General features: G+C 37.1%; 2 protein-coding genes, 1 long non-coding RNA gene and 2 pseudogenes across 5 annotated transcripts; 3 read left to right on the top strand and 2 right to left on the bottom strand.

Moving 5' to 3' along the window:
* Positions 1–49,090: 49,090 nt before the first annotated feature.
* On the top strand, positions 49,091–50,280 carry LOC121978300. The gene is made up of 3 exons (XM_042530664.1): positions 49,091–49,312; positions 49,411–49,656; positions 49,714–50,280. The coding sequence occupies exons 1-3, from the start codon at positions 49,091–49,093 to the stop codon at positions 50,278–50,280; spliced, it is 1,035 nt and encodes a 344-aa protein (XP_042386598.1).
* Positions 50,281–56,999: 6,719 nt separating this feature from the next.
* LOC121975121 (dual specificity protein kinase YAK1 homolog) lies at positions 57,000–80,283 on the bottom strand. 3 transcript variants are annotated; one of them, XM_042526539.1, is made up of 18 exons: positions 79,682–80,282; positions 71,335–71,534; positions 70,570–70,723; positions 70,368–70,477; positions 70,173–70,242; positions 69,983–70,065; positions 69,821–69,899; positions 69,673–69,713; positions 69,322–69,444; positions 65,360–65,510; positions 65,162–65,276; positions 64,970–65,052; positions 64,814–64,888; positions 64,386–64,463; positions 63,430–64,241; positions 62,264–62,443; positions 57,554–57,822; positions 57,000–57,313 (listed from the first exon to the last, which is right to left on the bottom strand). In XM_042526539.1, the coding sequence occupies exons 1-18, from the start codon at positions 79,871–79,873 to the stop codon at positions 57,240–57,242; spliced, it is 2,889 nt and encodes a 962-aa protein (XP_042382473.1). In that variant the 5' UTR covers positions 79,874–80,282; the 3' UTR covers positions 57,000–57,239. The 3 variants fall into 3 exon arrangements, with proteins under 3 accessions (XP_042382473.1, XP_042382474.1, XP_042382475.1); XM_042526540.1 differs by having other exon boundaries at positions 64,389–64,463; XM_042526541.1 differs by lacking the exons at positions 57,000–57,313; positions 57,554–57,822 and adding an exon at positions 61,284–61,409 and having other exon boundaries at positions 79,682–80,283.
* A 1,084-nt stretch (positions 80,284–81,367) lies between these two features.
* Positions 81,368–81,470, top strand: LOC121979021 (annotated as a pseudogene).
* A 15,023-nt stretch (positions 81,471–96,493) lies between these two features.
* On the top strand, positions 96,494–101,165 carry LOC121978299 (annotated as a pseudogene).
* Positions 101,166–142,438: 41,273 nt separating this feature from the next.
* Positions 142,439–143,350, bottom strand: LOC121977594. The gene is made up of 3 exons (XR_006110959.1): positions 143,282–143,350; positions 142,776–142,892; positions 142,439–142,475 (listed from the first exon to the last, which is right to left on the bottom strand). It is a non-coding gene; the product is annotated as an uncharacterized LOC121977594 (long non-coding RNA).
* Positions 143,351–144,179: the final 829 nt, after the last annotated feature.

The raw sequence follows: 144,179 nt of genomic DNA, 5'->3' as shown, positions 1-144,179 counted from the left end.
GTAGCAAAGTTGTTTTAGAAGAAATTAGAGAGGACACGTCTACTTCAGTACCAACAGTACAAGATGAAGTACCACAAGAGACTGCAACACGTGTCACACATGATACACAACCACGAATGCCTCGTCGTAGTGGGAGGGTTGTAAGGCAGCCTGAAAGATTCATGTTTTTGGGAGAGTCTTCGGACTTGATCCCGGGTAAACATGAACCTGATCCACGAACATATGACGAAACACTCCAAGATATAGATGCAGCATCTTGGCAAAAGACAATGAATTCTGAAATAGAGTCTATGTACTCTAATAAGATCTGGGAGCTTGTAGAACCACCTGATGGTGTAAAAGCCATTGGATGCAAGTGGATCTACAAAAGGAAAAGAGGGACAGAAGGGAAGGTAGAAACTTTCAAAGCTAGGCTTGTTGCGAAAGGGTACACTCAGAAAGAGGGAATCGATTATGAGGAAACCTTTTCACCGGTAGCCATGCTTAAGTCTATCCGGATACTCTTATCCATTGCTGCTCATATGAATTATGAGATTTGGCAAATGGATGTCAAGACAGCTTTCCTTAATGGAAGTCTTGAAGAAAACATGCATATGAAGCAACCAGAAGGGTTCATTGAAAAAGGCAAAGAGCATCTAGTGTGCAAGCTCAATTGGTCCATTTATGGACTGAAGCAAGCTTCAAGATCTTGGAACATCCGGTTTAATGATGTAATCCAGTCATATGGATTTATTCAGTGTCCGGATGAGTCTTGTGTATACAAGAAGTGTAACAGAAACGTGGTGGTATTTCTTGTACTATACGTAGATGATATTTAGTTAATTGGCAACAATGTCAAGGTATTATCAAACGTAAGGGTATGGTTGTCCAAACAATTTGATATGAAGGACTTAGGAGATTGTGCACACATTCTCGGGATCAAAGTTATAAGGGATCGTAAGAAAAGAATGTTGTGTCTGTCCCAAGCTTCATATATAGATACAATCCTTGCTCGTTTTAGCATGCAGGATTCCAAGAAAGGTTTCTTACCTTTTAGGCATGGAATAGCTCTATCTAAAGAGATGTCTCCGAAGACATCAAAAGAGATAGAGGACATGAAAGCAGTTCCTTATGCCTCGGCTGTAGGAAGCCTAATGCAATGTACGAGACCTGATATCTGTTTTGCCGTGGGCATGGTTAGCAGATATCAGAGTAACCCTGGACAAGGACATTGGACTGCGGTAAAGCATATATTAAAGTACCTGAGAAGGACTAGAGATTATATGCTAGTTTATCAAGCAGATGATTTGCTCCCTGTGGGTTACACGGATTCAGATTTCCAATCAGATAGGGACAACATTAAGTCTACATCAGGCTATGTGTTTACTTTAGGAGGTGGAGCCATTTCATGGAGGAGTGTTAAGCAGAAATGCGTATCGGACTCAACCATAGAAGCTGAGTATGTAGCAGCCTCTGAGGCAGCTGAAGAAGCAGTATGGCTCAGGAACTTTCTAATGGACTTAGATGTGATTCCTGGTTTGCCCAAAATTATCACAATTTATTGTGATAATAGCGGTGTAATTGCAAACTCGAAGGAACCACGAGCTCATAAGGCAAGTAAACATATAGAGCGCAAGTACCACCTGATACGAGATATCGTGAAGTGAGGAGAAGTTGTCATCGCCAAGATTGCATCAGCGGATAACCTAGCAGATCCTTTCACTAAGGCCCTTCCGGCGAAAGCTTTCGATCGGCATGTGGAGGGAATGAGAATCAGATGTATGGTAGAAGATATGGCAGCTTAGTCATTAGTATAAGTGGGAGATTGTTGGAGTGTATACTGAAAGTCTAAGCTTTGTAAACATTCATTATGTATAAAGAATCACATTTGGTTAAATTGTCTACATTTGTTTGTAGTTGTTCATTTAATTTATATTGTAGATAACATAGTATGTGGTGTCACATGCAGAAGATGATGTTATCAGTACCTTATAAATTATAAACAGTAGCTCATGACCAAAATGGAAAGGAACAAACCATTAGAAGGTCGTAGTGTAATTAGGTATTAGTTTATCTTGACTATATAATTACACTAGTACACTCAGAGTGTATTGAGTAGGACCATTTGAGGTCGTTTCTTTTATACTGACTTTATAAAGGAACAAAGACCTCGGTTATTATGGAAGTGTGTACTCTTAATCCTAATATAATAACAAGCATATATATTTGATATTTATTTCTTTAATTTATCAATGGGTGAGATTTAGTTCGATGAATCAATAAGCCCGATAAGTTGAGAAATGGTATCACTTATAGTGTGTGTTGTTGATTATAGAAGGAAACTGTGTCCTAGAGATACTAGGTTGATAATGTCCTCAAGAGGAGCTCATAAAGATTGTCATGTTAAACTCTGCAGGTGGACTTAGTCCGACATGATAATAAGGTCGAGTGGTACTACTCTTGGACTTGGATATTAATTAAATGAGTTGTCAGTAACTCACTTAATTAGTGGACATTCGATATCTTAAACACAGGGAGACTAACACACTCATAATAAGAAGGAGCCCAAAAATGTAATTTGGGATTGGGCGGTAGTTCAATGATAGTTCTCTAGTGGAATGAATTATCATTGCTAAAATTAAGTTGTGTGTTCGGGGCGAACACGGGATGCTTAATTTTATCAGGAGACCAAAACCAATTCCTCCTCTCGGTCCCTATCGTAGCCTCTTCTTTGTAGAGTTCTATACCCACCTATACCCACCTTCTATACCCACCCAATAGGGGCCGGCCAAGCTAGCTTGGGAAACAAGCTGGGGCCGGCCTAGGTATAAAATTGGGTGGCCGGCCCTAGCTTGAACCCAAGCTAGTGGGGGCCGGCCAGATTAAATTAAAAAGGAATTTTAATTTTAATTTTTATTATGTGGAAGAAATAATTTATTAAAGAGAATTTAAATTAAAATATCTCTCTTATAAAAGATTTACAAAAGATTAAAGAAAGAGATTAGATCTCTTTCCTTATTTGTAGATTGGTGAGATATTTTATTTTCTCTTTAAAATTATTCACATGTTGATAAAATTAAAATTATAGAAATTTTCTTTTATCAACCATGAAGAGATTTTTAAAGAGAAATTTTATTTTTTAAAATTTCCGGAAATAAATTAGGAAGTTTTAATTGTTGATTGAAACTTTTCCAATTTGTTCTCCAATGATGTGGCCGGCCAATGTAGATTTAATTGGGAAATTTTATTTTATTTTTCTCAATTAAATCATGTCAAGGAAATTGAGGAAATTTTATTGTAATTAAATTTCCTAATTTGCCTAGGCCAAGGAATATAAAAGAAGGGGTGAGGGTGCCTTCATGAGATACAACATCTATTATTTCTCTCCCTCTTTTGTTCCTTGGTGTGGCCGGCCATCCTCTTCCTCTCTTCCTCTTGTGGTGGCCGAATCTCCCTCTTCTATTGGAGCTCTTGTGGTGGCCGGATACTACTCGGAGAAGAAGAAGAAGAAGGAGAGAAAGCTAGCATTTCTTGGAGCTTGGTTAGTGTTTTAATTTTCTTCCTTGGTGAAGCTTTTCCTTTGTGGCCGAACCTAGCTAGGAGGAGAAGGTGGTTGGTGGTTTCTCATCTCGGAAGATCGTTGCCCACACAACGTCTGAGGTTAGAAGAGGAATACGGTAGAAGATCAAGAGGTTTTTCTACAAGGTATATCTAGTAATTTTTCTTTCCGCATCATGCTAGTTATTTATGGAAATAATACCAAATACAAGAGGCTTACGTTCTAGAATTTCGAATATGTTTTTCGATGTTGTGTTCTTTTATTTTTTCTTTTCTTTGTGATTTGATTGTTCTCTTCGGTTAACCTAAAGTTATTTTAGGAAATTAAATATTAGATTTCTATAAAAGGTTTTGTCTAGTCGGTGGTGGTTGCTCTCATATCCAAGAAGGTCATGTGCCTCGCTACGTTAGTACTGGGAACCGATTATAGAAATTAATATTTAATGGAATTAATAACTTAAGGTGATTTGGGTCGAACGTATTAAGTTCCGCAGGAGATCCAAGTCAAAACCTAAAAGAACAAATAGATTAAGTTTTGGATCAAACGTGTTAAGTTCCGCAGGCGATCCAAAATTTAATTTAAAAGAACACATGGTAGATAGGAAAAGGTTCAGACCTTTGTACAAAATTTTTGTACAGTGGAACCTCTAGGCTTTCCGAGTAGCAACCAACAATATATGGATGGGTCGTCCACTCGGCTCGGAAGCGGAATTGGAATATTGTTGCTCTCCCCTCAAGAAGAAAAGATGCACTTATCCGTCCGGCTGAATTATAAAGCTACCAACAATGAAGCAGAGTATGAGGCCCTCATAGCTGGCTTGCAGGCTGCCCGGCATGTGGGAGCCGGTCGGGTAACGCTTCACTCGGATTCGCTGTTGGTCGCTCAGCAGCTCTCTGGTACCTTCGAAATCAATAGTGCTCGGCTCAAGCTCTACGCTGAAGCCTTCGAGAAGCTCAAAGCCGATTTTAGAGAACTTATTGTCCAGAAGATACCCCGAGCAGAAAATCAAGCAGCTGATGAGTTAGCCAAACTTGCGAGCTCAATAACGTCGGTCGCCATTCAGCAGCCAATTGAAAAAGTATTGTTGGTGGCGCACGTCGACCGGATGGCAGGCCTCACGTTTCCGAGTGACTGGAGAACACCCCTCGCGGAGTTTTTGCGCTCAGGAGCCACACCGTCCGACCGGAACGAAGCCCAGCTATTAAGGAGGAGGGTCGGTCGGTTCACACTCATCGGCGATCAGCTTTACAAAAAGGCTTTCTCACGCCCGTTGTTGAAATGCGTGAGCTCGGAGGACTCGGCTTACATCCTCCAAGAAGTACATCAAGGATCGTGCGGAGGACATCCGGGCGGACGAGCACTAGCTAAGAAGATCCTGCTAACTGGATACTTTTGGCCAACTTTACAAGCAAACGCCGCTCGGACCGTGTCGACATGCCTTTCATGCCAGAAGTACCATAACTTCAACCACCGACCGGCAGAGGAAATGAAGGCATCAACAGTTTCATGTCCGTTCGATCAATGGGGAATGGATATTGTTGGTCCATTTCCGATGGCGACCGGGCAGCGGAAATTTCTGTTAGTGGCGGTTGATTATTTTTCCAAGTGGGTGGAGGCCGAGCCGCTAGCCAAGATCACCGAACAGATGGTCAAAAAATTTATCTGGCAACACATCATCTGTCGGTTCGGCATCCCTCGCCGATTGGTTTCCGACAATGGGCGGCAATTCACAGGGAAGATGCTAGAGGATTGGTGCAAAAGCTACGGCATCGAGCAACACTTCACATCCGTGGCTTATCCCCAAAGCAACGGTCAAGCCGAAGTAGCCAATCGGGAAATTCTCCGTATTCTGCGCGCTCGGCTCGACCATTTGGGAGGAAGTTGGCCAGATGAAGTGTCGGGCGTCTTATGGGCCATCCAAACGACTCCAAAGTAAGGGACGGGCGTCACGCCTTTCCACCTGGTGTATGGCGGCGAAGCGGTCATTCCTGTTGAAGTTGGAGTCGAATCCGCTCGGATCTAAAGCTATGATGAGGGCAACGCCGAGCGGAGGAACATAGAGCTGGACCTGGTCGAAGAAGAAAGAGCCAAGGCGTCCGTCCGGCTGATGGCGTACCGGCAACGGATGAAGCAAAATTACAACCGCCGTGTAATCCCCAGATCATTCCAGGTCGGCGATCTTGTCTGGAAGAAAGTCAAGCCGGTCAGCGACGTCGGCAAATTGGAGGCACCGTGGGCGGGCCCCTTCAAGGTTATTGAAAAGCTCCGCTTGGGCGCATATTATTTGGAGGATGAAGACGGGCGGTAGCTGGATCGACCGTGGAGTGCAAATCATCTCCAGCCTTATCGAGCTGGATGAAAGGTGCACGAATGTAATTCATTTTTGTGTATATGCTAGTCGCCCTTGTCCTTGAAATACAGGAAGCGAAATTAATTCAAAGGATGGCCAAGGGTTCTGCCGATCGGCAATATCGAAGTTAGCCGTGAAGACCGTCGAGCTCCGACGTTAAATATCGAGAGACGAGCCGGCGTCTATAAACGTCCGAGCGGAAGACCGTCGAGCTCCGACGTTAAATATCGAGAGACGAGCCGGCGTCTATAAACGTCCGAGCGGAAGACCGTCGAACTCCGATGTTAAATATCGAGAGACGAGCCGGCGTCTAAGCGTCCGGCGAAGACCGCCGAGCTCCGACGTTAAATATCGAGACGAGCGGCGTCTATAAACGTCCGGCGGAAGACCGCGGCGGACGTTAAATATCAAGAGGCGGGCGTCTATAAACGCCCGGCGGAAGACCATCGAGCTCCGGCGTTAAATATCGAGGCAAGTCGGTCTATAAACGTTCGGCGAAGACCGTTGAGTTCGGCGTTAAATATCGAGACAAGCGGCGTCTATAAGCGTCCGGCGGAAGACCGTCCGAGCTCCGGCGTTAAATATCGAGACGAGCGGCGTCTATAAACGTCCGAAGCGGAAGACCGCCGAGCTCCGGACGTTAAATATCGAGACGAGCCGGCGTCTATAAACGTCCGAGCGGAAGACCGCCGAGCTCCGACGTTAAATATCGAGAGACGAGAACGCCCGAGCGAAACACCGCCGAGCTCCGACGTTAAATATCGAGACGAGCCGGCGTCTCCGAGCGGAAGATCGTCGAGCTCCGACGTTAAATATCGAGAGATGAGCCGGCGTCTATAAACGTCCGAGCGGAAGACTGTCGAGCTCCGACGTTAAATATCAAGAGACGAGCCGGCGTCTATAAACGTCCGGGCGGAAGACCGTCGAGCTCCGACGTTAAATATCGAGAGACGAGCCGGCGTCTATAAACGTCCGGGCGGAAGACCGTCAAGCTCCGACGTTAAATATCGAGAGACGAGCCGGCGTCTATAAACGTCCGAGCGGATAGCCATTCACATGATACAATCGACGATAGCCTGGTCGTTAAGACCAACATACGGCTGAGCGGCCCGCTTACCAAAAATATACGGAAAACCCCTTGGGGGGTAAGGCACAAAGCAAAGATTGGTCAATGAGAACTAAAGATAATTACGATACCAACGAAGGGCGTTCTCATGCCGAGCGGCTGCTCAGTCGCATGATGAAAGACGTTATTGAAGACAATCGACTTTAGTCTGATAAAGCGTGGTGCCGAGCGGAGGAGTTTTAAAGAACACTTTAGTTAGGACGAGAGAAAAATTTCTTGCCAAAACAAAAGTTGAAGGAAAGGAAAAGATTATCTATTAAGCACAGGGCTAACCAAAAAAGTTACAGCAAAAATAAGTTTGGCCGAGCGGCGGGGATACAAAAAAGTTCATAAGAAACACTCCTCAGGCGTCGAAGTCAAAAACAGCATCAGGGATGGCGCCCATCACAGTCGCAAGGTCCTCAGGAGGGATGGTCAGCTCGGCGGGCAGGTGGCCTTTGGCCTTTAAATGACCCACAGCCGCTTTGATTGCCTCTTCAAAGGTGAGGAAGATCTTGTCAGTAAACTTCTCCCCAAAGGCATCCGAGCGGACGAATGCCTTCCTCACCTCGTCAGAGCGAGCCGACTCCCCCTCTTGATACTCTTTGAGTGCGGCATGGGCAGCGTCGCTGGCAGCTTGGAGATCCTTCAAATCTCCATCAAATCTTTGAAGATCGGTCGAGCGGCTCTCCTTCTCGGTGGCCAGAAGAGCATCCAGATCCTTGATGTGTTGCTCCAGCCCTCTGATCTCCACCTTCATACGGTCCATGTCATCAATGGCCTGGCGCTTCCGAGTGGTCGTCGTCTTGATCTCCTTATCTCGTTGTTTGACCATCGCTTCAAGCCGAACGACCTTGCTCGCCAGCTCGGAAGCCCATTTCCGTTCGGCTTCCAGTAATTTTTTGGCCTTCTCCAGAGCGGCCGTCGACTGTTGGCTGTCCCCCGCGGCCTTGAGTTTTTTCAACTCATCCTCCAGCTCGGCCAACCGATCGCTAATGGCGATCTGCTCCACCCAGTTCTGCTAGCAAGTGTGAACAGGTTAAAAACATAATTCAAATACGCAAACAAAGAAAAAGAGCATACCCCGGTGGCCTGTTGTAGATTGCTGTCGCCGAGCTGCCCGGGAGTCAGCATGGCTATTCGACGCCGAGCATCCACCCAAGCTTGGGCAAGAGGGCCCGTCAAGGTGATCTGCTGCTCATGGATCATTGGCCGATCAGCAGCAGCCATGTACGCCTCCGAACGAAGGCGCAGAACGGTTTTAATTAGATTCTGGCCGCTCGGCTCGCTCTGAGAAGCAGCGGCCTTACCGGATGGCCCACCGGTGGACGAGGAAGGAAGCTCGCCCAAACGCCTGATACGGCGCAGAGTTCTTGAAGGGCTGGACAGCGGCACCTCGGAGAGCCATGTGGGGTCGGGGTACTCTCTAGGGAGACCGTCCCGGACAACACCGGAGCATCCGCGCCCCGCTCGGGCTGTGGCTCATCAAGTGGAGTTGAGGCAGAGGCAGATTCTGGTCGTCGGCGCTTCCGAGTGACTAACGGAACATCATCGGTCGAACGGCCCTCTACCTCAGCTTGGTTAAAAAGTTCAGTGCCGCCCGCTGCCTCGTCGTGAGAAGTAGCAGCGGCTAAGGCTTCAAGGGCATCCTGAGTCCCCTCACCTGATTCGCCGGTCGGATCGGCTGGATCAAGGCCCCGTCGGCAACCTCCTTGTTCTTCACCGCCTCAATCTGAGCTGCTTTCAATTTGAGCTTCTCGGTCGCCTTAGCACGCCACATAACTTCAGCTGCAGAAACAAAGATTAAATCAATTAGAACAAAAGAAAAAGGAGGGACGAGAATCGCTTACTCATGCTGCAGGGCAGATCGGCTGCGGTGGAAGACAGGCCGAATATATACATTACTCCTGGGAGGAGTAGCTTGTCAATGTGATAGCGCTGACCCACCAACCGCTCGGCCGCATGAAGGTAGGCCGCATCACCTCTAAATTTGCTGAGCTCCGGTTGCGCCGGCATTGCCGTCTGCCACTTGGTACGAAAAGTTGGCCGCTCGGGAAAACGCACATAGAAAAAGTGCTCCTTCCAATGTTTGTTGGAGCTCGGCATATTGTCAAAGAGGATGAAGCCTATCCTAGACTGGAAAATAAAGGTACCCCACTCGGCTTGCTTGGGATAAAAAAAGTAGTGAAAAATCTTAGGCTCGAGGGGAATGTTGTTCAGTTTAAAAAGGACTATCACTCCGCTCAACAGCCTAATGGAGTTGGGGACTACCTGGCCGAGCGGAATGCGAAAATAATTGCAAATTTGTAAGAAGAACTTGTGGGGTGGGAAACGTAGCCCGGCCAAAAATTGGTCTCGGAAGAATAGAACGGTGTCGGGCGGCGGTTCGTCAGGCCGATCGGCCGGTGTGGCTAACACTATTTAGTGGTCGGTCGGCAGATCATAGGTTCGAGTGAGGCGCAAGGCGTCCTCCTCGTCGAACCGACTTTCCATGGTCGAATACCAAAGACCCGGAGCACCGCCGGTCGGCTGTGAGGTGTTGGTCATGGTATAAGGCTAGGGATGGACGCGCGATGGAAGGAGGGAGAAGTAAAAACAGGGAAAGAATGCGGGATGATGAAAAAAATAGCTAATAGAGAGAAAAAAGGAGGGGCAGCAAGGAAAAGGAATCCTTACGGGCAAAGAAGACGATCGAAGGAGGCTGTAGAGTCGTCGGAGAGCTGAAACGCAAGGTCGCCGGAAAAAAGGAACAGAGGGATGGCTGAAGACGATAAGGTCGAAATGCGGCGAAGAGCTAGGATCGGGAGCTTTATAAGGGCGGCCGCGATCGATTTACACCGTCTGATCTAGGTCATCGATAACAAGGTCATCATCCAGCCGTTCATTTCAAACGGCGGCTGTCCCATCGGAAGTGACGCCACCGCCATACGCTGACAAACGCACGATCTCCACGTGTCAGCAGGATACTGGTCGCATTTAAGGAGCTCCCCTTACCGTGCGCAGCGCACGTGATGGGTAGTAGGGGAGAGCATCGGGCATGGATTCCAAAAGAACGCAAGGCACGGACAAGATACCGCCGAACGGATGAGTATACCTATGCCTGGTCGAGCGGCCTAATGCAGTGATCATTGCTCAGTCAGATCGGCAGTCCAGTCAGTCGAACTTCGCCTCCTTCGACTAGACTCGAGGGGAAGGCAAGTGATCCGGTGGTAAGAGCCCGGGACCCCTAACGAGGGGTCAACGCCACGTGGAGGTCAAAAGGCCAGGTGGTCTGTCGAAGAAGGGTGAGCCGACCGGACTCATGAGAAAAGTTCAGGCCGATCGGTCTGCCGGTAAACATCTGATAGTAAAAGGCGCCCTGACAGGAATCGGGTTCCGACGCTCAATGAAATAGTAAACAATGGCCGAGTGAAAGGCCTAAGAGAAGGTAGGACGTAATGGCCGCGTCGCCCGGCCGGTGCAGGGAATTAGGGCCGTCCGGACGGCGCTCTTCGTCTAGCCGGCCGGTCGGATGTCCTGGCCGGCGGTGGGTAAATAGTGACCGGAACATCTGCTGACAGCCGTCAAGTCGTATGGCTAAGCCATACTCCTAGTCTGACAACGGGGTGTCCTGTTGTCCCATCGAAGGCGCGATGGGACTGTTGCAGTATGGCGTCAAGTAAGCTTTCTGACAAACACATACTGAGATATGGGTTGCGGACACGTACACGCCTCGGTCGGCGTGTAGAAGCTCTTTCACCACTCTATATAAAGAGCCGCAGGCTTCGCCGGAGGTACGCGTGAAACATCTCTGGAGCCACTCTTTTCCACTGTTTGCTTGCCTGACTTGAGCGTCGGAGGGTCGCCGCCGGGAACCCCTTCCCGGCCCGACTTCTGTGCGGTTCGCCGGAGCTTCGGAGGCCTACGCCATCGACTAGGAGCGCGTCGCGTGCCCAGCGTCCTTTGGTTCGGCGATTCGGACAGGATCACATGGCTTCTACATAAGGAAAGATTTTAAAAATAAAATCCTTTTAATTTATTATGGTCGGCCACCTAAGCTTGGGTTCAAGCTAGACCGGCCACACTTCAACCCATCCAAGCCATGTCTTGGCCGGCCCTTGCTTGGGCTCCAAGCTTGGCTTGGCCAGCCACCTAAGGATGGGTAAGAAGGTGGGTATAGATGGGTATAAGACTTTATAAATAAGAGGCTACAACAGGGACCGAGAGGAGGAATTGGTTTTGGTCTCCCGATGAACTTGAGCTTCCCGTATTCGCCCCGAACACCCAACTCGAGTTCATCAATAATATCTCATTCCACTAAAGAGTTATTATTGAACTACCACACCAATCCCATATTACTATATGGACTCCTTCTTATCATGCGTGTGTTAGTCTCCCTGTGTTTAAGATATAGAATGTCCACTAATTAAATGAGTTACTGACAACTCACTTAATTAATATCTAGCTCCAAGAGTAGTACCACTCAACCTTATCGTCATGTCGGACTAAGTCCACCTGCAGGGTTTACATGACAATCCTTATGAGCTCCTCTTGGGGACATCATCAACTTAGATTCCTAGGACACAGTTTCCTTCTATAATCAATAACACACACTATAAATAATATTATTTCTCAACTTATCGGGCCTATTGATTTATTGAACTAAACCTCACCCTTTGATAAATTAAAAAAATATATACTAAATATATGCGCTTGTTATTATATCAGGATTAAGAGCACACACTTCCATAATAACAAAGGTCTTGTTCTTTTATGCAATCAGTATAAAAAGAACTTACCTTAAATGGTCCTGCTCAATATACTCAGAGTGTACTAGTGTAATTTTATAGTTAAAATAAACTAATACCAAATTATACTATGACTATTCCAATGGTTTGTTCCTTTCCATCTTAGTCGTGAGCTATTTTTATAACTTATAAGGAACTGATAACATGATCTTCTGTGTGTGACACCACATACCATATTATCTACAATATAAATTAATTGAACAACTACACTTAGCATATAAATGTAGGTATTTGACCAATGTGATTCTTTATTTCAAAATAAATGTTTACAAAAAGCTAGGCTTTTAGTATACACTCTAACAAGCTCGTCGTACGTTAAACGACTGAGTTACTAGACTTGAGGGATCCATGACGAGTCTTCGCCAGGAGGTCTCCGATCTTCGACGATAAAGCCAGACTTGTCATACTGAGTTGATGGAGTTATTACGCTCCTGGGGTTCTGGCCCATCTTCCTCGTCTTCACAATAGTACAATCTTTGACTGCTATTATGTTGACTTTTGATTGCTTGCTACTTTATATTGACTTAATGTTACTTTACTTCTACTAGTATTCAGTTCCCCTTAGCTACTTTCACTTTAGTTATTTGACTTGTTGCTGCTTATTACATAATGCTTGTATTTCATATCTTATTATGGTTTTATTATGTCTTTATTATGTTATCAGATTAAGGGGGAAGATTTGTTTAGACAATTTAAAAATGATTTCATTTTTTTTCACTATCAAAATCTTTCTTACTTTCAAAATTTTTCTTTGTTTTTTAGTACTTTAAAAATTAGTCTTAAACATTATTTCTTTAAAAGTACTTTAAAAAATTTTCTTAAAAAAGTACTTTAAAATTACTTTGAAAATTTTAGAAATTTTATTTTTCTTTATTACTTTGTAAATATTTATTTTTCTCAAAAGATTTCTTAGAAATTTTTGTAAAAGTTTACTCATAAATTTTGAAAACAAATTACTCAGAATATTTTTTTGAAAAATTTCCTTTAAAAATGTGTTACATCATCTAAAAAGTCTGGTTTCAAAACAGTACTTCTTTGAAAGTTTCCTTGAAAATGTTTTGAAAATCTCTTTGAAAAATATTTTTAAATTATCTTGTAAAATTATTTTGTTTAAAAATTATCTTCAAATTTGGCTTGCAAAACTGCTCTTTGAAAAATGTTTTTGAACAATTTCAAATATTTGCAAAATTTTGAAACCCCTTTCAAAATATTTTTGCAGAGGCATCTTTTATAAATTATTTTACCAAATTATTTGAAAAGTCTTGCAAAATTTTCTTGAAAACATTTATTCCTCCCTAAAACAATCCTGAGTTTTTACCATTGTAAATTTTTTGAAAACATTACTTGCAAACGATAACACTTTCTATTTGAATTAGTTGGTTTTCAAAACCTTGTTTTTAAAATTCCTTGAAATACTTGACATAATTGTTTGAAACTTGAACTAAGATTGTAAAATACTTCTTGCTAAACGTTTATTAATTATGCTTTATGCATTTATTTTTTGATGTATGCCAAAAGGGGAGGATAGTGGGTTAGGTTAGAAAAATCAACTTACTTTAAAATATTTCATGCTTAATGCTTGCTTTATTGTATTTTTTTCTAACTTTAATTCAGGTTATCATTACATCAAAAAGAGGGAGATTGTTGGTGCAGGTTGCACTAATAATTAGTTTTGATGTATGACAATAGGTTAAAGTTAGATGTGTTAGTTATCTAACCTTTCTACCAAGTGTACAAGAGTTGACTGGTTTGAAGGACCTAACACCAAGCTGAAATCTAGCTAGGTCCATTAGACCCGATAGCTAATGAGAAGTCCAGATAGGTCTGTGGGGCTCGATATCTGGAGGAAAGTTCGGTTGGGTCCGCGAGACCTGACAACCGACCGAAGTTCAGTTAGGTCTGCGGACCTAACAATTAGGGGAAAGACCTAGTGGATCAAAGACAAGTCAAGTGAATGCAATTGGTAAGTGGAGGTAAGCAACTGGAGGAGAAATCCAGTGAGGATGCGTTCCCCATTGAGGGAATTGTAGGCGTCGGTCCAACTTAGGTCCATTTAGGAAACCTAAGTTGAGATCTTAATTAGATCCTAGTCTCGAGGAGATAGGATATAATTACTACTCCTATCTACTGAGTTGTACTAACTCTGTATTGCAGGATGAACTTATTTTTATTGCCCAGGACTAACCCTTTTTTAGTAGTAGAAGAAGTGGGGGGTCCGGGCGCCCGGAAGGGGTCCAGATCCCCGAACTAGCTCGACCTAGAGGCTGTCGTGGGTGCCGTGGTGATCCGAGCGCTCGGAGTCGGTCCAAGAGCCTGAATCACAAAAAAAAATCCACAAGCTAATGTGGAGTACATCAATTGGGCTAGCCACGTGGTTCAAGCGCTCGGAGGGGTTCCAGGTGTTGGTTAGTCCTAAGAAAATCGTACCGGTTCCACTGTACAAAATTTTTTTTTACAAGTGTCGAACCTTTCCTTAAATAACCTATTGTGTTCTTTAAAAGTTAAATTAGGAATCCAGACGGAACTTAACATCATTGATTCCAAATTTAACTTATCTGTTCTTAATGGTTTAGATTTGAATCGCAAGCGGAACTTAACACTATTGATTCAAATCTACCTAAGTTATTAATTCCATAAATATTAATTTTCAAAATTGGCTTCCAGGACTGCATGGCGAGGCACATGGCCTTCTTGGATATGGGAGCAACCACCACCGCCTAGGCAAAGCCTTTTAAGGAAAGCTAATATTTATTTCCTTAAATAACTCTAGGTTAACCAAAAAGAACAATCGAATCACAAATTCGAAAAAGAAGAAAGCACAAACTCGAAAAACTATTTCGAAAACTCTAGAATCATATGCCTCTTGTGTTTGGTATTTCCAAAAATAACAATACAAAGAAAACTAGTATGATGCGGAAAACAATTACTAGTTATACCTTTCTTTGTAAGCAAAAATAACCTCTTGATTTTCTACCGTATTCCTCTTCTAACCTCAGACGTTGTGTGGGCAACGATCTTCCGAGACGAGAACCACCAAGCACCTTCTTCTTCCTTCTAGGTTTCGGCCACCACAATTCTCCAAGAGAAGTAGAGGTCCGGCCACCACCACCAAGCTCCAAGGGATGCAAGAAACAAAACCTCCTTTCTCTCCTGTTGGTTGCTATTCGGAAAACCTATAGGTTCCACTGTACAAAAATTTTGTACAAAGGTCTGAACCTTTTCCTAGCTACCATGTGTTCTTTTAAATTAAATTTTGGATCGCCTGCGGAACTTAACACGTTTGATCCAAAACTTAATCTATTTGTTCTTTTAGGTTTTGACTTGGATCTCCTGCGGAACTTAACACATTCGACCCAAGTCACCTTAAGTTATTAATTCCATTAAATATTAATTTCCATAATTGGTTCCCAGTACTGACGTGGCGGGGCACATGGCCTTCTTGGATATGAGAGCAACCACCACCGACTAGACAAAACCTTTTATAGAAAGCTAATATTTAATTTCCTAAAATAACTTTAGGTTAACCGAAAAGAACAATCAAATCACAAGGAAAAATAAAACAAAAGAACACAACATCGAAAACCATATTCGAAATACTAGAATCGTAAGCCTCTTGTATTTGGTATTATTTCCAAAAATAACTAGTATGATGCGGAAAGAAAAATTACTAGTTATACCTTTTAGAAAAACCTCTTGATCTTCTACCGTATTCCTCTTCTAACCTCGGACGTTGTGTGGGAAACGATCTTCCGAGATGAGAAACCACCAACCACCTTCTTCTCCTCCTAGCTAGGTTCGGCCACAAAGAAGCTTTACCAAGGATGAAGAACAAAACACCAACCAAGCTCCAAGAGATGCAAGCTTTCTCTCCTTCTTCTTCTTCTTCTCCAAGTAGTATCCGGCCACCACAAGAGGAAGAGAGGAAGAGGATGATGATGATGGCCGACCACACCAAGGAACAAAAGAGGGAGAGAAATAATAGAGGTTGTATCTCATGAAGGCACCCTCATCCCTTCTTTTATATTCCTTGGCCTAGGCAAATTAGGAAATTTAATTACAATAAAATTTCCTTAATTTCCTTGACATGATTTAATTGAGAAAAATAAAATAAAATTTCCCCAATTAAATTCTAATGGCCGGCCACATCATGAAATCAAATTAGACAAGTTTCAATCAACAATTAAAACTTCCTAATTTGTTTCTGGAAAATTTAAAATTAAAATTTCTCTTCAAAATCTCTTCATGGTTGATAAAAAGAAATTTCCATAATTTTAATTTTACAAAATGTGAATAATTTTTAAAGAGAAAATAAAATATCTCACCAATCTACAAATAAGGAAAGAGATATAATCTCTTTCTTTAATCTTTTGTAGATCTTTCACAAGAGAGATAATTTAATTTTAATTCTCTTTAATAAATTATATCTTCCACATAATAAAAATTAAAATTAAAATTATTTTTTAATTTAATTTGGCCGGCCCCTCTAGCTTGGATTCAAGCTAGGGCCGCCACCCCAATTTATACCTAGGCCGACCCTAGCTAGGTTCCCAAGCTAGCTTGGTCGGCCCCCTTTGGGTGGGTATAGAAGGTGAGTATAGGTGGGTATAGTACTCTATAAATAAGAGGCTACGATAGGGACCGAGAGGAGGAATTGGTTTTGGTCTCCCGATAAAATTAAGCATCCCGTGTTCGCCCTGAACACACAACTTAATTTTATCAATAATAATTCATTCCACTAGAGAACTATTATTGAACTACCGCACCAATCCCAAATTACATTTTTTGGGCTCCTTCTTATTATGAGTGTGTTAGTCTCCCTGTGTTTAAGATATCGAATGTCCACTAATTAAGTGAGTTACTGACAACTCATTTAATTAATATCTTAGTCCAAGAATAGTACCACTCAACCTTATCATCATGTCGGACTAAGTCCACCTGCAGGGTTTAACATGACAATCTTTATGAGCTCCTCTTGGGGACATTATCAACCTAATATCTGTAGGACACAGTTTCCTTCTATAATCAACAACACACACTATAAGTGATATCATTTCCCAACTTATCGGGTTTATTGATTCATCGAACTAAATCTCACCCATTGATAAATTAAAGAAATAAATATCAAATATATGTGCTCGTTATTATATTAGGATTAAGAGCACACACTTCCATAATAACCGAGGTCTTTGTTTCTTTATAAAGTCAGTATAAAAAAAACGACCTCAAATGGTCCTACACAATACACTCTAAGTGTACTAGTGTAATTATACAGTCAAGATAAACTGATACCTAATTACACTACGACCTTCTAATGGTTTGTTCCTTTCCATTTTGGTTGTGAGCTACTGTTTATAATTTATAAGGTACTGATAACATCATCTTCTGCATGTGGCACCACATACTATGTTATCTACAGTATAAATTAATTGAACAACTACAACTAAATGTAGACAATTTGACCAAATATGATTCTTTATTCATAATGAATGTTTACAAAGCTTAGGCTTTCAGTATACACTCCAACAATCTCCCACTTATACTAATGACTAAGCTGCCATATCTTCTACCATACATCTGATTCCCATTCCCTCCACATGCCGATCGAAAGCTTTCGCCGGAAGGGCCTTAGTGAAAGGATCTGCCAGGTTATCCGCTGATGCAATCTTGGCGATGACAACTTCTCCTCGCTTCACAATATCTCGTATCAGGTGGTACTTGCGCTCTATATGTTTACTTGCCTTATGAGCTCGTGGTTCCTTCGAGTTTGCAACTGCACCGCTATTATCACAATAAATTGTGATGATTTTGGGCAAACCAGGAATCACATCTAAGTCCATTAGAAAGTTCCTGAGCCATACTACTTCTTAGCTGCCTCAGAGGCTGCTACATACTCTGCTTCCATGGTTGAGTCCGAAACGCATTTCTGCTTAACACTCCTCCATGAAATGGCTCCACCTCCTAAAGTAAACACATAGCCTGATGTAGACTTAATGTTGTCCCTATCAGATTGGAAATCTGAATCCGTGTAACCCATAGGAAGTAAATCGTCTGCTTGGTAAACTAGCGTATAATCTCTAGTCCTTCTCAGGTACTTTAATATATGCTTTACCGCAGTCCAATGTCCTTGTCCAGGGTTACTCTGATATCTGCTGACCATGCCCACGGCAAAACAAATATCAGGTCTCGTACATAGCATTGCATACATAAGGCTTCCTACAGCCGAGGCATAAGGAACTGCTTTCATGTCTTCTATCTCCTTTGACGTCTTAGGAGACATCTCTTTAGATAGAGCTATTCCATGCCTAAAAGGTAAGAAACCTTTCTTGGAATCCTGCATGCTAAAACGAGCAAGGATTGTATCTATATATGAAGCTTGGGACAGACACAACATTCTTTTCTTGCGATCCCTTATTACTTTGATCCCAAGAATGTGTGCACACTCTCCTAAGTCCTTCATATCAAATTGTTTGGACAACCATACCCTTACGTCTGATAATACCTTGACATTGTTGCCAATTAACAAAATATCATCTACGTATAGTACAAGAAATACCACCACGTTTCCGTTACACTTCTTGTATACACAAGACTCATCCGGACACTGAATAAATCCATATGACTGGATTACTTCATTAAACCGGATGTTCCAAGATCTTGAAGCTTGCTTCAGTCCATAAATGGACCGATTGAGCTTACACACTAGATGCTCTTTGCCCTTTTCAATGAACCATTCTGGTTGCTTCATATGGATGTTTTCTTCAAGACTTCCATTAAGGAAAGCTGTCTTGACATCCATTTGCCAAATCTCATAATCCATATGAGCGGCAATGGATAAGAGTATCCAGATAGACTTAAGCATGGCTACCGGTGAAAAAGTCTCCTCATAGTCGATTCCCTCTTTCTGAGTATACCCTTTCTCAACAAGCCTTGCTTTGAATGTTTCTACCTTCCCATCTATCCCTCTTTTCCTTTTATAGATCCACTTACATCCAACGGCTTTTACACCATCGTGGTTCTACAAGCTCCCGGACCTTATTAGAGTACATAGACTCTATTTGAATTCATCGCCTTTTGCCAAGATCTGCATCTATATCTTAGAGTGCTTCGTCATATGTCCGGGATCGGGTTCATGATTACCAGGGATCAAGTCCAAGACTCTCCCAAAACATGAATCTTTCGGTGCCTCACAACCCTCCCACTACGACGAGGCACTGTCTGTGGTTGTGTATCATGTGTGACACGTGTTGCAGTATCTTGTGGTACTTCATCTTGTACTGTTGGTACTAAAGTTGACGTGTCCTCTCTTAGTTCTTCTAAAATAACTTTACTACTAGGCTTGTGATCCATTATATAGTCTCCTTCTAAAAACTGGGCATTGGTGCTAACAATGACCTTCTGGTCTTAGGACTATAAAATAAACCACCTTTCGTTCCTTTGGGATATCCTACAAACACACGAACTTCTGTACGGGATTCTAACTTATCAGCATCTGGTTTCAGCACATGTGCTGGACTACCCCAAATCCGAATATGTCTTAGACTGGGTTTTTGCCCATTCCACAATTCTATGGGAGTAGAAGAAACTGATTTAGAAGGTACTAAGTTCAGGACATACACTGCTGTTTCCAGAGCATATCCCCAAAACGAATTTGGTAATTCTGAATAACTCATCATCGATCTAACCATCTCCATAAGAGTCCTATTCCTTCGTTCTGCTACACCATTCTGTTGGGGTGTTCCAGGTGTAAACAATTGGGATTGAATCCCAGCCTCTGATAAGTAATTCCTAAACTCTCCTAAGAGGTATTCGCCACCACGATCTGACCGTAGTGTCTTGATACTTTTACCTAGTCGTTTCTCCACATCAGCCTTGTACTCTTTGAACTTATCAAAGCACTCAGACTTGCGGCGCATTAGGTAAATGTATCCATATCTTGAATAATCGTCTATGAAAGAGACAAAATATTCAAAACCTCCTCTTGCCTGGACAGACATAGGACCACACAAATCAGAGTGAACCAACTCTAACACTTCTTTGGCTCTATAACCCTTGGCCTTGAACGGCCTCTTGGTCATTTTACCTTCCAAGCAGGATTCACAAGTTGGAAAATTTTCCAACTCTAATGAACCCAAAAGTCCATCGGCTATAAGCCTCTGAATCCTACTTAAGTTAATATGACCAAGCCTTAGATGCCAAAGATATCCTTGGTTCATTTCCAAAGGTTCTTTTCTCTTATTAGAGTTAGAAGATGAGTTATAAATTTCCATATTTTGCTTTGTGGAAGAAATTGGATTTAAAGTATACAAATTGCCAACTAATGCACCAGAACAGATAATCACTTTATTTCTCTTAATAACTACATCGTTACTGAAAGAAACTGAATATCCATCTAAAAACAGTTTAGAAACTGAAATTAAATTCTTTCTAAAACTGGGTACATAAAGATAATTTCTTAAAACCAATTTTCTATTTCTACTAAAAGATAAGTAGACGTCTCCCACTGCAACAGCTGCCACCTTAGTAGCATTGCCCATGTAGACGGTAATTTCTCCTTCAGATAGTCGTCGGGTTTCCTGGAACCCCTGCATGGAATTGCAGACATGATCAGTGGCTCCCATATCTACACACCAGGTGCTGGTAGATAACACCGCTAAACATGTTTCAACAACTAGAGCATGAGATTTACCTTTGTTTTGGTTCCTACGAGGACAGTCCGCCTTCCAATGTCTTGCCTGCTTGCAGATGAAGCACTTGCCCTTCGGCTTCTTCACTCCAGCTTTAAATCCCGTACTCTGAGACTTATTCACTTTCTTTGCTGAACCGACTTGTTTCTTCTTCTTCTTTCCTCTCGGTTTAGAAGTAGAACCATTTTCAGCATAGTGAATTTGAGCATTGTGACGAAATAATCTTCTGCTACCTGAAGTTCTGTCAGTAGTTCCGCCAATGAATATACCCTTTTATTCATATTGTAATTCAGGCAGAATTGCTCAAAACTTCTAGGTAGTGTTTGGAGGATCATATCGATCTGGGTTTCCCCATCAATTTCTCCTCCAAGGATCTGTATCTCGTTCAGATAAGCCATCATCCTTAGGATATGATCCCTCACAGGAGTACCCTCTTGCATGGTGGCTGTCATTATCTTTCTCATGGCTTCTTGCCTAGAAGCCCTATCCTGATGACCAAAGAGTTCTTTGAGATTGTTCATAATATCATAAGCTGTCGGTAAATCTTGATGCTGATGTTGCAATACATTTGACATTGAAGCCAAAATGTAACACCGCGTCATCTCATCAGCTTTTACCCATTTCCTATGATATTCAATCTCCTCTTGGGTTGATTCACCAGTAGGTGCTTCAGGGCAAGCCTCAGTCAGTACAAATTTATAGCCCTCACCAGTAAGAACAATGTCCAGGTTTCTTTTCCAATCTATATAATTTGGTCCAGTAAGTCTATTTTGTTGAAGTATGATGGACAGTGGGTTGAAAGTCATCCTAATAATCACAAATAACTTTTGGTCAGAACTCTAAATTTAGAATAATATTGATTCCTCAAACAATACTATTTTAAATTAACCAACACCTCAAAACACCGTGAATTTTGTATGTCACGTTAGTGTGGACGTATACAAATTCAACATTTGTAAAAGTAGGGTTTTAACCCATTAATTTTATTATCTTGTCAACCTAACTTTTTGACAAATAAAATTAATAGTTGGTGTCTTTTGGTCACACAAATAATAGCTGTGACTCCGATGGGGAGGATACTATTAGATGTGTCTAAGTGTATATCATTACTTGACACTAAGTCCATTAATAAGATTATGCCCCTTCCGTTGGGGAAGATCACACGCTCTTAATTAACTTTCTATAGTCATCCAAAAATGGAAGTCTGTTCTAGTGATCCACAAACAAGCTCATCCGTTATGGAGGAAGGCACTCAGAGCCAACGCGCAAGCTTGTTTGCATCACTTACAAACCAGTAATGGAGACCATGGGATTTACTTAAAAATCCCTCTCCCACTTAGTTATTTATAAATGAGGAATTTTAACTATGCTAGCCTACTAAACATGTAAACTAACATACACACACAGCACAATATAAAAACAATAAATAGAAAATCTAATTTTCAACTATTATGGCTTTTATCTCTAGTTGTCCTCCGTGTGTTGTCATCCCAAGCTGCTGCCATATTTGGCCACCGCCACCAGGTTTAGCTGTTGCATCCATCTTGCTCCTAGTTCCGCTGCGCCTCTGGTCCTTAGAAGGTTCCACACTTTTGCAAGATTCGATCCGCGACATAAATAGAATTTTACATTTTTTGATCCTATATTCCATAAAAGGAATGTACATGTATCTAGATCAAAAATAAAATCCTAATAAAACTAAATACAGCTCCTGCTGTATTTTTAATACAATCATGCACACACATATAAATGCCCTTGACATGTCCAAGGGTCCAATCACACACATAATAACTAAAAGTCATAATAGTTGGATCCTGCATCCACAAAGTTAGCACATCCTACTATTATCCTGCCTAAATTATGTATGTCATGTGCATAATTAAACTAATACCAAATACACAGAGGCAAAACCCTAGCTCTGATACCAATTGTTGGTTGCTATACGGAAAACCTATAGGTTCCACTGTACAAAAATTTTGTACAAAGGTCTGAACCTTTTTCTAGCTACCATGTGTTATTTTAAATTAAATTTTGGATCGCCTACGGAACTTAACACGTTTGATCCAAAACTTAATCTATTTGTTCTTTTAGGTTTTGACATGGATCTCCTGCGGAACTTAACACGTTCGACCCAAGTCACCTTAAGTTATTAATTCCATTTAATATTAATTTCCATAATTGGTTCCCAGTACTGACATGGCGAGGCACATGGCCTTCTTGGATATGGGAGCAACCACCACCGACTAGACAAAACCTTTTATAGAAAGCTAATATTTAATTTCCTAAAATAACTTTAGGTTAACCGAAAAGAACAATCAAATCACAAGGAAAAATAAAACAAAAGAACACAACATCGAAAACCATATTCGAAATACTAGAATCGTAAGCCTCTTGTATTTGGTATTATTTCCAAAAATAACTAGTATGATGCGGAAAGAAAAATTACTAGTTATACCTTTTAGAAAAACCTCTTGATCTTCTACCGTATTCCTCTTCTAACCTCGGACGTTGTGTGGGCAACGATCTTCCGAGATGAGAAACCACCAACCACCTTCTTCTCCTCCTAGCTAGGTTCGGCCACAAAGAAGCTTTACCAAGGATGAAGAACAAAACACCAACCAAGCTCCAAGAGATGCAAGCTTTCTCTCCTTCTTCTTCTTCTTCTCCAAGTAGTATCCGGCCACCGCAAGAGCTTCAAGGGGAGAGAAAGGTTCGGCCACCACAAGAGGAAGAGAGGAAGAGGATGATGATGTTGGCCGGCCACACCAAGGAACAAAAGAGGGAGAGAAATAATAGACGTTGTATCTCATGAAGGCACCCTCACCCCTTCTTTTATATTCCTTGGCCTAGGCAAATTAGGAAATTTAATTATAATAAAATTTCCTTAATTTCCTTGACATGATTTAATTGAGAAAAATAAAATAAAATTTCCCCAATTAAATTCTAATGGCCGGTCCACATCATGAAATCAAATTAGACAAGTTTCAATCAACAATTAAAACTTCCTAATTTGTTTCCGGAAATTTTAAAATTAAAATTTCTCTTCAAAATCTCTTCATGGTTGATAAAAAGAAATTTCCATAATTTTATTTTTACAACATGTGAATAATTTTTGAAGAGAAAATAAAATATCTCACCAATCTACAAATAAGGAAAGAGATATAATCTCTTTCTTTAATCTTTTGTAGATCTTTTACAAGAGAGATAATTTAATTTTAATTCTCTTTAATAAATTATATTTTTCACATAATAAAAATTAAAATTAAAATTATTTTTTAATTTAATTTGGTCGGCCCCTCTAGCTTGGATTCAAGCTAGGGCCGGCCACCCCAATTTATACCTAGGCCGGCCCTAGCTTGGTTCCCAAGCTAGCTTGGTCGGCCCCCTTTGGGTGGGTATACAAGGTGGGTATTGGTGGGTATAGTACTCTATAAATAAGAGGCTATGATAGGGACCGAGAGGAGGAATTGGTTTTGGTCTCCCGATAAAATTAAGCATCCCGTGTTCGCCCCGAACACACAACTTAATTTTATCAATAATAATTCATTCCACTAGAGAACTATTATTGAACTACCGCACCAATCCCAAATTACATTTTTTGGGCTCCTTCTTATTATGAGTGTGTTAGTCTCCCTGTGTTTAAGATATCGAATGTCCACTAATTAAGTGAGTTACTGACAACTCATTTAATTAATATCTTAGTCCAAGAGTAGTACCACTCAACCTTATCATCATGTCGGACTAAGTCCACCTGCAGGGTTTAACATGACAATCTTTATGAGCTCCTCTTGGGGACATTATCAACCTAGTATCTCTAGGACACAGTTTCCTTCTATAATCAACAACACACACTATAAGTGATACCATTTCCCAACTTATCGGGTTTATTGATTCATCGAACTAAATCTCACCCATTGATAAATTAAAGAAATAAATATCAAATATATGTGCTCGTTATTATATTAGGATTAAGAGCACACACTTCCATAATAACCGAGGTCTTTGTTTCTTTATAAAGTCAGTATAAAAGAAACGACCCCAAATGGTCCTACTCAATACACTCTAAGTGTACTAATGTAATTATACAGTCAAGATAAACTGATACCTAATTACACTACGACCTTCTAATGGTTTGTTCCTTTCCATTTTGGTTGTGAGCTACTGTTTATAATTTATAAGGTACTGATAACATCATCTTCTGCATGTGGCACCACATACTATGTTATCTACAGTATAAATTAATTGAACAACTACAACTAAATGTAGACAATTTGACCAAATATGATTCTTTATTCATAATGAATGTTTACAAAGCTTAGGCTTTCAGTATACACTCCAACATCTCCTTCTTCTCCTATCTAGAACTGACCACCATCAAGAGCTCCAAGAGGGGTTGCCGCTGGCCACAAGAAGAAGAGAAGAGGGAGAAGCTAGGGTCGGCCACCAAGGAGGAAAAGATAAGAGAAGAATAATAGAGTCGTTCGCTATGAAGGCACCTCTACCCCCTATTTTATAATCCTTGGTCTTGGCAAATAAGGAAATTTAAATAAAAATTTCCTTAATTCCTTTGCCATGAAAAATAAAAATTATTTTAATTAAAAAAAAAATCTTTTTTCAATTACAATGGCCGGCCACCTCTTTAGCTATAAACAAGGAGAGTTTATAATTAAAACTTCCTAATTTGTCTCCGAAATTTATAAAAAATTCCTCCAATAATTTTCCCTTCATGGTGGATTATAAAAAGGAAATTTTATAAATTAAAATCTTTCTTTTAAACATGTGGATAAAAATAAAATTATCTCTAAAAATTAAAATCTCTTTCAATCTACAAATAAGGAAAGATATCAAATCTTTTCTTAATCTTTTGTAGAAACTTATAAAAGAGAATATTTAATTTTTAAACTCTCTTTTAAATCATGAACATGATTAAAAAAGAAAGTTTTCTTAAAATTAAAATCCACCTTTTAATCTACAAATAAGGAAAGATTTCAAATCTTTTCATAATCTTTTGTAGAAAGCTATAAAAGGAAAGATTTAAATTTTAAACTCTCTTTTAAAACCATGAAATCCACATAAGAAATAATTTTAATAAAAATCCTTTTTAATATTCTAGTGGCCGGCCACCTAAGCTTGGGACCCAAGCTTTGGCCGACCACCAACTTGACTCATCCACTTGGTCTTGGCCGACCCTAGCTTGGGTTCCAAGCTAGCTTGGCCGGCCCCATTAGGATGGGTAAGAAGGTGGGTATGTGGTGAGTATAAATCTCTATATACAAGAGGCTACGATAGGGACCGAGAGGAGGAATTGATTTTGGTCTCCCGATGAAATTAAGCATCCCGTGTTCGCCCCGAACACATAACTTAATTTCATCAATAATAATTCATTCCACTAAAGAACTATTATTGAACTACCGCACCAATCCCAAATTACATTTTGGGCTCCTTCTTATTATGAGTGTGTTAGTCTCCCTGTGTTTAAAATAATGAATGTCCACTAATTAAATGAGTTACTAACAACTCACTTAATTAATATCTTAGTCCAAGAGTAGTACCACTCAATCTTATTGTTATGTCGGACTAAGTCTACCTGCAGGGTTTAACATGGCAATCCTTATGAGCTCCTCTTGGGGTCATTCTCAACCTAGATTACTAGGACACAGATTCCTTCTATAATCAACAACACACACTATAAGTGATATCATTTCTCAACTTATCAGGCTTATTGATTTATCGAACTAAATCTCACCCATTGATAAATTAAAGAAATAAATATCAAATATATGTGCTTGTTATTATATTAGGATTAAGAGCACACACTTCCATAATAACTAAGGTCTAGTTCTTTTATCAAGTCAGTATAAAAGAACTTACCTAAAATGGTCCTACTCAATACACTTAGAGTGTACTAGTGTAATTTATTAGTCAAGATAAACTAATACCTAATTACACTACGACTATTCCAATGGTTTGTTCCTTTCCATCTTAGTCGTGAGCAACTGTTTATAATTTATAAAGAACTAATAACATGATCTTCTATGTGTGACACCACACACCATGTTATCTACAATATAAATTAATTGAACAACTACATTTATCATAAATGTAGATATTTGACCAATGTGATTCTTATTTCTAGATAAATGTTTATACCAAAAGATAGGCTTTTAGTATACACTTTAACACCAGGCGCCCGAAATGGACCTATTTAAAGGCCTTCAACCAAGAGCTTCAAAACAACAATTGCTATAACTTTCACTCTTGCTCGGTGCTCCGAAAAAGCTCTTGTGACACTGTGACGCTCCTTCGACAACCGGCGATTAAGATTTTCTCACTTTCTTTGTTATCGGTAATTTTCATATATAGTTCTTGTACTCAATTTGTAACTATTCGAACTATTAGTGAATTTCCCAACAAAAGCACTTGTCAAGTGAGAGCCTTGAAGTAGGAGCCGTCGAAGACTCTGAACCAAATAAAACCAACTTGTGTTAGCGCTTGGCTTCTCTATTTTCTTTTTCTCTTTTATTCTTCCACTGCGTACCTGTTTTAATTTGCTCTTGATTTTTTGACGATTGTTATTCATCTCCCTCCCCACCCCCTGTAGCATCTTTCCAATCCTACAGAGGACTTGTTGAAGAACTTGGTGAATTTCTTGGTGAATGAGAAGAATTGTTTTCTTTAATTCTTGTTCACTAATTAAAGGAATGTGAAACTCATTTGCTTTACCTTTTGGATCTTCAAAACTTGCATCTTCATCAAAACAAACATCACAGCTTATCACAACCTTTTTAGTTTTTGGATTATATAGCTTGTAGGCTTTGCTTCTTTCACTGTATCAAACAAAGCATGCACTTTTCAGATTTGTCATCAACTTATTTTGTTTGATTGTTTAAAAGTGCATTAAACAACAACAATTTTAAATTGATGTCTTTGAAAAAAAAGACAACGATTTTATAATATTTTAAACTGTTGTCTTTGAGCGTGATAGACAATAATTTTGCAATGATTTTAAACCGACAATTTACCAAAAGGTGTACTTAGGTTTTTGAATTTACCAAAAGAAGCATACTACTTTAGTATTTACCAAATGGCACACCTTTTTACAGTGGTCTTCCTATTCTACCCTTCTAATAAATTTAATTGATTTCCTTTTTCTTTTCTTTAGCTTTTCTCTCTCTTCTCTTTCCTACTATGCATGCAACGTATCTTCTTTTTCCTTCTTCTTTTTTATCTTCTCTTTGTTTTTCTTTTTTTCAATTTTTTTCTCAAACATGTTATAAGAGATCAAACCCACGTTGGGCCTGATATGGAGAGATATCAGGCCTAATAACAGGGGAAAAACAAAAAAAAAAGAGATTTAGATTTTTTTCAACACCTCTGGTCCACTACTAGAAATGCTGAAAATAACAATGGAGAGTATATTTAGACTTCTTGTAATTTTAGAAATCTACAGGATCTAAAATGATTGCAATCTGAGGTCTCTAAGTCGATCAGTGGGTTTTGACTGAACTCACTGATGGATCTAGATAGCTCCGATTGCACCCATTTCAGTTCCTGTGGATTTTTAAAATTACAAGGAGTCCAAATATGCTCTCTATTATTATTTTTGACATTCTTAGTGGTGGACCAGAGGTTTTGAAAAACATAAATCTTTCGTTCTTGTTTTTCCTTTTTTTGTTATTAGGCCTGATATGAAGAGATATCAGACCCACATTGGGCATGATATCTCTTCATATCAGGCCCAATGTGGGCCTGATATCTCTCCATATCAGGCCCAACGTGGGCCTGATATGGGAGATATCAGGCCTAATAACAAAATAAAAGAAAAAAATAAAAAAAATAAAGAAAGAGAGATTTAGGTTTTTCAAAACCTCTGGTCCACCACTAGGAATGCCAAAAATAAGAATGAAGAGCATATTTGGACTCCTTGTAATTTTAGAAATCCATAGGAACTGAAATGGGTGCAATCGAAGCTCTCTAGGTCAATTAGTTGGTTTCAGTCAAAAACCCACTGATAGACCTAGAGAGCTCCGATTGCACCCATTTCAGTTTCTGTGGATTTCTAATATTACAAGCAATTAAAATATGTTATCTATTATTTATTTCAACTTTTAAAAGATGTTAAAATATAATAAAAAAGAATCAACAAAACAATCCCTATACATTTTAGGTTTTTCAAAACATCTGGTCCACCACTAGGGATGCCAAAAATAACAATGGAGAGCATATTTGAACTCCTTGCAAAATTAGAAATCCACAGAAATTGAAATGGGTGTAATCAGAGCTCTCTAGGTCTAAATCTCTCCTTTTTTTCTTTTTTTTTGTTATTAGGCCTGATATGAAGATAAAGATAAAATATGGTACATAAAGACAATTTCTCAAAATCAATATTTTATTTCTATCAAAAGATAAATAAACATCTCCCACTACAACAGCCTCCACTTTTGCAGCATTGCCCATGTAGACGGTAATCTCCCCTTCATGTAATCGTCGAGTTTCCTGGAACCCCTACAATGAATTGCAGACATGATCAGTGGCTCCCGTATCTACACACCAGGTACTGGTAGATAACACCACTAAACATGTTTCAACCACTAGAGAATAAGATATACCTTTATTGTTCTCCTTTCTGCGACGACCGCCCACTTTCCAATATCCAAACTGCTTGCATGTGAAGCACTTGCTCTTCGACTTCTTCACACCTGCATGCGGCCCAATCCCTAGAGATCGATTCACTTTTTTTGCTGAACCAACTTGTTTCTTTTTCTTCTTTCTGCCTTTCAGCTTAGAAGCAGAAACATTTTCAACAATGTGAATTTGAGAACTTTGACGAAATAGCTCTTCTGCTGCTTGAAGTTCTGTCAGAAGTTCCGCTAATGAATAAACCTTTTTATTCATGTTGTAGTTCAGGCGGAACTACTCAAAACTTTTAGGCAACGTTTGGAGAATGATATTGACCTGGGTTTTCCCATCGATTTCTGCTCCAAGGACTTCCATCTCATTCAAAAGAGCCATTATTTTAAGGATATGATCTCTTACGGGTGTCCCCTCAGTCATGGTGGGCGTTATCAAGTTTCTCATAACCTCCTGCCTAGCAGCCCGATTCTGGTGTCCGAAGAGTTCCTTGAGATTGTGCATCATGTCATAAGCGGTAGGCATGGCCTGATGTTGATGTTGCAACACATTTGACATAGAAGCCAAAATGTAACTCTGCGTTATCTCATCTGCCCTGACTCATTTCTTATGATACTCAATCTCCTCTTCACTAGAATCGCTATTAGGCAGGCTTGGACAGATCTCAAAAAGTACGAACTTGTAACCTTCAACAGTTAAGACAATGTCCAAGTTTCGTTTCCAATCAATGTAATTGGGACCAGTAAGTTTGTTTTCTTTCAATATAACAGCAAGAGGATTGAAAGTCATTTGAAATCCTAAGAATCACAAAATATTTGGTCAAAACTTTAGAATTTAAAATAATATTGATTTCTCAAACAATATCATTTAAATTCACCAACACCTCAAAACACCATGAATTTTGTATGCCACGATAGTGTTGTGGACGTGTACAAATTCAAATATTTGTAAGAGGGGGTTTTACCCATTAATTTTATTATCTTGTCAACCTAACTTTATGACAAATAAAATTAATAGTTGATTTTTCTTCGGTCACACAAATAATAGTAGTGACTCCGATGGGGAGGATACTATTAAATGCGCCTAAGTGTATATCATTACTTGATACTTAGTCCATTAAATAGGATTGTGCCCCTTCAGATGGAGAAGATCACATAAACCTAAATAATTTCCTATAATCATCCATAAAGGAAGTTTGATCTAGTGATTCGCAAATAAACTCATCTGATGTGGAGGAATGCACTCAAAGCCAACGCACAAGTTTGAATGCATCACTTACAAAACAGTAATGGAGACCATGGAATTTAAATAATTCCTCTCCCACTTAGTTATTTAAAACGAGGAATTTTAACATGCACACACACAGCACATATAAACAGCATAAAAGGCAATAAATATGAAAAATATTTTTTCAACTATTATGGCCTCATCCATAGCTGTCCTCCGTGTGCCACTAACCCTAGCCATCGCCAACGGGTCATGTCGTCGTGTTTATCTTGCTTCCTTTTCCGCTGCGCCTCTGGTCCTCAATTAACATCACGCCTCGCAAGGATATGATCCGCGAAAAAAATAAAATTTTACATTTATTGATCTTATATTCCACAAGGGAATGTACATGTAATCTAGATCGAATAGAATATAAAATCCTAAAACTAATACAGCTCCTGTTGTATTTAATAATTACAATCATGCACACACATAAAATGCCTTCGATATGCCCGAGGGTCCAAATCACACACAAACACAATAGGGTCATAATAGTTGGAACTAGGATGCCTGCAACCACAGAGTTAATCTATTTACACATCCTACTATTATTCTGCCTAAATTTATATATGAAAAGTGCATAATTTAATTGAAAAACAAACACACAGGGCAAAAAACTAGCTCTTATACCAATTGTTGGCGCTACTCAGAATTCCGTTCTGTTTTCCCTGTACAAAAATTTGTACAAGCACAGAACTTTTCCTAGCAACCTATGTGCTTTTCAGAAGTTAAACTTGGATTGCAAACGAAACTTAACATTATTAATCCAAGTTCAACTCATGTGTTCATCAGAAGTTAAACCATATTACAAAAGTTGATTAAATATTGAAATAGGCTTCCAGGTCGTTGGCGAGGCACTCGACCTTCTTGGGTATGAGATCATCCACCACTTCCTAGTCAAAGCCTTTCAAAGAAATTGAATATTTAAACTCCTTACAGTAAACCCTAGGTTAAACTACAGAGATCTCAATCAAAACACAAGATCGCTAGCCTCTTGTGTTAGTACTTCAGGATCCATACAAAGGAAAAATAAACTAGTACACAGCGGAAACAATTAACTAGTTATACCTTTCTTTGTAGCTTAAAGAACTCTTGATCTTCTGCTATATTCCTCTCCTCCTCTTGGACGTCGTGTGGGCGCCTATCTACCAAGACGCAAAAACCACCCAAGTCCTTCTTTCTTCCAAGACTTTCGGCCACTAAGGGATAAAAGCTAGGAAAGCCACCTCTTGTTCTTCTTTCTTCCTTGCAAGCCGCCGGCCACAAGATGGTTGAAGCCTCTTGATGCCGCCGGCCTTAGGTGAGAAAGCAAAGGGAGAATAAGAATATGAGGGGGTCAGCCACAAGGAGAATAGAAGAGGAATAGAAATAGTGTAGATGATTATTTCCTCTAAGGCACCATCTATCCTCTTTTATAATCCTTGGTAATGGCTAACAAGGGAAGATTTTAACAACAATTAAAATCTCTCTTTTAAATTTCCTATTATGGATGGCTACAAAAGGAAAGTTTTAAAAATAAAAATCCCCTTTTTAAACATTGTAGATGACTACAAAAAGGAAAGATTTTTAAAATTAAAACCTTTCTCTTAAATCATGGTTACAAAAAAGAAAAATTTTAACAAAAATAAAATCTCTCTTTTAAACCATTGTAGATGGCTACAAAAGGAAAGATTTTTTAAATTTAAAACTCTCTTTTAAAACCATGTGGATGACTTCATAAAAGGAAAGTTTTTAAAATTTAAAATCTCTCTTTTAAAACATTGTAGATGGCTACAAAAAGAAAGATTTAAAAAATTAAAAACTCACTTTTAAACCCATCTTGGTCGGCCCCTTGCTTGGGCACCAAGCAAAGGGTCGGCCAAGCAAGGATGTGGTCGGCCATAAGGATGACTTGGGTGGATGAGAGGTTTTATACATAGAGGTTATAACAAGGACCTAGAGGAGGAATTGGTTTTGGCCTCCTGATGAGCTTGGGCTTCATGTGTTCGACCCGAACACCCAACTCAAGTTCATCAATAATAATTCATACTACTAAAGAGTTATTATTGAACTACCACACCAATCCCATATTACATTATGGGCTCCTTATCATGAGTGTGTTAATCTCCCTGTGTTTAAGATATCGAATGTCCATTAATTAAATGAGTTACTGACAACTCACTTAATTAACATCTAGCTCCAAGAGTGGCACCACTCAACTTCATTGTCATGTCGGAACTAAGTCCACCTGCAGGGTTTACATGACAATCCTTATGAGCTCCTCATGGGGGCATCATCATCCTAATAAATAGGACACAATTTCCTTCTATAATCAATAACACACCATATAAATAATATTATTTCCCAACTTATTGGGCCTATTGATTTAACGAATAAACCTCACCCTTTGATAAATTAAAGAAATAAATACTAAGTACATGTGCTTGTTATTATATCGGGATTAAGAGTATGCACATCCATAATAACAGAGGTTCTATTCTTTTATGCAGTCAGTATAAAAGGAACAACCTCAAATAGTCCTGTTCTATACACACATAGTGTACTAGTGTAATTTTATAGTTAAGATAAATTAGTACCAAATTACACTACAACCATTCTAATGGTTTGTTCCAATCCATCTTGGTTGTGAGCTTCTATTTATAATTTATAAGAAACTGATAACATGATCTTCTGTATGACACCACACATCATGTTATCTACAATATAAATTAAATGGACAACTGCATTTAACTAAATGCAGACATTTGACCAATGTGATTCTTATTTCAAAATAAATGTTTATACAAAAAGCTAGGTTTTTAGTATACATTCTAACAAAAATAAGGAGAGAGTGTGTGTGTGATGAGAGAGAATGTATGATAAGAGAAAAAGTATGATGAGAGAGAAAGTGTGATAAAAAATGATAAAAGAGAGTGTGATGGGAGAGAAAGAGCATGACGAGAGAGGATGAGGAGAGAGAAAGTATGATAAAAGAGAAAGTATAATGGGAGAGAATGAAGAGAAAGAATGTATGATAAGAGAAAATAAGGAGAGAGAGTGTATGATAGAAGAGATTGAGTAGAGAGAAAGTATGATGAAAGAAAAAGTGTGATGATAAAATGAGAAGAAAGAGAGTATGATGAGAGAGAACAAGGAAAGAAAAAGTGATAGAAAAGAAAAATTAAACAAATATTTTATGAGTATTTTCATCAAAAACTTAATTCTCATTCTCATTCCTATCAAAATCTAAGAGAAGAGGTGGGTTTCATCAAAACCCAAGTTTTTGGGTTTCATTCTAAATTTTAATTCCATTTCTATCAACCAAACTCAAGGTTTAAGAGTAAATTCATTCCCTTATTCCCAAACCCCTAAACCAAACGCCACCTAATAGATAAGAAAAGAAATAGAATAGAGAATTAATTCTTTGATCTATTATTTACTGAAGCCAATAGACTTATTTATATAAATTATCCAAATAATAACGGAAAAATTAAATATGATATACAATTATAAGCATAGTAATGAATATAATAGATTTGGAAGTATTATATTTGCTATTTGATTCATATGGATCTTGATTTTGATTGTTATGCCAAATATAATAAATCTCAATTGATTGAAATCAATTCGAGATTATTTTCCATTATTGTCATTAAAACCTTCTTCCATACCATGCCTCATGTAGTGTGCAATCTTTCAAGCTTTTTGTTGGAGAATGATTAATAAGATAATCTGCACAAGAAATATCTTCTACCCAAAATTCATTTGGTAAATTTTTCTTTTGAGCATGCATCTCATACTTTCAACAATAGTTCTATTTTTTCTTTCACTTACACCATTTTGTTTTGGTATAAAATGAGCAAACAATTCATGCCTTATATATGTAGGATCGGTGCACACCTAAAAGGGGGTGAATCATGTGCATTTAAAAAAATTTATCTTTTTCATTTTAAAATCAAAGTGCACAAAAAAATAAAATAGAAACAAAAGAGAAAAGAACAAAAAGAATTCAAACACTAGGAGTTACTTGATTTAGAGCCTTGCACGACTCCTACTCCAAGACCCACGATCCTTCGGGCCGTATCGACGGGCAATCCACTATAAACCTCTTCAGAAATCACCGGAAGAGAGAATCGAGTACACGTATGAAAAACAAGAAAGTGTAACAATTTACACTTTCTTTTTGCAAGTAAGAAAAGCTTTACAACAATATTAAATCATTACCAACACCGTAGAATCTGAGCGCACTTGTGTGTCAGTGTTGGTCTATCGGCAACAGCAAGATGTCCTCGGAGTAGTAGCGCAGCGATAGAGCATAGTCGAAGCAGCAAAAAAGTCGTTGAAGCTCGCAATTTAATTGTTTGTTGTGTTGCTCAAACACTTCATTTAAAGAGTGTTGAGGGCTCCTCCAAGCTCATCGGAGGTGCCTCCAACCCGAAGTTTAATCCCTTAAACCCCGATCGCGATAAATAGCTCAAACTTTGACTTCTATCTACGCAAGGGTGCCTCCAAGCTCTTTGAGGCGCCTCCAATGCACCTTTGAGGCGCCTCTAGGATGCCTCTACGCCACGAAATATTATCCGCCACTCTTATTTCCTTGAGGGCGCATCTAGCTCGTCCAGGGTGCATCTGGCTCGTCCAGGCCGCCTCTAAGCTCTGGTCCGAGGTGCCTCAAATACTGTTCATCCGAGGCTGATTTTTGCTCATTTCGTCCTGCAAAAATGTGTTAGTACAAAAATAAAATGTAACCTACAAAATGAAGTTAGCACAATAATAAATAGAATTATTAATTAGATCCTGTCTATCCAAGATAAGGATTTAGTCAAGGTCTCAATTTAGGGATCCAAAATAGACCTAAACTGGACCTACGACTAAAGTCCTTAATTAGGACTCATCCTCACTGGAACACTCTCCTCTAGTGACTTACCTTACGTACCATGCAGAATTGCTTGACTCTCTTTCTACGCACTAGGTCTTCCTGTCAGTTATTAGGTCCATAGACCCAACTAGACTTCGGCTAGCTGTCAGGTCCTGTGGACACCGCCAGACTTCCCGCTAGATATCAGGTCATCCTTGACCTATCTGGGCTTCTATGTCATCCATCTGGTCCTCCAGACTTAGCTGGATTTCAGCCTGGTGTCAGACCCGTCAAGTCCTGCATACTTGGTAGAAAGGTTAGATCACACCACACCTAACTTTAATTTATTTATCATTCGGTAAAACTTAGGTTTGATCATTGGTGCCAACTACACCAACAATATCATGTTCTCTAAAATATTTATTAGCTTCATTTGAAATATATTTGTCACCACAATCAGTTCTTAAAGTTTTGATATAAAAGCTTGTGACTTTTCTTTGAGAATTTAATCCACACTTTCCTTGTGAAGTCATTAATAAAAGTAATGAAAAACTTCTCCCACCAAGTGATTTTGTTGGCATATTTCCACAGAGGTTAGAATGAACAAGCTCCAAAGGATTTTTTGCTTTCCAATTTACTTGTTGTGGAAATGGGTCTCTGTGTTGCTTTCCAAGTTGACATGATTCGCAAACTTCTTCAACTTGATCGATCTTTGGTAGTCCTCTAAACATCTCTTTTGTTGATAACAACTTTAAACTTTTATAATCCGTGTCCAAACCTATCATATCACAACTTTAAAACTTTTTTATCAATAACAGCAAAACAAAATAAATTTGTAGTTTCAAGTTTGAGAGGAAATAAGTTCTTAGAGGTCACACCAATCTTTGCAATAATTTGATAATCGCCTTTGATATAGTGCAAGCATTATGATGCATATGTAAATCATACCTTTTCTTCATAAGATGATCAACACTAAGCAAGTTACTTTTTAAATCAGGAACAAAATAAACTTTAAATATTTTCTTAATATTTTCAAACTTTGTTTAAAGAAAATCTCACCAATTGCTTCAATTTTGTGAGTACTAGCATCGCCAATCATCACTTCACTATGATCAATTTTAGATAAATTGAAAAATAATTTTTTGTTACCTATCATATGTTTGCTATCCCCACTGTCTAAGTACCACATTTCATCAACTTTGTTATAATTGAAAGCAAGCAACAAAGTTTCTTCATTCTTGGTGGCAAAAGGTCATTCTTTCTGAGAGAGGTAAATTACAGATGGCTTTGTCTTTGAACAATGACCATTGCATGGGGAGGGCAGGAACCCGACAAGCATTACGCAACAAAGTTTTTTCATTCTTACTTTGATGAATAAGGCCACTTTTAGTTTTCTTGTCATCTTCTAAACAAACAATCTGTAGCTTTATGTTTAGGTTTGTGGCGGTGGTTACACTTGATGTAATCATTTTTCTTATCATCTATTTGTTTATGTCAACAATCTATAACTTTATGTCCTAGATTTTGACAATAACTACATTCAATATACCCACATCCTCGGTCTCTTTGATAACCACCATCTCCTCTACTCTTTGAAATTTGAAACATTAATTTTAATTGTTGTCATTTTGATAGTATTGTTGATTATCTTTCCTCTTCCGCGAGAGCTTGAATCACCACGCCCTCTAAAATTTTTGCCCCTGCCACGATAGGATGAACCATGACCTCTAATAAAAACTTGGGATTTAAGATCTTGATTAAATTGTTGTGATTAGGAAAATAATAAATTAATCTTCACTTCATGGGCTTTCAGAATGCCTTATAGATCCTCCAAAGTCATACTCTTTAAATCTCGTGTCTACTCAATAATAGTGACAAGACTAAAATATTTTTCAGGAAGAGAATAAAATTACCTTTTGTGCAATTCTAAAATCATTCAAAACTTCACCATTCGAAGTCATTTGATTCACTATAGAACCAACTTTTGTAAAATACTCGGCAACATTATTATTTTCTTTCATCTCTAATTTTTCAAATTCTAATCTCAAAATTTGAAGTTGAACATTCTTCACTTGTTCATCACCATTATAAGCTTTTTAAGAATTTCCTAAGGTTGCTTTGATGTTGTTGCTTTGCATATTTTCTCATACACCCCTTTGTCTATTGTGAGATTGATCTGATTGAGAGAATGAGTGTCCTTCCGATTATGCATCAAAATTTTCTTTTCAGCATCACTCAAGGTTTCTTCATGTTCAGGCTCTATAAACCCTTTATTAACTATATTCCATAAGTTGAATGCTTTCAACCAAATTTCAAATCTTCTGCTTCAATAATCATAAACTTCTCTTTTAAAGTATGTGAAAATGGAGTAGCAATATTTCTAGATGTCATTTTTTCTTGAGTCTCACCTTGCTCTGATAGAAATTGAAGGAGGAGAAGATATAATATTTGGGGATAAAAGAGGAGTATAGCAATTTAGAGGAGGAATATAGCCAAGAAAGAAATGCAACTTTTTCTCTCAATATTTTTCCATGTTACAACTTGGCTTATGTAGCCATAACAAAGCAAGTCCAAAAAATAATTTGGTTCTTGCTTCATTAAATATACTACTATATCAAATACGTACTTGACAATTTAACTCATCATTCTAACTTAATTAGTCACTACATAATGAAGATTAAAACAATTTGGTTTGGAGTTCCAACAATACAATTTGATTTGGAGTTCTAAACATGTAATTTGGTTTAGACTCTTCCAACATGAATTGGAACAATAGTGAACCGAAAATCATCCAATCAAAGCTTGTGGCAATGGAACTCAACTCACCCTGACGACCAAACTTTTGGAGGCTAGAGAGGAGGGGCACTAAGCCCCATGAAATATAAAAGGAGCCTTGTCGTAGTAAGGATGCGCAGCTGAATGTGCATCTGTAACAGAAGGCTCCCAAGCTGAGCAACTTACAGACTCTCCTGCTATATGGAATCTTTTATAATTAATTAATTTGTACCATTTCTACAGTTTCTCTTGGAAGTCTATTAGCTACGGACTCTTAGCAGTGTAAGTCTACCACCCCTCTCGAGAAAGTGTTAGTTACCTCGAGTGTGGCAGAAGGAACCTCTAGAGTTGCCCTGATAAAGTGTTGGATGTACTCTCATAGCGACTCCTGCCTTTGTTGATTTAGGTTGAACAACTTAAGAGAGGTCCTCTGGTACTTCTTGCTACCGGCGAAGTGAAACAAGAATGTCTAGCTAAAATATTCGAAGGACTAAATGATGTTGGACTTTAGCATGTTGAACCACTATCGAGCAAGCTAGCCAAAGTCGTCAAGAAAATCCAACACTTCATTACATTTGGCGGTGGAGGGTGGTGTTCTCAAATTTGCACAGGTGCTCTTTCGAATCGAAGGAACTATTGTACTCTCCGTCTATCCCACTCGTGGCAGCTTGAAATTGGTTGGTAACTCGGGTAGAATTTTATTGAGAAGGGAGACCCGTGCACAGCACTCCGCTTACCGACCTCCAGATCTCTCGCAAGTTGTTTAGTCGATATCTCCGATTGCCCAAATAAGTATGACCTCCTTGGGTGATCGGGGTCGATCGGGGTCGTGGACTCGTAGGATGCTCGATCTAGGGTCTCAATTTGCCTGCCCAAACCTGGACTCTCTAAAGGACCTCCTCTGCTGTTGTAAATTATATGAAAAGAAATAAATGATTGTGTTAGCTTATAGACCGTTAAATGATTAAGGGGTGGAAGAAATTTTTTCCTAAAACTATGTATGCACTTGAAATTGATCTCGATCCCATTATAACAAATCTGTTAGTGTTATTAGATAAGGCAGCTACTCTACAGTGAGGAGTCGTCTTGATGTTTCCACGTTACTGGGTGGAGGTTGTTTGCACTAGCCAATTCAAGACTCAGGGTCTTCAAGGTTAATTCTCCTTGTAGTCGACATATCAACGTCTTTGCAGAATCTATTCAATCAGTATCCCACAAATGATGCCAAAATAATGCGACCAAAATTCGCCACTGAGGTAGAAGGTCGAATTGGATGGTAATGGTGTGAAGGCTTATTAATCATGTGAAGGTAACTAAGGCAGAGATCGTCAGGCCTAAGCAGGAGACATTTAATCTAGGTACATTAGAAAGAGTATGTGAGGGTGCTAAAGTCATTTGGTAAAGTCTCTCAAGTTTATAATATATACCTACCACTGGCTTATAATTTAAGGCATCCATAATGCTATAATGTTATAATATTCATCATCTCATCAAAAAATATGGGATCCACTGTCACATACTCATTATAACATCTTTCTTTCACCCACATTCCTTTTAACATTAACACGGCCCCACCATCCACTCATTCATCCCTTTTATTAGTTTTTTAAATAATATTAAAAAATTTATAATTTAAAAAATATATATATATATATTAAAAAATTAAAAGAGAATGTGTTCAAACCTTTGAATATTCTCTCCTCTCTCTTGTGAGTGGGCATTATAATGCCCACTCACAATGGAGAAGGGATGTTAAATAGGTATTATAATACCAATTTAACACCCATTGAGGATGCTCTTAGCTGATAGATGCTCTTGACATAAGTTTGCAAGTCTGACTGAAAATAGAACTTGAAAAAGAGGATAAAAGATTTTCTCTTTGATGCATACTCATTATTGTAATGAAACAATACAACATTCTCCTAAGTTTATTAACTATCTATCATTTAATTATTTTCCTACCCACAGCTATACTCAAGTAATGGGAAAAATTCTTAAAATATACCAATTAATTAAAATATGGAAAACAATGTGTTTATTTTTTGAGAAGTTACGATATGTGTGTTAGGACCGAAAAGTAGCTAGAGGGGGGGTGAATAGCTCGTCGCGTGCCCGGTGTTCGGCGTTGCTTGTTTCTTCAAAAATGTGCAGCGGAAAATACAGAAACAAATCACACAACGCTAACACGGTTGGTTTACTTGGTATCCACCTCACAAGAGGTGACTAGTCCAAGGATCCACACCTACACACACACCCTCCACTAATAAAACTCTCCTTTATGGTAACTACCAAGGGCGGAGAAGCCCTACAAGACTCAATACAAGAAGAAGAAAGGGTAGTAAAGAAATACAAGCTTACAATGAGTGCACAAACCCTAACCCTAGTTTCTTCTTCTTGCTTTGATCCGCCTCTTGACTTGGAAGAGCCTCCAAGAACCTTCAAGAACTGGCGATCTCGAGCTTGAGAAGAGCTATGGAGGAGCTGGTGAAGATCTGAAATGAATATGTGAAGCAGTTGCGAAGACAACGCTCGCCTGCGGCTCAAATACGACTCAACGGTCGGATCCCAATCGATTCGATTATTCCCAATCGATCGGGGAGGCTTTGGATCGATCCACGGATCGATCCAGAGCGCCTCTGTGCTCTGGAAAAACGCCTGGATCGATCCACGGATCGATCCAGCGCTTATCGCGCGAAGCAGCAGCGTCCCAATCGATCCACTGATCGATTGAGACCTCTGGATCGATCCACTGATCGATCCAGAGGCTTTCTGTTCGCTGGGAAAGGTCTGGATCGATCCACTGATCGATCCAGCACTTGGTTTTTGCCCAAAACCAAGTCCCAAACCTCCCAAACCAACATCCGGTCAACCTTAACCTGTTGATACGTCATGCCTAGCATCTAGTCACTCCCTTGACCTACTAGGACTCCCTCACCAAGTGTCCGGTCAATCCCTTTGACCCACTTGGACTTTTCTTTCATGCCAAGTATCCGGTCACTCTCTTGACCTACTTGGACTTTCACCTAGCTTCACTCACTAGGGTTTTCAATCTGCCTAGCTTCACTCACTAGGACTTTCACCTGGCTTCACTCACCAGGATTTCCATCTGCCTAGCTTCACTCACTAGGACTTTCACCTGGCTTCACTCACCAGGGTTTCCTTCCAGTCAGTATACCTACTTGACTCTTCTTCAATCACACTGATCAGTCCCTGATCAGAATCTCCCCATATGAACAACTGCACCTGCATTGTCCATGTGTCTACATGTATTGTCAAAACATCGAAACTATGACCAAGACTCAAGCTTGGTCAAACCAGTCAACCTTGACCTAAGGGATATTGCACCAACAATCTCCCCCTTTTTTATGTTTGACAATACCTTTAAGTTTGGACCATTCTGAGTTAAGCTAATCCCATAGCCTTAACTCCATTCATGTCAAAGTATGAATGTTGGTTCCCTTCATTCTCCCCCTATGACCTCCCCCATAGGTAATGAATGCCTAACTTAAACCACACATTCTCCCCCTATTGGCACACATCAACCCATCTTTGAGCACACATCAACCCATCTTTGAGCACACATCAACCCGTGCCTCAATTTTGGGCACACTTCAACAAATGCCCCATTGTTGAAAAACTCTCCCCCTGAAGAGTTGTGACCAACATGATAATGAAGGACTCATTCCCTTCAGTTTCAAATAATGCTCGCTCTGGAGCATTAACATGGTCTAATGACCCAAATGAAGGTCTCATACCCTTCATTTATCCTTAACCCTACATTTTTCCTCAATGTAGGCAAATGCCCATTCTTGAGCATTATCCACTTAACGGAAGGTTAACCACCTTCCAAGGTTCATGAAAAATAATTTTCATGTCTTTAAAGAGGACCTCCCCTTAAAGACATGGTGGTAACTTCTGGCATTGCACCAACAATGACTTGGAATCCCTAATCCTTTAGGAAACCCAAATTTAGAAGCTTTGAGGTTCAAATATTCAAAATTTGAAACAAACCTCATCCTAGACTTCAATATAGTCTTCCTTAACCAATTCATCCTTGTTTTCAACACGAAAACACCCTTTTTATGTATACAAATATATTTTGAGGGGTTTGGAATGGTTACCTAGACTAACATAGGTTCAAAATGCTGAAATCAGGCCTTCCCAGCCAAAAACAGCAACTTGGATCGATTGGAGTTGGGTTCCAATCGATTGAACCTTTCTGAATCGATCCACTGATCGATTCAGGCCTTGTGGATCGATCGGCTGATCGATCCAGCAAGCTTCTGTTCGTGAGAAGCTTGCTCCCAATCGATCCACTGATCGATTGAGACCCTCAATCGATCAGTGGATCGATTGAGGTCTGATAGTTGCTGAAAAATGATTTCAGTCACCTTCAGAGGCCCCTAGAAAATTTTACAAAAATTCAAAAATCATGAAATTTCGTGTAGACATTGTTTAGGGTATACTTTATCATGGAAAAATAGTTTTCTATGAAAATACATCATATTTTCAAAGATTGACACAAGCTTGAAAACTTGCTAAAACTTTAGCGTATTCTTCAAGTTTATGTCTAACTCTTCAATGGTGAGTACTATCAAAAGATAGCCTTCACCAAGGTTTTCCAAAGTCATTTTGAAAACATTTTCAAAACCAATTTCCCACCATGTTCCTTGGGCTTAATGTACATGACTTGCACATTAGCTTTCCCAATGATGGGAAAACACATAACTATGTGTTTTGATGAACTTAAAACTCAAAAGAATGCACTAAATCAACATATTGAGTTTTGTTCATCATCCTAACATCTCACTAGTATCGAATGTGCACTAAAACACATACAAGTCATCTTATAGGTTTTTGTGAGATGTGAGATTTTGATTTTGCCCTATTCTAGGGATCATGCATATCTATCTAGGCATTTTAGAGATATTAGACATCCACCTAGGATGTCACTTGTTAATAAGTGTTGTTAAATGTCATTTGTCCTTAATTACAAGGAATTAACCTTAATGCATGATTATGTTATGGCATACATCAAAAGGAAATAATTTTTTTTTTCAAAAAAAAATGTCCTATAACTACATGATGTATGAATGTCATGACATGGTATTTTTGGATTTTTCATAATTAGACATGAATGCAAAAATAGACATGATGTCATAGCATATGACAGGCAAACAATCATGGCAAGGTTTAGCATTATTAAAATATACCTAGATTATCTATCTAAGTATCCTTAACCCTTAGCTAATCCTAAAGCATAAACCCTAGATTGCCCAATTTCCTTAAGAAAATGTCAAAACCCAACTTGACATTTCTTTAATCTCTTGAATTAATTATGTCAATTAAAAATTTAAAACATTCCTCAAATGTTGGCATATTTTATTTTCCCATAAGAGTAATCACTTTAAATTAAGGCTTAGATTTGCCTTAAATTCCTGAGACAATACCAAAGTCCCAATTTGGTATTTCTTAACACTTGATTTCTTGTGCCATTTAAAGTCATCTCAAATTTCGTCCTTTATAGCACATTTTACTCTTTCCAAGAGTAACAATAAATCCATTTCATTTTCAAAGGTTAATAAAAACCTTGAAAATGCTCCTTGAGTGTCAGTTTCTTCAAAGTTGGGTTAACTACCCTTCTTCTCAGAGTTGACACTCTCTAACCCATCTATGGGATAGAGAAAATGCTCCTAGGAACCCAAAATCTATTGGTGCTCCTTGGATGCTCTAGGTATTCACTAGGGATAACTTCCCTAGATACCTTCCTAATGACCTTGTTTGGCTTCTTAGAAGTCTTGGTCACTTTTTCTAGGACAACTCTAGGGATTGCTTCCCTTGTAACCTTCTTTGTGACTTTCTTAGACTTCTTAGAAGTCTTAGTCACATTTGTTGCAAAAATACTCTTAGGGATAACTTCCCTTGTATTTTTGGCTTGACCACTAGACCTAGGGTTGGTTCCATAACTATATGGAACCCTATGGTAAGAGATTACATCCTTCTTAGCCTTTGGTTTGTATCCCAAACTCCTATGGCCATTAGATGACCTTTGTGCTCCTAGACCTAGGCTATGCTCATTTTGCCCTTTTAGGATATTTTCCATCCTTTTTAGGGTCTTTTCCATTTTATCAAGCCTTGACCTCAAGACTTGATTTTCTATCACTAAGTCCTTAGTTTTTGGTTTTCCATTAAATTTATGAGCATTTTTATTTTTAGGCTTGTAGCTAAGGTCCTTAGTGTGATTGCCTAGATTTTTATCTACCTTCCTAATCCTAGGTGTGGTAGTTTTAGCATGGTAAGCTACATTATTTTCCTTAATTTTACAATGTTCTCTATTCTTATGGTAAATAGCATTAAAATGATATAAGTTAGAACTAGCATGCTTTTTACCATAATGTAAAGGGGTAGGCTCAATAAAAGTTACCTTCCTTTTTACCTTAGAGGTTCCCCCTTGACTTGAGCTTCCTCCTTGAGCCTTGACCATCTTCTTCCCCTTAGGGCATTGACTCCGGTAATGCCCCTTTTGACTGCAAGAGAAACACACAATGTGCTCCTTGCTCTTCTTTGTTCCGGGGATGGTCTCCTTTGGCTTCTCCTTGCCCTTAGGTGCCACTTGGCCCTTCTTCTTGGCCAATTTAGGGCACTTGCTTTTGTAGTGCTCATGTTCCCTACATTCAAAACATATAATATGATTCTTATTATTAATTGAACTATTTATACCTTCTTGTGTAGGGGTGACACTTGCTCCTCCATTTGATATGAATGTAGAGGCTTCCTCTTGATCCGAAATCGATTTCCCTCCAATTGATTTATCTTGACTTGTGGAGGTGGAAGCTTCTTCATCCTCTTCTTCTCTTGACCCAGATGTGGAGGATTCTCCTTCTTCTTGATCCGGTGTCACCAAGAGTTGCTCCCCCTCAATCCTAGAGGTGGAGGCTTCACCTTCTTCTTCATCCTCTTGTACATGAAACAAGGAATATGCTCCTTCCTTGCTCTTTTGATTACACTCCCTTGAGAATGAAGCTTCTTGGATTTCCTCTTCTTCGGAAGTTGAGCATCTCTCAACTTCGGAGTCCTCCTCTTGATCTTGCTCCAATGAGTCACCCTCTTTGGATTCTTCTTGGTTAGGTACAGTGGAGGGGATCTCATGAGCCTTTTCTAATTTGCTCCATAGCTCTTTGGCATCTTCAACTTCTCCAATTTTCTCCAAGATGTTGCTCGACAATAGATTGACCAAAAGTTTGGTCACTTTGTCATTGGCCTCACATCTTTGGATTTGTTCTTGGCTCCATTTGCTCCTTTTGAGAACTTTGCCCTTTGAATTCCTTGGAGCCTTAAAACCTTCCATTAGAGCAAACCATTGCTCTATCTCCATCATCAAGAAATTTTCAATTCTTGATCTCCAAGAATCGAAGCTTGTGGATGTGTATGGTGGAGCCACCCTTGTATCAAATCCAAGTCCATCTTGGAATTGCATCTTGAAGTTGAGCTTCTTGAATTCTTTGACTTTGATGAATTTGCTCCAACTTCTTCACCCTCTAGCTTTGCTTGTTATGTTTGCGCCTTCCGGCGGTGATTCCGGTGAAGAGCAATCTTGCTCTGATACCACTTGTTAGGACCGAAAAGTAGCTAGAGGGGGGTGAATAGCTCGTCGCGTGCCCGGTGTTCGGCGTTGCTTGTTTTCTTCGAAGATGTGCAGCGGAAAATACAGAAACAAATCACACAACGCTAACACGGTTGGTTTACTTGGTATCCACCTCACAAGAGGTGACTAGTCCAAGGATCCACACCTACACACACACCCTCCACTAATAAAACTCTCCTTTATGGTAACTACCAAGGGCGAAGAAGCCCTACAAGACTCAATACAAGAAGAAGAAAGGGTAGTAAAGAAATACAAGCTTACAAGCTTACAATGAGTGCACAAACCCTAACCCTAGTTTCTTCTTCTTGCTTTGATCCGCCTCTTGACTTGGAAGAGCCTCCAAGAACCTTCAAGAACTGGCGATCTCGAGATTGAGAAGAGCTGTGGAGGAGCTGGTGAAGATCTGAAATGAATCTGTGAAGCAGTTGCGAAGACAACGCTCGCCTGCGGCTCAAATACGACTCAACGGTCGGATCCCAATCGATTCGATTATTCCCAATCGATCGGGGAGGCTTTGGATCGATCCACGGATCGATCCAGAGCGCCTCTGTGCTCTGGAAAAATGCCTGGATCGATCCACGGATCGATCCAGCGCTTATCGCGCGAAGCAGCAGCGTCCCAATCGATCCACTGATCGATTGAGACCTCTGGATCGATCCACTGATCGATCCAGAGGCTTTCTGTTCGCTGGGAAAGGTCTGGATCGATCCACTGATCGATCCAGCACTTGGTTTTTGCCCAAAACCAAGTCCCAAACCTCCCAAACCAACATCCGGTCAACCTTAACCTGTTGATACGTCATGCCTAGCATCTAGTCACTCCCTTGACCTGCTAGGACTCCCTCACCAAGTGTCTGGTCAATCCCTTTGACCCACTTGGACTTTTCTTTCATGCCAAGTATCCGGTTACTCTCTTGACCTACTTGGACTTTCACCTAGCTTCACTCACTAGGGTTTTCAATCTGCCTAGCTTCACTCACTAGGACTTTCACCTGGCTTCACTCACCAGGATTTCCATCTGCCTAGCTTCACTCACTAGGACTTTCACCTGGCTTCACTCACCAGGGTTTCCTTCCAGTTAGTATACCTACTTGACTCTTCTTCAATCACACTGATCAGTCCCTGATCAGAATCTCCCCATATGAACAACTGCACCTGCATTGTCCATGTGTCTACATGTATTGTCAAAACATCGAAACTATGACCAAGACTCAAGCTTGGTCAAACCAGTCAACCTTGACCTAAGGGATATTGCACCAACAATGTGTGCGTTTTGCATTTGCAAAATGCGAAACTTAATAAAGTTTTGCATTTGTAAAATGCGAAACTAGAGGGAAATACCCGTCATTCCAAATTAAAAAGATTTATTTAAATTTTGCAGCTTTCGCATTTTAAATGTGACAGTTGTAACTTGTTATTTATGGATATTTATAAAAAAATTAGAAAATGTGAATAGAAAATTACAAAATCTAATTTCTGAGATTCTCTCACGTATCAAACCCTAAAGCTGTCGCCTCTCCTCTTTTGTTCTCACAGTAACCGTCCACCCGATCAAGCATCGCCGGAGTGTGTAAACCCTAAACCGCCGCCGCCTCCTCCTCCTTCTCGCGGTGCCCGTACACCCATGAGTTGTTCGATTAGGCCACGCCGAAGCGCCTAAACCTTAAACCGTCGCCACCTTCTTCTTCTTCTCACGATCTCGTGGCTGGCCGCCTCAGATGAGGCCACGCCGGAGCGCCTCATTGTGAAGGATTAGAAGGCAAGTCCGACTCGTTGCAAAGTATTAGAAGATCCAACTGCGAATATAAAGACCCGATTCTCGTCGGATTTGCCGACATCAAACTGTTCTCCAGCTTAACAATAGTGAGTTTTATGACCTAAAAAATCTTTTTTTAAAAAAATAATAGTTCATAAGGTAATATACTGATGTATTGCATATACCATGTAATTAGGGTTGTTTAGCTTATTAGTATGGCTTTAGAACGCCCAATTCCTGTGAGCTTGTTTTGGGGAGCTAAGATTGAATATGAGAATGGTTCAATTAAGCATGGCCAGCCTATCTCTAACGTTACCATAGTGATTGAACATAAATTGAGTTACGACGAGCTGGTAGATGAGATTTGTCAACAAGTTGATGTGGATAGAAAACATTTTAAGCTGAATATCATCTTGGATTATGAACAAAATGGGAAATCCAGATCCACCCATATTAGAATGATAAGTCATTACAAATTTTATTCTATTTGGCCCAGACAGTTATAGATTTTTGGGCTGACATCTATGTTGAGATGGAAGAAATTTCGCAAAGTTCGATCCAACAGGAAGCATTATTGCCAACTGAACACACGAGCATGGTTGCGCTTCTTAATAACTTTATGGGACCAATGTCTCATGTTGGATCGTCTAATAGATCTGTTGAACTGAATTATGTACCAAGTTTGATATCTGAACCTACAATTCAGATGACTGTAGGTGAAAACATCAATATGGGTCCTCCGTTACCATCTCAAGATTTTGTTGAGCTTCCTCATGTAGAATCCCCAATGCATGATACCATGATTCCTTTTCCATTGCCACCGGAGGTGCAGTTGGATGATGAGGCACGGAGCAGTGAATCTTTTCATTTTCAATCTTCTGAAGATGGTGGGGACATTTTGAGCATTCCTATGGATGATGACTCTCCTGATGATGGTGATTGTGATACTCATCTTAATCGTGGTGAGATTCCACCATATAATGAAAGGGTGATGCACTTCATGAATGATATAGGGGAGCAAAATGACGATGACAATGTTGATCGAGAAGATAATGTTCATATTGATATTTGGAGTGAATCGAAAAATCAAATTCGGCTAGGAATGCTATTTGACAGCAAGTCTCAATTGCGGAAAGTCGTGACATTATTGTCTATCAGTCAGAATCGAGAGTTTAAGGTAGTTGAAAGCAGAATCAATACATGGGTTGCAAAATGTAAAGTGGTGCCGTCGGACATAGATTCTAACAGTGGGTCTGAGAATTACAGGTCATCGTGTCTTTGGTGTATTCGTGCAGTTCATAAGAAGACACATAAGATGTGGCAAATCACTCGATGGGTGAATATGCACAATTGTCTTGGCTCCATCGGTCGCAATAATAATAGAAATTTGACTTCAGCTATTATTGCGTCTCACATTATCCATCAAATTGAGGTGAACCCTAGATATCCTGTAAAAAATGTCCAGGCAGATATTAAACAGTCATTGCATGTTGATGTTTCATACAAGAAGGCATGGCATGGGAGGAGAAAAGCCATAGAGATTGTTTATGGAAATTGAGAAAGTAATTTCATTGAGCTACCTTTGTATATTGCAGCCTTAGAGCATTCTAATCCCAATACTATTGTTAAGTGACATCATCACCCAAGTAGCACTGAAAATGTGAAAGTCTTCAAATATATATTTTGGGCATTTGGACCAGCAATTGATGCATTCCACATGTGTAGGCTGATTATCAGTGTTGATGGTACACATTTGCGAGGGGCTTATAAGGGAAAGATGTTTATAGTTGTTTCTAAGGATACAAAGAATCATATATTACCTGTTGCTTATGCTATAGTAGATGAGGAGACTATGGTAGTTGGTGTTGGTTTTTTGAACAATTTAGGTATTATGTGGCACAAGATAGACAATTATGTGTTATTTCTGATAGACACCATGGTATTATTCATGCTATGTCAAATTTAGAGGAATGGAAGGAACCAATTGCATATCATAGATTTTGCCTTCGACATGTTCAAAGTAATTTCATGACAAAGTTTAAGAATATCACTTTGAAACATTATTGTTGGGCTATTGGCAATACTACTCAAAGATGGAAATTCAACAGATTTAAGAGACAGATTAGGGCACTTGATCCAGCGGCATGGCAGTATTTGAGAGATATTGACATAAGGCGGTGGAGTCTTGCTTACGATGGTAACCATCGATGGGGATGTCTCACAACAAACACTTCTGAGAGTTTGAACAATGTTTTGCGAGGGGCTAGATTGTTGCCAATTAAGGTATGTATTAATCTGTCATTTTATAGAATTGTTCAACTTTTTCAAAGGTATAAACAGGTAGCCCATCATTGTAATACAGCCCTCCCGCCACATCATTGGAGCAAATTCATGGAGGCTGAAAGACATGCACAAGGACATCACATTGATGAGTTGAACTATACAGATGGAGTGTACAAGATTGTAACAACAAGACAATTGAATGGTAAAGGTGGTCATGTACACACGGTTCTTTACTATGAAAAAGATTGCACATGCGGAAAGTGGCAGATGCATAGATTTCCATGTTCACATGCAATTGCTGTTTGCCGACATAGAGGGGATAATGCTATTGACCTTGTGGATGAAGTTCACACCACAAAGACTTACATGGCACAATATTCTGGCAAGTTTTATCCTATTCATCATAAGGATTATTGGACAAATCAAGGTTGGGAGATTCAAGCAGATTACTCAAGATTGATCAATCATGAGCGGGGTCGGAGACGTGAAAGTCGAATACAAAATGAGATGGATCTGAGGCACCCTGATGAACCTCGTAGATGTGGAAGATGCCATCAAACTGACCACAACAGGAGAAATTGTCAAAATACACACCCCAGGGTTGATAATGAAGTTGATAGTTGATGTTTTTTTAATATAATGTATCTCAGTAAGTGAATACCATGTGATGGGAATTAGTATTTTGTATTGTATCTCAGTAAGTCAAATACATTTATGTTATTTGGGATTTGAAACCTTGTACAACTTTATTTATACTCTATTTTATAGTGTTGCTGTGATATAAGACATTGTACTTTTGTCATTATTTGTTTTTTTTGTTACTAATATTGTTTGTTTAATGTCAGTTCTTTATGTTGCAGTGAATAAATTAAATACTATTTAATTAATTTTAAAATTTTGCAGGGTGTTTAAAATGGCATCACCTCTAGTTTATAATTTGAATCCAGGCCCATTGATACCAGACTTGTTATTCTTACACAAAGAGCATAGATCTTCGGATCTATTTTATGGGAAAATCAAGGATGACCCACTTAAAGTAAGAAGATGTGATAGTAGTTTTTGGAGACATGTTGATAATATACCAGAGCGTGTAATGCATCACATACAAGAAGCTGGGTTTGAGGGTGCCATTCGGTGTGGATATATCCAACTCGTTCATGGTCTTATTACTGCTCTAGTGGAGTGATGGCGTCCAGAAACTCATACTTTGCACTTCCCTATTGGTGAGGCGACAATTACCCTACAGGATGTTGAGGTTTTGTGGGGCCTCCAAGTTATGGGATCTCCTGTGTGTGCTGCTGATATGAACAAATCATTAGAGGAGTGGATAGATATATGTGAGACTATGATGGGTTTTACTCCTCCGGATGGTGCCATATCAAATAATCGAATACTACTAAGGTGTTTGTATGATATCATCTGCAGGCCTCTACCTAAGAATACATCAGATGAATCATGTATTCAACGGGCGAGAGTCTATATTTTGCATTTGTTGGGTGGTAATTTGTTATCTGATTTATCTGGTAGCACTGTGTACATGCATCACCTCATCAATTTGGTCGATATGTCTGTTAGTGCTTCAATGAGTTGGGGGAGTGCTATTTTGGCATGTTTATATAGACGTTTGTGCAAAGCATCATATTCAAAGGCGAATGAGATATGTGGTCCGCTAGTATTATTGCAGGTAATTGAATATAGCTTAATGATATCTTGTATTATATTGTAATTCTTTTAATATATATTATTTTCTTTTAGTTGTGGGCTTGGGAACGATTACCCACCATTCAACCCATCCGACGCACTGATGAAGTCGATTTCACTTGCCCTTATGGATCGAGGTTCGTTTACTTCAATACAATGGATTAAATTATTTATTTATATTTTTTATATATGCAGCGTTAAGTTTAATAACCTTCCATCCATATATATTTAAGGTGGAATGTGGAGTTTGGAGTGACTAGAGTTCCGATGCATGTTTTGCCTGCCTATCGAGATGCATTCGCCAGTCTACAACCTAATCAGGTATAAATGAACGATAATATGCTATATGTTTTTTATTCTTAAACGATAATATGCTATATTCTAAAGTTACAAGGTAGTGTAAACAATTTAAACCAGGTATTCGTAAACGATAATATGTTATATGTTTATTTCTTAAACTTGCTATATTACAGATTGTTTAAACCAAGTAGTGTAAACAATTTAAGTTTATTCTTAAACTTGTTATTTCTGGATGGGTTTCTTATCCTTTTCAGTTTATCTGACTACCATATGAAGAACATGTTCTTGAATTATTGTCTTCGTATTGTACAAGAGGTCGAGCATGTTGGAGATCTGTCACCTATTTGATATGTTGGGAGATTGTTGAAGCTCACTTACCAAATAGAGTATTACGACAATTTGGTATGCATCAACCGATCCCTATTCCTTGCCTGTTAGATAAACATGTTGCATTGCATAAAATGACACGCAGTGGTAGAGCCAACACTAATTGGATAGAGACACATCGACAATATATTGATCATTGGCGTGATTCACTTAACCATGTTGAAAATGGCGAGTTAGTGAATGATCCAATGCATGCCTCTCTAGAATATATGTCTTGGTATTGGCAGCGGACAGTTATATACATTACAAATCCGAGTCAACGATTTTCTTCTAGTGGCTTTCAGGGTGATGGAGAGACTACTGAGTATTTGGTATTTTTTTTTCTATATTAAATTTTTAGTAGTACCTATTAATTCGCATTTATTATGTTCATACTAACTAATTCATCTATGTATATATTTAGATGGATGGCATGTGCCGAGTGTTCTACACATCATTAGATTTGATGGCGATCAGTGATGCTAAGCATGCTGGATATTTTGCACAAATTCGAGACATAGCTAGCCACTACATGCACCAAGCCAGAGGACAACAACGTTTGGATATTAGGCATTCGCATGTACTTGAACAAATTGGTCACAAAAGTTCACTTACACAACAGATTCATAGAGAACCAAGAAATGTTCAGCGGGGAAGACAAGGTGGTAGGAGATGCCGAACTCAACTTACTCAATCTCATTTTTCAAATATTGGTCTTGGAGGTTCTTCAAGTAATTTCGAACATGGTAGTCACTCTGATACTACATTACCAACCCAGACCCCCACAGTTTGTCCATCGCCTATTACTCCAATTCAACTTTTTGATCAAACACTTGATTCTGGCATAACCAATGAAAATGCACACAATGGTGGATCTAGTCAATTGTAAGTAAATGATAATGAGCTGGATGAGCAAAATGACATTACCGTTGAACATCATGGTGATCTCCCCATAGCTCTACGAAACAAAAAAAACAGTAAAGCATATTGGTTGCGGTACATATGGGAGGCTAGGGATGGGGCACTAATTATTACTTAGCAAAATGTAAATTTCCTTTGGACAATAGTGTATTATGAGAAAAGACTAACTTATGTTGGATGGTTTCAATTGGTAGTAATGTATTTTCTTAAGTTGTAGATTTTCTTTGGACAGTAGTGTAAATTTTCTTTGGACAATTGCTATGTTCTTGTGATTGGTTGTATTTGGCAGTACAGGTTTGGTTTCTGGTGGATTATTTTTGTTTACAAGAGTTTTCTATTTTATCTGTGCAGATTTTGCATTAATGTGTTAGAAGAATAAATTCATATGTAGTGTGTTTGATGTATTTTATCTGTATAAGTTTGTTGGCTGAATATGGATTTCTTTTTGGTGTGATGAATCTGAAGTATGTGCAGTTGCTGATTGTAGATATTATGTGCAGTTGCTGTAGATATTATGTGCAGTTGTTGATTGTAGATATTATGTGCAATTGTTGATTGTTTTATTCGGTAAGAAATTTGATTTCAAATATTGATGAAACTGAGGAATTCTTGGAAGTTGTTGAGGCGCAAATGTTCTTATGTGGTTTGTGGTATTTTTTGTGGTGGATTTTATTTATGCTTATTTACTTGGGCGTTTATCTGAATATGCACTTTTGTTGCTGATTTTATTATGATTTGCTGGAAATAATGATGATGTTGTGGAATATGGTGGTGTTTTGTGTGGTAAATTTGATGGGACTTTCTTGATGTTTCCATATTTGGTTGATATTGTAGAGATATTGATGGTTTGGGTTGGTGGTTTATGGTCTTTTTTTTTTTTATTGCTAATATCAGGATACTTTTGTTGGTGGAATTGGATGCTATTTGACTTTTGGTGGATTCTTGTTTGTGTCATCTGATCTTGTTGCTAATACTAATGCTTTCGCATTTAGCAAATGCGAAATCAATGCTTTAAACTACTGCTTTTGAAGCAAACAAAAAAATCCTTAGTTCTTGGAGCAGAAAGCAGCAAATGCAAAAACATTTATACTAAGATTTTTTTTGCAAAAATATTGGTTTCGCATTTGCTAAATGCGAAACTAATGCTTTCGCATTTAGCAAATGCGAAATCAATGCTTTAAACTACTGCTTTCGAAGCAAACAAAAATATTCTTAGTTTTAATACGAAAGTTGTACACAAACAGATTCTTTCTTAGTTTCGCATTTACACTAAGAATTTTTTTTGTTTGCCGCAAAAGCATTTGTTTCGCATTTAGCAAACAAAAAAAGAAAATCCTTAGTTCTTGGTGCAGAAAGCAGCAAATGCGTAAGCATTTACACTAAGAATTTTTTTTGTTTGCCGCAAAAGCATTGGTTTTGCATTTAGCAAACAAAAAAAAGAAAATCCTTAGTTCTTGGAGTAGAAAACAGCAAATGCGAACACATTAAGATTTTTTTGGCAAAAGCATTGGTTTTGCATTTGCTAAATGCGAAACTATTGCTTTCACATTTAGCAAATGCGAACCTAATGCTTTCGTATTTAGTGAATACGAAATCAATGTTGCTTTCGTAGCAAAAAAAAATATTCTTAGTTAATACGGAATCTGTAAATTAAAACAAATTCTTTCTTAGTTTCGCATTTATCAAACGCGAAACTAATTAAATTTTGCATTTGACAAATGCGAAACGCACAGATAGGTAACTCCACTGAAAATAATCGTATTGTTGTCCATATTTAAAATAATATGTATATTTCAGGAATTTCCCCCAAGTAATGAGTATCTGCAAGAATCAATTAACAAAGCTAAATTATTCAAGAACTCTCAATTAATCAAGGAAATCTTAACAGTAAAAAGTTTTTGCATAAAATTGTAGCATATGACCTATCTAGTTCAGGTATGATTCTTTAGTTAACCATTTAACCCCTATTCTTTAACTCCAACATTTTATGATGATGCGTCTTTCTCTGCGGTCAGAAAAATGCTTGTGGCATCTCATTGCTTTGTTTTTTGTTTTGTTTTGATAATAGATACATGGCCTTCTCCTGATTCGCCTATTGAGAAAATTCAAAGCAGAAGATGATTCTTTTTAATATGAGATTAAGAAATGCAAAGGTTAGTTGATTATTCTTAATCTGAGATTAACATGCATCGATAAATGTCTGAAAGAAATTCACAGGTATTCTTAAATGCCTAACCTTTTTCCTTTGTTTGTTTGTTGAAATTGTCACTAGCTACTTGCTAGCTCTATGCTTCATAAATACTTCTGCACATCATATTAGTTTGTGTTGAAATTGTTATCAGATGGATCAAGCATAAGCTTAGCTGGAGAAGCAACAAGATCCTTGTTAATGAATCAATCTCTCTGGCATATAGCAGGAAGAATAAGAATCAAAAGCTGTTTGATTCTCCAAGATTCCTTAGTATCTCCAGAAGCTCTTGCTGATTGCACGTCAGTGCAAGTGCCACAGAAACAAAAGGATAAAAAATAAAAAATAAAACTCACTTTGTAAATCATGTATTTTGTATAAGAAAGACCAAAAGATTCATTGATTTATCAACTTGACTAGTTTTTTAAGTAAAACTTGTCTACCTTTATGGTATTGTTGCTCCCTCAAATCCTCATTTCCTAAGAGCGTCACTTGTGCACCAAAGTTGTGACTCTACCTGGTGGTATCAAAGCTCCAGCTCTTATTGTCTGCATTTGTTCCTGGTGCCCTAATTTCCTCTTGCTAATTTGCAAAAAATAGCATGTGAAAAATCTTTGAAGCAGACTCCACCTTTATAAAAGGAAACCTAGAAAATAATTTGTTAAATCATCAATAGAAATACAACAGTTTCAAACTGCAGATTAAAAAAAAACACTCATCCTTCTTAAAACATGCATAGCAACTGCATCAAGCTCTTTATTACTGCCCCCTACAACCCCTCCCAAGTTTACGTATATGACCTGCAAGGATCCATGATAGTCTTAGAAACAATAGCCATCCCTATTTTTGATAAATCATTGTCCATACCGCAAAGAAAACCTCCCTTGATAGCTCTTAGTGCACTGCAGAGTAGAATAAGCTCCAACTGAGCTCTTCACATTAATAACTTCCCAAATAGGTTGAACAACAACCATTGCAATTGTTGCATATTCTTTGTCAACCTTTCATACAACATAAGACTATCTTACCATTACTACTAGTATTTTCAAATGCAGGGAGCCCTCTTGGAACCCTTTGAAACTCTGTTGTTGATTTGAATTTCATCAAATCTCAGGCCACATTACTAACAAAATATTAGCAGCAATCAAAAGGCATATGCCTATACCTTCCATTATTCATGTCTCTCCACCAACACCACATTTTGATTGCAATAAATGCCTTCATCTATCAGGGTGTTCTTTCATATAAGTTCCTCTTAAAGCCATATACAAAAATCTCCATCTTCAATTCACCTACTAAGATCCACTTTTTCTTTGGAAAAGCACAATCAAGCAAAAATGTACTTTAGAACATCCTTCAGCGAAAACATGACACATCGTGTATGATGATCATACATCTTAATTCAAATACTATATAAACTAACTTGACAGAATAGTACATTGACATACTGAAATCAATCCATCATTAACACTAGACACTAGCAATTGTCTTGCAACAGGAACCAGGCATGGACACCCCGTTGTTCAACAACAAGCATCCACCTAAAGTCCCCTATGCTCAGTAATTCCTTAATGAGTCAAGACAGTCTAATACACCAGATTGAGTTCAAACAAATAATGGCAACCATACAACTACCATATCCAAACAAGATAATCTTGTAACCATTCTTTACAGATGCAAGAACAGATATTGCACTCTGGACCTTCCCAGTTGAAGAGCTGCAACAGTAGAGTAGCTTTTCAAGATAGGCATCTGCTAATCTATATTATTATACACTCCTTTTCTTCTACCTGTAGCTGCTGTGGAAATATATATATATATAGACACACACACACACCAACCGAAACCCTAGGATTGCCTCTGAATCTGGCAAAAAGAAATTAAAAAATGGCTTTGAATGATAAAAGTGCAGCACACTGTTGATGTTTGTGAAATCCATCAAAGATGATACGGCCAAAGATGATATAAAGATACCACATTGGCAAAACATTATGTGAAGCACAATGTATCAACAACCCAATTAAAGGACAGGCAGAAACAACACAAGCAAAGCAACTGCAAGCAATCTTTCAGTGCTAGCAACTAATAATTATCCCATTTGGAAGGGCTAAATCTTTCCATAGTCCTTTCTTGAATGAGCTGCTGGTAGGGTTGTTGTCATTGGATGTCCACCCCTCCTCCCTACAACAGCATTCAGCACTGTCAGATGATTACTCTCCCCAATGTGCCAAAAAAATTAACACAAAAAAAAAACACAGTTGCAATGCCAATGTGAATCAACGAAACCATGTCAAATTATAAGCAAGATATTTTGTGATATCAACCATTTAAGGATCACTATGCAAAGCCAGAAGAGGAACTGTTAAAATATGTCAACTTGATAAGACGGAACAATAAAGAAAGGATGCTGTATGATTATACCCCATGGCATGCTATTGCTGAACATAGCATTGGTAGAAGAATGAGAATCTGTTATGTTGTAATTTAAATAAGCTGGCTGGCCATATTGATGGTTTCTTTCACCATGCATAATGGACTGGTTCATATAATTATACCGATGAGTAGATTGTTGTCCAAAACGACTTGGAAAGTTTTGTGAAAATTGGAGTGGACGGCCATTTCCACCGCGTACATCATGAGAGGTAGAAGGGCCTTCAACATGTGAATATGTCTGACGAAGTCCATCTGTTCTGAAATAAAAAAAGTAGGAAAACAATGAGTTGTATGGGATTGGAATGCAAGAGAATGGACAACTAGGATGAACAAAATTCTGAGCAGTATAAAGGTACAAGTGGAAAATTGTAAAAAACAGTATTGTAACACTCATGAGGTAGCAGAGATATATATCAACAAAATCTCAACAAGAACACATTTCCCATCTTAAAGTACATATTTTACAAGGAATTGTATTCTACTTTAGTCTCATATATATGTTAGAGGTATAGCTATTTGTCTAGTGGGTTTAGTCTCACATCTGTACACAACTAGGTTTAGAGTTTTATTATGTGTCTATATATACCCTATTCATGGGTTATCTCATTATTATGATGATATGTAATATATATTTTCTTTCCAAATTCTACAGCATATAAAATTAAAACTCAAACTATCATGGAAAATTATCCCAAATTACTAGAGTGCATTCACAAATCTCTTCTTCCCAATATATTATTTTCTAAGTCATTTTCCAATTGCATGCAAGGCATATTGTAAAACTGTTTTCCCATATTCAATAAAAAAAAGGACAAAAATGTAAATCTAGAGCACAAGCAATCAATAGAACAAAGGGCCAGGAAGCCCAATTGCAAGTATAGAAAATATGAGAGCCTTGTCATAATATTGTCAACTAAAAGCAACTACAGGCCAGGCTCCTCAACCCTTGTTGGCAAAGCCCTTTGTGTTTATCGATGAGGCCTCAGTTTTCACTGTGCTGGTTCTTCCTTTGGAGTCCCTCCCCGTCAAGCAAAGGAGTTGTCGTTATCTTCACAGTGCACAGACAAGCACACGTCTTTACTGCCCCTCTCTGTCAAGATGGCATGCAGAGCTTCCCCTCCACCATTATTCCTACAGATTAGCAAGCCCTCCATTGCTACCTATTCAAGTCTTGGATCCAATGAAGAAAATAATCCTCTTCTGCAGCCTACAAGTGATGTTTCATAGAAAGTCATCTTGTATTACTAGCACTTTAGGCTCCTATATAGGAGCTGTTCTTGTTTGTATTCCTGCAAACAACATCCTCTACCCCTTTTTTGATTTCGACAATGAAAATCATTTTCTAGTGGAGTTTTGTAGGTAAGGTTCATGGCTTCCTTTTTAAAGTGTTTCTAATATCTTCGCTGCACACTTTATCATTTCTCATCTTGGCAGCGACTCCACAAGTTAGACAGAGAATGATGACCTTGGACTATATTCTCAACAAGAGCACATTCAACAATCATTATCGACAAGCAAGATTGATTAATAATGTGATCATCCTATTATAAGTAGTAATCATGTGGTGATGTGTGAAGATTGTCGACCTCATTCTATTTGGGGAATGCCCTGAATGTGTCTATATGGGTGTTAGTATTTGTATTTGTGAATCATGTACCCATTAGTATTTGTATTTGTGAATCTTGTACCAATTATGAGGACTAAAGCTTCTAAAAGAGGGAAGTTTTGCTTCAAAACTCGTGGAGAGGGGAAGTTGAATTATGAACCTCCCTTTAGGCACAAGTCTATCACTATAGATTAGGATTCTCACTTGAGTTTGGTATGAGTAAGTATGTGTTAGATTGAGTTATCATGTCAACATTCATATTGTCACAAATGTTGATGGAGCCTTAGCTGCCAAATGGGTTGTGTGATAAACATAAGGTAAGGGAGTTGGTGTTAACGATTTACATCATTATGTTCACCAATAGTATTGGATCCTAAAGATGTGACATAAGTGATGTTACATTCATCCTTTAGGGCAAATTTTAGGTAGTGGAATTATGCAGTACATATTAGAGAAGTAACCACACTCCTGTCCTTGACAATCAAAATGTATTGCAAAGATTTATAAGTTGAAGAGCTGAGACGTATGCTAAGTCTCCATGACAGAGGTGGCATACACATTCAGTATAAGTTGCCTTTAGTATGGAATCGGTATGATCCACTATATGATTATGACATCATGATGGACCTTAGTATAGCTATACAAGCTTTGTTCATCCAGCGGGGCATGAATGCTTTCATTGGTGCAATCTTGAGAATGCATTTGCATAAAGTTTGTATCATGAGACTTTAGTTATCAAGTAGATGATTCAATGTGAAGAGTTGTTGGACCATGTGCGTGGATTGGATTGTCAGGTGTTCAATGGTAATTATGACTTCCCTAAGGTTAATCTCAACAGATGGTAGGTCTATGTTGACCCAATATTTGCAGACTCTAGTTTGAAACCCTAACTTTATGGAAACTCTTTTGACCTTTTCAGCTCTTATTGTTTTGGGGTTACCTTGGATTCCATATACATACATGAATTTGCACCTTTATCTGCTTAAAGTATTTATTTATTGAAACATGCCTAGAAATATATGTTTTATATCATACTCATTTTTGTTGTTGATATTAATAATGAATTTGCTTGTTATATATATGGAAAAGCATAATGACATGTGTAACAAAAAATGATAGAGAATACAACTTAAGGATATGATAATATTCTTGTGACAAATGTAATGAATCATAGCTTGTATGGCCTTGCAGCTCTAAGGTTGTCTATGATAGTTGAGTTCGGTCAAACCTAAGTATCGCATGACATCTTGTGATGATTCTGGCTTGTGACAGTTGGATAATGTCAACGCTCAACTGAAGAGTTAAACCTCCAGAGTGATGACTGTGTATCGATGCAAGTTCTTAGGATCAAGAGAGTTTTCTAGATCTAACAATCGAAGTAACTATTATAGTCAATAGAAATTTTGAGGTCTTATAATTGAGGTGACCCTATTCAATTGAGTGATATGAGCACCATCCCTTGATTGACGATAGTGATTGAGGTTTTCATTATATTGCATGACAGAGATTGCAAAATTTGCATTGTCTTTCTCTTGTATTATTTGTTATTATTCTTTTATACTGCTAGGAAGCTCTCTTATCAGTGTTTACTAATAACTCTTATACTGACTCATCCGCCAGCTTAGTATAAGATGATTTGTTTAGTGTACTACTCTTAGACCATTACTGGTGAGATTAAAGTTTTGCATGGCGTTATCAGTTTCTTTCAATTTGTTGCCTGCCTATTTATGACCTTGCATTACAACATTTGTGAGTAATAACTTGTACATTTTATCTGAGAATCATATTGTGAAAATTTTGCTTGTGCTATTCTGCCTGTTAATGATGTCGTGTGACGATATCTCACAAGTCTTACCTATCATCTTTGTAACATATTCCAATTGCCGATGCATGGCATTCGAATGAAATTGGGCATGACTGAGAAAGAGCTCACTCGAGGGAGGACCCACAATAAAAATATGCACAAACAAGTACATTCAAAACTTGTGGGATAAAAATATGCTAAAAGTTACGCCTAACCAATTTCATTGACTAATATAAGTTTTGATAGAAAAATATAGAGTCAACCAAATCTAGTAATGATAATGTTAGATTAGAGACAACAATGGGTACCTGTTAACTAGATAGATGACTTAAATTGTTGGGTTTAGATATTGTGATGGGTCAATAGCTATCCATAACTTAGCTATTTGCGGGTATATACAGAGTATTCAAGTGGGTTTGAGTATCTATGGGTACCTGTAAATTAAAAAATTATAATAAATATTTAACCAAAGTAATAGTAATATTATTGATAAATAACTTATCCACCATAATACTACCCTACTTATTATATACCTAAAATCATACTAAATTTTCTATAACCATAAAAGTTAGACCTCTATTAATTAAAAACTTTCTGCATCTTAAACATTTAACCAAACAAGAAGAACAAGTACAATTATGTGAGAAACAAGTGCAATTTATATGCAGGAATCAACATATTTAAAGAGTTACATTTTTTTATTGAACGAGTGCAAGAGTCCATTGATACATGCTCATATTTTTCATTGGTGTTTTCTTCTTCCATTTTTGAAGCCATCTGTGTTCTTCAAGTAAATGAAAAAAAAAAAAAGATGTGGATACATCTTGAATAAGCGCAATAGTTCCAAGTTTGGAGACTTGTACGATTTTTTATTGGCGTGGATAGTTAACATTATTGATGAATAGTTTTTCTCAAGTGCAGTTGTTGTCAAGTTCCCATTTATTTGAGTAGTTGTAAACTACCCTCCCATTTTGTGGAGGGTTAGGATACCTGGAGGAAATCAGCTTAGTTAAATGAGTGGGTATGAGTTTTAATTTCTTGATTTTATATGAGTATTTAGTGGGCCAGATATCTGATTAATTAATCAGGTACAAGCATAGGTACTAGGGAAGATTGCAACCGCCCATCCCTACGTTATATTATATAACAGCGAGTCAGAGTAACCCCCAAAAAAAAACAGTGTCAGGCACACATGTATGACATTCAGCATCACATCTGCTATCAGCACTAAAGTGCAGAAATTAGCTATCTATCATTGATAACAAAGAGCAACAGATGCTTTCAATACCTTTGATTTGATGACAGGAATTTTGAATTTAGGCGAGCTTGATTTTGACCATGGCTATATCTGTTATTTCCACTTGAAAAGCTAGTAACATCTGATGGGTCATCAAGGTGCACACAATTCACAAATTCAGTGCTTAGTGAGCTGATGTCTCCATTATCCTCTTGCAAAAGAGATTCATCACTGGGAAAGGGATAAAACAAATAAAACATTTAGATGAGCTATAACCTAAATAACTATGTTGCAAAAAAAAAAGGCAGCCCGGTGCATGAAGCTCCCGCCATGCGGGGTCCCGAGGGAGGATCCATTGTACGCAGCCTTATCCTGCTTTTTGCAAGAGGCTGTTTCCAGGATTCAAACCCGTGACCTTTTGGTCACATGGCAACAACTTTACCGTTGCGCCAAGGCTCCCCTTTTATGCTGAAAAAAAAAACAAGAAATTCAAAGTACGAAAGAAGTATGACAATCTCAGGAATCACAATATTATTAAACACCCATAAATCTTTATTTTTTCTAGTAATAAAAGAAGATATGAAAACTTCAATACACAAGTGATTAAATGAACTAAGACATCCATGATCCTTGATGATCTTTCATATGAAGACAAACTGCCAAGCGCAGTATATGAAGGATTGTTAGCATGACAAATAAAATCCATCAAATTTCATGTCCACTACACCTTGGTGGTAAAACCAGATGAAAAATGCTTAGGAAGACTTACTGAATTGGATATGTCCAACACAAATACTGTCAAAACTAGGAAAAATATCTTAACATTGGTTGAATCTTATTGGTAGAAGGAATCATCTAGTAACATTTGAACAATTTTAAAATAATAATAGTAAATAATAATAAAATAAACATATAATTTCTTTTAATAAAAAGGATTATTTTCTAGACAAGATTATAGATGGAAACTTTTGTGATTTGCATAGATAAAAACTCAATGCACAATAAACTGAACAAGATCTCTATACTTTATCCGCTAATGGTCATCTTGTTGTAAGAATCAATCCCTACAGTCTCACTAAAATGCTAATGTATTTGAGTGAAAATTGACCCATCTTTCAGGTATGCATCAAAAGCAAAACAAGTCAATAAGGTAGAACAGAAATGGCCAAGTTCTAGAATAAACAATAGTTTTGCAGGATCTAGGATTCAGTTTTTACCTGTAACCAGGGTCCCATTCTCCAGGATGAGGCACAGATGAACTTCCTTCTGTTATATCGAATGGAACTTCTGATCTTTGAGAAGTCATGGAGTTATGCATATAAGGTGCAGGATAACCTTTCAGATTGACAGAAGTTGAACTGCAAAAGCCGCTTGCTCCTCCCAACTGTTGCCTCCAGTTAGTATGACTAGAAGCTAAAAATGCAGCATAAGGACCACCATGTCCAAGAGACTGAGTCTCAGGATGATTAGAGGTCATGCCATCACTAGAAAATCCTTGTCCATGTTCAGATGCACTTCCATAAGGCTGCACAGACATGGACGAGTAGCCCACACCTCTCTTATTATACTGGCCAACAACAGCTGCTTTACTCAATGAGATACCACGAGAACCACCTCCAACTGGTGATGTTGGACCATATTTTCCAGGTGAAGCTGATGAAATCTGCATCTGGGAACTTGGAGGAGTAAACTGAGAAGGACTTACTCCTAGGGACATTGGTCCCAGACCTCCATAAGGGCTAACACTGTACCCATGTCCATGAGAAAACTGCGACCTATGCCTTGCATCTGGACTAGCTCCAAGAAATGGTCCTCCAACTTGTACATGCACATTGAACCCAGATGGAGCTAGTGGTGAATTATAGGCATGAATATTATTAACGTCGCCATAGCTTCCATAACTGCTTCCTAGTCCTGTATTATCATTATAGCTACCATGGCTCCCAAAGCTGCCATAACTACTGCCATAAGACATAGGCACCTTGTGAACGTGAGGACTTTGTGATGAATATTTGTTAACACTTGAAACCTGAAAGATGAAAAGATTGCTTAACATGGAATAACATCAAATGACAAACTCATAACTAAAAGTTGTGATGTAATGGTCAAATCAAACAGTTTACATATTTCGGAAATAAAAAGGTCTTCCGAAATGACAATGAGGTTTCACAACGACCTGAGGAGAAAGACCAGCAGCTAGCCAATGACCACCTCCTGGATTGTGATCCACCGTTACAGTATGCATGACTGGCTAAACAATCCCAAAATTAAAATAAAAATTTTTAGTTCAGTATCAAATAACAATCCAGAGTAAGAACCCACATCCAACAGTAGCCTTCAGAACAAGCATGGTCATCATTAATTGACATAAATTCATTATCATGAAGTGAAGAAGAAATGAAAGACTATCAGAAACAATTAACATATAAATATTAAATCTAAAACATAAAGTATCAGATAGGTCAAGTTCCAAATTGAGGGATCTCAAGCAAATGACAAACAACAGATCGGCCAATATGGAGAGATCACAACTAAATTAGAAACCAGAAGGATCACAACTAAAGTAGAAACCAAAAGGTTAGGATATCAGAATTGACTTACAATTCTTGGAGACTCGAGGGGTGGTTTATAGGGACAATCAAATGGTTCTCCAGTGACAAATGGATGACCAGAAGCCTGAAAATGAGAACATATGTAACTACTTAAAATTCAATTGAAACTCCATAAACTACTGACAAATTAAGTTAGACTAGTGACCTGCAAAGGTGACCATCTTTTTACTGGGTCAAATTCAACAAGACCCCTCAAGAAATCAACCAAGGCTAAGCGGGTTAAGCTTTCTGCAAAATGCTTATAATCTTACTTAAAAAGTAAATAAGCAAATGCCTACTCAGCATCTGCAAAATCAAATAGTTATCCACTTCGTGATATACAACCTTGTCTTCTAACCTTTTAACTTCTCTTTGTCTGACAAATTTCTTCTGTATGGGTAGTTGTCAATGATATCGTCCAAGTTTACAAAATTAAAGTAGTGCTTCCCAATGTCTGGTTTATTTGACTCTCTCTTTAGAAGTATCATATGAAAAATATGTCTTAGAATGGATAAGATATGGAACAATCATCCATTACAAAATTGTCAAAACTCACTGATTCATATTCCTCCACGGTCAGAATACGGTAAGCACTAATGCCTCCCTTGGAGGTCCCATCATGCTCTGAACTATGAATACTCCCAACATGCTTAAAGAACTTGCTAGTATTTTTAGCATCCCTAAGCAAGCTATCAGGTGGTTGTCCACTGCGTAAAATAGTATACCAGAATCACCATTAGCAAACCTGGGACAACTTCAAAAATCAACCAACAAAGTTAACTCATAAAACCACTAAATCAATAGAATCATACCCCCATTTTTCTCTGCTAGATTTTCAAAACCCAAACCATTTCCAATCTCTACTACAGCAATGCAGTTTAAAGAAATAAAATAGTCCCTTCCCATTTTAAATTTTGAAAACAAGAAAAACCTCCATAAGGTCAAAATGAATAGGAGTATGAAAAAAAAAATGTCATTGAAAAAAAAAGATAGGAATGTGCAAGTGTTGCTTGGTTCTACGAGTTTATCATAGTAAATTGAGATGAAATTGCAAGTCAAATTTGCAATGATATTAATAACGGCCATGGAACTACAATACGAGTAACATATTCTAAAGTTCAAAACATGACTAGCGTATTTACATGGTATTGTTGAGGCTAATCCAAAGGAAGATTCGCTGGTTGACAAGAGAGACATACAACAAAAGTATGATAAGTTCAAAAAATATATATATGAAAGTAATAAAGTCAGAGATGACAGAACAGCCATGAGAAGACTAAAGAAATCATATTTGAATATCGGGGGGAGACAAATAGTCAAATGTATAAAAGAGAAAAACAGAGGAAGCATTAAGTTGGATGAATAGATGATTAGATGGATGAATGAGTGATAAGTGTTTCCATCGTGTTGCTTACTTGGTTAGATGGATAAAAACTAGAATACAATCCCTCTTTGAACTGCCTGTTTTGGATTGATTCAAAATGACGGATGAAAGCTCATTTTTATTCACCCACTTTTCCATTCTTTCTATTACATTTATCAAAGTAAACAGCAAGAGGTATAAAAAATTTAAGTGATCAATCCAGCCATCCCTTCACTAATCCACCTAGGTGGCAGGCCGTAGGAAACAGATGCCTTGAGGCCAAAGTGGAGTTTCCCATTCAGTCATTTCCTTGAAGGGAAGGAAAGAGGAAGGAAAACATAAATTTAAAAATAAAAATAATCCAAAATAAATTTTAAAAACTGGTCTTTTATTTGTCGAATTTGAGTTCCATTGCACAAGAAAAATGTCTTTTCCGACTAAATGGGACAGAAGTAAAGTTTAGTCAAACTGGGGAAAGATTTCCCTAGTCTTTTCTGTCCCTTCCTCCCATTCTGTCAAAGGAAACAAAGCATACTGCCAGCTGGGGAAATATTTCCACTACCTTGTTTCCATGTGTATTCCCTTCCCGCATAGTAAACATGACCCAGGGCACTAGGAGATCAGATTTTTCTTCTATCAAGAGTCAAATAAAAAGGAAAAAGGATAGAAATGTGAAATAGAAAGAGATAAAGAATAAGGCTGAAACCTAAATGAAAAGACAGAGTTCTAGAGTTGGACAATGGAACTATATAGTAATAGTACATCAATTGAACTAATTGAGAAAGAAACGGAGATATTATTAGATATATGAGCACAATTGACAAGTCGACACACTTAACATTGATAGATCTACTAATCCGCGAGCAATCCAATATGCTAGTTGATCAGCTATCAACTAGCTTTCCATTGTTACCCTGTATGATGTTATTGTCATCGTAGTGTATAAGTAAAAATAGTTTTACCACGTGAAAATTGTAACTACATATCAAGGCTTGAAACGTTGAAATTTCATTCCTAACCAGGGTTAGATCCCCGGCCGATATGAAACTCTTTCATACCATGCTATTTGTATCAATAGTGGTGTTGATAGAACAAAAGAGGATGAGGAAAGGGTTGAAGAAGAAGGCCAAAAGGATTGCAGAAGCATACCGCGAGATAAGAATTTTGAGCCTTGTGCTCTCATACACAGGTGAGCGAATGAGCAAAAGGTAGCAATTCTTGTGGAGAATGCAAAGATGGTAGCACATGCATGTAGCGGTAGGCAGCCTTGAAGGCAGATCAGCAAATTTAACACGATAGAATTTTTTTTATCATTACCAAATGGAGCTTCCTAATTCATATCCCAACCAAGTCTAGGACTAAACAATTTGCATGATTATGGTTCTAGACAAGGAGATCCAATGTGAGTCCACTAAGAATGATAAAAGGTGATAGAGAATAGAGATTAAGATATACATTCACTAATCAACTTAATTTTCAAGATTTGTGACTTAAAGGTAAAAAGTAAACAAGATACAAAATTAAAGTTCAAAATTTTGAACCATGTTAGAATTTCAAACTTCAACTAGCATGATCCTATTTTGGTACCATGCTAATATTTCAACATATGGTGCTAATGAATAATTGGACGAAAAGAGAAAGGAGATTAAAATAAGAATAGAGCATAACTATATACTTAATTTCAGACTCTGTGCTCATCTGAAATGGTACAATTTTGATATTACAAAAAATTATAAAAAAATAATAAATATTATTTCAATGCATCTTGATGTGTTTTGTAATATGTTAAGGAGTGTCGAATATGAGACATGATACTCATCGATGTATGATATGATTATCATCAACATAATTCATAAGACTAAGGATAGATTGCTTGTTCTGCTGAGCAGTATCAAATTTTAGAAATTTAAAAAGATAAGTTTTGACAGTGGCACCGGACATGGTACGAGATTTCAAACCAGGTACAAAATAAAACCTACAGTGTATTTATGATGTATTAACAATGATTATAATTAATTTCTTGTTTAGATTCGCAAGCCTACTGAAAAAAGATGATTTGCACAAAAATCTATCTTCTAATATTCTTATTCTACAATTTTATTGTGTTGATCAGCACAGGAGAAACATTTCATTCCGCCTACCAAGTAGCACGTGGAATAATCTGAAACCTTGAAGCATCTCATACAAAGCTTCCATGTGATGCTGTAGCAACCAAAGATTTCATCTGCAGCATGCAAGGTTTCCACGACATGGTGCAAGATCAGCAATGACTTCAAGAGAGGGCCACGATCAATTTTTATGAGGTGATGAAGGTGTTTCGAGCTAAGGAGTAATGTGAGACAGCGATGGAGATGTTTTAGGCATGATGAGGCAACAATAAAGGTGTTTTGAGCTGAGTAACATGAGGCAACAACAAAGATGTTTCTGGTTGAGGCAATGATTGTGATCTTCGGAGCTTCCTAACAACAACACCTTGCTAATCACATAACACAAGTCTACGGTGGCTTCTTTCATGTGTCTTAGGCTAAGGTGTAGATCGTGGTCTACAAAACTTCTATGATGATGATGACACTGTGCTCACTCTTTCCCAATGATTCCAAACCTTGTTTTGAATTGTCTCGAATCTTATATTCTAGTAGCTTGGTATCAGATTGGTGTGTGGCCTCAATAATCAAAGCTAACAACAATAGTTCTCAAGGAGAAACAATGACACAATTCCACTACGTCCAAGAATCTTAAATCTTATCTTTTAGTTGGTATCGGCATCAGACAAGTGTATGGCCTCCATAATCAAAACTAAGAATACTAGTTTTGAAAGAGAAAAGATATGTCAATTCTTATTACTAATAAAATTTCCCCAATAGTCAATGATTTCTAATAGATAACATGAAATGAATCTAAATAGCTTTGTAATGTGGATGTCGAAAGTTAGACTAACCAACTTTGATCTACCTCAGCGTATATGGGTAGCAATATAATTTAACCACCTTTATAATCACAACCAAAAACTCTTTTCACTTTAAAAAAGAAACAGTTCTAAGACTACAAAATATCTCCAAATACAAAGCACTCAACTGATTAGCTGTAGCATACTGGAACAAAAAAAAGTGCTAGAAAAAAAGAAAAAGAGAGAGAAAAAGAAAAAAAAAACCTACCCAAGTATCTCTATCATCCGCTTCAGGAGATCATATTCAGAGGCTCCAGGAAACAAAGGCAAACCAAGAAATAATTCAGCAACAATGCATCCAAATGACCACATATCAATTGAAGTGGTATATCTAGCAGAAATATTAAGCACAAAACACTTCTACACAACAATTACAAGCTTTCAACCAAATATAATTGTTACAAAATATCTGCAAAAGAAATAAGAAGCATTGTTGATTTGAAATCAGCACTCAAATGAGAAAAAAAAAAAAAATTCAACAATGCTGATTATAAAAAGAGAAATGTTTTTTTCCCTGAAAGTTAGAGAATGGCAAGACAAAGTATGAAAATACGGATACGGATAACCAAGAAGAACTTCTGGAGACCTATAGTAGCGGCTCTGCAACACATACAAACAGGTATAGCATGATTACTGTGTATTAACATTCTATAAGCACTATTCTTAATTTGCAATATGTAAAACTAATAGTGAGATATAATAGGAACCTGTATGTAAGAGTAGACTGTTCGACCTTCCATACAAGCTGATCCAAAATCAATAACTTTTATTTGTGGAGGCTTCACACTAGATTTGGTGAAAAATTATATCCAAGTTCAGTGAACGAGTAAAAAAACAGATCTCGCCTGCTCTTACAATTACCACCTCACCTTGTTGACATGAGTATGTTCTCTGGCTTCATATCACAATGAATTATACCAGCATCTTTCATGACAATCAATGCATGCAAGATCTAAGAAAGTTGACAAAAAATGCATGAAGCAATCATATAAAAGGAGCTTCTATCAACCAAAACTGTAAAGGTGTCTAAGCCAAAACTTTTAATATGAGGTCTCCTACCTGTTTTGAGAATGCCTGCACAATGCTCAGGGACAAACCTTTGAAGTGGTTCATTTTGATCAATTCATACCTACAACACTCAGCATACATCAGTGTCATATAACTATTACACATAGAGAAATCATTCAATACAACACAAAAAATTATGTTAAATGTTCATATATATAGTTCATATATATATCAAAGACGGCTTACAGGTTTGAGCCAAGCATTTCAAATGATATGCACAAGTGCCGATGAAATACAAAATAATCAAGCATCCGGACTATGTGATGTTTATCATCAGGATCATACTTCTTATTTAACTGAAAATTTAAAAAAAAAAACACTGAAATTAGTTGCCAGATCTATCAAAGGTTTGATACAAACATAAATAACTTTTATTTGCACCATTTACCATGTCCAGGATAGAAACCTCAACCAATGCCTGTCGATAGTAAGCAGGTTGGTTCTTAATAACCTTCACAGCAACATATTTGTTAGATTCCAGATCCCAGCATTTGGCAACCTGTCCAAAGGTCCCTTGGCCAAGGGCATCTTTGACAATGTACCTAAAATCCAAAAGGGATATTAGTATGAAAAATGTTATAGGTAAATTAATGCTTCAAATTTTTTAGCATAAAGTATACAATATGTTCTCATAGCCAATAACACGAACACTGTCTATGCAGTCTTCTAATTGTGTAGTCACAAAATTTAAGGCCTCAATTATGGTTTTAAATGTCTGATTATAATGTACTCTTGGTATATAGTCCAATCAACACTAAAACATGGTATATCGGTCATAATGATTTAAGATAGTTTCTGGCATTGTCCAACTGTCAATAACAGTTTCAACTGATTAATGTAATTTACAAAGATTAATAAAGATTCGACTGCAATTGGAATAGGGGGAAACATAGCCCTAAAATTAACAACAAAATGTAAGACAAATCAATTGATGAAAGAAACAAAGAACATCCAAAACAGAGTAGTATCAACTATCAAAATTATCAGTGATGAAGGTATATAAGACAACAATAAATTCAAACTTTACTATAAAAAAAGACTGTTAGTTAGCATCTTAATACAACAAAAGATAAAATATAATGAATAGAAAAGGCATTATCTAGAAAGAAACTAATAAAACTAATCGCTTTTTAATTAATATGAGAAGCCTAACCTTCCTTTTGTTTCTGAGTTGACCAGCTCAAAATTCACATACAAGATGAGATCTGAATTTGCATTGTCAAAACCATCATTCAGTACCCCAGTGGATGGATTGGTTAGGAATCGTTTTTGATTCAGTGACTCTGAATATCGAAAGGCAGGGTTGCATGTTTGGAAAGTTTCAACTATACCCTTGGTCAGTTTTGCTACAAGCTGCATGAACAAATTTCATCAGAACCAAATATTTGGTTCCATACTATAAAGGATTACAAGTGAATAGAACAGATCAACATGTCTACAAAACTCTTAATGGAACAAGATCAATAGTACAAGTTCATCATAGGAATGTACAGTTAAGTGCAAAACAGTACTTCATTTGCTCATGAAACAGCTTAATGCATCAGATGGCATTATATTACAAAAAACAACAGGAAATTGTTAAACAACCCAGAAAGGTATCAATTAGAAATTAAGGCTATGTTTCTGATAAAGAAAGGAAATAACTAGGAGAAAAAAAACACATAAGAAAAAACAATTGAAAAATGTTTTTCTTTGTTTTGGTTTCCTTGGAGGGCAGGGAAGCTTTGACACAATGGTAAAGTTGCTCCTATGTGACCTTGAGGTCATGGGTTAAAGTCGCGAAATCAGCCTCGAGTAAAATTCAAAGTACAGTAGACCCAATGTGATCCGACCCTTCCCCGAGATCCGCATTGGCAGGAGCTTCGTGCACCGGACTGTCTATTTTTTTTTATTTCCTTGAAGGGAAAAAGGTAGAGTTTTTAGTCCTTTGTTTGCTTGGATGAAAGGAACGACAGAGGGAAATTTAAATTTCCAAACATTATCTATTAAAAATATTTTTAAAAACATAAATCAAAAATAGATGTGAAAAAATAATTTTGAAATTTTTTTGGCCTTGTTTTTAGCTCCATTGCATGAAAGTGAGTTTTTCATCCAAATCAGATGGAAGCAATATAGAATAAAATTGGGAAAAGATTGCTCTATTCTTCTGCCAAAGGAAAAGGAGAAAATGTCATTGAACAATTTTTTGTTACCTAATTTGCATCCGTGTTTTCCTTCTCTCACAAGAAACACACCCTAAATGATAAAATATGTCAAACAAACAATTCAAAACATGCAAGCGCACTTCGCTTAATGCATACAAAGAAATAATCTACCCTGGTTAATATGGGATTCATTCAGGCAACAAACAATCACACGCAGAATTCAAACCATAATGCAGCATGGATCCAAATTGGATACCTTGACATGCAATAAGGTTTTAAACACCCATTTCATTAAGATTGGTCACTCAATATAGGATCTAGACTCTAGACCAGTAGAATGGTGAGATATATAAGGAAATAAAATTTCAATGTACTCCTAAGTTGCATTTATTTGTGTTTGGCCATGTCAATAGTTTCTTACCAATAAGCTTCATGCAAGGCTGTTAAGGTTTTAGAAAAAAAATAATAACGTAGTGGTATACAATCAATGCCAAATAATACGTTGAAACAAGGTACCTATTCAATCACTATAAACAACTACGTGTGTAAAAGCCCATTCTAACAGTAAGCAAGACATGTAAGCAGTGATATGCACTTCATCCCTTCAATAGTGAATTTTTTTATTTAGTTTAAAACTATCTTTTCTCCTATGTCATACACAGCAGCACAGATAATTATATAAATTAAAATGGTAATATTGTACTTTTTCAAAAAAAAAATGTAGCATGGTTTATTTTAAAAATTAGCTTAAAATTAAATTTAGAGAATGTTAAAATTGAAAAGAGAGATTTCTCTATAATTTTATATTTTATAAAAAAAATAAAAAATGTACCCCTTCTTTTCATTATCATCAAAAGGATGCCCTATTTTGAAAAAATATCCAAAGGATGTCCTATTATATTTTTCATTTTGAAAATAGTCTTATTCCAACACACACATTGTAATAACAGCTTCGGCCAAAACTGCTCCATGTTGTAGTAGCTTCGGTCAAAATTGCTTCAATAGTATTTAAAGTTGGTTGGAACAATTTTAATCAAATTGGAGAAGTTTTAACCAATATTTGAGCAGTTTGAGCATGTTATAGCAGTATTGGCTGAAGTTACTACAATAACACTAAAATAAAGGTATTTTCAAGATGAAAAATAAGACACGATAATGAAAATAAGGAGCACCTTTTTAATTTTTTCCCCATGAAAATTTGGATAATACTGCCCAAAAATTTCAAAAAAAAAATTCAATTGTTTACCAATTAGGATTTAGATATAATTATCACAATCATACAATTCACAATTCATATCACACAATATGATTCACATTTTTATATATGAATTGTAGGATCGAAAAGAATTTAGATATCTTCACAATGGCATGATATTGTCCACTTTGAGCCTAAGCCCTCATGGTTTTGCTCTTGGGCTCTCCCCAAAAGGCCTCTTGCCAAATGGAGATATCTTTCTCTTATAAACCCATGATCTTTCCCATGTGTTTTCAATGTGGGACTATGTTTGCAACCTTGCAACCCCAACAATTCCCCCCTCAAACAAAGGACCACAGGCTTCCCATGTCCGATCCTCGACCCACCAGGTCTTCCTGCCCCTCGGTCCACCCGACCTACTAGGACTTCCTTGCCTAGCCGCAACTAGGACTTCCTGCCTGGTGTCTGATCCTCTTGATCCGAACATAGGAGCCCCCACTTTATTTGTTCGAGGTCAATATTGTACCCACATGGCTCAATCAGATCATAGCTCTTATGCACAGTCGGCGGTTAAACCTTCTGACAGTCCAGGCACTGATACCAATTGTAGGATCGAAAAGAATTTAGATATCTCCACAATAGCATGATATTGTCCACTTTGGGTCTAAGCCCTCATGGTTTTGCTCTTGGGCTCTACCCAAAAGGCATCATGCCAATAGAGATATCTTTTCTCTTATAAACCCATGATCTTTCCCATGTGTTTTCAATATGGGACTATGTTTGCAACCTTACAACCCCAACATGAATTGGAAGTGAGATGAACCTGATGATTTAGTTGGATTCAATGTGATTCAATACGATGTATTACAAATCTTATTTTATATGATTCTAAAATAAGAAAGAGAACAAATTGAAAGTTAAATCTAGCAAAACAAAAGTAAATTCAACCCATTGAGAAATTAAATTAACTCAAATAACCAAAAAGTGAACTGTATTTATTATAGAAGAAAAAATAAATAAATTTTATATTATACGGTAGAAATATAATAGTCAAAATAATTTTAAGTAAATAATATCATGAAAGAAAAAAAACTTATCAAATGGAGATAAAGTCAATGATAACAAGGTGAACTCAACACCCTAACAATGATTGAGAGGAGTAAATCTTGTCACATAGATACTTAGAATGACAATAAAAGTAAAATTGCTTGTAACTTAGAACTTATATTCCATTTGGCAATAACTCCGCCCGTGACGAACCAGGTATGGCCGATCTCAAGCCCGGATAAAGGAGGAGGGTTGCATTAGGTTGCCCGCCAGTGTTAAACAAATATTCAATGAATGGATTCATTAAACTATTGTGCTAATACTAAGTTGTTCCCTGAAAGGAACGCGTTGCAGAGTCTAACTATAACGTCTCGACAAGGACCGCTGTATCTCTAGAACTCGGTATAGTACTAAATATGCAAGAGTTCGCATTACGGGATCCGACTGTAACGTATCGGCAAGGACCACTACATCTCCATAAGAACTTGGATATAATGTTAAATAGGTAAGAGTTCTCACACCATAGGATGGATAAGAACAAATATGATAGAAAAACTAATAATCTAATATTTGGAACATGAAACATAGGATCCCTTAGTGGAGGTAGTAGATATGATGATTAGGAGAAGAATTAGTATTTTGTGTGTACAATAGATAACATGGGTAGGCGAAAAGACAAAACTGATAGAGAAATCGGATTTTAAGTTATGATACATAGGAAACAGCAAAACAAGAAATGGAGTGGGTATTGTTGTAGATAGTTCGTTAAAAGATGAAGTTGTAAAAGTAGTTAGAAAAGGGGATAGAATTATATCCCTTAAGATAATAGTGGCGAAAGAAAATATAAATGCACCGCAAGTAGGATTAGATGAAGCTACCAAATCAAGATTTTGGGACGACTTAGATGAAATATTACAAAACATTCCGCCAAATAAAATGATTTTAATAGGAGGTGATCTAAATGAGCATGTCGGAGTGAACAATGAAGAATATGAGAGGGTGCATGGGGGTTATGGGTTTGGAACGAGAAATGAGGAAGAAAAAACTATATTAGATTTTGCGATAGTATATGACCTTATACTAACTAACACGTTTTTTAAGAAAAGGAAAGAATACTTAAGCACGTTCAAAAGTGACAATAATAAATCGCAAATTGACTTTCTTATATTTAGGAAGAATGATAGAAAGATTTGTAAAGATTGCAAGATCATTCCCGGAGAAAGTTTAACTGCCCAACATAGGTTAGTAGTGTTGGATATACGCATCAAGCATAATATCAATAGAAAGAAAATATATATGACTCCTATAATTAAGTGGCGGAAGTTAAACGGTAAAAAGCAAAATATATTTAAAGAGAAAGTAGGAGTACAAGCATTAAATGAAATATATGATAATTCTAATACGACATGGGATAAGATGGTATCAAAGTTGAAAATAGTAACTAAGAATGTAATCGGTGAATCAAAGAGACATACACCACTAAATAAGGAATCTTGGTGGTAGAATGAGAAAGTACAAGAAAAAGTGAATGAAAAACGAATAGCTTATAAAGAATTATATATTTGTAAGAACGAGAAAAACTTAAAAAACTATACAATAACTAAGAAAAAAGTTAAGAGAGTAGTGAATGAATCAAAGAATGAAACTTTTGAATAATTATATCAAAAATTGGATACAAAAGAAGGGGAAAGACATCTTAGAATAGGTAAAGTGAGAGAAAGGAAGACAAGAGATATTATCCAAATAAAATGTATTAAAGATAAATGTAATAAGGTACTACTAAACAATGGAAAAATAAAAGAGCAGTGCAAAAGTATTTTCATCAACTTTTTAATGAAGGTTTAGATGATCAACTTAACTTAGATAATTTAAGTAGGTCAAATGAGTATAAAAATTTAAATTTTTATCATAGAATTCAAACTTCAAATGTAGAACTAGCTTTAAATGAGATGCACAATGAAAAAGTCATTTGGACCAGATGATATTCCGATAGAGGTACGAAAGTGTCTAGGAAAACAAGGTATTGAATGACTTACAAAATTATTTAACATGATATTGTAAACGAAAAAAAAAATGTCTAATCAATAGAAGATAAGTACTCTAGTTCCCTTATATAAAAACAAAGGAGACATACAAAATTGTGCAAACTATAGGGGTATCAAACTAATGAGTCATACCATAAAACTTTATGAAAAAGTAATAGAAAAGAGATTAAGGAGACCACGGTGACCGAAAATCAATTTGGGTTCATGCCTGGAAGGTCGACAATAGAAGTTATACATCTTCTTAGACAATTAATTGAAAAATATCGGGTGCGAAAACAAGATCTACACATTGTATTCATTGACTTAGAAAAAACTTATGATAAAGTCCCAAGAGAAATTATATGGAGAATTTTAGAAAAGAGAGATGTTAACGTATAATATATTGAACTAATTAAGGATATGTATGAAAATGTAACGACTAGAGTAAAGACTTCAGGCGAAGTAACTGAAGCATTTCCAATAAAGATAGGGTTACATCAAGGATCAGCTCTAAGTCCCTATCTTTTTATACTAATTATGGACGAACTCACTGCAAATATTCAAGACAATACCGTAATGCATGTTGTTTGCAGATGATATTATTTTAGTAGATGAAACACCTGAAAGAGTAAATGCTAAACTAGAATCTTGATGGAAAACATTAGAAGGGAAAGATTTTAGACTTAGTAGAATAAAGACATAATATATAGAATTCAAATTTAGCAATATTAGATATAATAACACAATTATTAAGATAGGAGATGACGAGTTGTTCGAAATCGAGAGCTTTAGATATTTAGGATCATTTTTGCAAAATGATGGAGGGATTGAGAGAGATATCTTATATAGAATACAAGCAAGATGGTTGAAATGGAGGAGAGCATCGAATGTTTTATGTGGTTGTAAAGTACCTATAAAACTTAAAGAAAAATTCTATAAAATCGCAGTCAGACCTGTTATGTTATATAGAGTTGAATGTTGGGCTATGACTCGAGCAGAAGATAAGAGTTGCAAAGATGAGGATATTAAGATGGGTGTGTGGACATGCGAGAATGGACAGAATAAGAAATAAGAGCATTAGAGAGAAAGTCGGAGTTGCATCTATTAAAGGAAAACTCTAAGAGACACGGTACGAACATGTATTAGACGACCAATAAATGCTCTAGTTAGGCGATGTGAAACTATGACAAACACGCATATCAAACGAAAAAGACCAAAAAAGATTTGGTTAGCAACAATAAAACAAGATAAAATTTATTTAAGTATAGATGATGATATAGTTGGAGATAAAACTCAATGGCGTAAAATGATCCATATAGTCGACCCCACGAAAAGGGTTGGTTGTTGTTGTTGCAGTATGTCAAAAGTAATTGACAAGGATGTTTCCTATTGCTCATTTCACTTCAATTTCTAATGAAATGAAATAAATAATAATTTGTAGATTGCTATCAAAGGTCCCCTAATACAAACATATACTTTTGTTATAAATAAACATCAACTTGCTCTATCTATTATTCTAACACCCAAATTTAATCACACATGATGAATAGTGAGCTAATAGAGGAGCTGTGCAGCTTAGATGAGTTAACTACCGGTTTAAGCATTTGGGCTAGTGGTTGATGGGTTGATTTAACCTAATCAATTTCTAATGATTGGTATCAAAATGAACCTAATTATAGGCATGGTAAGCTATTAGAAAGGGTTCTCTGCATGAAGGAAGAGGCGAAGAGCCAACCATTGCGCCTCACATGTTGCCGATTGAGGTGGATTCTAATCTATGAGATGAGAGTTTGGATCTTGATGGGGACATCGCCTTAAATGGGGAAATTTTTGTAATAGACCAATTTAATCTCACACGGTGAGTTATGGCTTAATAAAGGAGCTTCTATTAGGCTTATGCATTTTAGGCCAATGGTTGAGCCTAATAAGTTAATGTTTGACTGCATAATTAACCAATAAATATGCTAATAAAAAGAAAACGTTAGCTACTATTGATTTTGAAGAAAATGTTCAAACAGATAAATATGCTAACAAAAAAAAAAAATTGGGTGCATATTATGAATCACTAATAACTCAGAAATATAAATTGCTATTAAGGAGTCTTTACAAAATCAAGTTACCTATATTTGACTAGAAACAATACAAGTTACAAATAACCCACATATATAGAAACCTGATTGGAAAAAAATTAGCATGCACTACTTAGCCTAGCTTCAATGTCAATAGATATATATATATATATATATATATATATATATATAACCTCTGATACTAGGACACTTCATCTACTTAGCCTAGCTTCGATGTCAATAGATTACCTCAGATTGGTTACATATAGACGGGAGTGCAATAAAGCTTGTCTTTGCATAGCAAATTTTCTTAAGGACTAGAGTCAATGGGTGATCATCAACCAGATGTTCTCATCATTTGCTAGCTGTACGATTAAATGATGACACTCATCTCAAAATGACATGAGGTCTATGTCATTAGTACTAACATGGTGCAGATTGATTTCATGCTCCAGTGAGGACATCTTTAGTTAGAGAAGCCATAACATTTTACTTGATTGTCAGGCATATATGATGACATAAATATAGAAATAATGTATTTGACTCATATAGCTTCTCAAGGATTGACTAACAAGTGCAACATTTCATGATTCTACTGCATTAGTACATTAGGCAGTCTCTAGTTGTAGCCAACCTCAAAGATGAATATACCTCAGCTCAGATTCATCTAGCCCACCTAAGTTGGACTATGATATTGATACCTCAGCTCGGATTCATCTAGCCAACCTAGATTGGACTACAATATTGCATGAACTCATTAAAGAACACGACATCAAATTGAATCATTTTTTTCTAGCATTAGTTCACAGAATGGAACTTGCATTAAGTCAAAGTGCGTTTGATTCAGAATTCACCATTTTAAATATAATGGAAAACTTAGTCACTGAGACTCCAATCGTCAATCTTTGAGATAAAAGCCCTTTGACTCGGAAATCAAAATAGTGAAAACATATAAACTACACTAGTTTTATTGGTTGCACGAAAGCTAAAAAGGAGCTACAGGGGGGAGGGGGAAACGCACGGATTTCTTGAAGAACCCACGAAATTTGCTGGTGTCCCTTCCGCTGGATTCCAACGAGTTCTCCCCGGACGATTGGGGAGGAGAAACATACGGACGGAAAGCCGTCGAACGAGGATTCCACCGCAAATAAGCATCGATCGATGTATCGCAAGATCCATCCGCCCCGACCTTACCGGAACCATCCTCTGCCATAGAACCCCTACCAATCAGCCCCACCGGACCACCATCACCCGCGCGCCAACGGCTCGAGCTTGAGAAGCCGGCGGAGCAACGAGATCCGGACCACGTCAGCAGTTCCCGAATTTATCAAGAGCCCGCAAGGCGGCGAACACGCCGGATGAATCCGAGATCATCCCTCAACTCCGGTGCCGCATCGAGGCGGCAAAGGGCACCGGCAACGAAGAGATCAGGAGTTCAACGGCGGAAGGGCAGTCGACGAGAGGGCTAGGCTTCCGGCCAGCCTAAGGCGACAGTAAAGATGGCGATTGGAGGGAGGGGAGATGGGAGGGAAAGTAGAAGGCAGACGAAGAGTAAAAGGGGAGAGAAATTGAGGCCGTCTTCTTCCGCTACGAAACGAAATGAACCCAGACTGGATTTCGGCAATTTAATTTCCTTCGCTTTCTTTTTTTTTCCGTTACTTTCTTACACGATAAAATAAATAACAAATAACGTCTATTTATTTCTTAGCCAATCATGTTTATGTATAATGTGCTGCGGCGCCTTTATTTAATAATAATTTAATTTATTTTTTTCGGATAGAATTTCAAATATTTTAATAAACTACTAAAGAAATTTAAAAAATGTAACCAAAACTAAGGTAGTAAAAATTAAGCTAATTATATTAATATTATACACCATATAAAATTTATATCATATTAAAAATTTAATATATTAAAATTTTTCGATATAATATATATACCAAACCCTCCCGTTTACGTTAAACACAATTGACTACAAAATACAGGTTTTGTTACAATTAAAAATGTTTAATGCATTTTCTAAAACCGAGATAAAATACTTTTAAATTAAATTAAATTCTTAATTCTATTTTAATATTTTAAGATAACTTGCAAACGGTTCATTATATAAGCCGGCGGTCGAATGATCTTTATTTAAAATTAAAGATAAAGATATCGTTTTAAATTATGGCTACATAATTTTAGAAAAAAAATATTATTTAATTATAATGAACATCCTAAAATTTATTATTGTTTAAGAAAAAATTAGATGCAGTCTTGTAAAGAAAAAATACTGTAAGCCAAGTGCTTTTAATCAATATATTTTTCTTAAAATAATAATAAAATTAAGAATTAGGTAGCACCTTATTTTGAACTTTTTAAACTAATTTCTATAAAAACATATTATGTTTCATATTTTTAACATGTCATGTCTCACGCATTTATTAAATTCTCTAATAAATAAATAAATATATGAATGATTTCATATCTATATTACAAATTAGTCATCACTTACCCACGTTACATGTATAATATAATATATAAATACATGTAAATTATTTTACTATTTTGATAAAGTCTAAAATTAAATTATGTTAATATCTTTTAGTAATTTTTTATTATTTTTTATATAAAAATATGCACAATCATGATTCTTTTTAGCCTCATTTCTTAGGATTGACAATATCATAAGCGGATAAGTTTCTATAAATAACTTAGATTAGAAAACATATCTTTCTCGATTTTTGGGTTAAGATCAAATGTAGTATTTATTCTTATCAATTTAATATCTGATATAAAAAATTAAATTAATTTTTTATTAGAGAGTCCATTATAGTAGATTAGTAATTAAACAACATTATTTAATAATAGTATAATTTATTATATAAAAATCTTAATATGAAAATAAAGTAAAAAATTAGGTTATTGATCATACCTTAAGTTATGTAGCAAAAACATCTTATATTATCTGAAAAATTGATGATTGATGAGATACAGAGATGGATAAATGCAGCTATGATTATTTTCGAAGAATCGATGAGATATAAATGGATTGATATGGCTGTATCGATATGCAGAAGAGTCAAAACGGATGGATTGATGTGTTGTGATATAAAAGGGATAAGAAGGAGAAAGCTGTAGTAAAAATTGGAGAGAAAGGGGGGAGAAGAGAACAATGAAGAACCGATAAGGATTGAGACAGCGAGAAGAAGCGATGTAGATAATAGAAATTAGGTTACGTGTATGTGATTTGAGAAGGATAAAAAGTTAAAATTACTAATAAATCTTGAAATTTTTTCAGTGTAAAAAAAAGACATTAACATAATTTAATTTTAAACTGGTTCATTTGAAAGTCTGTGAGATAATGACTATAGTAGTCAGAGGATCGAAACTTGGCAACAGATTTTATTAGATCCCACTCATGCATTTGCTAATTATGCTAGTTTTAATTCATGCTAAACTTCCTCTCAATGGCATGATGTCATTAATGGTCAAAAATTAAAATAATCAATAATTTACCAAAAGACGTATTTAAATTTTTAAATTTATCAAAAGAAGTACACTACTTTGGTATTTATTAAAGGGAATACCTTTTACAATGCTCTTCTCATACTACCCTCTTGACAAATTTGATTATTTTTCATTTTTCTTTTCTCTTTCATTTCTCTCTCCCTTATCTTTCCTCCTATGCATGTAACATCTCTTCTCTTTTCTCCATCTCTCTTATTTTCTCTTTCCTCTATGATAACTGAACTTAAAAAGTCTCATGAGAAGCTGATTCTTCCAAAAATATTTTAACACCCCTGAGAAGTCAAAATAAGTAATGGATAACACTTTTTGACTCCTTACAACCTTAGAAATCCATAGAACCTGAAATAAGTCCAATCGGGCATGTCTAGGTCCATTAGTGGGTTTTGATCGAAATCCACTAATAGACCTACACAAATCCGATTGGACTCATTTCAGGTCCTATGAATTTCTGAGGCTGCTGTTAGTGTAATATTCCCTAGGTCAAGGTTGACATGGTTGACTAAGCTTGAGAAGGCTCAAGCTTAAGTCTTGATATTTAAGTTTCAATTTTTGACAATATATTGACAATACATGGAGACTGATAATACGTAAAGATTGCAGGTGCAATCGTTCATTTGGGGAGATTGTTGCTACAATTCTCCTCTGGTAAAGATTGACCAGTTAGATGTGAAGAAGAGTCAAGTAGGTCAAAACTGACTGGATACTTGACTGAGAAGTCCTGATGAGTGAAGATAGACAGTTGGAAAATCCTAGTGAGTGAAGTCAGGTGAAAGACCTAGTGAGTGAAGCTAGGTGAAAGTCCTGGTGAGTGAAGTCAGGTAAAAGACCTAGTGAGTGAAGCTAGGCAGTATGAAAATCCTAGTAAGTGAAGCTAGGTGTGTTGGTTGCTACTCGGAAAACCTAATGGTTCCACTGTACAAAAATTTTGTACAAAGGTCTGAACCTTTTCCTAGCTACCATGTGTTCTTTTAAATTAAACTTGGATCGCCTGCGGAACTTAACACGTTTGATCCAAAGTTTAATCTATTTGTTCTTTTGGGTTTAGACTTGGATCTCCTGCGGAACTTAACACTTTCGATCCAAATCACCTAAGTTATAAATTCTATTAAATATTAATTTCCAAAATTGGCTTCCAGTACTGACGTGGCGAGGCACATGGCCTTCTTGGATATGGGAACAACCACCACCGACTAGACAAAGGCTTTTATGAAAAACTAATATTTAATTTCATTAAATAACTTTAGGTCAACCGAAAAGAACAATCAAATCACAAGGAAAAGAAAAACTAAAAAAACACAACATCGAAAACAAATTCGAAATACTAGAATCGCATACCTCTTGTATTTGGTATTATTTCCAAAAAGGAAAAATACTAGTTATACCTTTTAGAAAGACCTCTTGATCTTCTACCGTATTCCTCTTCTAACCTCAGACGTTGTGTGGACAACGATCTTCCAAGATGAGGACCACCTAGCACCTTCTTCTTCTTCCTTCAAGTTTCAGCCAAGCACCAAAATCCAAGGATGAAGAACCTTTTCCACCAACTAAGCTCCAAGGGATGTAAGCTTTCTCTCCTTCTTCTTCTTCTTCTCCATGTAGTATCCGGCCACCACAAAAGCTCCAAGCAAGGAAGAGTTTCGGCCACCACAAAGAGGAAGAGAGGGAGAGAAGATGGTCGGCCACAACACAAAGGAAAAGAGGGAGAGAATAATAGAGGTTGTATCTCATGAAGACACCCCAACCCCCTCTTTTATATTCCTTAGCTTTGGTAAATAAGGAAATTTAATTACAATAAAATTTCCTTAATTTTCCTTGACATCAATTAATTAAGAAAAATTAAATAAAATTTCCTAATCAATTATGTAATGGTCGGCCACCTCATGGAGAGCAAACAAGACAATTTTTAATCAACAATTAAAAATTCCTTATTTGTCTTCGAAAATTTTAAAAAATAAAATTTCCCTTTAAAATCCCTTCATGGTTGATAAAAAGAAATTTCCATAATTTTAATTTTTCAACATGTGAATAATTTACAAAGATAAAAAAATAAAATATCTTTCCTATCTACAAATAAGGAAAGAGATCTAATCTCTTTTCTTAATCTTTTGTAGAAGAGATATTTTAATTTTAATTCTCTCCAATAAATTATATCTTCCACATAAGAAAATTTTAAAATTAAAATTCTTTTAAATTTAATGGTGGCCGACCACCTAAGCTTGGGTTCAAGCTAGGGCCGACCACCCATGAATCAAGGCTTGGCCGACCCAAGCTTGATCCACAAGCAAGCTTAGTCGGCCCCCTTATCATGGGTATGAAGGTGGGTATAGGTGGGTATAGTACTCTATAAATAAGAGGCTACGATAGGGACCGAGAGGAGGAATTGGTTTTGGTCTCCCGATAAAATTAAGCATCCCGTGTTCGCCCCGAACACACAACTTAATTTTATCAATAATAATTCATTCCACTAGAGAACTATTATTGAACTACCACACCAATCCCAAATTACATTTTTGGGCTCCTTCTTATTATGAGTGTGTTAGTCTCCCTGTGTTTAAGATGTCGAATGTCCACTAATTAAGTGAGTTACTGACAACTCATTTAATTAATATCTTAATCCAAGAATAGTACCACTCAACCTTATCGTCATGTCGGACTAAGTCCACCTGCAGGGTTTAACATGACAATCTTTATGAGCTCAACTTGGGGACATTATCAACCTAGATTACTAGGACACAATTTCCCTCTATAATCAACAACACACACTATAAGTGATATCATTTCCCAACTTATCGGACTTATTGATTTATCGAACTAAATCTCACCCATTGATAAATTAAAGAAATAAATATCAAATATATGTGCTTATTATTATATTAGGATTAAGAGCACACACTTCCATAATAACTGAGGTATTTGTTCTTTTATAAAGTCAGTATAAAAGAAACGACCTCTAATGGTCCTACTCAATACACTCTAAGTGTACTAGTGTAATTATATAGTCAAGATAAACTAATTCCTAATTACACTACGACCTTCCAATGGTTTGTTCCTTTCCATTTTGGTCATGAGCTACTGTTTATAATTTATAAGGTACTGATAACATCATCTTCTGTATGTGGCACCACATACTATGTTATCTACAATATAAATTAATTGAACAACTACAACTAAATGTAGACAATTTGACCAAATGTGATTCTTTATTCAAAATAAATGTTTACAAAAGCTTAGGCTTTCAGTATACACTCTAACAAGGTGAAAGTCCTGGTGAGTGAAGTTAGGCAGATGGAAAACCCTAGTGAGTAAAGGTAGGTGAAAGTCCTGGTGATGAGTGAAGCCAGACAGATGGAAAGTCCTAGTGAGTGAAGCTAGGCAGAAGGGAAGTCTTGGTGAGTGAAGCCAGGCATGTGGAAATCCAGGTGGGTCAAGGTTGACCGGACACCTGGTATTGAGAAGTCCAAGTAGGTCAAAGGGTTGACCGGATACTTAGCATGAGGAGAAAATTCCAAGTGAGTCAAAGGGATTGACCGGACACTTGGTGAGGAAGTCCTAGCAGGTCGAGGGTAACCAGATGCTAGGCATGATGCCCCAACAGGTCATGGTTGGCCAGATGTTGGGATTTTAGGAACTTGGAACTTGATTAGGGTGAATCAAGTTGATTCAATCGATCAACCAATCGATTGAATCATGTCCAATCGATCGGATGATCGATTAGACTGGTGCCGCGACAAAAGGCTCTCCCAATCGATCACTCGATCGATTAGGAGCCTCTAATCGATCGGGCGATCAATTGGGGAACTGTCGCTGATTGTATAGAAGCCTCCCAATCGATCACCTGATCGATTGGGAGCCTCAAATCGATCGGTTGATCGATTGGAGCGCTGAAAATCGCCTGATAGCCTTGAATCGATCGGTTGATTGATTCAGGCAATTTCCAGAGAGCACAGAGGCGCTCTGGATCGATCGACCGATCAATCCAAAGCCTCCTCAATCGATTGGGAGCAATCCAATCGATTGGGATCCGACCGTTAGAGCTGGATAAAGCCGTTGCGAGCGTTTTCTTCAACAGATCTTCACCTGATTCTTCACCGACACACAGCGATCTCTCCACAGAGCTCACCGCCAGTTCTTGAAGCTTTTTGGAGCAAGGCGTTCTTGCACTTCCAAGATCAAGAGGCATTCCAAACAAGAAGGGAAAAGAAAGCTAGTGTTTTATGCTGTAAAATCTTATAAGATTTACTTATATTTGCTTCTTCTTTTCTTCTTGTTGTGTGAGAGTTCTATACAGGCTTCTCCGCATTCGGTAGTTACCGTAATAGAGTGTTTTCATAGTGGAGAGTGCATGTCGTGTGTGAATCCTTGGATTAGTCACCTCTTCTTGAGGTGGATACCAAGTAAATCCTTCGTGTTAGCGTTGTATTTGTGTTTCTTGTATTTTTCGCTGCATATCATCACCAAGAAACAAGCGACGACAAGACGACGAGCGCACGACGAGTTATTCACCCCCCCTCTAGCACATTTCGATTCTAACAAGTGGTATCAGAGGCAGGTCGCTCTTCACAGAAATCATCACTGGAAGGGGCAACAAGGCCAGAGGGTGAAGAAGTTTGAGCAAATTTCATCAAGCAAAAGATTCTATCCAAGGCTCAACTTCAAGATGGAATTCCGAGATGGCCTCGGATTCGACACAAGGGTGCCTCCACCATTCACTATGACGAGCTTCGATTCTTGGAAATCAAAAAAATTTTGATGATGGAAATAGAGCAATGGTTTGCTCTAATGGAAGGCTTCGAAGCTCCAAGAAATTCAAAAGGCAAGATCCTCAAGAAGAGTAAATGGAGCCAAGAGCAAATTCAAAGGAGCGAGGCAAATGACAAAGTGACCAAGCTATTGGTCAATTTATTGCCAAGCAATATTTTGACTCAAATTAGAGAATTTGAGAATGTCAAGGAGCTTTGGAGCAAATTGGCAAAGATTCATGAGATCCCCTCCACTGTACCAAATCAAGAAGGATCCAAAGAGAGCGACTCAGTGGATCAAGGTCAAGAGCAAGAGGACTCCGAAGTTGAGAGATGCTCAACTTCCGAAAAGGAAGTCCAAGAAGCCTCCAACTCTAGGATTGAGGGGGAGAGACCTTCATTGATACCGGATCAAGAAGAACAAGAAGAAGCTTCTACATCCGGGTTAAGTGGAGAAGAAGATGATGTATCCTCCAAAAATCAAGAGACATCAAATGGAGGATCAAGTGTCATCCCTATACATGAAGGTATAATTATGTCAATTAAAAATAAAAATCATATTATTTACTTTGAGTGTAGGGAACATGGACATTATAAGAGCAAGTGCCCAAAATTAGTCAAGAAGAAGGGTCAAGTGGCACCTAAGGGCAAGGATAAACCCAAGGAGACCGCTCCCACAACAAAGAAGAGCAAGGAGCAGATTGTGTGTTTTTTGTGCAATCAAAAAGGACATTATCAGAATCAATGTCCGAAGGGGAAGAATGCGATCAAAGCTAAAGGAGGAAGTACAAGTCAAGGGGGAGCTTCCAAGGTAAAACCCAAGGTATCATTTATTGAGCCTATCCCCTTGAATAATGGTAAAAAGCATGCTAGCTCTAATTTATTTCATTTAAATGCTATTTACCATAAAAATAGGAAGCATGATAGAATTAAGGAGAATTATGTAGTCTATCATGCTAAAACCACTCAACCTAAGGTTAGAAGGATAGAAAATAATTTAGGCAATAACTTTAAGGATTTTAGGTATTTACCTAAGAAAAAGAAAAATCAAGGTGTTAGTGAAAAGTCTAAGGTTGAGGTATTATGGAGAGAAAATCAAGTTTTGAGGTCAAGACTTGATAAATTGGATAGGACCCTTAAAAGAATCAAAAATGAAACACAAGGGTCCAAGAATCAAAACCTAGGTTTAGAGAAACAAGAGTCATCCTATGATCATAGAGGTTTGGGTTACAAACCAAAGACTAAGAAGGGTGTAACTTCTTACCATAGGGTTTCATATAGCTATGGAACCAAGTCTAGGTATAGTGGTCAAGTCAAAAATACTAGAAAAGTCATCCCTAAGAGTATTTTTGTGACAAATATGACTAAAACTTCAAGGAAGTCTAAGAAAGTCACTAAGAATGTCACAAGGGAAGAAATCCCTAGAGTTGACATAGAAAAGGTGACCAAGGCTTCTAAGAAGCACAACAAGGTCATTAGGAAGGTATCTAGGGAAGTTATCCCTAGTGAGTACCTAGAGAATCCAAGGAGCACCAATAGGTTTTGGGTTCCTAGGAGCATTTTCTCTACCCCTTAGATGAGTTAGAGAGTGTCAACTCAAATTGGGAGGATAGTTAACCCTACTTTGATGAAGTTGACATTTGAAGAGCATTTTCAAGGTTATTTTTAACTTTTGAAAATGAAGTGGATTTTCATTTACTCTTTAAAAAAGTAAAATGTGCCATAATTTGAAAATATTGATTTTATTTTTAAATTGGCACAAATTGGAAAAACATAAGAAATACCAAGTTGGGGTTTTGGTATTTTCTTAGGGATTTGAAGGCAAATCTAAGCCTTCATTTAAAGTGTTTCTCTTTCAAAGAGTAAAATGTGCCAAAGATTTAAGGAATATACTTAATTGTAATTGGCACAAATTTAATCATGAGTTAAAGAAATGTCAATTTGGATTTTGGCATTTTCATGAGTAGATAAGGGGCAATCTAGGTTAATTTTAGGTTTAGCTAAGGATTTAAGGGCACTTAGATAGAAAATCTAGGTACTGTATTTAAGTTAAACTACCATGCTTTGTTTGCCCATCACATGCCATGACATCATTTTTGCATTCTTGCTTTATTATGAAAAACATAAAAATACAATATCATGTCATACATACATCATGCAGTTATAGCAAATTTTCTTTTTAAAAATCATTTATTTTTTATGTATGTCATAATACATCATGCATTATTTTTAATTTCCTTGCAATTAAGGACAAATGACATTTACTAACTAGTAACATCTTAGGTGGATGTTTAAAATCCCAAAATACCTAGATAGATATGCATGATCCCTAGTTTAGGGTAAAAATTCAAATTTTACATCTCACAAAGACCTATAAGGTGACTTGTATGTGTTTTAGTGCACATTATATACAAGTGAGATGTTAGGACGATGAATAAAACTCAAGATGTTGTTTTAGTGCATCTAGTTGAGTTTTAGGTTCATCAAAACACATAGTTTGTGTTTTCCAATCATTGGGAAAGCTAATGTACAAGTCATGTGCATTGAGCCCAAAGAACATGGTTGGATATTAGTTTTGAAAATGATTTCAAATACACTTTGGAAAACCTTGATAAAGACTATCTTTTGATAGTAATCATCATTTGAAAGTTAGACACAAACTTGAAGAAAACATTAAAGTTTTTACAAGTTTTCAAGTTTGTGTCAATCTTTGAAAATAAGAAGTATTTTCATAGAAAACTATTTTTCCTTGATAGTGTCTAGACGAATTTTCATGATTTTTAGAATTTTGTAGAATTTTTTGGGAGTTTCTGAAATTCACTGAAATGAAATTTCAGAATTTCAGTGCTTCAATCGATCACCCGATCGATTGAAGTGCCTCAATCGATCGGGCGATTGATTGAGAAGGGGTTTCTCGCGAACAGAAACTCAGTGGATCGATCCACACTGCTTCAATCGATCCATTGATCAATTGAAGTGCTGAATTTGGCTGGAAAAGTTTGTTTTCAACATTTTAAACCCTTTTTCATCCAAGTAACCATTCCTAACCCCTTAAAACACATTTGTTTACATTTAGGGGGTGTTTTCATGATGAAAACAAGATTGGATTGGTTAAGAAAGACTAAGTAGAAGTTTAGGTTAAGGTTTGGTTTCATTATTGAATTTTTGAACCTCAAAACTTCAAAATTTTGGACCTCTTAAAGAATTAAGGATTCTAAGTCATTGTTGGTGCAATGACAACAGTTATGTACATGTCTTTAGGGGAGTTACTCTTTAAGGACATGGAATTTATTTTCTGACTCCATTGAAGGTGGTTAAACCTTCGTTTAGAAAGATAATTGCTCAAGGTTAAGCGTTGAAAAGCAATGGAAAGTGGATATCTTCATTGAGGGGTTATGGATGCTCTAGGATAAGTATCATAACGTGGAGTACTGCTCCAGGGTGAGCAGTTAATACAGTGAAGGGTATGAGACTTTCATTGTTGGATTGATTAACGCTCAAGGGTGAGCGTTGAAGATAATGAAAGGTATGAGACTTTCATTATGGTGCTGTGAACAACGAGTGAAGTTGTGAACAACGATGAGTAACTCTTCAGGGGGAGAGTTCTTTTTGATGTGTGTCAATAGGGGGAGAATGTAGGGTTTAAGTTAGACCTTCATTATCTAAAGAGGGAGTTTACCTTCTAGGAAAAGTAGAGAATGAAGGAAATCCTCATTCATGCGTTGGGATGAAAGGAAGTTTGAGGCTATGAGATTAGCCTAACTTAAAGGTATTGTCAAACATCAAAAAGGGAGAGATTGTTGGTGCAATATTCCCTAGGTCAAGGTTGACCTGGTTGACTAAGCTTGAGTCTTGATGTTTAGGTTTCGATGTTTGACAATACATTGACAATACATGGAGACTGATAATACGTGAAGATTGCAGGTGCAATCGTTCATTTGAGGAGATTGTTGGTACAATTTTCCTCTGGTCAAGATTGACCAATTAAATATGAAGAAGAGTCAAGTAAGTCAAGACTGACTGGATACTTGACTGAGAAGTCCTGGTGAGTGAAGCCAGACAGTTGGAAAATCCTGGTGAGTGAAGCCAGGTGAAAGATCTAGTGAGTGAAGCTAGGTGAAAGTCCTGGTGAGTGAAACCAAGTAAAAAACTTAGTGAGTGAAGTTAGGCAGTACGAAAATCCTAGTGAATGAAGCTAGGTGAAAGTCCTGGTGAGTGAAGCTAGGCAGATGGGAAATCCTAGTGAGTAAAGCTAGGTGAAAGTCCTAGTGAGTGATGCTAGGCAGATGGGAAGTCCTAGTGAGTGATGCTAGACAGATGAGAAGTCCTAGTGAGTGAAGCTTGGCAGAAGGGAAGTCCTGGTAAGTGAAGCCAGACACGTGGAAATTCAGGTGGGTTAAGGTTGACCGGACACTTGGTATTGAGAAATCCAAGTAGGTCAAAGGGTTGACCGAATACTTGGCACAAGGAGAAAATTCCAAGTGGGTCAAAGGGATTGACCGAACACTTGGTGAGGAAGTCCTAGCAGGTCGAGGGTGACCGGATGCTAGGTAAGATATCCCAATAGATCATGGTTGACCAGATGTTGAGTTTTTAGGGGCTTGGAACTTGATTAGGGTGAATCAAGTTGATTCAATCGATCAGCCGATCGATTGAATCATGTCCAATCGATTGGCTGATCGATTGGACTGGTGCCGCGACAAAAGGCTCTCCCAATCGATCACCCGATCGATTGGGAGCCTCTAATCGATCGGGTGATCGATTGGGGAACTGTCGTCGATTGAACAGAAGTCCTCCCAATCTATCACCCGATCGATTGGGAGCCTCCAATTGATCGGTTGATCGATTGGAGTGTTGGAAATCGCGCGATAGCCTTGAATCGATCGGTTGATAGATTCAAGCGATTTCCAGAGAGCACAGAGGTGTTCTGGATCGATCGACCGATCGATCCAAAGCCTCCCCAATCGATTAGGAGCAATCCAATCGATTGAGATCCGACCGTTAGGGTTGGATAAAGCTGTTGCGAGCATTTTCTTCAACAGATCTTCACCTGATTCTTCACCGACACACAACAATCTCTCCACAGAGCTCACCGCCAGTTCTTGAAACTTCTTGGAGCAAGGTGTTCTTGCACTTCCAAGATCAAGAGGCATTCCAAATAAGAAGGGAAAAGAAAGCTAGGGTTTTATGTTGTAAAATCTTATAAGATTTACTTGTATTTGCTTCTTCTTTTCTTCTTGTTGTGTGTGAGTCCTGTACAGGCTTCTCCACCTTCGGTAGTTACCGTAATGGAGTGTTTTCATAGTGGAGAGTGTGTGTCGTGTGTGGATCCTTGGATTAGTCACCTCTTCTTGAGGTGGATACCAAGTAAATCCTTCGTGTTAGCGTTGTATTTGTGTTTCTTGTATTTTCTGCTGTATATCATTACCAAGAAACAAGCGACGACAAGATGACAAGCGCACGATGAGCTATTCACCCCCCCCCCCCAACACATTTCGACCCTAACAACTACAAGGAATCAAATGATGCTATCCATTGTTTATTTTGACTTCTCAATGGTGTTAAAATATTTTTAGAATAATCAGCTAAAAAATCTCATATCATGCCCACGTTGGGCTTGATATGATTCTATATCAAGCCCACATTGGGATTTTTTGACCGATTGTTTCATTAATATTTAACACATTCTGAAAAGCCGAAACAAGCAATGGATAGCACCTTTTGACTCCTTACAGTCTTAAAAATCTACAAGATCTGAAATGGTCTAAATGGACCTAATTAGGTCCATCAGTTGATTTCGATCTGATTAGACTAATTTTATGTCAAAATCCACTGATGGAGCTAGAAAGATCTGATTGGACCTATTACTATTTTCGACATTCTTAATAGTGGTTCAAAAGTTAAAAAAAATAAAATTTTGTTTTTTAATTTTTTTCTAAAACCTATTATGGAAGATTAAGCTTACGTTGGGCTTGATATAGGGACATATTAAGCCAAATAAAAAGGGGGAAAAGAAAAATAACATACCTAATCAGTATTATCTAAACTGTTTATCTGGTAGAGAAGAGTTTGGTGCTCATTGCTGAGTCGTGTACTTGGGCTTTGGGAAATGTTGTCGGTGAAGGAGAAGAGCTGAGGAATATTTTACTTGCACAAGGAGCACTATTACCTCTTGCACGTTTAATGATGTCTAATAAAGGTTCCACTGCAGGGATAGCTGGGCATTATCCAATCTCCTTAAGGTATGCATTCTTTAGTTTTATTAAGTTGAAATGTTTCATTATGAAATGTTTCATTAACAGTTATAGATAATATAATATATATTTATATAAATATCTTTGCCCTGAGTGAATTTTAGCAAATTTAGTATCCTGTAGTTCTGTAGAAGAGATAATTCTTGCTTTTTATAAAATCTGGCAGTCTCTTGTGATTATCTATTAAAAATTTATTCTCAAATTCCCTTATAGGATTTAGCAAGAACTAAAAATTTGTGTGTTCCTAGTGACTATCAGAGTTTCATTTACAAGTGTTATTTACATATTCATCCGCATTTCAGTATCATCTCAAGGTTGCTATTTATTATGAATTTTTGTTCATTCAATAGCTTTTGTATTTTATATTGTTCAATATTTACATGCAGGGACCCCTCCTAAAGATGCATCAGAACTAGTAAAAATCAAGGAGCTAATTGATGCAATTGTGCAACACCTAAGGAAAGAGTAAGTTGTTGCTTGGCTTTTCATGATTTCCTTATTTTTAGGTTTGAGTGAATTTTGATTATCTTGATCTCTAGGAGTTACTATTAATTGATGCTTGGAATAAAACTAACAAGCATTGTTGACTGTTTCTTTATTTTTGTTAAACTATAAATCTATAGATTAGATCTTTTCCTAATAGCTTAAACTCTATAGATTAGATCAACGTGAGGTTGATCTCTCATAACAAGTTTGAGATTTTTTTTTTCAAAATTTTTGAACCACCATTAGGAATATCGAAAATAGTAATGGGTCCAATCGGACATTTTTAACTCTATTAGCGGATTTTGACATAAAATTGATCCAATCAGATTGAAACTCACTGATGGACCTAGATAAGCCCGATTGGGCCTATTTAAGATCTTATAGATTTCTAAGACTACAAAGAATCAAAAGATACTATCCATATGTTCAATATTAATGGAACAATCGGCCAAAAGAATCTCAATATGGGCCTAATATAGAATTATATCAGGTTCAACGAGGCATGATATGAGATTTTTTAGCTGATTCTTTTAAAAATATTTTAACACCACTAAGAAGTCAAAATAAGTAATGGATAACACTGTTTGATTCATTGCAGCCTTAGAAATCCATAAGACCTAAAATTGGTCCAATCAGATATGTCTAGGTCTATTAGTGGATTTTGACCGAAATCCACTAATGGGTATACACATGTCCTATGAATTTTTGTAATTACAAGGAGTCAAACGGTACTATCCATTACTTATTTTGGCTTCTTAGGGGTGTTAAAATTTTTTTAGAAGAATCGACTAAAGAATCAACTTCTCAGAAGACTTTTTAAATTCAATTATCATAGAGGAAAGAGATAATAGGAGAGGAAAGGAAAGAAAAAAAATATTACATGCATAGAAAGGAAAAAGAAAAGAGAAAAATGACAGGAAAAAAAAAGTCAAATTTATTAAGAAGATAGAATGAGAAAAGTATTATAAAAAGATGCTTCTTGAATACCTAAGTAAGTTAATTCTTTTGATAAATTTAAAAATTTAAGTACATTTATGATAAACTATCGTAAAATAATGGATATAAATGAATATCTTAAATAATCTCTTACTGGTAAGAAAATTAAGATAATAAATAAACATGACATGTATCATATCTTTGAATATAATTTTAATTTGTATAGAGTTTTGATACAAATCATACATGCATGTGATATATAACATATAACAACAGTCAATTTCATGTATAATTTTTGATAATTTAAATTTGAAGGACGAATATTTGGCCAAAATCAAATAGCATGAATATATCAATACTATGATCATGTATAATATAACGGATGGGTCTAATGGTTAACATATGAGATATTGTCATAATAAGATATGTGGTTCAAATCTTGACAAAGTCGAGGTAAATATCTCCCTTATGTGCTAGTTACTATTCCAAAGGCTAATAGCCGTCCGTGATTTACCTCCTCCGTGTTGGCCCTGAGACGAGTTGGCGGGGGTGCTGGGGGCGAGTGTATTCGCATTTTGTCACAATGTATAACATAACGATGGTTAAATTTTTTTTTATAATCTTAGTTAATTTTATTGATTATCTTTGATGATCTGTTCGGTCCCATGGAAATTTTTTATTAGTTATCAGGTAAATCAGGAAGTACACACGAACCCAATATCTTTTGGTTACGCCCCCATTTATAAAAAAAATTTCTACAAATACGTTATAATTAGGATTCGAATAGTGAATATTTGAGTGATAATCTAGATAAGTGATACAATATATCCCAGGAATGAGCAGGCTTTGCCATTTTGTATAAATATAGAAAAAAACAATTTTAAAAGATTTTTTTAACCTTCTTTTTATATTTTTTAGATTTTTTTTATTAAAGCTCTAAACAAAAAAAAAACTTAGTGGACCAAAAAATGATGATCCTTAATATCTTTTGTATGAAAATCCTTAATCAAATAATTAAATTTTTATTTTTATGTTCTCTTTTGATCTAATTGATTCAATTTGATTCTGCTGAAATTATAAAAATTGGTTTTTTACTTTAATTTAGGATTGAAAAAGGCGAGAAGCATATTCTCGAAATTAAGGGCGCCATTTAATTTGTAAAAATCAAAATAGTACGTCTCCTCTAAGAAATTCAAAAAACTAGTACACCATTTAGTAAAATGTCACTTGATGATAAATTTCATCTAACCTAGCCCAACAAGATCATCCTCATTTTCAAGAGTCATGACAACATCCAATATTTTATTAATCATAACACTTAAAAAATTATTAAAGATCATTTTTGATTGACCATGTGTTTTTTTTATGGTCATGTCACTCTGCCACAAATTTTGCCATTTTAGTATGTTTGAAAGTTTCTTCATTTGCTAAAGGTTTAGGAGACTTTAAAAGGATCTGTAAGGCTCATGGATGAGGGGAGGAGGATTTCTTGGTGACAAAGAGTCATAGGAGAGTCTTTTCAAGTAGCAAGACGAGTTCTTGTGCATGTTTAAAATTAGAGAAGCAGCCCGGAGACATCCATTGCTTCATAGAAAAAGTTTTTCTCTCTTTCTATTAGATTTAGATCATAAAAGTTTACTCAAATCATCTCTTCTTATTGTAACTTCATATATTAATGGAGTAGTACTCTTCGTGGCTTGGACTATAGAGTAGCCCTTTGACATGTAGATATTTATTTTTCATAGTTTGATATATTTATGTTTCTTAACTTTTATGATTTAATTGTTTGTAGTCCAATTTTACTATGCATACATGGACTAGATGGTAAAAGTGTGTTTTTGTATCCCAAGGGATGCAAGGAAGGATTAAAAGGTGAACTCAATCCTTCGACCTGTAGAATACCGAGACATGAGGGGGGTAGGGGGCAGCGATTATGAAAGTAGGTCGGGTTACCATAAGAATTTCGTAGTCTTTCATGGAGTTTAATGAATCCGCCTCGATTTGATGTCATGTAGTAAGGGAAGATAACTTGAAAACCATGGGCCATCTCGTGATAGGAGCCTCTTTAAGAAAACGATTTTTCAACAATGTCATCCTGAAAATAGATGTTGTATTTCAGCATATATATATACCAGCATAGTCCCACAAGATTACGTCGATTAAATTGAGATTGTTTATCTACACAAATAACCAATTAGAATTAGAAAACAAAATATAGGTTAAGGTGTCTACGATCATTATAGTAAAACCAAAGTCCTAAGATCGCTTTTTTAAATTGAATTTCTTTCTTACAACTTTTCCTTAAAAGATTTTTCTGTTTTCTCAAATGTTTTCATAACTTTTGAGTTCTCAAAATAATCATTTTGATATCATAAATATGTACTCATTTTCTAGTTTTTTTGGAATCAATATTTTTATTATTTGATGATGACCGTGTACTTACAGTTTATGACATCATTTACCTATTTATATACAAACTCATATCGTAAACCCAAAAAATTAAGGATTAATAACAAAAGGAAATATACAACAATTGTATTCCAAAATATTAGGTGACATTGTCTTGCTTGATTACTAGACAAATTGGCAAAAGACGATTGCACTCGCCCTCAACGTCTTTGCCAATTCGTCCTATGACCAATACGGAACAGATAAATCACGAGTGGTTGCTAGTCCTTAAAATAATAATTGACGCATGAAAGAAGTATTTACCTTGGTTATATTGAAAATTGAATTGACCTTAAGATGATAGTACCTCATATACTTGCGAGATTATTAGACAAAATATTATGTGATATTGTCTTCCTTGATTGTTGATAAAATTTTCTCTGTTTCACATTGTCTTTCTCAATTGTGGATAAGATTCTTCATTTGACAACAAGCTAGTTCGATCAAATCATCCTATTTAAGATTACTTAGTGAAAGACCATAGGATATTGATGACTATCGGATCTGATACGATTTCTTTAAATAATAATTAAATGAGAAAAACAAGAACGTAACTGAGACAATGACTTCGCATCCAAACTCAACCGTAGAACTAAGACAATGACTTCGCATCCAAATTAAACTCGATCGTAGCCATTTGACTTTGTTGATTCATGGGTCAAACTCTCAATCAAATATGGATTGATTCTTTCCACCGGTACGTAGGGTTATAAATAAATCGATTTGAGTAGATTTTTGAGATGTTCAAATTTATTAAATTTGATAAGATAATCGAATCAATTCAAGTCGACCTTTAAAATGATTGTTTAAGTTTAGTTTGATTTATTTTTTATGAGCTTACTTGATATTGATTCGTTTATATGTTATTGAACTCTCAATTTAAACTTGACTTAAGCTTAATTCGAACATAGTTCATTTAGATGTTATAGAATACTCAATTCAAGCTTATTTAATTATTTAAAATTTTTATTTGATTGATTATTAAACTTGATAATTAAATTTTTTTTATTTTATTTTATTATTTATTTAATATATTGATAATAATTTTATTAATAAACATGATTGATAAATATTATTTACAAATATTATTCATAAATATTAATAAATTGAATACATATCTAAATTTATTGTTTAGTTTAATAAATTATTCAAGATTATTTATTTAATTAATCTCATCTATAGAATAAAAATAAATGAATTTTTATCAAACCGAACACACGTCTATTCACGAATGTTTAGTCCAGCTCTATCCGTATGCAGTACTTTACGCGCCAAACGGTGCTCTATATGAAATCATTAAATTGAAATTGAATAAATCTGCTGTATCTGCGCCGCTTGGGTGCTCCAGTTGCACACCGTGTAGAAGTCGAGGCGACGGGAGCATGACAGTGGGCGATAAGGTTGAGGCGGCGGGGGATCGGCAGGCCGGTGGGTCGATGATGGAGCAGCTGCCACCTGAAATCACCACGCACGCGCTTAGCTACCTTGACTATGCCAGCCTTTGCCGCCTCTCGATGACGAACTCCGTGATGAGGAACGCTGCCAACGACGATGGTGTCTGGAAGACCCTTTATCACAAGGTTTTTTTTTTTTTTTTTTTTTTTAAAGTTTTCCTTAATCGTCTAGAGAAAAGAACCTAACTTATTGTGCCAATACACTAACGTGGATTATTTATTTGTTTTTAGCATTTTCATTCATCATCAATCCATAATCATCCCATCTTTTTTGGTTTGGGTAGATGGATCTTATCCCATATCCAAATCGGTTAGATCATTTTTTAAATTATAGCATTTACTGAAGTTTTCTTTGGTTTCCTCTGCATCTGACACCTTCTGCACTAATCGATTCACCTCCTAATTATTAATTGGAGCACACTTAATTACTTTTGTATTTTCTTTGTACAATAAAAAAGTTGTATTAATATTTTCTATTCTTGATCCTTTCTATTAATGAAATTATCCATCTTAATATTTGAATCTCTTCTCCCTTGCGACCATCTATCAAAATTCTTTCTTCAGCATATATGGTGATCACACAAGACTCTAAAGGTTAATCTCTGTTTCAACCATCCACTTTTTTTTTTTTTATCTTAGATTTACTTGTCAATATCTCTTTGTTCATATTGTTATCAATACTAAAAATGAGCTTTTTACTAAGTTATATGATTCATTTACGATTTCTTGATTTTATGTTGATGCAAAAGATTGAAGCTGCTGATTGCACATAATCACTTTCCAATATCGAAAGTGAGTCATATGTGGATTTATTTTTGCTTGTTGATCTAAAGCTTGAACTTGCTAATTGCAGGAAATCACTTTCCAATATTGTGTTGGTTCTTATAATTGTGCTTAACAGTAGCTTGCATTTAGGTAAATATTTTCTGTTTTCTTATCCATATTCTTCTCTGATTCAACTGTGCAGATTGGTTGTGTAATGTTAATAGTCTTGAAAATCAAGGGAGAATTTGTGAACAACAGTTGGAGATATAATTCAATATCTTCCATCATATAATGCCCCGGTTAGACGATTTGAGATCATGATAAATACACATATTAATTGAGAAAGAGGGATATATAGTTAGCAATGTTAAAATATAATAAAATTTATTTAAATATAAATGATGATATAATAAATTCAATGGGAAGATCTATATAGTCAACCCCACTAACTCCATTTAGTGGGTGGGATAAAGGATTGATTGTTGATTTGTTGTAACTTCCATCTTAATATGACTTCTCAATGGACTTGTATTATTAGTTAATTACTCTCTCCTATTTTGTTTGACTCCTGTATGGAATATATACAAATTTTCACGGTGGACATCTCCCAATTTATTTTTCTAAGTTCAGTCTCATACTTTTGTTTATTATGATTTGGGTTTTATTGGAGTCCAATGACTATTCATTAATAACATCTCTTGTAGGACTTCAATGGAAAAAAGGACACTTTTATCCCAACAAATGGATGGAAGGCTCACTATGCTGCCACAAAAGCAATTTTTTTATGTGAATGCAGGATTCTACAGTATAATTAGAGAGGGGTCACTTCCAGCAATGAGTCGTCTATGGCTGAATGCAGACTATGTAGAATATATGCAAGACTCTGGAGGAAAATTCACAGGGTACGCCTCAAAACCCTTATTTTGTTATTTTTTATGTTAGAAAAACTTTATATAGTAAATTAGGATACACCATGGCTTCAAAACTTGATTGAGAAATATGCTTTTTGATGGCTTTTAATCTTTATACATTGTTGCATTTTCCTTTCTTCTTTTTTTGCTGAAAATACATGCAATAATCTTTAAATGTTTGCTGGATTACAACTGTACTTAGTTGGTTGAGCATGCATTAGAACTGCATGTTACTAGGCATGCCCAAATATGTTAGAACTGCATGCATGTTACTAGTCATGCCCTAAGATAATTGATGATTTCCTTTAGATTCATATCTAACTGCATCCAAAGATCTCCTTCATTATGTGATCGTAAATGTAATTTTGCCCTGCAATTAACTTCTGATTTTCTGGTCAAAATCTTCTCTTTACTCTGCGTTTTCATGAATGTGGTGAAGAATATTCACTTTTACTCTGCCTGGAACATGACCAAGTGCACGAGGACTGATCTCCCTAATGCATGTGTCACTTCATGTATCACTTCAAACTAAATCTTCTTGTGCAAGCATATTAAAATTACTTTCATCAGAAACCTAACCAAGCATGTTTGCACTGTGAAGCTAAATTTGTACGTGCAAACATTTTAAGATAACCTCCACGTATTCTCTTTTATGGTGCATGTTGCAAAGGCACCTGCTTTCTTGAAACTAAATCTGTTTATGCAAAGATGTTGTGACAACCTCCATTTTTTCCTGGAGTAGTTTAATATCTTCTTTTCTGCATTTTCAGGTATGATGCAGTAATAGATAGATGGGCATTGAGATTTGATGGTCAAGGGATTGATGTCCAAATAGAAAATGTTCGAGCTCATTTTATGCGTGATGATATGGTATGGATGGCCATGGATGCTTACGTTGATGTGTACTTTGGGCCCTTCCACGACACTAACGTATACGAGTTCCATGATGGCCAGTGGTTCATGGTTTATCATATCTCAAGAAGGATGCTCGATGTTCCATAAAACATATTTGGCTAGAGACGATCAGAAAAAGTAATAAATTGGTATGAACATGGAATTTATAGTTCGTTCAATTTTGATGTTTTAAAAAGAAGGAACTGCCTTTTTGAACGAACTATTCTAATAATTAATTAAAGGTGTCTTTTTGAATTTTAGCTTTATATATTTCTGTTATGCAACGGGGAATAGGAACCACGAAGAGGGCAGAGCCATTGTGACAAGCAGCCATCGTGAGTGTCTCAAGGCATCACTCGAACCTAGCTCTAGCATGGCATTAAAATGCTTCAGGCATATTTAGCGAGCACCTGGCCTTTTTGAGTCCTTACACTGTTGAATCCATGGAAAATGACCCCGTGCCTCAAGGAATTCCTGTAACTATAAGAAAGTCACACACTTGAGAGGAGACATGAAGTTTGAAAAAGCAGAGAATTTGGGACCTCTTGCAAATCCTATCTAACTAGCTATTGCGACAATTGTGAACTTGAAATGGCCGTTCTCCCAAGCTCATCTAGCATCATGGTACATTCGCCAGTCAGATGGACAGTATGGAAAGGGTGAGCTCTTCAAAATGCTCCATCAAGACTCAGAGGAGAAGACAACAGGATAAGAGAATAAAGAAAACAAAAATAAGGAGCCTGCTAATAAAGAAAAGGTGAAATAACTTAAAGCAATAGATAGAATAGATAGACTAAGAACAGCTAGGAACAATGTCATCAGAGAGGAAAATATGAAAGGAACGGGATAATAGAAGTAAATGATTATAAAGGTGACAAAAGGTTGTATACCCATGGGTTTCAATAGGCGAGAATAATTGGTCAACTTTAACTTTCTGATTTACCGTCTCACACATGGCCTTGGGACCGATCATGTGGAACGCTATAGTGACGGATTCCACCTTTTAATATTGAATATCTTCTCGGGTTTCATTTGGTACATCTCACACAAATTTAGACGAGAGAGAATAACTAATATGAATATATAATACTAACCATCAAGTATGATCTTATTGACACACATCTAACCCATTAAGAATAATAATGTGAGCGCGCAGGAGACAATCCACAAGATAAAAACGGTCCTAATTGTTGGTCGCAATGTACATGAATGTTAATGGATCACTCATCTTAATGGCTCAAGCATGAATTGGACACAACCTAGGCCTGTGCTGACAAGTATTATGATACAACTACTAATAAGCCATGCTCGGCATGACCTAGAGGCTAGAGGTGCCCCAAACCATTCACAATATCAGCATGAAGTCCAACTTCATCATGCCCTTGTTACCCTAGGGGCCAAATTTATTTAATAATAATAAATTCTAAAAAATATATAAAAATTTACTAATTATAATTTTATATTTACATAGTTGCATTCTACTATTTGGCACAACATAAACATGGAAATAAAATTGTATCAACATTTAGCCTTTTCAACCTTACATAGGTTGCATATGTACTTTCCTCTTGAAAGATTAAGCTCTACATAGATTTTTATAACTTTTCTTATCACGTAGAGTCGTTGAATCTACTCATCTCATCGTCAACTTGGTTAGATGACTGTTGATGTACCTGCATTGCTCGAGTTGGCTTCATCTCATTTGAACTCATATGTTATATCTTTGCCCTTATGTTGTGAGTTGTTTCTTAACATCTAGACAATATTTACATCTGCAAACTTTGTGTTGGTGCGGGTAGCACTAACGGTCTAACCCAGGTTTTGATGAATGATAAATGGGTTAAGTTAGTTGTGTTGTTGTCTGACACTTTTATCAAGTGTGCAGGAAAAGTCCAGCTAGGTCGACGGGCTAACCGGATAGCTGGCGAGAAGTCCAAGCGGGTCGACGGGCTGACCGGACGCTTGGCGAGAAGTCCAGCTAGGTCGACGGGCTGACCGGATAGCTGGCGAGAAGTCCAAGCGGGTCGACGGGCTGACCGGACTCTTGGCAAGAAGTCCAGACGGGTCGACGGGCTGACCGGACGTCTGGCAGGTAAGTAAGGTAAGTCACTGGAGGGGAGTGACTGCGAGGACGCGTTCCCGGGAAGGGAACATTAGGCGTCGATCCGGCTTAGATCCATTTCGGATATCTAAGTCGAGATCGTGACTAGATTCCGGTCTCGGAAAGACGGAATCTAAGTCATACTCTTGATGCTAATTTTTATTACTTAGCGTATCTGTAAAAATGTGCTAACAAACTGTGCTGCAGGGTTTATTTGCCTCGGACTAACACTGTTTTGCAGGTAGGGAACAGTGAGGGTCCGGGCGCCCGGAAGGGATCCGGGCGCCCGGAGGCAAGTTTTATCCCCAGGACGACGTTGACACTTGGAGCATGCTGGTTGGGAGTGTTACGTCACATTCCAGGCGCCCGGAAGGGATCCAGGCGCCCGGAGCAGCATATAAAAGAAGCCCCAGGCAGGAGCTTCAATATACAAGTCTGCTGAGAACTCTGAGTCCAATCACTCTGCTGCTCTGCGCTCCAACAACGTTCACAAAGCTCCGACGACTCACTCCGGCTCTCTTTTTAATTCATTGTTTGTCGGTTAGCTTTGTTTTCTTTCTTTTTCATTAGCAATATTTGTATGTAAATTGTAATTATCCGAATTGCTAGTGAATTGCCCAACGAAAGTACTCAAGGAGTACGGGCCTTCGAGTAGGAGTCATCACAGGCTCCGAACGAAGTAAAAATCAACAGTGTCATCTCTTTACTTCTTTACTTTTCCGCTGCGTTTTAACTCGAGATTTTCGAATCGATATTCACCCCCCCCTCTATCGAATCTAACGGTCTTACAAGTGGTATCAGAGCAGGTACCGCTCTGATTTGGTGCAACCACCAATCAGACAGGGGGTGAAATCATTTTTTTTAACAATTCTAAACTGATATTATTATCTTTTTGGAAGTTTTTTTCGTTGCATTTAAAATCAAAATTGGTACAACACCAACTTAGAGTTTCTATTTCTCCCGCATTGCTAATCCAAGACGAAGTCTTGGGATTTTTTTTCAGTTAATTTAGTGTGTGCAGGATAAGATGTCTCAACAAGAAGGCTTCAGCACAGTACGTCCTCCCCTATTCAACGGGGATGACTTTTCGTACTGGAAGAGGAGAATGGAGGTCTACATGAAGACAGACTACGACCAATGGATGTGCGTCACAAAGGCTTACAAAATTCCAGTAGACAACTCCGGGAAAATAGTAGACCCTGAAGAATGGACAAATGATATAAAGAAAAAGGCATCAATTGAAAACAAAGCCATCAATACTCTACACTGCGGACTAACATGAGAAGAACTGAACCGGGTCGGACCACATGAAAACGCTAAGGAGCTTTGGGATAAACTGATCGAGCTGTACGAAGGAACAAGTGACGCAAAGGTAACAAAAAGAGATTTGCTGTTAAATAAAATTTTTAATATAAAAATGCAGGAAGGAGAAACGGCAAGTCAGCTCCACGCGAGGGTCAAAGATATCCTCAACGGTCTCCACGCGATAGGCCACCAAATGGAGAACCGAGACTTAATCAGGTACGCGTTAAATGCTTTTCCGCGAAACAATTTGTGGGCATCAATCGTAGATGCCTACAAAATTTCAAAAAATTTATCTAAATTAAAATTGGATGAACTCTTCTGTGAATTAGAACTTCATGAGCAAACTAACGCCGGGGTCGAGAAAGGTGTAGCCTTATTTGCAGGTTCCTCCAAAGAAAAGAAGAACAAACCCGAATCTGAAGAAGATTCCGATCAAGACTCTGAAGACGAAGAACACCTGGTGAACCTGGTAAGGAAAATGTTCACCAGGAAAAAGAGAAGCTTCAGCAAACAGGATCTTCAGAAGATCAGTTCGCCAGCCGACTCAAGAAATGTCACATGTTTCGGATGTAACAAAAAGGGGCACTACAAGAACGAATGCCCAAGATTGAAACTTGACAAACCAAAGTCAACAAAGAAGAAAGCCCTCAAAGCAACATGGGACGATTCCTCCTCAGACGAATCGGAAGGAGAAAGGCAAAAGCACCAAAGTCACCTCGCGCTGATGGCTCACGAAGCTGAAACGGAAGACGAATCAGAGGAATCGGAAGACGGGTCTGAACCCGAATCGAGCCACGAGTCCGCACTCGTTTCCGAAGGTTCCGAAGAGGTATACCTAAACTTAAATCGTAAATTCTTTAGAATTATCTCGTGTTTAAATAAAAAAGTAGTTAAGTTGGAAAATGAAAATAAATCGCTTCTTGAGGAAAATCAAAACCTCAAGGAACAATTAAAAAATTCGAATCCAACTCAAGATCGAACACTTGAGGAGGAGAATTTATCATTAAAAAATGAAATTAATAAGTTAAAAGAATTGTTGGAAAAATTCACAACAAGATCTAAAAATTTAGATTTAATTCTAAATAACCAAAAGACATGCTATAATAAAACCGGACTTGGATATAAGTCAAACTCAAACAAAACCTTTAAATCATTATTAACCCAACACAAAGCAACTAAACAAGCTTGGGTCCCGAAAGCGTGCTTAACCACGCAAGTAGGACTTAATCAATTCTATATACCTAAAGATAAAATACATTATATAAACTTGAATAAATCAGATCAAAAACTAAAATATAAATTTAACTTAAAATCAAAATTCAAAACTCAACAAAATTTAGATTATCACCAAGTTGATTATAACTATAAAAAGAATCGACACAAACCCAAAATCTAAATTAATGGCCAATAATTCAGGGGAGGCTCCAGAATAGCTGACACCTCCAAAACTAACATACCCGACAGGGTAACCCAAAACAAACTAACCCGACAGGGTAATTAGGATTAGTAAAAAGAGACCAAGTTTAACTTGACTCATGATACTGGTGAAGTTTTTGGATGATAGTACGTTAGGGAAGCTTGGGCATCGCATGTCTAGAAAGATATGGCTTCGATCTGGTGCATTTGGCCAAGTGGAACTGACCGAAGCTACCCTTAAACGAATCCTAACCAGTTAGACCAAGATTTAGTACTAAGTTCCGTGGATAGGACTATTCGGAAAACTTCGAAAGGTTGGTTACTTCTAATGATGTCCATGAGACTCATCGAGCTTAGAAGTTTATCCGAAGAATGCCTATTTGTGGAAACCAAAGCTAAGTCTGAATCTAACACTAGTTAAACCAAAACTCTATAATCAAACCAATTTCATCTCACAAAACCATAGGTTTCCTTGATTGATAATATAGATCGGGTGAGATGAATAAGACTTAAAAATTATTTAAATTTAATTTTAATCTTTAAATTAATTTCAAAATTTAATTTTAAACTTAAAATTAATTTTAAAATTTAATTTTAAACTTAAAATTAATTTCAAAATTTAATTTTAAAACTTAAATTAATTTCAAAATTTAATTTTAAAACTTAAAATTAATTTCAAAATTTAATTTTAAAACTTAAAATTAATTTCAAAATTTAATTTTAAACTTAAAATTAATTTCAAAATTTAATTTTAAAACTTAAAATTAATTTCAAAATTTAATTTTAAAACTTAAAATTAATTTCAAAATTTAATTTTAAACTTAAAATTAATTTCAAAATTTAATTTTAAACTTAAATTAATTTCAAAATTTAATCTTTAATTTTTAAACTTAAAAATTATTTTCAAAATTTTAAACTTAAAAATTATTTTCAAAATTTTAACTTAAAAATTATTTTCAAAATTTTAAACTTAAAAATCATTTTCAAAATTTTAACTTAAAAACTTTAATTTTAAACTTAAATTAATTTCAAAATTTTAACTTAAATTTTAAACTTAAAAATTATTTTCAAAATTTTAAACTTAAAAATTATTTTCAAAATTTTAACTTAAAAACTTTAATTTTAAACTTAAAAATCATTTTCAAAATTTTAACTTAAATTTTAAACTTAAAAATTATTTTCAAAATTTTAACTTAAATTTTAAACTTAAAAATTATTTTCAAAATTTTAAACTTAAAAATTATTTTCAAAATTTTAACTTAAAAAATTTAATTTTAAACTTAAAAATTATTTTCAAAATTTTAACTTAAATTTTAAACTTAAAAATTATTTTCAAAATTTTAAACTTAAAAATTATTTTCAAAATTTTAAACTTAAAAATTATTTTCAAAATTTTAACTTAAATTTTAAACTTAAAAATTATTTTCAAAATTTTAAACTTAAAAATTATTTTCAAAATTTTAAACTTAAAAATTATTTTCAAAATTTTAACTTAAAAACTTTAATTTTAAACTTAAAAATTATTTTCAAAATTTTAACTTAAAAATTATTTTCAAAATTTTAACTTAAAAATTATTTTCAAAATTTTAACTTAAAAATTTTCTTCAAAATTTTAAACTTAAAAATTATTTTCAAAATTTTAACTTAAAAAACTTTAATTTTAACTTAAAAATTATCTTCAAAATTTTAAACTTAAAAATTATTTTCAAAATTTTAACTTAAAAATTATTTTCAAAATTTTAAACTTAAAAATCATTTTCAAAATTTTAACTTAAAAACTTTAATTTTAAACTTAAAAATTATTTTCAAAATTTTAACTTAAAAATTATCTTCAAAATTTTAAACTTAAAATTTTAACTTAAAAACTTTAAACTTAAAAATTATTTTCAAAATTTTAACTTAAAAATTTTAATTTTAAACTTAAAAATTATTTTCAAAATTTTAACTTAAAAAATTTTTTTAATCTCAAAATTAAGATTTTTTTTAATGATTGATTAAAAAATTGATAAACTAAGACTAACATAAAAATCCTACTTGTTGTAGGAAACCAAGTGGATTTTGGACAGTGGTTGCTCCAAACATATGACTGGAGATCACACCAAGTTCACTCAATTAACGTACAAAAGCCTAGGAACAGTTGCCTTTGGAAACAACGGTAAACTCAAGGTAATTGGTATAGGTAATATTGAATTAAAAATAGATTTCATAATTACAAATGTTCTACTTGTTGAAAATTTTAAATACAATCTTCTGAGCATAAGTCAATTATGTGACACTAGGTATAAGGTAAAATTTCTATCTACAGAATGTTTGATCAAACATCTAGATAATCTAACTATAAGCCTAAAAGGCTTTAGAAAAGACAATATTTATGCCATTAACTTAATCACTTCTTCAGTCAAGTGTTATTTAACACAAAAAGAAGAAACCTGGTTATGACATAGAAGAATGTCACACACACATTTCAGAAACATAACTAAATTAAATGGTCTAGTTAGAGGCTTACCAAAATTACCTAACTTAGATTTAACGATATGTAATGCTTGTCAACAGGGCAAACAAACAAAATCTATCCACAAACCAATTAATGAATCCCAAACCAACTCAGTCCTAGAACTTTTACACTTAGACCTATTTGACTCTCATGGAGTTAAATCAATAAATGGAAGTCTATACTGTTTAGTTATAATAGACGACTATTCTAGGTTCACTTGGGTCAAATTCTTAAAAAATAAAGATGAAACCTTTGAAATTTTTACAAATTTCTGCAAACAAATTGAAAATGAAAAAGGCATAAAAATCAAAAGAATCAGAAGTGACAATGGAGGAGAATTTAAAAATCATAATTTTGATAAATTTTGCCTCGAAAATGGCTATCATCATGAATTCTCTTGCCCTAAAACTCCCCAACAAAATGGAATTGTAGAAAGGAAAAATAGAACTTTACTTGAAGCATCTAGAACTATGCTAAACGAATACAACTTACCTAAATATTTTTGGGCAGAAGCTGTTAGTACAGCCTGCTATGTACAAAACCGAACAACACTAAACAAAAAACACAATAAAACATTTTTTGAAATTTTTTACAACAAACAACCTAATATAAAACACTTTAAGGTATTTGGTTGCCCAGCCTTTATCCTAAATACTAGAGAACACTTAGGCAAATTCACTTCCAAAATAGAAAATGGAATTTTTCTAGGGTACTCTCTAAATAGCAGAGGCTACAGAATTTATAATAAAGTTACCTTAAGAATTGAGGAAACCACCAATGTAAAATTCAAAGAATCCAATCAAAACCTAGAACAAGCCCAACCTCAACCAGTTGACCCTGTTCATGAACATATCAATTCTGAAGGAACAAACCAAACCCAAAATCATGAAGAAGAAGAACAACTACAAGAAAGTCAACCTTCTAGAACCATAAGAGTCAACCCAAACCATCCTACTGATCAAATAATTGGTGACCCAGACCTTCGGGTCCAAACTAGGTCATCTTTCAGAAACCTAAGTCAAATCTCGTTAATCTCAAATATTGAACCCAAAACTGTAGCTGAATCCCTACTTGACCTAGACTGGGTCATAGCTATGCAAGAAGAATTAGCTCAATTTGAACGCAATGAAGTTTGGGATGTAGTACCTCCACCTAACGATAAGAAAATAATAGAAACCAAATGGGTATTTAGAAACAAGTTAAGTGAAACTGGAGAAATTACTAGAAACAAGGCCAGATTAGTTGCCAAAGGGTTCAGTCAAGTTGAAGGACTTGACTATGATGAAACTTATGCCCCGGTAGCTAGACTAGAGTCCATTAGAATGCTACTAAGCTATGCAGCCCATAAAGGATTCAAACTATACCAAATGGATGTCAAGTCTGCCTTTCTTAATGGATTAATAAAAGAAGAAGTTTATGTAGGTCAGCCACCTGGTTTTGAAAGCCTAGAACACCCTGATTATGTCTACAAATTAAAAAAGGCATTATATGGACTTAAACAGGCACCTAGGGCATGGTATGAAAGACTAACTTCTTACTTAATCTCTAAAGGGTTCAACCAAGGTCAAGTTGACCCAACACTATTTGTGAAATCAATAAAAGAAGATATTTTTATAGCTCAAATTTATGTAGATGATATCATCTTTGGTTCAACAAACTCAGAGTTTTTAAACGAATTTACAAATCTAATGGAACACGAATTCGAAATGAGTCTGGTAGGAAAATTAACTTATTTTCTAGGGTTACAAGTCAAACAAACAAATGAAGGAAATTATATTTATCAACAAAAATATACTAAGGAGTTACTTAGAAAATTTGGAATGGAAAATACTAAAGAAATAAAAACACCTATGGCCGTAAACACAATCCTAGATGATGATCATAATGGGAAATCAAGACTTAAAACATTATCGGAGTGCCATAGGTAGCCTACTGTACTTAACTACAAGTCTACCCGATATTTTATTTGCAGTAAGTATGTGTGCTAGATATCAAACCTGTGCTAAAGAATCTCATTTGACTCAAGTCAAAAGAATCTTTAGATACCTTAAAGGAACAACAAATGTAGGAATTTGGTATCCTAGAACTAACAATTTTGAATTAATAGGATATTCTGACTCAGATTATGTTGGGTACAAATTAGACCACAAGAGCACTAGTGGTGGATGTCAACTACTAGGTCTATCACTTGTCAGCTGGTTTAGTAGAAAGCAACACTGTATTGCACTATCTACAACTGAGTCAGAATACATAGCTATAGGCGAATGTGTTGCACAGTTATTATGGATGATGCATACTCTAAAAGATTTCAACTTAAATATCACAAATGTAAAAGTATTAATTGACAATATAAGTTCAATTAACTTAACCAAGAATCCTGTGCATCATTCAAGAACCAAACATATTGAAATTAGGCACCACTTCATCAGGGATCATGTTACTAAAGGTGATATTGAACTCAAGTACGTTGAGTCTAAATCAAATTTAGCTGACATTTTTACAAAACCACTCCCTGAAAGTGAATTTAGCAACTTACGACGACAATTAGGGATGTGCTCAATAGACTAGGAAATCTCAAAAATACTTTCGAAATTGATTTCACCAACTTATAGGCTAAACTTGTTTGTTTTCAAAACTTTCCATTTTTTAGACTTTCGAAAACAGTTTTTGGCCCTAGACTAGTTTTGAATCCTTAGAGAGCATGTACCCATAGGTTTAGTTTTTGAGCATCTCACCAACACCCTAGGGTTACCTTGCTTATGTTTGACAAACATAGAAAGGGGTGAGATGCATAGGCCAACTGTCTGGACTTAAGATGCTTATTTCAGTGCATCAACATAAGTTTGGACGTTAAATACAATTCAGATATTAATCAGATTAAAGTTCATCAGTCAAGTCAAACACTGACTGATTATAATTTCCTTAATCTGACTAACCTAGTGAAAGCTACTATCTTCTGATAGTTAGTTAGTACCTAATTGGTTAGACAGCTGGTTAGAGTTAAGTATCAATTTCAGGGGGAGAAATAAAACTACTTTGGTTTTCCAAATTGAATTTAAACTTAATCTTGAAAATCAAAGGTTAAAAACAACTTGTTTAAAATTGTGAAATTCTTTTACCTCACAAACTTATTATCCATTTTTCCTAGTCTTTGAAAACTGACCTTTTCAAGTATTTTAAACCATGGGTTTAACACTTTTACACTTTGAAAATTTGATTTTAGAAAACAAATTTTACAAACACATTCTAAAAATATGATCTTAATTTCAAAGCTAAATTTTACAAACTAAGCTTCTCAAAATCATTTTCTTTGATTTTGAAAATTGAATCTTTTACAAACTTAGTGTTGAAAAATAAATCAGTTTTGAAAAATATATTTTCTCAAACTTGTTTTGGAAATTTGGTTTGAAACATTAGACCTTATACACTTATGATTGAAAATTAGACAATCTACACTTAGCAAATTTTCAAAAGCTAAAGAACAAATGCGTTAAACAAGTTTTTTAAACTCCCCCAAAGTCAAATTGATTTTTCTTGGATTTAAAGAGTGTACTTTTATCCTTGAATTTTGAACCAAACTCAGTTATTTTTCATGATTAGGTAACTTAAACACTATGCTTATTTACCCTTGTTCTTTTTTGATGAATGCCAAAGGGGGAGGAGGGTTAGGTGGTTAAGTTAGCTAAACCAATTTGAAAACTCAAACTAACTTTAAAACCACACAAATGCATGTTGTTTCGTACATATGCTTTCACTAACTTAACCAGGTTGTCATTCCATCAAAAAGGGGGAGATTGTTGGTGCGGGTAGCACTAACGGTCTAACCCAGGTTTTGATGAATGACAAATGGGTTAAGTTAGTTGTGTTGTTGTCTGACACTTTTATCAAGTGTGCAGGAAAAGTCCAGCTAGGTCGACGGGCTGACCGGATAGCTGGCGAGAAGTCCAAGCGGGTCGACGGGCTGACCGGACGCTTGGCGAGAAGTCCAGCTAGGTCGACGGGCTGACCGGATAGCTGGCGAGAAGTCCAAGCGGGTCGACGGGCTGACCGGACGCTTGGCAAGAAGTCCAGACGGGTCGACGGGCTGACCGGACGTCTGGCAGGTAAGTAAGGTAAGTCACTGGAGGGGAGTGACTGCGAGGACGCGTTCCCGGGAAGGGAACATTAGGCGTCGATCCGGCTTAGATCCATTTCGGATATCTAAGTCGAGATCGTGACTAGATTCCGGTCTCGGAAAGACGGAATCTAAGTCATACTCTTGATGCTAATTTTTATTACTTAGCGTATCTGTAAAAATGTGCTAACAAACTGTGCTGCAGGGTTTATTTGCCTCGGACTAACACTGTTTTGCAGGTAGGGAACAGTGAGGGTCCGGGCGCCCGGAATGGCTCCGGGCGCCCGGAAGGGATCCGGGCGCCCGGAGGCAAGTTTTATCCCCAGGACGACGTTGACACTTGGAGCATGCTGGTTGAGAGTGTTACGTCACATTTCAGGCGCCCGGAAGGGATCCAGGCACCCGGAGCAGCATATAAAAGAAGCCCCAGGCAGGAGCTTCAATATACAAGTCTGCTGAGAACTCTGAGTCCAATCACTCTGCTGCTCTGCGCTCCAACAACGTTCACAAAGCTCCGACGACTCACTCCGGCTCTCTTTTTAATTCATTGTTTGTCGGTTAGCTTTGTTTTCTTTCTTTTTCATTAGCAATATTTGTACGTAAATTGTAATTATCCGAATTGCTAGTGAATTGCCCAACGAAAGTACTCAAGGAGTACGAGCCTTCGAGTAGGAGTCGTCACAGGCTCCGAACGAAGTAAAAATCAACAGTGTCATCTCTTTACTTCTTTACTTTTCCGCTGCGTTTTAACTCGAGATTTTCGAATCGATATTCACCCCCCCCTCTATCGAATCTAACGGTCTTACACTTTGTTCATTCGAGCAATTCCTTACGGGATAGATGTAGCACTTAGAAGGCGGTGTTAGTGCTAGTACACAATAATTAATCTAGAACTTTGATATATGATTAAGGTTAGAGTTAAGTTAGTTGTGATATACCCAGTTGTGTCAAGTTTACAGTATTAGGACCCATACGAGCTAGAAGAGAAGGGAGGGAAGGGGGGGGGGGGTTGAATAGCTTCTATTGCTTTTTGTCATAGATTTGTGCTTGTCGTTGAATGCGCAACGGAAACCTTGTTTCAATATTGACTCCATATGCACAACTCCGAGATTTACTTGGAATCCATCTCCTTGAGATAACTAATCCAAGAGTCGACTGCTAGCGATCACATCCACTAAGAAATCCCTCCTTGAAAATTTTCTGGAAGCAGAGAAACCTCTTACAATATATTTTTACAAGAACAAGGGCAAGCAATACAAGACACAAATGAATATGAAAGCAATAATACTTTACAATTGAAAACCTTGTTTGTTTGATCTCTTGTAGCTTGGAAATGCCTCTTGATGGTCCGAAAATGCAACAACACTATCCTCCAAAATCCACCAAGAACTAGCAACAAAAAACTCCTCGAACCCTCTTCTTTAAAGTCTTTAGGGTATGGCTGTTTTTTATCTATTAGTCGACTTATCTACCCATCAGTCAATTGATATGGTCTCTGACTATTGAACGACCTCTGAACTTTCTAAAGTTTGTCTAATTTTGTTGATAATTCAAACATCAGTCAACTGATGTCCAACATCAATCGACAGAGACCATCAATTGAATAGAGCACGCGAGTCCCACTCGCTTCTATGCTCTTTAATTTAATATCAGTCAATTGATGTCCATATCAGTCGACTGATCTTATCAATCGAATAGAACAAGTAAGTCTCACTCGTTTCTGTTCTCTTTAATTTGACATTAGTTGACTGATTCCATCAGTCAAATCAAATCAAGAAAATTTGACTCGCTTCTACTCAATTTCTAAAGTCATCAATCGACTAATCAAACCCATCAGTTGAGTCTAGCAATCAAATCGACTTGCTTCTGTTTTATTTCTAAAGACATTAGTTGACTGATACTTGAGTTTTGACAAACATATGTCTCTGAACAAGCTCTGTTTTGCAATGAAAATCACCTTGTTATGATATTCCAATTAAAAGTTATGATATTTGGAAGTTTGCTTTGTTGGAACTTTCTCGTTTCATGCTAACTCCTTGTTGGACTTCCAACAGTCAAGTGTCCGGTCAACCGTGATCCACTTAGACTTTTCATCTCGTGCCAAATGTTCAGCTTCCAGCTAATCCACTTTGGACTTAACCTAATTCCCAACTAGATTTACCTAGTTCCCAACTAGCTCTTTCATAACCTAGCCTCGCTAGAACTTTCATTGCCTAGTTCTCAACTAGGACTTTCATTACCTAGTTCTCAACTAAGTTTTCCACTGCCTAGGCCCGCTAGGACTTTCATTACTTAATTCCCAATTAGGTCTTTCACCGCCTAGCTTCTCTAGAATTTCCATTGCCTAGTTCTCAACTATAAGACTTCCATTGCCTAATTCTCAACTATAAGACTTCCATTGCCTAATTCTCAACTATAAGACTTCCATTGCCTAATTCTCAACTAGATTTTCCACCGCCTAACCCTGCTAGGACTTCCATTAACTAGTTCTAAACTAAATTATCTACCACCTAACCCCGCTAGGACTTTTATTGCCTAGTTCTCAACTAAGACTTCTATTATCTAGTTCTCAACTAGGTCTAGTTATAAATTCCAGACAATGACTAAGTCCTAGTGGATCTAGACTTCTAAAGTCCTGATTGAGAATCAGACATGAGTTAAGTCTTGGTTGAAGACCAAGATATAAATTCCTAGCTGGAGGTTAGGTGAATCAAGTTCAAGTATTAAGGCTTGACAGATAAATTCCTAGCTAAAGGCTAGGTGAATTAAGTCTAAGTGATTAAAACTTGATAGACAAATTCCTAACTGGAGACTAGATTAATTAAGTCCAAGTGATTGAGGTTTGACAGACAAATTCCTAGCTGAGTGCTAAGTGAATCAAGTCCAAGTGGAGTAAGTTGGGAGCTGAAGGCTTAACAAATTAGTCCAAATGGAAGCATCTTGGAACTACGACCTGACACCTCAGTCTAGATGAGTTAGCTGGAGGTTGAACATTCAAATTTAACGTAAGTGTGAGTAACTTTACATTCTATATCCTACTCATTACGTATAACAATTGCAGGGAAACATGTTCAATGATTCCAAACAATCAGATGGATTCCGAGGATGACTAACTACTGATAACTCTCGATGACGGAATTTTGAAGGGTCCATTCGACCATGTTAGGGTCGGGGTGACCGGAGTATACAAATGACGAGAACAACTTTTAGAAGACTGGGAGATGATATTATCAACCTACGACAATAGCAAAGATGGCGATTGGTGGGAGGGAGGTAGGGAGGTAGGGAGGGGAGATGGGAGGGGAAGAAGAAGGCAAACATAAAATAACCCAGATTGGATCTCGACAATTTTCCTTTGTTTTCTTTTTTTCCGTTACTTTCTCATCCAATAAAATAAATAACAAATAATGTCTATTTATTTCTTAACCAATCATAAAAAAAATAGTTAATACTGAACTTGGAGCGACTGACTTGGCCTTATGAAAGTTTTCCACGAGTTGTTAGGGTAAATTAGGAAGCGTTGCGGCGGACAATCCAGAAGCTCAACATCCTATGGTTGCGCACCTCATTTGGAGGAAAAAATCCTACAAATATGCCGTAGTTGGGAATCGAACTGTGAGTGATTGGGCGACAACTGGACACATAATGTGTTGCAGCTGCTTTATTTAATAATAATTTAATTTAATTTTTTTGGGATAGAATTTCAAATATTTTAATAAACTACCAAAAAATTCACAAAATGTAACCAAAACTAGGGTTAGGAAAAATTAAAAAAATATCTAAAAATCATATATATATATATATATTGATATATATATATATATATATATATATATATATATATATATATATATATATATATATATATATATATATATATATATATATATATATATATATATATATATATATATATATATACATCATACCAATATCAAAATTTTAATACAAATGATATGAATTTATACTATATTAAAAATTTAATATATTTAAATTTTGATACAGTATCAATATATATGAATTCCTTTTATACCAAACTTTTTGATATAAAATACAATTTAGGATTCAATATATCGTGATCCTATCTGAAAGCTGGAGATGGCGCGTTAGGTAGGTGACTACAATGTTGACCGGATGAAGACCTCGGGGTTGATTCGAAGACTCCTGGTTGATGTACTAGGATCCCTACACACACTCAGACAAACCAACATAACATCAGCTGCAAAAACTAGGAAAGGGTTTCCTGGCGAAGGTCCTCCGACGCTCAAGTCAGTGTATGCCCAGGCGGAAAGTAGAACAGTGGTGATGAACAGCAGGATGGACACTTAGTCTAACAAAGTATACATACCTTGCCATCGAAAAGGACTCTCTATTTATATATCACATCTATAACCTCTGCAATAATGAGATGACAAAGAATGTCGAGTGTCAGAAGTTGTTGAGTAGCGGAGTATATGCATCCTGGAGGGCGTATAGCCTGTTTGAGGAATCTTCCGCTACCCGTGTGTACCCTTTTTGTAACTGACGCCATATAATATGTGAGCATAATGTGTTAGCTGAGGGGAAGCATAATCGTCTCTAAGGAAAGTTCCCTGAACCTATATTATCTTAGAAGAATATTCTCTGACAGACGGTTATTATTCTCTGACAAGTTGTTAGGATTCTCTGACAATGTTGTTCCTTGAACATACCTCGGCCAGGCGTTGACCTACCCGAGTGAATAATAAATATAACCTTGAGTTTTATAAGGTTGGCTTGTGCTCTGCACTGCTGTGATATACATGTGTGGTAATGCTAAAGATCTGAGTGGAATACTATCCGATTCTTAGGGTTGTTTGAATATATGTTGAGATCTGGAGGTCTAAGAAAATTACTGTCTAGTTCTTAGGGTCATTCGAATATATATTAAGAGTTTGGAGATCTAAGTAGAATACCGTCCGGTTCTTAGGGTCGCTCGAATGTATGCTAAGAGTATGAAGATATGAGTAGAATACAATCCGATTCTTAGGGTCACTCATCTTCTAGAGAATGGAGGACTAAGTCCCTCGGGACTAGACCAACCTTTTGATTGGGGGTCTTCACGACTAGGGACTGGTCCCTTACCATCGAAGTGATATCTATGGCTGCTTAGATCCAGTCGAGTTATTAATTGTACTTAGGATTAGAATGCTCGTTCCTCAGGCAGGACCGACCGTCCTTGAATTGGAAGGCCTTAGTATTGGATGAGAGGCTGAGCTCTATCCAAGGGTGACCCTTTGACCGTCACCTTTCCTTGACTTGGACCTCCACATCATCTTGACTTCACCTTCCACATTAGTTCGAGGTTCTTATTTAACACTCCATATCATATCGTATCGAATCACCCATAACTAAACCCTCCCATTTACCCTAAACAATTGACTACAAAATACAGAAAGAGTTTTTCTCCCTTGTGGTGGTCACAGTACAAGAGGGAGCACCCTCTTGTTTGGTGGAGGGAGAGAGAGCAGAGGGAGAGGAGGATTGAGTTTCCCAAAAGCCAATCAACCAAATAATGAAACTCGTTTCTAATTCTCTTCCAATTACATTTATATATAATCCTCTTTAATGAGTTGGATTAGAAATCCCAAATATAACCCATTATCCCTTAACAAAAAATTAGCTCATTAACTCCTTGGTTTGGTTTACAACTAAACCAAATTGATCCATAACTAATTCATGATTAAATTATATATGGTTTAACTCTACCATAAGAGATGTAGCCCATCTTCTTTTCCATCATGATAAATATTTCTATATTTGTCTTATGTATGATCCAACCGAACATTTATCTCTTGATCTAAGAATCTTATTCTTTAACTTGTTTTACGTCTTTTAGCGACTCGTTAGTGCATGTGACCCAATAGGTTTCTGGTTTATCTTGGACGCCCATAATTAACTACTTAATTATAGAATGATCATGAGTGGTATCTAGTAGTACATCATGATCCCCAATTAGTCAGAAAATTATAGTTATTTTTAGAACTAATTATAAACCCTTCAATAACTACAGTGAGTTGTACCTTGTTCCTTTCACTCGTCTTATATTCACTTGTTCAGGACATGATCTATGTATTTGTCCCCACTAGACTGACTACGTCACACCTAGCCCAAGTAATATTTTCTCATTCTACATATTCAAATTACTTGTATATGTGTGCAAGAGTCTCATACTCTTAACATGTGATGCTTTAGCAAAAAACTTTGAGTAATAGTCCTAACAACTGGCTATAGGGTATAGGTCTCCTCACAAGGAATGGTGAATCCTCTGTGAGCTATCCAAACATCTTTAGGCATTTCAACTTATACCCAATTATCCCGGGTCCACACCTCAATGACGTGCTTGCTTAAGATGTCAAAGTGTAAGTCTCCATGACCAAGATAAGTTGTATACCTCAAGTCAAAGGAAACTTGCACTCGAGCTACAATAAGAGCTTTGCAGACATATCCATATATATAGATAACCATATGAAGTCTTACAACGAGTCACTCCAATGAACTAGTTATCATAACTAGCATCTATGTTTAACTCTCGACATCCCAATGTCTTTAGCCAGTGAGAAAATAGCTAGTTGGCAAACCAAGGAGTATAACTCGTGCTAGTCTTACAGGATTGATGATGTCTGAATACATAAATTCAACGACTAAGAAAATTCCAATACGTTCATAATTGCACACATAGAGATAATCACTAATTGTGATCCAATCACAGTTTCTCTCATGCTATGAATTGTATTACGGACATTCAATAAATGAGTTTAAGACAATCAAACATATAATACGTACTCAAATAATGAATTTATATTTAATAAAAATCGTAAAGTGATTGCCTTAGGCCACCCCTCAAAATCTAACAAAATTTACAAAGGAGACATGAAATATTAGACTAGGTATTTGTGCTGATGGATTTGCTCTATTTAGTAAATCAGGAAGAAATTTTCTTATTGGCCAGATATCTTAACTTCATATAATCTTCTACCTGAGATGTGCATGAAAACTCCCTATATATTTTTAACATTGGTTGTGCCTGACCCATAAAATTTGAAGAAGTTAATAGATATTTATATGCAACTACTAATTGCATAGTTGAAACAATTATGACATGAAGGTTTTCTTACATACGATATTCATACTAATCAGATGTTTGTAATGAAGGCTATTCTTCTTTGGACCATAAATGACTTTCGTTCTTGTCGTATGCTATCACATTAGAGTACCATTGGGATTTTAGGATGTATAATATGTATGGAGAGATTAAAGTCAATTAGATTGAAATACAGGAAGAAGGTGAGTTATTTTAATTGTCATAGATAATTTTTACCATCGAAACATAATTTCAGAAAGAATAAAGATGAATTCACTAAGAATTGAATTGAAAGAACACATCTACCATTGAAATTAACATGGGAATAGATTTGGTTCAAAGTGTTTAACTTTCCATCTGTTATTAAAGAGACACATGGTACAACATATGAATATGGAAGTATATATAAATAAACAAAACAGAGTATATTTTGAGATTTACCCTATTAGTTTAGTCATTTGATTCATCATAATCTTGATGTAATAAATATTGAGAAGAATATTTTTGATAATATGATAAATACAGTGATACCAACGTTAAAAATAAAAAAATAATCTAAATGCAAGAAAAGATATGTGACTCCTTTGTAAAAGACTTACTCTTGATGTCGATGAAAGTAGTAGAGGACCAAAGTTAAAGACAGTTTATATATTGAATAAGGATCAGAGACGTATTGTTTGTAAATTGTTGAAATCATTGAAATTTTCAAATGTTTATGTCTCTAATCTTGGAAGATGTGTCGATATGAAGGAATGTAAATAAATTGGTTTGAAAAGTCACGATTATCATATATTTATGTAAAGACTCATTCTTATTTCTTTTAAGGAACTCTTACCAAATTTTATATGGAGTGTCATTACGGAGTTAAGTATTTTCTTACATGATATTTGTTCAATAATTTTGAAATATTCACATATGGAGATATTAGAAAGAGACATTCCAATCATTTTATATAATTTAGAAAGGATATTTCCACCCGTATTTTTTGATATTCCATGGAACATCTATTGGTTCACTTCCCATACAAGGCTAAAGTTGGAGGACCTATCCATTATCTATTTGAACGATAAAATTTTCATCTTCTATATTTCGACAACTTGTTACTTTAAAATTTTACTAATTTTATTATATATTAATATTTAATACAATTTATTTTATTACTATTAGATTTCTATATCATTTGAAGCAAAAGGTAAAAACAAGGCATGAGTTGAAGCTTCTATTGTTAAAGCATACATTATGGAGGAAGTAACAACTTTTACATCATATTATTTTGAGCCTCACGTTTTGAGCAAAAGGTGAAGAATGGAAATAAATAATGAGAGTCATATTGATCCAAATTTGAATTCATTCTCAAATTTTAATTACCTTGGTCGGCCAAATGTACTATGTAAGCAGAGATATTTAACTAATCAAGAATAACGGGTAACCTAGACATATATTTTACTGAATTGTCTAGAAGTATCACCATATTATGAGTTAGTATTTATTATTTATTTATTTTAAGCTCAGAATGTCGTAAATTGTTTGTGTTATAATTTATTTTTTTATGGTAAGATTTTTCAATGAAGGGGAGCCTTGGCGTAATAGTAAAGTTGTTGCTTTATGACCAAAAGATCACGAGTTCGAATCCTGAAAATAGCCTCTTACAAAAAGTAGGGTAAGACTGCGTACAATGGATCTTTCCCTGAGACCCCGTATGGTGGGAGCTTCGTGCACCAGGCTGCCCTTTTTTTTATGGTAAGATTTTTCAAAACTTATATTATGAATTGTCAACATAAGAGTTTGATCGCTTATGTGAAGAAGAATTTGTACCATGGTTTATGTAAGTAGATAATCTAAATTTGGTTTACTCATGTAGACTTTTCACAATTGGCATACGTATTTGACTTTAGGTTCATGATAATCAAGCTCACCTTGAATATGATTTGTTAATCCATCTATGGGTCCAAAAGTATTAGTACACACTTGGCCAGTATGTTTCATAAATGGATATAATTGTCGTACTCAAGAATATGGAATGAGGAAGACTACAATGAATAGTGGAGTTTGTGTTCAGTCATCTAATGATGGAGGTGCAATCAATGATTTTAATGGTTTGTTAGATGAAATTATAGAGGTAGAATATCCTGCATCAAAAATGCGAGTTATCTTATTTATGTGTCGCTAGTTTGACCCTATTAGAGGGATGAAGGTGCATCCAAGTTATAATTTGGTTGAAATAAATTATAAGAGAATGTATAAGAAATATAAACCATTTGTGTTGGCACAACAAGCAATTCAAGTATTATATTCTTCATATCCTAGTTTAAAACGTGACAAGATTGATTGGTGAGTTGTTTGTAAAACCAAAAAATGGAAAAAATTGAGAAATGTTAGGAAGACATTGCATATTAACAAGAGGAAGTTGCGAACACATTTTAAACCAAGGAAAATATTACTCCAATATTATGAGATCCCAGCAGAGTAGTGATAAACGTCGATGTAAGTGAAATTCATAAAAATGATGTTGATGATAATGATGAATCAGATGATTATGATGATAATGATGGTGACGATGACAATGGTGAGAATGATGATGATGAGGATGAGAATGACAATGAGGACTTTGATGTTTGATGATGGGTAAATTTTGTAATCTTAACATGATAACCTATTTTCATATACAATAATGGTTTTATTTATGGGTAAATTTAGTTTTAATATGTAAATTTATAAAATTTGTAGCTTAATTAGTTGTTTATATCCTATCTCATTAAATGCACTGTATTTTTTTTTTCCTATAGGTCATTACAGATGACATCTTGGTATTTTGTTGAGCACTCTCTAATCTGTTAGCAGATATGATAGGCTTTTTTTAATCTTCTTCATTATGCATAAAATTTATAATTTGCTTTATCCTATATTTGAATTTTTAGAATATCTTTTGACGGGGTGGATGGAGACGGAGTTCTTGAGACTAGTCGGATTCATCACCTACCACTGTACCTACTCCCTGATAAGGCAAGACATTCTCATACACCTTGGTCAGTACCTTCTCATTCATCGTTGCCAGTTCCGTTGCCAGTACCCATGCACCCTAATTCAGCTAGAAACTCAGTTGCTGAGTTTATAGACTCTCAAGAGTTTATAGTTCTGCTCAGAGATTCGTAAGTACTATAAAATATTTTATTTTTTCAACTATCTTAATTATTTAACATTATTTGTTTGTAATGATAGATTTGCAAATTTTATAAGGGTTATTCACTATATTTGTCGAATCGTAAATAACCATTGGGGAGGTGCTTCAATGACATATACAAGCACTCCAGCATCACCAAAGAGCTTTGGTGGAACGAGTTTAAGGTATATCTCCTTCAGTTTATATATGAAATTAAAGTGAATACATAATCATTTTTTTCTATTTCAGCGGACATTTAATTGGGACCAGAGTGAAGAGAAGGAAATAAAAAGAATATTTAATAAAAAATAAGGTGATCACATCTGACATGTACTGAATCATGCTATAACTAGGGAAAATAGTCACCCTTCATCACCGATGAACATTGTGCCACGATCTCCAATGTTAGGGCAACTGATGAGATCAAACAAAGGAGTCATCAAAATAGAATAAATCAAGCTTATAATTCTGGAGGCTTGTCTGTTAAATACGTGAGAGGCTCTATTAATATAGATGAGCATACATGTAGATTGGTAAATTTTTATTTTTCTCACAAATTTTTAATCTATTTTATTATTTCTAATAGTGTTTTTTCAAACCATGGAAATAGGGAAGGAGCTTACATTCATAAATACTTTCACATGCACATTTACACAAAAAAAAAAAAAAAAAAAAAAAAAAAAAAAAGACTTGGAGTGAAACTAGAGTTAAAGTAATAAAGGGTTGGATTAATCTTTATTTAATATTAATTTATAATTTAGATTCTATTAGTCATGTACGTGTTCTTTCTTTATATTATGATCCGGTGGTAAGCGTAGGGAGGGGCTCGCATGGACAAGGGTCAACAACACGTGAAGGTCAAGGTCAGAGGGGTCAACCTACGGGTTCGACCGATCGGATCGGTCTCATAACCGCCCGACTGAGAGAGGTCTCATGGTCGCTCAGCCAGGATCGCGCCAAGGCTAGTACGAAGATAGCTCGACCACGAGTCGGGCTTCCGACGCTCACAAGCTACCAAGTACAGAGGAATTGCCGAGCCGAGCGGCATGCCCACCCGGCTGAACTGTAGCTCAACCAAGGAAGCATTCTCGCTCGGTCTGGCATGCCTCCAGGTCCGAGCCCTACGGGATCGAGCGGCTTTTCCGCTCAGCCCGAAACGGACAAGGCGCAGAAGGGGACAAAGGGAGCAACTAAGGATATCCTTCTCGAGACGTGTGTCACCGACAGACAACATGGTTGGCGGCTGGACCGGATAGAGAATTGTACGGTGGAAGTTTCCACTGTCACGTCAGAGATATGCCCGGACAATTACGGCATGGCGTCAGGCACGCTTTTCTGACACGATCATTTCTAGGTATGCTTTGAGGCGTGTGTACGCTTCGAAGAGCATGCACGCGCCTCCGGGGAGCCCTATATAAGGGCCCCCAACCTTCGACGGAGGTATGCATTCTAATCTACTGTAGCTCTTGGCCTCGTTGTGCTGTTTGAATTTCCCCTCGCCTGACTTGAGCGTCGGAGGGCCGTCGTCGGGATCCCCCTCCCGGCTCGATTTTGTTGCTTGTTCACCGGAGGTTACGTCATCTTGGAGTCTACGCGGAGTCAGTAGAGAACGCCACGTCCCCAGCATCTATCGACTCAACTCTTGGACAGGATCAAATTGGCACCGTCTGTGGGAACGCACCTGAATCCGAGCCTAGAAGATAGAAGAAGCTGGACGCCAACTCATGGTGATGCTCTCTCCCGAGGAGCTCGACGCACTCATCCAAGCACGAGCTGCGAAGATGGTCGAGCAACAGCAGAAGGCCCAAGCCGAGCGGATAGCGCAGCAGGCCACCTCGATTTTTGGTGGCCGAGCGGCGATGGAGGACCGACCGGAGCAATACTCTACTTGGGCACAGAACAAGGGGAAGACCAGCACACCAGGAGACGCGCCGCCCGCCCCTATTCAGTTTCATCGGGCACTGTTCCAGACTACGTCGGAGCTAGCCCTAGCCAACCAGGGATCATTTGATGAAGCGCTCGTGCGGGACGCCAGGAAGGAGAAGGCGCCGCGGGCTGAGTCATCTCCCGAGCAGGTCAATCGCCAGTTCTCCGAGGCGATCTTACAAGATCCTCTCCCAAAGTATTACACTTCCATATCGATCAGAGAGTATAACGGTACAACCGATCCGGATGACCACTCGGGAAATTCGATAATGCTGCTACTCTCCATTAATACACAGACGGAGTCAAATGCAGAGTCTTCCTCACTACATTGTCCGGTTCGGCACAACGCTAGTTCTGGAGGTTGCCGGACGGATCAATCAGAGCTTCAGAGATTTTCGAACGACATTCCTTCATCACTTTGTCAGCAACCGACGCTACCAGAAGACCAGCGTCAGCCTTTTTTCCATGAAGCAAGGTCCAAGAGAAACTCTCCGAGCCTACATCTAACGCTTCAACCAAGCAGCTATGGGCATCCCCGCGGTCTCGTCCGAGACAATGATGCATGCTTTCACATAAGGCTTAGTCGACGGGGACTTCTTTCAGTCGCTCATCAGGAAGTCGCCTCGCGACTATGACCACATGCTAGAAAAAGCAAATGAGTATATTAACGTGGAGGAAGCGCAGGCGGCCCGAAAGAAGGAAGCACCAGGCGAGCCTTTGGTCCCAACCGAACGGAGACCACACACCAGCTAGCAACCGCCAAGAGGACCACGTGTCGAGGGGATGAGGCCGCATCAAGACTCCATGTCGCCCGTCGTTCAGCACATTGCGGCCGAGCGGCCTAGACAAAAAGGCAAAGTATGGATGCCCATGTTTTGTAGAATCCATCAATCAGCCACTCACAACACTCGAGACTGCCGGAGTCTCCCCCCGGTTAGCCAACCTGAGCCAAGGAACTATCGCCACCGATCACCTTTACTAGACAGGCGAGCTCATCATCAGAACACTGAACGACGAATGGCCAGGCGTTCACCCGAGCCGCATCACCATCAGCAACATCATCACCATCCAAGGGCCAACCCCTGAGCCTCACAGGAGTGAGCGAGACCATCCGCTCGGGATGAGGAAAATAGAAGCAATGCAGCTCGGGGCGAGATCAACATCATCGCCGGTGGACCGACGGGCAGTGACTCGAATCGGGCCAGAAAGTCACACGCCCGGCAACTCAGGATCCACGCGGTTGGCTGCAACCAAGAACGGGCATCCGGACCCGAGATCAGCTTTGGTCACGGGGACCTTGAGGGAGTTGAAGTATCCCACGATGACGTCCTCATTATCCGAGCGGTAATAGCTAACTACATTATTCACTGCATATTTATTGATACAGGCAGCTCGGTCAACATTATTTTCAAGAAGGCGTTTGACTAGCTTCAAATTGATCAAGACGAGCTATTGCCAATGATGACCCCGTTATATGGGTTCACTGGCAATGAAGTCCTTCTAATTGGGCAGACTAGGTTGGTTATCTCGCTAGGAGAAGAGCCGCTATAGAGGACGTGGACCATTAACTTCATCGTGGTCGATGCCCCCTCTGCCTACAATGTAATATTGGGACGACCAACTCTCAATGAGTTCCGGGCGATCGCCTCAAGCTTTTACCAAAAAATCAAATTCCCCGTGGAAGATCGAGTGAGAGAAGTCTGGGGAGATCAGCTGGCGGCTCGGTGATGCTATGTGTAGATGGTCCGAGCCGAAGCAAAGTTCGCTCGGAAAGCACCGTGCCTTGAGGTAAACGCTATAACTGAAAAGCCCCCTACTTTGGTTTATGAAGAAAAGGAGGAAGTACAGATCCGGGAAGACCGACCGGAGGCCACCACATTCATTGCATCCGATCTGGAAAAAGAACGGAAGGAAGAGTTGGTCAGATGCCTCCAGCAGAATCACGACGTCTTCGCGTGGTCAACGTACGAGTTGCCAGGGATCTCGCCAAGTGTCGCGCAGCACGAGCTCCACGTCCGGCCGGATGTTCGTCTCGTCAAGCAGAGGAAGCGGGACTATAGTGCCGAGCAGAACGTCATCATACGGGCGGAAGTCGAGAAGCTCCTGGAGGCCGACCACATACGCGAGGTACAGTTCCCGAGTTGGTTAGCGAATATGGTACTGGTCTCCAAGCCTGGCAACAAGTGGCGGGTTTGCATCAATTTCCGTGATCTAAACAAGGCATGCCCAAAGGATTTCTACCCTTTGCCCCGAATTGACCAAATGGTGGACTCGACCGCTGGATGCGAGCTGATATGCATGCTGGATGCTTATCAGGGGTACCGCCAAGTGCCGCTCGCCCGGGAAGACCAAGAGAAAGTGAGCTTCATTACGACGGACGTCACCTATTGCTACAACGTAATGCCGTTCGGACTGAAGAACGCCGGAGCTACGTACTAGCGACTCATGAACAAGGTGTTCCGAAAGTAGATCAGGTGAAACCTAGAGGTATATGTTGATGATGTACTCATTAAATCACTCCGAACGGCCGACCTCTGTGCAGATATAGAAGAAACCTTCCAAACATTGCGGACGTACGAGGTCAAGTTGAACCCGCAAAAGTGTTTGTTCGGAGCAAAAAATGATCGTTTCCTAGGCTACATAGTCACCGAGCGAGGCATTGAAGCCAACCCTAGCAAGGTCAAAGTACTACAGGATATGCCGCCGCCCAGAAACTTGAAGGAAGTCCAACGCCTCACGGGTCGCATAACAGCACTATCTCAGTTCATCTCCAGGGCGGCTGATCGGAGCATGCCCTTCTTCAGGATCCTGCGCCGAGCAACCAAATTCCAATGGGATGAGGAATGTGACCGAGCATTTGAAGAATTGAAGATCTACCTAAACTCATTACTTGTATTAGCTAAGCCATTTGTCGGCGAGTCTCTCCGCATTTATTTGTCTTCAACCGAGCATGCGGTCGGTTCGGTGCTAGTCTGGTAGAACGACGAAGAACAGTCAGTATATTTCCTTAGTCACATTCTAAAGGATGCTGAGTCTCGCTACACTGGTCTTGAGAAGCTTGCCTTAGCACTTGTTCTCACCGCTCGGAGGCTCTAGCCCTATTTCCTGGGGCATACAATTATTGTCATAGCAAATAGTCTCTTAGGCCGAGTTCTCCTGAACCCCGAGGCGTCCGGGCGACTGATCAGATGGACCACGGAGCTCAGCGAGTTCGACATACAGTATCAGCCCCAGACGGCTATCAAGGCGCAGTCGTTGGTAGACTTCGTCACTAAGGTACAAAATCCCGAGCCCGAAGCCACCTGGAGGGTGTACGTAGATGGATTGCCCACTCGACAGGGAAGTGGGGTTGGCGTGCTGCTGGTTTCCCCCGTACGAAGGATTTTGTACCTCAGTGACGCCAACCCGGCACAAATTCCCTCCAGGTGCATCCGTTCGTGGTCCGTTTGTGGAATCTGCTTCATTGTTGGTTGCTCGGTAGTCCAGCCGTTGGACAGGTGCATCCGTTCGTGGTCGCGTGCTCGTTGTTAATACGAAGGATTTGCACAAATTCCAAAGGGATCTCAATGACGATAGCTTCTGACCACAAGTGGACTCGGACGCGTAGCAAAAATATTTAAACAAGTACAAGCGCACGCCTCGCCGACCGGCTAAAGGAGGTTCGGTCGAGCGGGTCGCCCAAGCCCACCTCATTACTTTTACTATCTCTGCCGGACGACCAGAAAAACACTAAACTAGTCCAGTCAGTCGGACTTACAACCTCCTTCGACTAGACTCGAGGGGAAGGCACGTGATCCGGTGGTAAGCGTAGGGAGGGGCTCGCATGGGCAAGGGTCAACAACACGTGAAGGTCAAGGTCAGAGGGGTCAACCTACGGGTTTGGCCGATCGGATCGGTCTCATGACCGCCCGGCCGAGAGACGTCTCATGGCCGCTCGGCCGGGATCGCGCCAAGGCTAGTACGAAGATAGCTCGACCATGAGTCGGGCTTCCGACGCTCACAAGCTACCAAGTACAGAGGAATTGTCGAGCCGAGCGGCATGCCCACCCGGCTGAACTGCAGCTCAACCAAGGAAGCATTCTCGCTCGGTCTGGCATGCCTTCAGGTTCAAGCCCTACGGGGCCGAGCGGCTTTTCCGCTCGGCCCGAAACGGACAAGGCGCAGAAGGAGACAAAGGGAGCAACTAAAGATATCCTTCTCGAGATGTGTGTCGCCGATAGACAGCATGGTTGGCGGCTGGATCGGACAGAGAATCGTACGGTGGAAGTTTCCATTGTCACGTCAGAGATATGCCAGGACGATTGCGGCATGGCGTCAGACACGCTTTTATGACACGACCATTTCTAGGTATGCTTTGAGGAGCGTGCACGCTTCGAAGAGCGTGCACGAGCCTCCGGGGAGCCCTATATAAGGGCCCCAACCTTCCACGGAGGTATGCATTCTAATCTACTGTAGCTCTTGGCCTCGTTGTGCTGTTTTGATTTCCCCTCGCCTGACTTGAGCGTCGGAGGGCCGTCGCCGGGATCCCCCTCCCGGCTCGATTTTGTTGCAGGTTCACCGGAGGCTACGTCATCTCGGAGTCTACGTGGAGTCAGCAGAGAACGCCACGTCCCCAGCGTCCATCGACTCAACTCTCGGACAGGATCATATTATATGCGTTTCTATTATATCTAATCAAGATTATATGTATTTATATTTTTCTAATAACAATATCAATATAGGATAAATATGATGAGCTAGAGATATAGGTGCTCATAAGCTAGTGATGATAATGAAGGATTTGAACTCTCTGTTGGTAATAATATGAATTTATGGCTGGAGGCGAGTGGGGAAGCCAAAGGAGAAAGGATACTGGGAACGAATTCCTTGAGCATAACTCATAGAGTTGCTGGTACATCTCCCACCCCACCAACAGTAAGGACCTAAATAAATAACTTGACTGAACAGGTTACCCATTTGAAGAGGATTCTATTGCAAAGGGATCAAGAAATGACGCAAAGGGATCAACAAATATTGCAAAGGGATCAACAAATTAGCGAATTGCGCCGAAAATAAGACTTCATAATGCGACATCTTCAATTAAGCTCTGCTACATGTTAGATTCTTCCCCGTTCTGGAGATGATGGTAGTGATGGTGACGACGACGACGACGACGGTGGTGGTCGTGATAGTTCTTCATGATTTTATTTATATATGAATGTTATTTATCTCATAATTAATGTTTTAAAATATTAATTATTTGATTGTGAACTTTTCATTTTTGTATTTGTGATTAATAATGTTAATTTATTTTGAACAAGGTTGGTGAGACCAATACAAATTGAAAATCTATGTCAGAAGTAAGTGTTAAGTTGTGTGGTAGTTTATAAGAATTTCTTTCTTTTCGTTTGTTGTTTGTTTATTTGTTTTGATGCGGAAAAGGAAGAAAAATTGAAGGAGAAGAAAGTGTTTGTCATAGAAGAAGAGGATGATTTCGGATTCGTTGTAGATTTGGTGACGAATCCATGAATTTGTCACAAATTTGAAAATGAAAATAGTATTCGTCACCAAATTTAGGATGCAATGGGGATTCATTACAACCATATTGGTGGTGAACATTGCCAAATCTACGATGAAAACTGGATTAGTTGTCAAATTTGGGACGAAATAGAATTTCATCGTTGTTTATGTTTGGTAATTTTGCGACAAATTAATTTAGTTTTTGTTACAAAACTACAACGTATTTGACGATGAAAATATAATTTGTTGTAAATTCTGTGACGAATTTATATATCTTTGTCGTCTAATTTGGCGATGCCTTGTAACGAAAAGTTTTTCGTCACAAAATTCATTATAAATTTATTTTGCGATGATTTTTTTTTAAAAAAATTATCATAAAATTCCTTCCAAATTACTGATTTATTTTTTATAAAGTAAAATGGGCATGACATATATCATATCTTTCCATATAAATTTAACTTGTATACAGTTTTGATACAAATCATAATAACGTGCATGGACATATGTCATGACATAATAACTGTCAATTCCATATATAATTTTTCATAATAAAAATTAAAACGATGAATATTAAACTAAAATCTAATACCTTGAATATATTAATAATATAATTATGTATAGGGATGTTGATGTGACAGTTCCATAATATATATATTTTTTTTTTTTGTATAACATAATAATGATACATGACATATATAATTATGATAGTGTTACCCTCCTAAGCCTGAGATTAAATCTTGATTAATAGTCAAGTCTCTATCTTTTCCTTGCATTATTCATCTGTCAAATGCTAATATTTAGTCTTGATTTATCTCTTCGTGCTGATTTAGAAAAGGGCTACTAGAGATGTTGGGATGAAGAAATTACCTTTTTACCATCATGTATCAATAGTAGTATATTAATGTATGATGAACGTATATTTTTAGGAAAAAAAATCTTTTCATTTTAGATTAGTTTGCCAGTTGACTATAAACTGATTTCGTAATTTATCTTACTTCGTAGAATCTCTTTCATTTGGAGAAAAAATTTCTATAAATATATCATAATTAGAAATTGAACCGTGGATACTTAGATAATAATCTAAATATCCTACCATAATATCATAACTTAAGTATTACATCAAGCAAACGTGGCAATTAGTCCTCTATCGAATCTAGATATCCATTCGCTCCGGTATAAATAGTAGCTATCTGTTCTTCCACCGCGAGAGGGTCTGATTGGGATTGTTTAAGCAACTCGCGTAATCGTTGACCTCTTGCCAATTGATTCTGAGTAGTTTTATCGAGATCAGAAGCAAATTGTGCAAAGGCTTCTAACTCCACAAATTAAAATATTTGTTAATTTTACTTCGTTTCATTTTTCCTTATTTTCTTATAATTAGATATTAAAAAATAGAAAAATAAAAAGTAATTTTAAAAGATTTTTTTATTAACCTTCTTTTTTGTATTTTTTTAAAGTTTTTTTTAAAGCTCAAAGATAAAATAAAATAAAATAAAATAAAAATTTAGTCGACCATCACGTAACTTTTTTTTTCCTAAAAAAATGAGCTCTTTAATTTAAGGTCATTAATATTTTTTAACGAAAATCCTTGTTAGAAATAATTAATTTTTGTTTATTTTTTCTCTGGCTCAAAAAAGGTTTTTCGCTTTAATTTATTAATTTAGGATTCATATTCTCAAAATTAAGGAACCTATTTTGATAGAAATCAAAAGACTGCGTCACTTGATGATAAATTTCATCTAACCCAACAATATCGTCCTATTTTCACGACGACATCCAATCTTTTATGAATCATAACACCTAGAAAATTATTAGAGATCATTTCCCTTAAGATCGACCCTCAAGATTATGAGGTTCCTCATCCTCAAGATCATTACATTTAGACTACATTTAGTGTGAATTACTTTATTTAATATAATTTTAAAATTATAACACAATATAATCTGAATTATAAAAATAATAAAATTTTATAATCCAAATTATAAAATTATAATCTAAAAATATAATAATAAATTAACAATATTAAAATATAATCAACTTAAAATAAATAAAATTATATATATATATATATATATATATATATATATATATATATATATATATATATATATATATATATATATATATAACTCTTTCACCAAATATAATAATATGATATTAATTACATTACATTACATTATAAATTTTATTACATTATAAACTTGATTATATTACTCCTTTTGTCTTAGACGAGTTTTTCCCTTCTTCATTCAAATCAACCAATCACACCCTTTGCTACTAGCATTGACGGGAACATGCTATTTTCTTTTTATGATAATTACTATCTTTTTTAAAAAAACAAGTTTATTTATTTGTTTGTATCAAATCAAGCAAGCAAGCTTTAATCTCGTAATGGAAACATGATCCTACTATTTATGATAGAATTCACACATATTAATATAAAATAAGTTTATTTACTTGTTTGTATCAAATCAGGCAAGCAAACTTTAATCTCATAATGGAAACATGATCCTATTGACGATAGAATTCATATATATTATTAATGATAGCATATGATATATATAAACATCATTACAAGTAAAAATAGAAAAATACATAAATTAAGTAAATAATAAATATTTCTTAATAATAAATATTTCCTAATAATTAGGAAACAAATAACTATTTTCTAATAATAATTATTCCTTAATAACTAGGAAACAAATAACTATTTTCTAATAATAATTATTCCTTAATAACTAGGAAACAAATAACTATTTTCTAATAATAATTATTTCCTAATACACCCTCTCAAGATGATGTCCCAGAAATGACACCAATCTTACTGCAAATAGCAAACAACCGAGGTCGAGAAAGCGATTTTGCAAGTGCATCAGCCAACTGATCCTCAGCAGGAATATAAGTAACTCATAGTTTGGAGGCCTGTACCAGATCACGAACAAAGTGATAGTCAATAGCTAGAGACTTCATCCGAGAGTGAAAAACAGGATTAGCTGAAAGATACGTGGCACCCAAATTATCAGTAAAAAGCACAGTAGGCGTGGTAACCGGAAGAAGTAGATCTGTCAAAAGTGACTTAATCCATTGTATCTCAGTTGCTGTAGAGGTAATGACACGATATTCAGCCTCAGTCGAAGAGCGTGCAACCGTGCGCTGTTTGGTAGATTTCCAGGAAATCATATTAGCATCTAAAAAAATAATAAATGCACTCATAGAATACCGATCATCTAGATCTCCTGCCTAGTTTGCATCGGAGAAACCATGAAGAGTAAAAGGTGTATCCGCAAGAAGACGAATGCCAAGATCTCTAGTACCATTGAGATACTGAAGTAGACGCTTCACAACACCCCCATGCGTCTCTGAAGGAGCATGCATAACTGTTGGTGCAACCTTAGGTCAAGGTTGACCTGGTTGACCCGACTCGAGTTGACCTGACTCGTGTTGTATTTTGATGTTTGACGATGTTTTGACGAGAAGAGAAGTTCTATTCTTGATGTTTGACAAGAATAGATGTTTGGGAAATTGTTGGTGCAACCATAGGTCAAGGTTAACCTGGTTGACCTGATTCGATGAAAAGTCCAAGTATGGAGACTTGGCACTGGAAAAGTCCAAGTACGGAGACTTGGCACGGGGAAAAGTCCAAGCAGGTAGCTTGGCACGCGAAAAGTCCAAGTATGGAGACTTGGCACGGGAAAAGTCCAAACAGGGAGTTTGGCGAGGGGAAAAGTCCTGGTGAGTGAAGCCAGGCAGTCGAAAGTCCTAGTGAGTGAAGCCAGGCAGTTGTGGAAATCCTGGTGAGTGAAGCCAGGTGAAAACCCTAGTGAGTGAAACTAGGTGAAAGTCCTGGTAAGTGAAGCCGGGCAAGGGAAAATCCAGATGGATCAAGGATGATCGGACATCTGGTGTTGAGAAGGTCAAGTAGGTCAAGGGAGTGACCGGATACTTGACACGAAGAGAAAAGTCCAAGTGAGTCAAAGGGATTGACCGGACACTTGGTGGAGAGTCTTAGCAGGTCAAGGGAGTGACCGGATGCTAAGCATGATGTACCAACAGGTCAAGGTTGACCGGATGCTGGTGTGGGAGACTTGGGACTTGGTTTGGGCAAAAACCAAGCTCTGGATCGGTCTCCAGACCGATCCAGTGATACGTTTGTGTATCTGATCGGTCTGGTGACCGATCAGATAACAAACAGAAGGCAAAGCGCATCGGTTCTGTGAGCTTACTGATCGGTCTAGGGACCGATCAGCATGAAGCCTGATCGGTCTCCACGACCGATCCAGCTGTGTCCTGATCGGTCCACAGACCGATCAGGAAACGAACAGAAAGTTGGGCAACTTTCTGTGAAGCATTCTGATCGGTCTAGGGACCGATCAGCCCAGGGCCTGATCGGTCCCCAGACCGATCAGAAGGGTCCTGGACCGATCAGGGTGGAGCCTGATCGGTCCACGTTCGACCGTTGAGTCACAACGGGTCGCTCCGTCTTTTCCGCTGGCTTCTGTCTTCGCTGTGCAGGTTCGCAGGTTATAAAAGGAGATCAAGGCTTTGGTGCTACTTCTTCTTTTTCCTTCTTCCTGTTCCTAAGTGCTGCTGTGCTTGAGCTTTGTTGAGCTTCTCCAAAGCTTCGCGTGAGCTTCCAGCTGGATCACCTGCTGTTGTAGGCGCTTGGAGCTGTTGCTTCTCCCAGTCGACGAGAAGGCAAGATTGTTTTTACATTCGTATTGTCTTCTGCTTTCTTGTATTTCTTGTACATTCATCTTGCTGTTGCAAGAATATTGTGGCGAGGTTTCTCCACCCAGAAGGAGTGTTCGTATTAGCCGGTTTTCTGGGGTTTCATCCACCGACGGATTAATAGGCTTCGTCCACCTTACGGACACGCCGAGAAGTAGGAGTATCATCTCCGAACCTCGTTACATCGGTTTGTTTGAGGTTTGTTTTCTTTTCCTTCGTTTCTACGTGTTATTTTCCACTGCGCTAACCCTAGTTTGTAGAAACGCGACGATTTGGGGTCGGCTATTCACCCCCCCTCTCTAACCTGTGAAAGTTTGTTGACCGCAAAGGAAATATCAGGACGAGTCATACAGAGATGTTGTAAGCCTCCAACCACTTGTCGGAACTTAGTCGTATCAAAAGATGAAGACCCATCATGCAAAGTAAGAGGAGAGCCAGCAACAATAGGAGTGGAAACCGGCTTGGAATCAAGCATGTGTTTGAAGAGAAGATTAGTGGCATACTTTTGCTGAGACAAGAGAAGACCATTTGAGGTTGGACGAACTTCAATACCGCAGAAGAGAGAAAGAGCCCCAAGATCCTTAATCGCAAATTTTACATGAAATTTACATACTATGACGTCAATAGAAGAAGCATCACTCCCTGTAATGATTAGATCATCAATATATACAATGAAATAGATAACAGTACATCTCGAGAATAAACAAATAAGGAGATGTCAGCTCGGGATGCGATAAATCCAAGAGAGACCAAGAAAGCGCGAAGCTCCAAATACCATGCGCGAGGAGTCTGCTTCAGGCCATAAAGCGCCTTATGCAAATGACACACATGATCCGAAAACTCAGCACTGCGCATACCCGAAGGTTGCGCCATATAAACCTCATCTACAAGATGACCATTAAGAAACGTATTGTTTATATCAAGTTGGCGAAGACACCACCTCTGATTCACAGCCAAACTAAGAACAATGCGCATTTGTTACTGGTTTAATAACATAGCTGAATGTATCATGAAAGTCAACACCAAGACGTTGATGAAAACCCTTGGCAATAAGGCGAGCCTTATACCGATCAATTGAGCCATCAGAATTACGCTTAATGCAAAACACCCACTTATTACCGACAAGATTTTGGTCTGGCGAAGGTGGGACAAGAGTCCAAGTCTGATTACGAGAAGAGTATCATACTCTTCATGCATGGCCTATACCTAATTCAGATCTTTGAGCGCCTGCATGACAAAGGAGAGTTCACAAGATTGTGGAAGACAAGTATGAAGAAGATACTTTGGATTGAGTTTGTAAATGACATTTTTGAAGCGAGTTTGCATGGGATGTTGGTTTAGATAAGCGAGAGAGGGAGAAAGAGTCAGTGGGCTAGAGGGTCGATTGCCACCAGGCAGCATGGACGACCCAACAACAAGAGGTGATGATGGCAGAGATGATGGCGGCGATGATGACAGCGGTGAAGAAGTCATTTGCGGGCGACTACGGTTAGTGGCAGATTGTGGCATTGGTGCTGGAGGGTCCCACGAGAGAACTGGTGCAGCAAAGAGCTCAGGGTCAGTGTCTATTGCTGTGGAATCAAAGGAGGAGGTGATGGAAAATGGAAAAATATGCTTCACAAACTTAACATGACGAGATACAAAGACTCTTTTGAGAGAATAGCACAAGAAGACACTCTGGGTGAGAGAATAGCCAAGGAAGACACAAGAGGTTGACTTGGGATCAAACTTGTGATGAGAGTAGGGGCGCAACCACGGAAAGCATAGACACCCGAAAACTCGAAGCTTAGAAAGATCAGGAACGGTGGTGAATAATTTTTCAAAATAGGACATATGGGAGAGACCGACCTTAGACATGCAGTTAATCAAATAGACTGCCGCAGCAAATACATAAGGCCAAAAAGTGAGTGGAATAGATGCTTTGTGCAACAAAGTAAGACCATTTTCGACTATATGACAATGACGACGTTCAAAGTATCTATTGTGTTCAGGAGTGTGTGGAGGAATGGTAAGATGACTAATACCATGAGTAGTAAGAAAAGAGCGAAGGGTTAAAAATTCACCTCCATTATCAGTGAATAGTATTTTGATAGTCATCGAGAACCAATTTTCAACTAGAGTTTTGAATGCAATAAAGGTAGAGTATACATTCGATTTATTGCGTAAAGGATAAAACCACATATACTTTGTAAAATGATCAACAAAAATAACATAATATTTGAGTATATCAAATGATGATATAGGAGATGCCCAAATATCAGAAAGATAATATCCAAAAGAGCACGAGACGAAATACTAGATTTTTGAAAAGACAGTTTATGACTTATTAATATTGCACGAAATGCATGAAAAATTAGACAAAGTATTCGTAGGAAACGAAAAACCCAAGGATAAAAAAAAACGTTACAAAACATCTAATGACGGATGACCTAAACAACTATGCCATAATGAATAGATGACGAGACAGACATAGAAAAGGCGGAAGGCGATGATAGCATAGACATAAATTTTGGCCAGTAATAGACACCGTCTCTATGGACCCCCGCTGACTAGTGTCACTCCCGTACGATGATCCTACACCTGAAAATAGGAATCAAAGAAAATAAATGTAACAGGATTAGTAGCATAAAGTGCTGCGACAGAAATCAAATTTTTTGATATAGATGGTACAAATAAAATATTGGAGAAAACTAAAGGGAAAGATGAAGTAGAGAAAGAGAAAGAACCATTGTGTGTAATAGGTAGTCTAGAACCATCACCAATGACGACGCTATCATTCTCAGAGTAAGACTCATGCAACGAGAGAATAGCGAGATCAGTGGTAACATGATGAGAGGTGCCAGAGTCAATAATCCATTCCCGAGAATCAGACGAAGGTGTATAATGAATGGCAGTGTGCACAAACAACGCACTATACGTGGGACGCGGAGCACGCGGAGGAGCCGGCGGAAGCAAAGCAAGCATTAAGGCAGTCATATGACCGCACTGATGAGCATAGTGACCTTGGACAACACAAATCTGATAGCGCCCAAGATAATGATTAAGACTAGACACAGCTGGATGTGTAGGAGGACGCGCAGATAGCACAGGAGTAAACATGTGTGACTGATGGGATATAGGCGGAACCTGCTGGCGACCACCACGATAGTTTGAATACCGATTACGAGAATTTCCTGTTGGAGCCACAAGAACAGTCATTGGCGTCGAAGATGGAGATGGTATTGAGACTTTTAACTGGACTTCATAGTTAAGGAGCTGTTTGAATAGCTCATCAAAGGTAATAGGGACGTCACAAACTTGCAGAGCATGTGAGATATTGTAGTAATCTTGGCTAAGACCATTTAGGATATGAATAGAGAGCTCATCAAAGTCAACTTTGACATTCATAAGTGCAAGAGCGTTAATATTTCTTTTGATGTCCTGCATATAATCAGTGATAGATCTGTTACCCTGTTGAGGGCTGGTAAGATTTTGACGATGAGTCATAATCCTGCCACGTGAGGGAGCGACGTAAGTTCTCTCCAGCGTCTGCCATGCGTCTCTAGATGAAGTTGATGAAGAAATAAATTGCACAAGAATAGGAGACATCGAATCTATAATAGCATTGAGGAGAAGTTGATCCTGACGGAGCCAAAGAATATGATCAGTATTCGCCTGAGGGAGCGTGACATTTGTAGGCGTTATCTGCACAGGGGGCAGGGACGTGAGCCATCAACAAAACCCAGTAAGTTATATCCGAATAGAAAAGACGTGAACTGCAAGCGCCAAGCAAAATAATTGGAGATGGTGAGTTTCAACGGTGCCTGAGCATTGACGTCGAGAACCACAAGAGAGACGGTTGGAGAATCAGGAGTATTTGTGAGAAATAACCGGTGGGTGATGTCATCGGCGGCAGCCATTGTAGAAGATGACTAGAGCCGACGGTTAATGTCGTCGGCGGTAGCCATTGTAAAAGATGACTGGTAGGTATTGTGGAGAAAAGAAAGAAAGAAATAAAAGAAAAAAAAGGTTGCTATTAAGCATTGGACTCTGATAATATATTGACGATAGAATTCACACATATTATTAATGATAACATATGGTATATATAAATACCAATACAAGTGACAATAAAAAAATACATAAATTAAGAAAATAATAAATATTTCCTAATAATAATTATTCTTTAATAACTAAAAAATAAATAATTATTTTCTAATAATAATTATTCCTTAATAAATAGTAAACAAATAACTATTTATTTATAATAATTATTTCCTAATACTTGTCACCATACAGATTGAGCGAGGTAGCTAGAGTGGCTCATCATCTGCTCTTCTTGCCGCGCCTTCTGGGATTTTTGATGCTTGCTTCTCGCCCCATGCTACGCAATCTTTCACAAATTGGCTTCGGATATCTTGTTCTCCTGTCGAAACCCCTGGTGCATATAAATCCTGCATGCCATCAACTTCCAAATTTTGTCATTCCTTACATCAACATATAGCCCAAATGCAAAGTTAAAAATTTCTTACATTAACTCTTTCATACAACATAAATATCGCTTCAGCTGTTTCCTCACAAAGACAGTTACATTAATTGAGAGACTACCATTTAATTAGATGATCAGCAGTGGCAATTTGAAAGTTAAACTTAGCTAATGCTTCTACGAATGAGGGGCATCAAGGCTTAAACTTCTCAATGCTATGAACCGCACTCAAGTTTACTAAATTTTTAAATAGATTACAATGGTGTTCATAAATAGTTCGCATTTGCGATAAGAGACTGGAACCACACCCTCCACTATTGGTAACAAAGGTAAGACACTGGAAGCAATTCTTTTGGACAAGTCAAATCAATTTTTAGAGCTATAGCTGGAGACTTTGAAGAAGCTAAAGAGCAGCTACTGGAGCTTAGCATTAAACCAAGGGAGAAGAATCGGTGGAATAAGAGATTGAAGATGGAGAATATGATGAAAACAATTCTCAATCAAGCTTTGCAGCAGGTCTTTTTATCAAGAGAAGATCAGAAGCTCTTGACTAACAATTTCCCTTCTTCTATTGTTCTTTACCTATTATTACAAGTGTTACAAATTCTATAAATAAAAATAGAAAATATAGGGATATGATTTACCGGATTTGATTAGGTATAGGTACTCTCTATATATGTATGAGACAACAACAACCAAACCTTATCCGATAAGGTCGGCTATATGGATCCTTCTATGTCATTAGACTTTATCCCCTACTATATCGTCATTGGACTCTATCCTCTACCTCATCACATGACCTAATATTGTCTTTGTCGTCACTTATTCTTTCTAAGTTAAACATGCACCGCCACCAAACATTCTTAGCTACCTGAAAGGCGTTGTTCTGCATAGTTCTTTTATTTTGCTATTTGTCACACAAGTTGCATGCCTATTGCAATGTGTACACGATATTTCTGGAACAAAATCACATTTTCAAAGCAACCTACTTGGTCTCAATGTAGCAATAAAACCAAATACAAACCTATTGCTAATGCAATGTCCATTGGTTCAATCTCTACTCATTCAGAAACATTTGCGCTCTGTTAATACACCTAAAATTTAGTATGACAATATTGGAGCGGCGTATCTTTTCTTTCGTGTTCGCACAAAATATGAGGAAGAAATTAATTTCCAATTTGTTCATGAATATATGGCGAATCGTCGACTATTTGTCTCCTATATCTCCATTTATCAGTATCTTCACCAAATCATTAACCCAAACGAATGGTTTAGCATATTAGCAAGTCATGTGAGTAACTTCTACTCTGGAAGCTATTGTTTGAGATTTTATGTACTAAGGTATAGTCAAAACTAACAGGATTAGTTAAAAGAACAAAATTTTATGATCCGTATTCAGTTGATAAACCAATTAGTTGCATCATTCGACGATGGAACAAAGATTAACTGATCATCTTAAACAAGATATAGGAGGCACTATGTCATTATATGCTAAACTAACAGATATCACCTAGAGTAAATTTTATGAATCTGAATTGCGATGGCATTTTCCAATCACTATCAAGGACCCTCCAGAAAGTATTCAAGGAGCTTTAAATCCTGAAAAAATTATTCACTATCTTTAAATTTAAGCCTTTATATTCAAGTGTGCTATTTAGTTTTCACAAATTGTACATGATTAGATAAAACCACACAATTCTGCCATAGTTAATTGAAATCAAAAGAAACATGAGTTCTCTCTCAGTAGCAAACTGAACTAGTCAACAAAGTCACTCTAAAATTATGTCTTTTTGTCATTATAGCTTTCGCATCCTACCAAGCACATTGATAGATACAACTACAGTTATTAAACGTAACTACAGAAGTAAAGTCAGACGTATAACATACCTGTGTTGAAGCATGCTATGATATTCCCTATTGATTTCTCTATGGGAAAAGATACCCAATATCAGAAACTTGAGCATCACAAAATCAATTGTGAAGCAATGCATTATTGTTCAACTAATACCTTTCAACAATGCCATTGTGCTGCTACCTATGTGAAGGATTCTCTTTGGCAAATTGCATATCAATTTCCAAGGAACATCTATTGGACTGTAACTAGTTTGATCATCTGCAAACACCTGTAGTTTCGTAGGTTACAATCAAAATATAGAAGGGAAAGTTTGTGTGCTTATCAGTGAATTTGAGCTGCATATATATGTGTACAGGCAAACAAATCATACAATTGTAACAAATCATATACTCTTGCCTCATTTACTTGAAAGTATGTTCCATTGAGAGGAAATCTTCCTTTCATTGCTGTTCGGACTGGTATCTGCAAATTTTGAAGGGTGAATCCATGAATTTTTTAAAACGATGTATAAATACTAATGCAAATCAGCAATTGTATATGCATTAGAGTATTATAGAGATATTACGCTGCCATTGAGTCTCTATTTATTGTCTATATGCTTAGATATCTTGGCTTAAGAAAGATATTATTGAACTATGTGATACCTTCGGAAATGAATGTAGGGTTCCGTATTCCTAATTGAATTATTTATAAACTGATCACTCTTCAATAATGATCATTCACAATTAGCAGGAAAGGATTCACTACTAGTGTCAATGCTAGATCATCATATGGTCTAGATTGTATATTCACCCGAGATAATAGGAACTGAATACTCACCCTGCTCAGTTTTATATTGATGGCAGAAAATAATGCAAACAATTCTTCAATATGGATTCATTGAAAGTTGAAAGTAATACCAAAAAAGTGCCTTTGCCAATCGGACCCTGCTCTTCATGATTAGAACCACATTGTTTGTAGTTTTCCTTAATTTCGCTGCATGTTTCTGTCATTTCACAAGTTGCATCATAAATCATTAATCAATTACATGGATTAAAATTCATGTTCTCCAAACTGGAACTTTTACTTGCCTGGTAATGTTACATTAAGAAGATAGGGGCATGGGTCATTAGGTTCTCTTGGATCTAACTGCATTTTTAGTAACTGTCAAGTAACATGTGATTTGATAACCATCATCTAAGAAAGAAAATTTTTGATCATAAATCAATCAGCTCACCGCTTCTAAGAGAGGGTGCAGATCAGGAAGCTCGTAGCTACAGTTAAGCAAATCACTGTTAAGCTTACACATCAATGAATTAGAGACTAATTTAACTATAATGACTTCTAAGAAATAAAAAATAAAATGAACATATTTAGGGGAATAAATATAAATGGGTTTCAATGATTTCAAACCCACCTGCCTATCCACCAAATGGTGCAAAAAACCATCACAAATAAATAGAAGTAAACCTACTTTTATCTGAACTAATGGTTTTAGACAAATTGCCTTGAATTCTTTCCATGCTTGAAATGAGCATGTTAAACTTATATCAGAAAGCAGTAGAGATACTCACACATAATGCTCATATAGAGCTTCATGGAAATTGTCTTCAATGTCATTTTCTTCGATAGCGCAAACTGTTGAGCTATTTGAACCTTTTCTTGATGCTCGTAGAAGAGCATTTCCTTCCCTGTTCAATGTAATAATAACAAAAATTATCCTTTCCCCTTCAATTGTTTATCCAAGTACAAACATGAAAGAGGCTTCTACTTGTCTAGTTACAAAAGGGACACATAATGTGGGGGGTGAGAAAATGAGAATAACATAGTGAGAGAAATGTATGTTTCCACAAATTATTTGCAGGTAATGTGAGGAACAATAATCATAGTAACTATGTGTGAAGAGATGCAGTTATATTTTGTAAAAAAAATTCCACTGCTTTACGAAAAATCTAAACTTTCAATATGTGGTGAACAATTGATTAGAAAACTCAACAAGCATTCCACCTTGATGGCATGGCTATAATACTTGTAATTATTCATAATACTATTTCTTAGTTCATAAGGTCATTAAACGCACCTAGCACTTTCAAAATACTTGCACTCTTCTTTCATTGGGCATACAGAACAATTTGGATTTCTTTTTGTACAAAATACCTGCATTATATTGTGCAAGGACCTTAGCATAGTGTATTGAAATTAGTAGTTCCCAGTTTGGCAAATATAAGTGTGTTGATAAAAGCATAGCAGTGGACATATGAGCATACCTTGCCAAAAGTAATCATTTGATAATGTAACTCGTACCTATAAAGAAAGTGACATGATAGGTACAATCAGCTTAAACATATATACTTTCACATCATGATAAGTTTTAATTTTATTATGAACTTATTTCCTGGTCAAGTAACAAAATTTTTTGAATGGAAGTAGATTGTTATGACTTACAGTGTTTGTTGATCGAGTTCACAAAGATAACTCCAAAGACACTTTTGGATGCTATTTGGCTTTGGAAAACTTCAATAGATAAAATGACAAAGACAAAAGGCAAAATCAATTTCATTGTAATTGTTTGAAGAAGAAACATCTTGAGTTTGAGATGCTTACTGCTTTAAATTGTCATCAGGGAGTGGACAAACCCATCCAAGCCTCGTACTTATGCGATCCACATTAGTGTCAACCTAATCAAAAGCTAGGAATCAAAATAAATTTGATAAGTAAAGTTAATAAGGAAATTCATAAAATAGATGCTCACCGGAAATGCCAAATGATTAAGAGCTAAAAGTCCAATACATTCAACGCTTTTTTGTCCTAGTCCTCTAATGCTTAGGAGGAATTCCCTGAAAATGACATTATATAGAGGCAAGTTTAAAATGTTCACCAAAGAGTATTAGTATTTAGCATTGGATTGTTTGTCTTCACCCAGCATAAGCTACCATAATTATATTTTTTATGTTAAGACCATTGAGAATTATAAAACA

Source organism: Zingiber officinale, chromosome 4B, assembly GCF_018446385.1.
Source record: "Zingiber officinale cultivar Zhangliang chromosome 4B, Zo_v1.1, whole genome shotgun sequence".
NCBI lineage: Eukaryota > Viridiplantae > Streptophyta > Magnoliopsida > Zingiberales > Zingiberaceae > Zingiber > Zingiber officinale.
This window is presented reverse-complemented; position numbering and strand designations above follow the sequence as displayed.

What these genes read in the sequence shown, in the direction of transcription:
- LOC121975121 (XM_042526539.1), bottom strand. Translation starts at nt 79,873, where the DNA reads ATGGCAGAGGATGGTTCCGGTAAGGTCGGGGCGGATGGATCTTGCGAT. An exon ending in GTGGGTTCTTCAAGAAATCC is followed by an intron (nt 71,535 to 79,681) that starts GTGCGTTTCCCC and finishes TTGTTCATGCAG; the next exon opens with CTTGTAGCAAAACTGACCAA. An exon ending in AGACAAAGAGAAGTTAAAAG is followed by an intron (nt 65,053 to 65,161) that starts GTTAGAAGACAA and finishes AGCATTTTGCAG; the next exon opens with AAAGCTTAACCCGCTTAGCC.
- LOC121978300 (XM_042530664.1), top strand. Translation starts at nt 49,091, where the DNA reads ATGTGTAGGCTGATTATCAGTGTTGATGGTACACATTTGCGAGGGGCT. An exon ending in TATTTCTGATAGACACCATG is followed by an intron (nt 49,313 to 49,410) that starts GTATTATTCATG and finishes TTCATGACAAAG; the next exon opens with TTTAAGAATATCACTTTGAA. An exon ending in CTAGATTGTTGCCAATTAAG is followed by an intron (nt 49,657 to 49,713) that starts GTATGTATTAAT and finishes AGGTATAAACAG; the next exon opens with GTAGCCCATCATTGTAATAC.